General features: G+C 39.7%; 6 protein-coding genes and 1 non-coding gene across 27 annotated transcripts; 3 read left to right on the top strand and 4 right to left on the bottom strand.

Moving 5' to 3' along the window:
* The first annotated feature begins 1 nt into the window (after window position 1).
* On the top strand, window positions 2–1479 carry ANKRD9 (ankyrin repeat domain 9). The gene has a single exon (XM_008919482.4). The coding sequence runs from the start codon at window positions 2–4 to the stop codon at window positions 875–877; it is 876 nt and encodes a 291-aa protein (XP_008917730.4). The 3' UTR covers window positions 878–1479.
* Window positions 1480–17236: 15757 nt separating this feature from the next.
* TECPR2 (tectonin beta-propeller repeat containing 2) lies at window positions 17237–61113 on the bottom strand. 5 transcript variants are annotated; one of them, XR_001921929.2, is made up of 22 exons: window positions 61060–61113; window positions 59213–59364; window positions 55817–56101; window positions 55575–55703; window positions 55035–55166; window positions 53941–54098; window positions 52541–52853; window positions 51601–51733; window positions 49878–50303; window positions 48235–49229; window positions 46504–46687; window positions 44286–44459; window positions 41935–42115; window positions 40646–40787; window positions 39077–39317; window positions 38194–38283; window positions 37119–37352; window positions 32911–33059; window positions 20806–20947; window positions 19719–19868; window positions 19257–19466; window positions 17237–18669 (listed from the first exon to the last, which is right to left on the bottom strand). XR_001921929.2 is itself a non-coding variant. In XM_018082368.2 (21 exons), exons 3-21 carry the CDS (start codon window positions 56033–56035, stop codon window positions 19309–19311), a joined length of 4350 nt encoding a protein of 1449 aa, XP_017937857.1. In that variant the 5' UTR covers window positions 56036–56101; window positions 59213–59364; window positions 61060–61113; the 3' UTR covers window positions 18936–19308. The 5 variants fall into 5 exon arrangements, 3 of the variants coding, with proteins under 3 accessions (XP_017937857.1, XP_017937858.1, XP_017937859.1); XM_018082368.2 differs by lacking the exon at window positions 17237–18669 and having other exon boundaries at window positions 18936–19466; XR_001921930.2 differs by lacking the exons at window positions 17237–18669; window positions 20806–20947 and having other exon boundaries at window positions 18936–19466.
* Window positions 61114–61120: 7 nt separating this feature from the next.
* CINP (cyclin dependent kinase 2 interacting protein) lies at window positions 61121–79874 on the top strand. 4 transcript variants are annotated; one of them, XR_003916287.1, is made up of 6 exons: window positions 61329–61410; window positions 62434–62602; window positions 63816–63942; window positions 65484–65613; window positions 67106–67383; window positions 79410–79874. XR_003916287.1 is itself a non-coding variant. In XM_018082367.2 (5 exons), exons 1-5 carry the CDS (start codon window positions 61221–61223, stop codon window positions 67306–67308), a joined length of 636 nt encoding a protein of 211 aa, XP_017937856.1. In that variant the 5' UTR covers window positions 61121–61220; the 3' UTR covers window positions 67309–67427. The 4 variants fall into 4 exon arrangements, 3 of the variants coding, with proteins under 3 accessions (XP_017937856.1, XP_029820123.1, XP_017937855.1); XM_018082367.2 differs by lacking the exons at window positions 61329–61410; window positions 79410–79874 and adding an exon at window positions 61121–61227 and having other exon boundaries at window positions 67106–67427; XM_029964263.1 differs by lacking the exon at window positions 79410–79874 and having other exon boundaries at window positions 67106–67427.
* Window positions 70108–80237, bottom strand: ZNF839 (zinc finger protein 839). Its single transcript, XM_018082365.2, has 7 exons — window positions 78885–80237; window positions 76654–76905; window positions 75809–75901; window positions 75309–75461; window positions 74068–74208; window positions 72973–73111; window positions 70108–71488 (listed from the first exon to the last, which is right to left on the bottom strand). Exons 1-7 carry the CDS (start codon window positions 79764–79766, stop codon window positions 70497–70499), a joined length of 2652 nt encoding a protein of 883 aa, XP_017937854.1. The 5' UTR covers window positions 79767–80237; the 3' UTR covers window positions 70108–70496.
* A 2173-nt stretch (window positions 80238–82410) lies between these two features.
* On the bottom strand, window positions 82411–82484 carry TRNAI-AAU. The gene has a single exon. It is a non-coding gene; the product is annotated as a tRNA-Ile (tRNA).
* A 4150-nt stretch (window positions 82485–86634) lies between these two features.
* MOK (MOK protein kinase) lies at window positions 86635–111681 on the top strand. Of its 9 annotated transcripts, none has more exons than XR_003916281.1 (7): window positions 86635–87161; window positions 88290–88400; window positions 97366–97419; window positions 99597–99683; window positions 100461–100566; window positions 102111–102198; window positions 103728–104267. XR_003916281.1 is itself a non-coding variant. In XM_018082348.2 (5 exons), the coding sequence occupies exons 1-5, from the start codon at window positions 86995–86997 to the stop codon at window positions 100528–100530; spliced, it is 489 nt and encodes a 162-aa protein (XP_017937837.1). In that variant the 5' UTR covers window positions 86635–86994; the 3' UTR covers window positions 100531–101498. The 9 variants fall into 9 exon arrangements, 1 of the variants encoding a protein (XP_017937837.1); XR_003212903.2 differs by lacking the exons at window positions 86635–87161; window positions 88290–88400; window positions 100461–100566 and adding exons at window positions 96143–96181; window positions 96825–96891; window positions 105145–111681 and having other exon boundaries at window positions 97057–97419; window positions 103728–103986; XR_003916283.1 differs by lacking the exons at window positions 86635–87161; window positions 88290–88400; window positions 100461–100566 and adding exons at window positions 96188–96891; window positions 97057–97194; window positions 105145–111681 and having other exon boundaries at window positions 103728–103986.
* On the bottom strand, window positions 107338–124569 carry WDR20 (WD repeat domain 20). Of its 6 annotated transcripts, none has more exons than XM_025896088.2 (4): window positions 124376–124483; window positions 119005–120282; window positions 115687–115745; window positions 107404–107890 (listed from the first exon to the last, which is right to left on the bottom strand). In XM_025896088.2, the coding sequence occupies exons 2-3, from the start codon at window positions 120193–120195 to the stop codon at window positions 115728–115730; spliced, it is 1209 nt and encodes a 402-aa protein (XP_025751873.1). In that variant the 5' UTR covers window positions 120196–120282; window positions 124376–124483; the 3' UTR covers window positions 107404–107890; window positions 115687–115727. The 6 variants fall into 6 exon arrangements, 3 of the variants coding, with proteins under 3 accessions (XP_029820054.1, XP_025751873.1, XP_025751872.1); XR_003212898.2 differs by lacking the exon at window positions 115687–115745 and adding an exon at window positions 117172–117238 and having other exon boundaries at window positions 107405–107890; XR_003212900.1 differs by lacking the exons at window positions 107404–107890; window positions 115687–115745 and adding exons at window positions 109636–109657; window positions 117172–117238.
* Between the last annotated feature and the right edge of the window lie 14027 nt (window positions 124570–138596).

Genomic DNA, 138596 nt, shown 5'->3' with positions numbered 1-138596 from the left:
CATGCCCTGGAGCGTCCGGTGGGTCGGCGGCTGCGGCGCCCAGTCCCAGAAGCAGTGCAAGAAATCCTCCTTCGCCTTCTACCAGGCGGTGAGGGACCTGCTGCCCGTCTGGTTCCTGGAGGACATGCGGACCATGGAGGTCTTCCACTGGGAGGATGGGGGCAAGGTGAGCGTGTACTCGCCCTCGGAGGCGCTGCTGTACGCGCTGGTGCACGACCACCAGCCCTACGCCCGGCACCTGCTGACTAAGTTCCCCCAGAGCGCCCTGGCCGTGCCCAGCCAAAGCTTCAGCTGCTGCCAGTCGGCCCCGCACCTGGCCATGGCCGTGCGCTACAACCGCGTCCGGATCCTCTTCCGAATCCTCAAGGCCATCCAAGCCTTCCCGCCGGGCGACAGAGCCGGGCACCTGGACCGCCGAGGCTGCAGCCGCGTGGAGGGCGGCAAGACAGCCCTGCACATGGCCTGCGAACTGGTGCGGCCCGAGTGCCTGCTCCTGCTGCTCGGGCACGGAGCATCGCCCTCCCTGCGGGACAGCGCCGGGAACACCCCCGTCGACACCCTGCTGCAGCAGATCTCCCACATGCCGGCGGCTAACATGCGTGCCAAGCTCCTCTGCCTCGACTGCCTCTTTCTCTTCGTGCCTCAGGACCTCCAGTTTGCGATGAAACAGCAACTGTTGGACAACCGGCAGCAGTGGCAGGACCTCCTGGGGGAGAACAGATTCCAGTGCCTGGTGGGCTTAGCTCCCCCATCACTGTTTGTCGGAGCCATGCGTGTCTTGATCAGGACCATTTCACCTGAGCATTTCCCAGAGGCTCTGGACAATCTGCCTCTGCCTCATTTTCTAAAGCCTTTGGACTTGAAACTGGAAAGCTAGAAGGGCGGTATGAGAGCCTCCCGCTCACCTGACAGAAATAGACTTGTGCTAAAAGTGTATCAGTATACAAAGCTGCTAATGCAGTGGCCAAGTATCTGTTTTAATGAGAACTGTATTTTTAAAAGAATTATATCTGGCACTTTACAGTATATTTTATTTAAAGACCCTTGTGATGAGGTGAGGGCCATGCTGCATTTTATAAAGATGTTCTATAGCATGTACAAATGAGGGTATGTGGAAGAACATATTTGTAAATACATCTGAATAAACCAGTGGCAGATGTGATCAAAATACAAATCAAGCAACTGAAAACCCTGGAGTGGCATGTGCCTTGGAAGAGCGTGTGCAGGGTGGGGGAGTATCTTTTTGTTAGGATTTCCCTGTTACATAAGCCTCGCCGTCCTGGAACAGGATGACTCCTTTTTTACAGCTCTCCTAATACATCTTGGCAGAGATGCGGGTTTTTTTTAAAGGCACAGATGAAAACTTCCTCATCTTGTACACAAGACCAAAGAGATGCCAGATACTGTTACAACTTCCCTAAACAAGCCTGCCAGAGATGTGCATGTGAACAAAATATATTTTAAAATATGCATAAATAACAGTTGGCTTCCTTCTAAAGTTCTCTCTATTCCTCTTGGAGGACCAAGGTGCTTGTTGTCAGGCAGTGAAGACCTGGAGTACACACAGTGCTCTGGCCAAAATTGCTCCTGCCCTGGCAGGGCTGGACCCTGGAGCCCCTCTGTGTGATTGCTGCAGGGTGAAGAGGGTAACACAGAGCAGGGAGGGCCAACCTGCTTGTGCCTGCTCTCTGCTATTCCCAGAGGGATTTAAGGAGGTATGGCAAGGGCCCAGGACTCTGGAGCATGGCTTTTTGGATGGATTGTGGATTCTGGTCCCTCCACTGCCACTCCCCAGCAGGCTTAGCTTCAGCTGTCAGCACTGCAGCAGTCTTCATGTCCACTCTGGGTACCAGAGGAGTAGCTTAGATATCCAACCTTCCCCCAACTATCCCTTCTAAGATGCTCCAAGGTACAAAAAAAACAACAAACCCTCACAGCTGCTCCAGATCAAAAAGCCCTTTAAGGGTAATGTCCTGCTTCCAATACTTCTGTTTTGACCAAGCAAAGGGTACAGCTTCAGTTCTTTGCTTTGCAACCTTTACTCTACAGCATTCCAGGCAGTCCCTGTAGAACTGGCACTGTCCCTGCGTGCTTTGTAGGGAGCTGTGCCTGCTCCACCGGCCCTGCATTGATAGCAATCTCCTAGGCCACAGCACTGGAGCTTTGGCTCTGTTCTTGGAAGTTGTCATTGAAACTGGAGGGTTTTGTTTCAGTGCTTAAATTCATAGCCAAGGAGTTGTTTGCTACTTGAACTATTTCAGCACTGCTGTTCCCTCTGGGGTCATCAAGGAACTGATGCGCTCAGAGAGAAGAGGCCGTGTTCAAGGCACAAATGTCTTTATTTGTGAATTAATTTTGGTTAAGGCAAAAAAAAAAAAAAAAAAGAAAACCACAGAATGAGGCACTATAAGCTGTTCATCCTTCAGCAGAACATAGTGGTATTTAATCTAAAATAATCTCCATACTGCAGCACAATAAAAGATAAGCCATACTTCTGAAATTTGAGAAGAAACAGAAAGAAGATTGCTATTCTTAGAGTAAGGGCACTGAAAATGTTTCCTAGAAGAGCAAATGTTCCTTTTTTTCCCAAGAAACCAAGCTGATACATGCTTAAACTAATTACCATGGGAAATTCAGGTCCCTTGCTGGAAAGCATGGAACAATTCTAACTGTTCTCTTCAGCTACCTTGTGGATTATAGAAATACAGAAATCTAAAGAACTAATCCCTCAGCCACTTACAGACAAGTAGTAAAGCAGTCAGGTCTAACTTGCACATGGCAAAGTGTTGTGAGGTGGGGGAAGAGACAGAGCTGGGGGTGGGAGGAAATGTTTATCAGCTTTGCTGACAGAGACATAATGCGATTCAGCAGTGGGGAGTTGGTTAGTTGAACTGAGTGCTGGAAGATGCTCCTGCTCCCAAGCTGTGAGGGTAATTACACATTGGAACAGCATGACAGGCTGGGCGGGACATCCTGCACCTTAAAATGAGCCCTTAACAACACATGAATTCGAGGTAAAGGCTGCCCTGAGATTCCCTACGGCCCTCCCACCAGCCCTGGGGTAATTCATTTCAACAAACAAAACAGATCCCCTCCACATGTTTGTGATGGGTCCAAAGCCAGCTAACTGCTGTGCCCTTCCTGTTATTCTGGGACAGAAGTCAGACTTAGTGCTGAGCCCACACCAGGGCTTGCTCTGCTGGAGATCACAGACGGACCTCGCTGCATGTGGCTCGCTGATGTCTGTGATGCTTCACCTGGAGGGGCTGAGAGGAACTGTGGGCAAACTGCACTGGTGACTACACGGATCACTCACCCAACTGGGTCCAGGCTTGTTTTTCAGACAGAGTCACAGCTTGGAAAAAGGCTGAGGCTTCTTGGCTTTGGAAACAGAAGCCCTTTGTTTATACATCAAGCAATAGCAGCATCAGCTTTCCTCAGACTGACTTGCCAGCATGTCTCTGTCCTCTGCCACCTTTGGAGCACAGTGGAGTGCAGGCTCCACAGCCTGTTCAGTTTTCCATCTCTTGGAGAAGGCTACCAACAAAAGTGCCAATTAGTGCCAGTTGCACCACCACTGACAAGCTTAATAAAGCAAATGTAGACAGGGATTATGTCACTGCAAAAGAGGACTGTGGTGCTAGAGCCAAGGAGCTGGGCCACGAGGGTGTGGGAAAGAAGATTCACCAAGTCCTAACACCATGAGAGCACAGGGGTAAGGAGATAAAAGTCTTACCTGCAAGGTAAGTTCTGTCTTACCTGCATAGGTTAATGTAGTCACACAAGGCAAATCACTCATCTGTAGGAAAAGCTTTCAAAAGCATGTAATGCAGTATACAGAGCCAGCATTCCTTAAAAGCTTAGTTACAGCCAGTCCTCTAAAAAACTGCTTTCCATTATGAAAACTACTTTCTATCATCAGTGATGAAATCTAATAAATATTTCCCATGGGTTGCTCAAGCACTTTAAAAACAAAATATTCATATACGACCCACCTTTTAGTACAAAGTGGTTTTATTTGCTGTGACAGGTAAAAAAGGCCTGAAACATTTTCATTCAGAAAGCAGGGGGAGAGAGGAAGTACTGAGTTACTTTTAATTTTGACTCTGCAATTGACTCCTCTCTGCTGCTCCCAAAGTTTAGCCTGTCTAGAGTCTGCTGAAGGAGATGAAGTCTACTGTAATTTTGAGTAACTCATTTAAAAGATGGATTTGTGATTTTTAAGTCTTCTTTTACCTAAAATATTAAGTAGTTAAAGAATTAAAACTTATGTAAACACAAAACTAGGTGGTTTAAGCAGTCTAAAAAAATCCCTTACTATAACATTTGTCTCTGATATACTGTCCTGCCATGCAAGCTGGATCCTTGTCCTTGCCATGGTCACAGCCTGGTATGAGCATTGGCAGAGGTGGGCAGTGCTTAATTTTGGCAGAAGATGCCAATACTAAGCACACCTGAAAAATCACTTGCTTCACAAATATGCACAGTTATGGAATATCAAGCCTAACATGAGCTTCACACTCAGGACCATACAAAGAATATCTGCTGCAAACAGGTAAGGGTTTCATAACAGCTTCACAGGGAAAGAAATGGGGCTGTTAATGAACAGACTCCTTGCAGACAAGCCTTGCAAACTGAGGCAGGCATTAAGTAAAGGAGAAAATGAAGGAGGAAACCAAGCACAAGGCCTGCCAGGAGAAGAGGCCTTGGCCATAGGTAAGGCTGCAATTATAGGCTGGTTTGAAAATAAAGTTCAAAATAGTAAGATCTGGCACAGAGGCACAGAAGGACAGATAGCAGAAATGGGCCATCGTTCCAGGTTTGTTTCCTAAACCCTATTTGTCCTATGTCTGGTGTTCAAGCCATATGGGTTTTTGACTTGCAATACAAGAAATCTATTGACATCAGCAGATCATTGTGCATTGCATCATCCCGTCTGGGCAAACAAGGCACCCGTGCCATGTGCTCAATATTTAAAGAACAGTGTAAATCCTTGCAAACCAACTTTCATAACACCTAGGTTGGTGGCAGTATTCCCATCACTGCTTGGTGTCAGCACCTGTCTGAGGCTACACCACCATTAATTCCCAGCCTGGCTTCAGCAGTCTTTCCTCCTCTGCCTACAACATGTGAAAAAGAAGCTCTGCTTATGACTCGCTCAGACCACATCAAACTGTCCTCTATTATCATGCACAAGAATCACATCTATGGTGCTGCAAGGCTGCTGCTTGCACTGATTTACTCCTGCTCTTTCCACCGTGCAGGTACATTTGCATGTGTAGCACAAGAGCAGAAGGAGCTGAGCTCCCTCACAAAACCTAACTCAGCAGTCATAGCAGAAAACAGAAATATAGTTTGCAAAAAAAAAATCAGAGATCCTCACTGCTTCTACAAGAAATGGATCCAAGTTTAGCTGGGGTAGAAAGGTTGTCCCCACTTGTCCTGATGACCTCTGAAATTACTGGTATCTCTTTGCCCAGTGGTTTAGTTGATAAATGAAAAAAAAACAAAACACATAAATCAACAAAGCAAATCTTTAGAATCCTCAAACAAAGAGGAACTCATTATGCTTAGGAATTATTGCTATAGCCAGAAGAGTCCAGTCATCTAATCTCAATTGTGTATGATGCAGTTCCCATGTTGGGCTTATCACATGACTGACTGACAGCATCTACTTTAAATTCAACCCTATTTTATAGATTTTTAAACTGTGAAGTATCCAAGGCTCTTTGCGGAACTTGTGGCTGAGCCAAGCAAAGGTCCCATCCAGCTAACCTCAATCTCATCTGTCCCTAAACCCCAAAACATCCCCTGCCATCAACCTGCCTCCTTATTCTGTGAGAGAAATTATTGATTTCCTAATGCAAATGCGAGAATGGACCAAACTGGATCTGAGTCAGCAAGGAGAGAGGCAGAGACCCAATTCAAAGAAGCAGGAAAGGCAGAGAAGGACTTTGAGCTGTCCCACACCTGGACTTCAGCTCTGCGAGCAAGGTTTCAGCAAGTCTGAGCCAGTAAGTCAGGACTGTGGGTGAGCTCCAGTCACACCAGCCACTGTAAAGTTATTTTTCCTGTACTACAAATCTAATGGGAAACAGTGCAAATCAACACTTCTCCTTCAGGAAAGGATATTAGGCCTGAAAAGCCCAATTCCCCAGTTCAGGCCTGATGCAACCCATTTGGAGCCACGGCAAGATACCTGCACACCTGGGATGTGAAGGGAGATGATGGGCCAGTCTCCCCTTCCCTGTGCTCCCCAACTAAAGCAAACACAACGGCAATAAGCTCCATGGATATGAAAAGGGAGATGAACAAGGCATTGGGGCCAGCCAAGTTCTTCCCTTAGGGTCCCCTGTGGAAAGCAGTGGAAGGAGGCCAAGGGAGGAGAAAGAGACTTCCAGGCAGAAAGCACTTGGCTGCATGCCTCAGCCAGGACAGGGAGCAGCTTCCAGCTCTGAGGGCAGCGCCCTCCCCGCTACTTGGCTCACTGATTCCTGCACCCTTTGCCATGAGCACCACGGCTCCTCTCCCACAGCCTCATGGCTCTGAGGGCCAACTGTCTGTGCTCCCACCAGTAATCAGGCAGTGTCCACAGACCCTGACTCTATTTGGAAGACTGGGCAGCCCCATCTTCTCTCTCAGCCAGCAAAGCTCCTTTGCCCAAAATTGTCCCTCTGCTCCTTTGTTCCAGCCCCAGTGGTAATTACTGTTTTGATGTAAGGGGTGGTTTTTTGCCATCATGCTCATAATATTCAGGCTTTATTTTATAATCACTAGCGTTTTTCTTTTTAAGATGGCAAGTAAATTGTAGTAAACACATACTACATCACACTCTTGTTTTTCATGTGATGTCATTTCCCTGACAATGTTTGCAGCAGCGTTTTAGAGCAAAGCCTAAATGGATAAGTAATTTCTAATTCACAGTAAGAGAGAGAATGAAGTCCCTTGAGGAGCTGAGTTTTTGAACATGCTTTCCTCCAAAACCATCTGCTAATGCTCTCCTGCTCTCTCCAACTCCTGCAATAAGGAAAGCTAATGATGGTTAGTGACTCAAAGTGACAAGAAAGAGGGATGCAGACTCAAACTGATTTCAGTTTCTTGTTAATGACATGCTTGGTCAGGGCTGTGGTCAAAGGCAGGCTGGATAAAAGTCCCAAACTAGTAATGAAGGTGACCAAAGTGACTGCTTGCCCACTGCTTCTGTGAGGAGATGGGCACATCACTCTGTGTAACACATCTGCAGCCTTGCCCAGGAGTGGGGCTGGGACCCTGGGAACCCTGAGCCTCTGAAAACTGCTGAGAGCACCGCAGGGCCACAGAGTCACTGCAGAGCTCCCAGCACTAGCAATGGGAAAAACACTCACACGCCATTGGGAAGGGCTTGGCACTCCCTTGGGTTTGCCTCCTCCTTCAGATGCCCAAGGTTTGACTCAGCTTTGCTGCCACCTCATTTTCCCTGCCAGTAGCAGCACCAGGGCTGTGGTTAGACCATGAACGCCCTGGTAGAAAAACACCTCCTGTGACAGCTGTGAGCTGCTGGAAGGGCAGACCAGGTGAGTCACTCACTGAGTCACTCATCAGGTAGAATATTTTGAAGTATAAAACCAGACAATTTCCTTCAAAGTGAAATGCCAGCTACGTATCACCCAGGCTGCCTTCAGTATGGAGAACGCTGGCTGTGGTGTTGGAGCTCTGTACAACATGCCAGCCAGAGATGGCCAGTCCACACCCAGCAACTTCATCCCAACCTTCACGATAGGTCAGCAAGCCTATCATCCCATCAGCCATCGTGCTCTAGGTTAAAGACTCAGGGTGTATCTCCTCATAATCCTTTGCTCCAGTCAGTCTGGTCTCTATGAGACTATGACTCTTCCTGAGGGTTGTCACTCCAGACTGGGTTTGCAGTGGGAGGCACTCCCCCCTCCATTCTTTCTCTCAGGAATAAAGTCCTCTCTACCAGCACAGCCTGTCCAAAGACTCCTGTCTGCCACTGACCCCTTCTATCCCCCGGTCTTAGGATGCAGGGAAAGCACACTACCAGCATGGTAATGGGCAAAGAGCATCCAATCTATCCTTCACTGCTGAAGGGACTGGGTAAGTCCCAGCTCCCCAGTGAGATCAGGCCTCTGTGGAAGCACACAGTAGGAAGCAGCTGGGGGTTTGGGAAGACAGCATGGCCAGGCAGACAGTGGGGCCAAGCACCACAACACTTTTATCATGAATAATGCGAGAACCTGAGGTCCTAACTCTTTGGTACCACACGGTATCAGCTGTGCTTACGTAAGGGCTTAGATATGCCTAGTAACGATGTGCCTGTGGTACTGAGCCACTGCCCACATGATTAACAACCAACTCAAATCACATCTACTCCCCCTTGCCAATTTAGAGAGACACAGAGCAGTTAAATCTCAGCTTCTGAGCTCGAGCTTTTTCTGTGTAACATCAGCAAATATTCTTATCGGTAATATCAGTAAATATTCTTATCAGTAATATCAGCAAATATTCTTATCACCGGAGGTCTCTGGCTCAATATGGCCCTGCAGTGGCCTTTAAATCCTCAAGTCTCACAGGTACTCACAACACAAGCCAGCTAGCAGCAGACATTGTCCTGCAATGGTCCATGCTGCACATGCAAACAGCATTTTTGCTGGTACCAGGCAGGTGTTTCTCTCTGCTGTGCAGCCAAACCCCCTGGGGCTAGAAGGAGAACCACAACACTCTGCTCAAACAGCAGGACTCTGATGTGTTCCCATCCTCTTTCCACTTCAGCTGCATGAGGGGAGGAGAAAAAAGGGGAAGTGAGTTGCTTTGCCAGCCCTGATAGTGAAAGAGTAATTTTCCAAGCTAGAGTCAAGCAGAAGAGGGAAGAAGTGACACAGAGCCTGGTTCTGCCCACCTCCAACTCAGAAAGAAAAGCTCTGCTTAGCAAATGCTGTGCCTTTCAGAGGGTGCTAAGCAGCACTGAGCACTCACTCTGGGAGGTAACAAGTCCCAGCTGTTAGTCTGGATCTGCATTTATTCACCTTTCAGCATTTGCAGTTCATGCATGGGAAGTGGCACTGTACTGTACCAAACCAAGGACACAGAGCTGGGAGGGTATTCGGAAGTCTTTTGTTCCAGAATCAAAAGAAGTCTTTCCTGCCTCCTTTTTGGGATTTGATGCTTTAGAAACTGGTTGCTCAGATACCAAACAAATCTTGTGTAGACTCCCTGTTGAAACAAAAGCATAGAATTTTATGCAACCAAATCCCTGCTTTGGACTGTGACCTTACCAGGCCCTATTCATTAATTTGGCTACACTTAAGCTTTACTCAGATCCAAACCTGACACCGATGCAGCTGACCCTGTAGGAGACACCCTTCCAGACAGGACACATAACAAACATGCTGTTTTAATATCATGTTGACCACAGGTGGCCTTGGTGACCTAGACATTAAATATGGTGTGGCAGAATGACGTGTGTCCTACCTCTCTAGCTGGTGTCTGGGAAGAAAAAATCCAATTTGGCTATCTGAGCCCATGACTTTTAGCTCAGCTAGCAAAGAACTGGCACGCCTTGTGACAGCAAGTCTTGAGCTCTGAGCCTACGGGGAACCTGTATTCTTTGAAGTATCAAAACATGAAACTAACACCACACTCGTGGCATTTCTGCCTGCCTTCCTAGATCCCCAGCCTCTGCAACATAAATCTTTATGGAATTATGGGAAAATATAACTCTTTATTGGTTTGTTGCTTACTTTTCTATCACTGTAGGATGTACCTGCCCTGATCATCATGCTGCTCCAAATCCCACATCCTCACTGTAGCTCCAAGTGTGACACTCTGCTGAACTGGTCAGCGAGGGTCACCCCACCCTGCTCACCACTCAGGTTTGCTCCTTTCTGAGCAGCTTTTGGGAACTGCCTGACCACAGTCAGTCTGTCAGCAGCAAAGCTTTTACTCCTGTCTCTTGTTTGCCTCCTCTCTGTCTTAATCTGCCTTAAGGTAAAAACAAATTTACTCCTGATCATCCCCTTGGAAAGTGCTGCCACCACAAGAAAACAGGGAGAAATACATAAGATGGCTGGTTTTGGAGACGATTACCAGGTAATAAGTAAAAGAGTTACATCACACAGCTCAGGCCTGTTGAAATCAAAGACTGTATGTAAGCATCCACTTGTGGATGGATCACTTCTGTGGAGAAAGACTACTGGAACCAGCACCTAGAGCTTGACAAAAATGGATTTACTACACAAGTCTAACCATTTTCCTTTTACAAATCTTCCATACTGTTGTAATGCCAAATCATCAGTGGTCAAATTAATCTCTCTTATTTATGCTCTTGACATACTGATTCTGAAAATAAAAACAAACAAACCGACCCCTTTATGTTACAGGTATTACAGGTGATGTTACACATGTTATTAGCCAGCTGATTGTGTTACTTTCGTGCCTCCTCTACAATAAAGAGCCCTGTTTTCACACAGGCTGTCAATGAGCCCTGAATGTTCTCAAGGATATGAGAACTGCTGGGGGACTGATGTGCAGAAATGCTGAGAGTTCACAGCACCAAGTGACTGTATGGGCCACTCACTCAAGAGTTGGACTCGATGATCCTTATGGGTCCCTTCCAACTCAGAATATTCTGTGATTTGGTGTAAATGACATCAAAGAAAGATGCACATTTTCTTCACCTTCAAGATTCCTAATGGCTAGTGCCATTTAGATCTACCAAGCAGAACACAAAAGGACCTAAGAGTACTTAAAGTGAAAACAAGGTGTTATCACCAACATAAAAGAATCAAGCAAAGCAACAAAACATTAAATGGCTCTGATAAATAGATGTTCTCATCCCTTTCTCTTTACAGGGATTGTTCCCTTTGTCCAATCTTAAAGGCTTCATGGAATGGAACTGCCACCATTTCCTGACAACAGCACAACCTACTAAGTCTTATTATAAGGAAATGTTTCCTGCCATTAAGCCTGATTCTTGTTTCCTCATTCTTCTTCCATAGATCAGAATTATTTTCTTCAGTGATCCCTGAAACCATTATCTTACCTCTGCTCTCCTGAGCAACCACGGATTAAGGCAGGTATTCTTTAAAGGCTCTTCCACTTTCATCCCCTTCTCCAAGGGGGAGCATTATCTCTGCTCATACTGGTCTTCTCAGAATGTCTTTTATGAAATTTAGGTGCTTCCAGCTGTTTTTAGTAGCCTAGATGTGAACACATCAATATCAGAGGGAAACAAAACTACATTAGCTCTACATGATGCAGAAGAGCTTCACCCCAAACCAGGACCAAAACTGCAAACATTACACAAAACCAACAACACAGGCTCCCCGTGACTCGACTATCTTTTGAAAAGATAAGCTCCTGTTTCCCAACCAGTGGCACAGAACTGCTTCCGAAGATATCCCTTATGTGAACCACAGCAGAGACACTGGGATAAAGAGAGGAAAAAAACACCCTTCCCCAGGTGTCATCCATGTTAAAATTTTATGAGTCATTACCAAAGAAGAAAGACACTCAGTACCTGGCTATCACATCATAGCAAGTAGATACATTTATTTTGTAAAATCACTCGCTTGGGATGGCTTCCAAAAACATCCCATACTTGGCTGAAGAGAAGCAGAGTTGCCTCCAGGGATGTCATATGGCAAAGTGTTAGATCCTACTAACAATATTCCTGAAGCCATATCCAGGATCCACTGTAATGAAAGCTTTGCCATGGATACATATAGGACTAAATATGAAAGACAAGAGTTCCAATATTCCCTACTTGGCTGGCTGTGTTTTCACAAAATAATTTTTCAAAATAGTAAAAAAAAAAAAAATATGTTTTTCTCCCCTAGTCACCACAGTACAGTTATAACTGGGACCAGTTCTTCCTGAGCTTAACATGACAACTGAATTCAGATACTGTAACTCTGCTATTGGGAAAACAGCCAAATACAAGCTAAGACATCAATTATACCAGTATTAATAAACAAAAGTAAACTCATTTTCAATAGCTGTCGGGTTATTTATTCTTTTTGGAAAAACTATGTACATATTCCCACTGCAGCAGTGTTTATGGAGCAGTGATTCTCAAAGATGCTCCATCAAGCACTGACAACCAGGCCAAATTTGTTTACAGAAGTGTACAACTTCTGCAGTGCTTTTTATTAAAACCTTGATGGAAAAAGTGCAGGAAAATCTGAAGTTTTAGTGGTGACCCAAGACAACGCACTCCAGAATCTGGGGAATTGCTATTTTACATCTACTCACTCTGTGCAAGTTAGTAACTGTAAAACTAAGAACAATAATGAAAGGTAAGAATCTTGAATGTAGAATGTAAATAGGACAATAATATGCAAACTATCTGGGTGAGGGGCCTAATTCTTGGGTCCGTTACACACTGGATTTCAAAATACCCATTTCAAGCTGAAAATCATTGTCACTCATTAATGTCCTAAAAAAATTGTAGACGGTAGATACAATAAGGGCTGTGCTTCTCCCCTCAATGATAACTTCTTTAACTTTTTAAATGAAAAACTGCATGAGATTTGGTGAAATTCATCACGGAGAGAGCATAAACAAGGTTTCACATGTAATAACTGATCAAGGATGAGATTTATGTATCTGTTACACTGACGTGTTCCACCTTGGCTCACTTTAGGATCTGCAGCAGGGAACTCCAGACCTAAAGCAAGAATCCTTAGAGACAGATCTAAGAAACCACGTATTTGCCAAGATCTGCAAAAGATTCCTGTTATTCACCACGGAAGCTGATAAAACTCACCAGGCAGGGAATCCTATGTAGGCGCCGAGCCTGTCTATGCTGCCCAGAACACACTGAAATCTGGGCTCTTGGCAGCACAGTTCTGCAGAGACAATATTATTCTTTAGGTCTCTGAAGGTGACAGCAAGATAGATGCCAACCTGCTTCTAAAACTGGCTTTGAGAAATCACTGGCTGCCTGATTGCGAAACTCAGGGATTGAATGAAGCATGGCCTTTTAAGTGAAAGCTGAGCTCACCTTGCTCAGTATGCCTTGAAAACTCATCTCGCCCATTAAAAAAAGAAAATACCCAGCCAACCATCTGTCACCTTCTGTCTTGAAAGTCTTCTATTGAAATTGGGTTTAAGAAGTTACTATATTGCAAGCAGCCAGGAATGGTGAAAAACATGCTGCAAAGGACTGTGGACAAGGCTTGATACAAAAACCTGATGGTTTAACCTTTGGTTTTTTTATTTAAACAAAAATTAAAGTAAGAAGAGATGCTTCACTACCTCCCTGGACCTCAACTCCTGTCCTATGGCAATTAGAAGATGGGGAGGAAGGAAAGCAGGTGCTCAGAACTGCCTCTACACTCTCCTGTTTTCCTCCCAGGAATGCTCCATATGGGTGCCATGTAAACATGTAATTGTGCATGGAAGGGCAGGAGAAAGATTTCTCCACTAAGCAAAGAACAGTGTGAAAAGCAGCTAGCAGGCCCCGAAAGCAACAAGACTCAGTTTCCCAAAGTATCCATTCCTAGTACAGACAAACATGTATTTCAGATTTTTTTGTTGTTGTTTCAAACAGACCCCATGTTGACAGTACTTTAAGTAACCAGCTAATTAGACCTGTAGCCCGACAGATCTCCCACACGAGTACCTATGGCATTGATTTTAACGAGGTCAGCATTATTAGTACAGCAATTATAAAATGAATCAACAGTGCTAAACATGTTATTTCAAAGTGTTCCACTGATCATTTACCATGTTCTCCTCAACTTAAAAGGACTGACTTGCACCACAGCACCACGGAACAAAGTGCAGATCCACCACTTGGCATGTTTTTATTCCCAGTTTGGAGCGCTGGGTGCGGCTCATGGAGGGAACAGACTAAAGCCCATCTGCTGAGGCACAAAACGGATTTAGCAAGACAAGCGTGGGAGCTGAGCAAGTAAAATCTCAGTCATTCTAGCAATTACCCTACTTACTTTGCACTTCCCATGATCAGCTGGCCGGTCTGTTCCCTAGAACAACCGGGGATTGTGGGGTTTCTTGCTGGTAGTTGCAGTTTTTCCTCTGCAGCTCAAGCAAATTCATTCTCTTCTGTACATATCCCCCTGTTCTGTAGCCAGGCACACACGTGCCAGGCAGTCTGCTGGGGGCTTCCCTGGAACTTTCCTCCCAGGCTTTTATTTTTTTCTGGGAGAGTTCTAGTTAGCTTGATCTTTCACCTGACCCAGCAGAGCTTAGCTAAATTCATCCAGCCCCTAGTTAGGCAAAACACAGCAGCCTCAGCAAGGAGTCACCTCTTGAGTATTCTCGTTTCATGCTTTAACAGACATAACACCTGTGCCACTTCTCCATTCCATACACGAGATACTTGTGCACACCCCTAAACAGCAGAGAGCTCCCAGCCAAGGCTCACCACACTGATTAGACAGCAGGTCCACTGAATACAAATAAAGGACACAGTCAACTTGTGCAAACTCAAGACAGTAAGTACAGGACGTCAATACAATTCCATAAACATCCTTAGGTATATTTTATCTGGATATGAGATTCAAAACACAAGTGTTGTAAATTGAAGTCTCCTTCCTTTATCAGCTCTAAGTGTATCTCAGCCGAGGCTATGAGAAAAAGTATATTAAAATAGAAAAATAAGACACTGGTTTCTTCTATATCAGAAATAGTGAATAATGTTTGAAAGATTAATTCATAACTGCAGCTCCACTCAGTGCTATTCAGTTGTGCACTATTCAGTGCCTCTATCAGAGAATCACAGACTATAAAAATCACTATATTTTAAAGTAATTTCTGAGAGCCAACATGGAAAGGGCATTTTTCAGTTTGGAAGATTTAGTATTTTTTGGTATTTTATAATCACTGTATTAGCTTTTAGAGAACAAAAATCAAATCTTTCACATATGTGCATATATATACGTATATAAAAAGTCCACCATCTGTAAAAACATAAAGATTCTCAACAGATCTTTACTTTTTCTATACTTTTTTCCTCCACTAGCATCAAGCAGGATTTTAACTTTATGGCTAATATAACAACTTTGATAGATGTATTTAAATAGATTTCAAGTCAGGCAGACTCAAAAAACCAAAGGAATCATTGTGGTAATTTCACACAGCTTCCAGTATGGTACCAGCCACAGTATATTCTAAAACATTTCCTGCATTGAACCCATTCAAGTGATGAGAAATGCATAGCTGATAAACCTAGATATTGCTATTCAGCAGACTAAGGAGATAATTTCATTCATCCAGATATTTTAATCCTTATCAGTGGAGCTTTGGTTGTAGTAATTCACAAAAGATAATGACTGCAACTCAACTTTCGCTTTCCAGTAATTAAAATTTAGTCCTCTATATTACAAGTTCTCTTCTGTCCTGCTGATGTGAGAGTGGTTAACTACTATTGTAGTTATTTAACTGCAATAACTTATTAAACAATCAGGGTGATCTACTTTGTTTGGATACATCAGCTTTCTTTGCTAGCTACTTGCCACCATAATACTGTTTCCAACACGCAACTTTCAGGAAGGCTGCAAAAGGAATAAAAGCTTGCATCTCATATTTTACCACCAGAAATCCTCAATCCAGATACAAAAACCTGATGGTTTAACCTTTGGTTTTTTATTTAAACAAAAATTAAAGTAAGAAGAGATGCTTCTCTACTTCTGACAGGAGGGATGGAATCTGGACAGGGCCGGTTAATGTAAAAACTGAAGACCAGAGAATTTACATCGAGGTAATGCCATCTCCATATCTTCATACACTATGTTTTACTAATTGCTAACTTCCCAGGCCCAGCCATAGGCATATAAGCACTTGAATTTCAAGCCTCTACACTCAGAACAGCATTTACTGAAAAGCTGTCTCAAGGTTGCTCCTTGAAATCTACCCAGATCTCCAGCAGAAACAACTAGCAACAGCTCACTCATTTAAGAGACTTTTAAAAGAAAAGCAAAAATATAAGCCAGAATACCACACTAGTCTAAAATAACCCACAAGCACCTTCAAAATACTTGACAGGACTCATCTATTGGAAAGTAACATAGTGGAGTTATGGAGTTCAAACTTTCTGATGTTCACAAGTGTGTGGAGAAGAAGGGGGAATGCTTGTTCATTGCATCAGACACTCTTTGAACAGGTACAAAGGCCACAGAAATGTGAATCTTTGTAGCTGTATACTTAAAGCTATATTTAGACAATGACCTAAGTGTTCAATATAATTTTTCTTAGTGGTAGCAGTGTTTCATAACAACACTTCAACTATCTTACTGAGCCATTAATGCATTTTCTTTGACACTTGTTAGCAAAAGATTTTCTTTGTACCCTTTAACATGATCCTATTCATTTTTATTGCTGTGAGACAAAGAAAAAATCAAGAGTTTCTTATATATCTAAGATGGCTGTTTCACAACAACTCATCACAGCCATTTTCCTTAAGCTGTGACATAAGGATCACTCCTGCATAATAGACACGAGCTGGTGCTGTAAGGAGACTACCAGTTCCCTGTAGGAGTCAGAGAAGCAGCTGAACCAGTCTGTCAAGATAAAAGCTATGATAATTAGCAAGGACATTGCCATTTGAATCTGAACAGGATTCCTGGGGCTGGAAGTGTGTTTAAGAGTCAGAAGCCTCATTAATCATTGCTATGTTTTCTTGTGTGAAGTTACCCAGGTCCTGACTGTCAGGAAACAGTTCTCTCCTCTGGGAAGTGAAGCCAAGGTGCTCTCTTGTAAGGCCCAGCTGCATTCCAGTTAAAGGCCAGAAACACAGGAAGTCCTCAGATAATGTAAAATTCAAGGAAGGGTGCAGTTACAGCACGTGGTACAATCACCCATTTTCTGCTTGAACAGTTTCTAGCTGGGACTGCACATGCATTTTTTCACTGAAAGCTAAGATATTTAACATGCAATTTTTGTTCAGCATGTAAGGAAAGAAATTTGTTTACTTCTATTACAGCAAAACCATCTTAATATGGAGGCAACAAGCTTAATATTCAAATATGAGAAGTGCTTAATTTTCTTTCCTTGAAAGATGACCATTTTGCTGGTTTGACACGCCTGTCATAATTAAAAAAATATATGAAATAAACTTTACAGTATCCAGGTCCTTACACTGTCATTACCATATCATCTGGGGTACCATTAGGGGAGGGATTTCATAAGCATGCCTGTCTTTCACAAGACAGTTTCCAGACACAGAGAACTCTCTTGTGAATCATACAACAGATGACTCTTACCACAGTTATTTATTTCTTAAAAATCTAGTTTATTGCACTTGTCTCAAAGCACAAACAAAACCAAAAACCTAAATACAGAAATAAAAGTAAAAAAATCCATCCTAATTTTATTTAAGCTACCCTAAAAAGTAGTCTGATAAGAGCTCTTGACATCAATTTAATATTAATGACCATAGCAAGGAACAGTATTATACAGTAAATAAACAACTAGCAAGCTCAAACCATTACTAAGATGACTTTGAAAAATGTAATACAAAAGTGTCACTATTAAATAATGCCATTGTATTTGAGCATCTGGTGCTTGGCAGGGCACAGAGAAGTACTCGTGTCCTTTCTCCAAAGTGATTGACTCAGGAGCTGCCACAAGATACTTTTAAGCTGAATTTCAGCTTCTTTAGGGTCCTCAAGACACCAAGCTATGCTTGCATAAAACATACTGGGTTACTTCACAAGCTGATTCCATTACCATCCACTGCCAGACAGGCTAAAAAAACCCTCTGGGGTAATCTCTGTATACAGATGAACAAGAAAGAAGCGAACATATCATCTGTAAAAGGGAAACAAATCTGTCCTCCCTGTAAGACTGAGATCAGGCTGAGAACTCACAGCCAATATCACAAGTGCTACTAAAAAAAAGGTGACATAACTTGGTTCTCTCTCCACTGATTCACATTCTCACCTTGCACCATGTTTGTTCCAAGTTTAGTGCAGTACACGCATGAACTGTTCTGAAAGAGAACAGAGGTTCAAAAGAAAACACATCCTTTTCCGTGTGTATTAAGTTCTCAAAACAGAAACATCCCCACTTGGCAACTCTTGGCCTTTTCTGAAGCTGGCTCTTTTACAGTATTGGTTAACAGCTGCTTAAAACATTCTGATGATTTATAAGCTTAGAACAAACACAAAATAACTCCTCTGCCTACATAGTGAACTCAGGTTCTCTCATCTATAGTTCTATTGCTTAAAAAAGATGAGGTATCTTTCAAAGAAGATTTAGTATAAAGAAAAATAAACTGCAATTATTAACTTAAGTTACTTCCCAGTTCATCACATACTCCTGCTGCAACCTCTGTTAAATATAAGACACTTCAAAATTTAGCTAACATAGCTAAAAATCAGAATATTGTTAAGTATTTTCTCACAATATCACAATTTTTAATGGGATATATAGGTAATTCTATCTATTACCACTTTTTCTCTTAATACATCTAAGTTTGGTACTCAAAACAATATGAGTCCAAATGTTAAAGCACTGGCTGGAGGCACAAATACAGCACAACAGGAATTATGAAAGCTGCCTTTACATTCCTGCTTTGTACTACAAAACCCAACAAGCGACCTCTTCTTATTCCAAACTGGGACTTACCCCCAAAAATCTGTCAGCTTCCTGATGGCTATGGAAATGGGTGAAAGTCCCCCTGATATCAGGTGTAATCCAAACTTCTCCCTTGTGAATAAAGCCAAATTATGAACGAAATTTCAAGAAACGGAAGGTTAGTATAGCCTTGCAAATATTTATGTGGAAATGGATCAAACTAAGTTAATTTCAACACCAATACTGTGTAATCATGATGTTCTCAAATCTTACTAAGAAATACTTCACCATATTTTCTTCCATGCTGCAAGGAAAAATAATTCTAAATGTATGTACAACAGTCAGAGAGCAATCCCATCAGTTTGGAGTTCCAAGTACAAGAAGAAATTGAGAAATGCTTAGTGTTTCTGCTGTAGAGAAATATTTAATGCAACAGAATTCCTTCTCGAAATCAGTACATTAGTGTGCATGCTGTTGTGAAGTAGTCACTTCCACTGCTAGTAAGATTAACTTAAGGGTTATATTTCCAAAGGAGCTTCTACAGTAATACAGTATAACAATTGCAGTATGCCACATCTAAAGAGTCTCCCAAAAGATAATGTAACAAACATCAGAACTCACAGCTTGGGGGCTATTTAACAGGTCAGTTTTTCAATACAAAAGTGCTAATATCACAGGTCCAATATGAGTGGCTTTTAGATCCAATATTCTGTACATACATCACAGAAATTCTGTCCTGTTTTTTTCACTGCTTCACAAGCTTGAGAGACTTCATATCACTTCCCATTCATCTTCAAAATCATCAGGGTGAAGCAGAACAGAAGTGTCATTATTTTTCTGCAAACTATGGGAATGGCTAAAGGTCTTAGTGAGTCGCTGGAGCAGGGATCCTGAAGTACTGATTGCCCACAGTTCATCTAGAGGGGTCACTGCAAAGCAGAAATTATCCATCTTTTAATTAAGGCAGCAGGTTCCAATTATAAACATTAAATAAATATTTGTATCTGTTTTCCTAATTATACCCCGAGAAGGTTTTTACTAATGTGATAAAGGCACCCTCGGTGAAACTCTCACAGAGCATGCAGCTCTCCCTGCATATGGTCCAGCCTGAGCACCATCAGGGAGAAGTCAAAGCAGACATCACCATGTTTTGGACAGACTCTCATGCAGAACCAACTTGCCTGTTAAGCGTGAGACACTTCCAGGAATCTTCTTCCAGTAGTCTCCTGCAGGATTCTTGTCAGTAATGCCGTACCGACGAGCTACATCTCCATTGGGACACCGTGCCCAAACGGTCCTTGTACTTATGACCAGCTGGCAAGCCTGCAAACCTACAGAGATTTGGACACAAAGAGGAAAAAAAATCACAGCCTTTCCTGGGTACTAAACATACTTGCAGAAAAATTCACTAAGAGCAGATGTCAAGACCGTAATAGTTTTATATACTCTTATATGAAGCACTGGTGACCAAAAAAGCTTTTTAATTGCAGAGTTTGTATTCTGCATCTACTGGCCACACTGTGGATACATTTTATTATGTGGCCACAGTCACAAGCAACATCCAGTTAGAGGACCTTCGTAACACACTTTTGGAGCCTCCACTGTATGTTACTATCACATGGGGAATAATCCAACAATTACAATCTTGTCTAAAAATGGTGACTATTACAGATATTGTGGACTTTTTCTTTGCCTCTTCACAAGTACTCTGCAACTAAGTGCCATGTGTTTATGCAGTGACAAATCTTTAAAAAGCAGACAGTGTCAACACACAGTTATTTAGAAAGAAACACCTAAAATTTAGTTTTGTTTACAGGCAAGGCAAAAGTGTAACTACCTAATCCATAACACATCCAGCATTCAGGATTAGTAGAGAGATGTGCAAAATAGCATTAGGTTTTTGTTACCCACATCTACATAGTAACCCCGTGTGATACCACATTTAAATACAAAACTTTCCATGGCAAAATAGTTTCCTACTGCTTAGGAATTCTGCTTTAGTTCTATCTGAAAGGGAACTGTACCATTTATTAATTCAGTGGCAGCAGCCTAAAAACCATTGTACTTCTCCCAGTTAACTACTTAGTGTTTTTAAGTAAAACCAAGGTTCTCTTTAAAAGATAACCCTTATCAAACACTTGACTGCCAGAAAAAATATTTTATTTAAGCATTACTATTCAATTTAAAAAGCAACAAGAAAAAAATCTAAACAAAACAAAAACTGAGAAAATGGCAGAAACAACAAGGAACTGATGCATTAATTTTTACCTGGTACATGTTCCCAGTCAGTGCCTACAGGCATTTCATCTGTAATTCCAACTCGCACATGGACATTCCATTTGCTATCAATTGCCCACAACATCTGATCATTTGGACTTGAATGAATGCTGACCAAGTTGATTCCTACTGGCTATAAAAATTAAGCACAGTATTTAAACTTTGAACTACTGCATCTTTGTACTATTGTATCACTTGTTCTTCACAAAAGTACACATCCACAGTAAAATATTGACCAGATACTAAAGACAGGGAGCAATCTAACTGATATTGTATATGTTACTGTACAAGATTATTAATTTTCCAAGAAGTCAATCCCTTTCTAAATGGAAAGGAATATGAATGAATGTCACTCAATTACTGATAATGATATTCAATGTTCAGTATTCAAGTCTAATAATGTTAATATTTGCTTACCCACTGCTGTTACAGTCAAATATGTTTCAATTGAAAGTTGGAGGGAACTCTTCCAATGAAATGTACAAAGTACAGTGTTTTCCTCCTACCTTCCTGAAGGTTTCCTAACATAACTAACTTTGCACTTTATTTCTAAGCATATACAAGCAGTACAATTTGTTACAGTCTAAATGGTTCCTCTTTGTAATGAAATGGTGATCTGTCTTCTTCCCTGTGCTCCATTCTATAGGAATACAACCATGGAACTCGCTGCAGACCACTGCAGCACTGGAGCAGCCACACCTGCAGGAGAGGATCCACAACACTACCTGTTGGCAAATACAAGTGAAACACACTTCCCATTCTGCTCCCAGGCACGTCCTTACTCCATCTGCTTCTATGGAGATTTGCCTCAACTACTGCTCAAAATCAGTGTCACTGACATCAAAACGATGGTGATTTTGTAGCAAAATATATCAGCCAACAGGTTTGGATGTTTGCAAATATCCTGCAAAACATGTTCTTCAAATAAAACACAGACAAAAACAAACAAAAAACTTTTTCTCCACATCAGCCTAATAAAGGCACTGCAGAAGACAGTAAGATGCCCTGAAACACATCTCCTCACAAAACAACACTGAATTCCCTGCTTTAGCCTCACAGGCAAAAGCTTAATTTCCACTGTGATAAGCAGAAGAGCAAACAGCAATTTGTATGTACAATCCTAGGAATACAGAAGCATAATCTGCATGTGTGTGTGTGTGTATATATATATATATATAAGGACACAACCCAGTCCCAGATGGGCCTTCTGTGTACACACAGTTACCTGCTTCGGTTTTGCTTTTAAAATTCTGGTGCTGACATGTGTCTGACCCAGCTATAACCAAGTTTGACTTGCATCGCCAAATCAATCCTGTCTATTCAGGTTTTAAGGCCTTCAACAGACTATCTTCTCATGTTTTTGCTCTCATTAGGTATTTGCCCTCCATTGGAAGCTTCAGGCTGTAGAGGCTTGATCAATTGTTTACCTCTGCTCACGGTAAATTTACAGTGGCTGCAGTTTGAACACTTACAAGTAAAGCCACTAATTGTCTTGAAAAGCGCTAACTACATAGAATACATAGCTGCCTAGCTACTTTCAAACTGGTATTAAACTAAAAACCCCAAAACAACAAACCACATTAAAAACCTCCAAACATATTCAAACCCAAACCACAGTAAAACCAAAACACCCCAAAATCCCACACAATTTTCCACTCTGGGCTTTTTGCCCCTTCACTGGAAGTGCTCCCTAGTCCTGGACCTGTTTCAGTTTCTCCCCTCCATTTCTTCTCTGCTTCTTTCTACAGCTACTTTGCCTCTCACTCCCTCTTTCTCCCTGCTCACTTCCCCACACCACTGCCATGGAGTGGTGCCTCACTTCTATGCTGCTTTCAGCTGCATCACATGCCTCTCCATATTTCTGCTTTTGCAGTTCCATGTTTTCTAGTAAGGAAGTTGTGCAGTTATTACCTTATGCAGGCTGAAGCACTGCACTACCAGGAGACCTTTGCCTTTTATAATTTTTTTTCAAATTTTATTTTATATTTTCAAATCCACTTATCTCCTTCTCCTTACCATGTTCTTCTAACAATCACCTCCTTCCTCAGATTTATGATTTTCTGCCCCATCTCCTCCATACCATGAATTGCCTATGCCCTGCAATACACTTCATGTTCCAACCAGGGGCCTTCACAAATTGTACCCAACAGCTTGGTGTGACTTTTGTTGCTGAGCTGTTGGGATTTGTGCACTTTGCCCTCCACTGTCCTATGTCAGGATCCCACTGTTCTCTTCCTCTGTCACTTGTCTAGAAAAGAATTCTCTGAGAAAGAACTGGAGGAGTATTTCCATCCAAAATGACTTACTGAGTGCTTATACCTAGTACCTACGTCTGTGTATTACTACAGGTTTACAGGCTGTGGAGGCTAAGAAAAGCAGACAAAATGCCCCAAAGGAGTGCCATGAAAGGAGCTGCCTGAATCTCAACTAGGTTGCTTCTGATACCACTGCAGGCTCAAGCATACTTAGAGACATTACTTCTCCCCTATTCTGCAGCACCAACACATCTAAGAAACAAATGGCAATCATGAAATTCAAAGTAATGTGTCTACAAGCTTGGCCAAAAATTCTTCTCATTCTTTGCTTCCCTAAGTGAGCTCTCTGGGTATTGCACCTCCAGCTTCTCTTCCTTCTTCAGGCTACTTAGCTCTTCCTGATAAACTTGCACCAATAAAACAATCCTGGTACTCTCACTGTGAGAGATCCAGCCAATTCACCTCCACCCCCCACAGCTTTCTGCTGTGAAACAGCCAATGAAGGGCAGAACTGACAGGACAGACACTGCCATCATTATTATGTACACCAGCTTTTGGCACAAACCAGGGACAAGACATTGGAAACAAGTACAGGCAATTCTTAGAGCCTGTTGCAGAGATTTGACCTCTGTTGTTTTGGTTTTTCTTACCCAGAAAGCCACCATCTACACCAAAAAGGTGTTCTCATGGCTAACACAGTAAGGTGGATAAAATTAATTTAACATTTTCTTGACATAACGTACCATTTTTTGGAACAATCATGCTGACATTATCTCAGATATCCCCTAGTTTCACTAAGTCTGAATTACCATAAGCATACTTTAAGTGTTTTATAATCTATATAACAAGAAAGTCTCTACAGCTGCACTTAAAGGTTAAATGCAGTTCTCTCACAGCAGTAAAGAGAGAGATCTGTGCAAATTCATAAATCTGCTGATAACATTCCTGAGGCTGATAACCATGAAGATTAATAAATTATCTTAGCATAGCCTTTTCTCAGCTGGTTTAACTTCCAACAGGATCCATGAGATTGATATACCTTGACTGTAAAACATGTCCTATTTGTAATTTACTGAAGAATCTGGAATTTTAAAGAGCCTCACACCAGTCTCTCAGCTATCCTCCTCTAATGCTGACACACAAAAATCTGCTTTTATCCACATTTACCCACAATACTCAATGCTGAGAGAGATCATCATGTTATGGATCATTAATGGATCCAGTGTTATGTGATAAAAAATGGTGGAACATTGCTTTCCTTTTACTTCGGGTGTCAAAAATTTCTAAACTCTAAAAATCTCAAGAGTCTGACTGTTTTAGCCAAGAAGAAAAGATCCACCTGCCCTCTGGTCTTGTGCATTGGCTACAAACACCCCAGTCACTCTCTGTCTTTCGATATGAAGGATTTCCCATCACAGCCATGGACTGCAACACATATATTGCCAACTATGCACTTTTCAACACTAAAACTACATACTAAGAGCTGTGAATATCTTTGTTGTCTGCTACAAATAAAAGCAACAAAAAAGAACTTGCTAGTACCCACATATCTCATAAGAAAACAATGTTGATAAAATGAAGTAAACTAGAAGGAATCACTTAACTGGCAAATTCTTAAATGATATCAAGAAACAGTGTCTATGCTAAACATATTTATCAAGTTGTCCATTAGCTTTATAATTCTGTGCAAATAATTTCCTTTGTTTCTGCAAACCACAGAGAGACAAGCCTCGGTGTAAGGATTTCATTTGAAAAATAGTATCACACAAAATCCAAAGTAAAAACTAATACACTCCCCCTCCCACGTCCCCTGACATCCTACCCAGAAGTTTTGTCTTACTGATCACAGTTGAACCCAAATCCCAATGGTTCAACTTCCTTGTCAAGGAAGAAAAGACAAACACACGCACAAAAAGGCACCAGAACATTTTCTACGTCACTTTTCAGGAGCAGAGAGTCCATGTACCAGACAACCTCCACTATCTCTGTTCTGCTGCAAATATCCAGGATAAGGAAGACTAAACAAAACATTATCGGTCTGTCCAAGCCCAGTCCTTTTTAGAATGAGTTGGTGGCTACATGCAACACAAATGTTCTCCTTGCCTTCACTTGGTCCAGCCCAGGCCATAAGAAGGTCACATCAGAGATACTTCTCACACTGTTGAGCCTTATGTGTGTATCACACTAATCTGACTGTTTTCATGACTAACAGCATCAAGACCCTATTAACATGAATAACAAACAAAAAATGTAACTTAGAGAGGCCCTCCCCTAATATATGCCTATTTCTATATTATTATCTGAGGTCTATTTGAATGAAGGTTGTAAAGCACTTTCAGCATTAGCTTGCTAAATTAAGTGCTGCTTTTTTCTCTGCAGAGAAGTTCAAGGCAATATACAGGAGCAGGAAAGATCAATCTATGTTTGGTCTTCCCTCAATGCCACATGTTCTTCAGTAATGCTGGCATTAAACTGTCAGAAAAACATTACTATTTATTGTCTGAAAAAATGGAGCATTATTTTCCTCAGAAGCCTCAGAAAAAACAACAGCACCCTTTCCCCCACTTTCTGCCTTTAGTGAATAAAGGGACAAAGGCCTTAGTTGGGTATCTCCAATTAAGGAGATATCTATTGTGCTATCTATGGCTAGCTCAATCAGGAGGAAAAAGCAAAGCTGAGGAGTAAATTCCTTGACCTCTGCCCTCTGTTATCTCTAAATTTTTTATTTCTGCATTTTTTCATGAACAAACGTGGGAAAGACAACAACATACGGCATCAAATCATGGAAAAGATCAAACCAAACCAATGCAACTATTCAGCATGATAAAGCTCAACAGAACCATAAAATACGTTTAAAATATTTAGTACAACTGTTCCTTACAAGCAATTAAAAAAATAATTAAAATTTCATGCAACCACATTAAAGATTGTACAAACTACAGATCTAGTCAGCTTTGCCCAATTGTCTTCTAGTCACAGTCTTATAACTAAGACTATAAACTGCAGTGTAGGAGATAAGCTGCCTGTAATTCCCAGTACAGGTATTTCTAATAATTTATTTATTTCTGTAATTTAGCACTAGGTAATAAAAACCTTGTACAAGCAAAGCTCTGAGTAACTTTTACTTTTTTTATAAACACACCTAAGGAGCATCAGTGAAAACACCCTCTATGGGTGGCTATGCCAGTAAAGTGCACCTCTTTATTGTTTAAAATTTAAATACTTTATCAATGAAAGCAAAGCATTTATTTTAACTTCAGCCTCAGCTCTGCTTTGCTAAAGCAGTTTTAACCAGTTATTGATCTGTTGCTTTTTCTGCCATTTTGCTTTTTAATTGTTTGTTCACGTTCCTTAATAAGTTTGTGATGAAAACACCACACACCTCTGACAGTGACAGAAATCCTCATTTCACTACTGCTCTGGTTTATGAACAAATGAATAAACTTCACGTGTTACAATTCAATTAAATAACTACTGGAATAAAAAACAATAGTACTCCAGGGGTCAGGGATCAGAACCCACGTCACTGCCTCCCAGATAGATGATCCATTTACGAGACTATATATAGACCAATCTCCTCTGCTTTGCCTAGTTCTTAGATTCATTGGATTTGGGATCAGCAGACAGGGACTTCCCACAGACCAGACCATTTGGCAGATCTCTAGGAAGGGTCATTGGGGCAGGAGAGGCACCACAACCCAGCTCTCCAACTCCCTGGAGGAGGGTGGATTGCTGGGCTGGTCTGTAAAGAGAGGTTGTCAGAGGTTGTCTGCTTACAGCATCATCATAAAACAGGGAGACAGTAATACACCATGGGGAGGGGCCTTCAAGCTCCCAACTCAAGGTCAAAGGGTCTGATGCTTCCAGCAGATATCCCAGGGTGTCTCCTTACTCTGTGCAACCAAGGCATATGCTTGCTAAATCACGATATGTACCCTCTACCCATGAATTTTTTACAAGATGGCGTTTTTATTTTTAAATAGAATAACACTGATAACTCTCAAAACTCAATGATAATTGTAGTTACTTTATTTGCCCAACTGAACGTTAAATGTGTTTCTTCATCTCTCTGAAAAATAATTAAATATATAATTCTCTTTTAGCTAACCAAAATACAGGCACGTTGGAAGAGTGCAGGTGTGAGGATGTTTCCAGTACTGAACAAATGGAAGTATGAAAACTGAAGGCTCTCTTTCTGACAGTTATTGTTTTCAGTGTCAGCCAGTCTTGTCAAAAAGCAAACACAACACCTCGAGATCACACTTCAGAAGGACACAGAAGGATTGCCTACTCAGTTTTCTGGGTGTACCTCAGTTCGTGCACTTTTTGGCATCCGAAGCTTCTGGTGCTGATAACAACTGCTATCTAATAGGACAGGCCACACGCACACTTCTCTGAATGTGACGATAGCAATGCCTTAAAACAAGTATCAGAAGGCTAAAACTCCAAAGTAGCAAAATACAGTGAAATATAGTGACAGCAGTTTTCTTAACCAGCAACAAAAAGGAAGATAATAAGCACTAAACTCAGCAATGGAATCGGCACGAGGCAACTTCAGTACAAATGCTGGAACTGCACTTTTTCAGCCTCTAAAAGCACCTTTTACTTACAGTTACTTAAGAAAGGCATGCCTATGAAGAATAGCACAGACTTGAACTTAAACAATATGGCATCTTAAATGAGCTAAACAAAATACAAAGCTGCAGGAGCTTTGATCTCCTATATTTATTTGCAATCCACCTCGAGACAGATGCTGTCAAACGGTTTTTCTCTATATCATCTTGAAAAGTGCAGTCCTCCAGGAAAATCCTCTCCCTGTTAACGTCTTCAGAGGCCTCATGTGAGTAAAGATATATGGAACAATAGACTAGTTAGTCTGGTCTAGAGATAACCAGAAGGTTTAATGAGTGTATTCTTTCTCCAACCCAGGCAGACTGGATCTAATAAAAGACACTTTGTCTGAATCTCATCTGAGCACTCCAAAGCAGATCTTGTAGCAACTCAAAAAGATGTCTGTGCCATAGGTGGGTAATGCAAGCCAGTCTGTGCTAGGAAAACAATCAGACTTTGAAAGAACAGTCATATGGAGTATGCCTTAGAAAGAACAGAGATTTCCACGGCAAGTGAGTTCAAAAGTAGCATAGATGATTCTGAGTAAGAGTTATGAAGCATTTTCAACAGAAAAATCCCTTCCCCTCCAAATATCCAAGCCCTGAGGATCATTTCAAACAAACCCTTCCTCCATTTCAGCTTAATGGCAAAATCTGATCTTGAGAAGTGCTCATCACTTCCTCCTCTAAGTACCACTTAACACGGAACAGGACTTCATAATAATAGAAATCTCACTGAAAAATGCAAAAGCAAGGCAGATGGCAGAGGAAGAAAGTCCCCAAGTCCACATTAAGTGTTCTGTAATAAGCAGAATTTTATTTAAAGAAAGGAAACGAAATAAAGATTATGTAACAATTTCTAACAAGTCACCACTTACCCATAAGGCACAATCAACCTCCTAACCTTTTCTTAATCTATGTTCAGTGTAAGGTATTGAAAATAAATTAAATCTATCCTGTACAGATTTCTCAGAATTACAGATAATTTGCCTAAATTTCAAATGATATTTTTAAACTACTATTTGCTAGCTTTAATAGTGTTTGAACAACTGCGAAAGCATGAACAGCCTTGATTTTTTATTTTTTTTTGGGAAGTCTGTGTACGAGGAAAAAATAACTCTTCCTAGGTCAGCAAGAACTTCTACTACCTATAAGAATTTCTCTTACCTATGATATCAAGCTTAAAATATAAAGAGACAATTACCAGGTTGCTTATGGGAACGGTAGTAAATCAAAAGTTTTTCTAACTTGAAACGAACATACTGCAGGTGACAATTTTATGGCAAACTAAGTTAAGTGGTGCTTGTCTGCTGAGACCCTGGAAAAAGCTTTATGCAGTAGTCAAATAGTAAACACTTCCTTACATAAACCCCTTGTACTCCACAGTTCAGACAATCTACATGGATTTTTAAACAGACTTCTTGATTTAATAAAATTGCTTTTTCAATCCTATTCTCTATGAAATTTAGTTACAAATGAACAACAGAGCAGCAGTTAAGCAAATGACAATAAAATGTTTCAATATATTTTTAGAGTAAGACTGATTATTTACAATCAATAGATTAGTAACTTCTTACAAATACTTATTATGATCATTTTTTTAATCTTTCCTTTAATCTTGTCAAATAAAGTTGTTTAGCTGATAGATCTCTTACTGTAAATCTGAGAAGGTGGTTCTTAAGGACAGTTTGTATGTTAAGTTGTGCTTGTAGGAACTTAAGTGTTTCTCAAGAGCAGATTTTGTCTCATCTTTTTCAGAAGGTGCCAGAAACCAAAGACGAAATGCAGAAAGAATTATTTTCAAGCAGTTCAACTTCTGGGGACCTTTTAAAGTAATTTAATGATTTTTAACTTTTGATCAACTTCTGCTCTACAATCACTTAAAGTAGTCTTATAAACTATACTAATTTTTTATTTTATTTTTATTATTGTTCCTTTAGGTCAGAAATCTGAAAAGCATTAAATCATAATAAATATACGTTCACACATATATAGAAACATACTCCATTAGTATCTTCCTAAATAATATTTATATTTCCTTCTCTTTTTTAAAAAATTAAATGTAATCTATATAAAGACATGCTACAGTAGATCATAGTTTTATGCTGTATATTAACAACTGAATGAAGAACACTTTCTATTTTCTGGTCCAAAATAATTTCATCAAACCATTTTGATCAGTTTTGTCAATGTCCTTGAAGCAGCTTCCAAAAAGCTGCTTAACTACATCATCATTTTGACTTTTAAGACTGCAGAACAGAACTGATGAAGCACAGAAAACATCTATATATAACCTATTACTGCTCAAGATACTCTAACAATGTTATCAACCACTTCTGAAATGCCCGATAAAATAAAGAGGGAGGGCAGAGAACATACAATGTTATTTTTCATCTCAAGAGATGCTGCAGTGGAGAGGTACAGAGGGAAGAGTAACAAAGGAGAATGGGTTTAGTCTAGATTTAAGAAAAAATACAGCATCACAGAGCCAAAGACTGAACTTAAATTATATTCACTCATTTTACCATGAGCAAAATCTCATCAAAATTACAGTCTCTGAATACCTTTGTGAAGCTGTTAAAAGACAGATGCTGTGCAACTGCAGCACTCCTTTAAGGAGAAGTGACACCATAAAAGCAGAGTCTGCAGCTGCTCACAAGCTGCTCATGAGTCATGAGATCTGGGATAGGCAAGTCATATTGGCTCTGACATTTACTGGGGAATGAAATATCCATAGTTGGCTTCAAATTACGTTATTTGAGAGTGCTCCTGTACTTAAAGAAAGTGAAAGGCAATTTTGATTTCCTTCTTCAAACAGAAAATGGCTGAATTGTTCACAGATACTTCTTACAGTATTTCTGCTGTTCTGAAGAGAGAGGCAGCATGAACTATGTCAAAGTCAATTAAGGGACAGATAACAGTTAGTAATTTGCTCCTAATAAGCAAATACTGTTCACTGAACAGTTCACTTTTCAGACATCATGTTATATTTGTTATCCAAACACTAAGCTAGCATTTGGAAATATTTTAAAAGTTCACATATTTTCTTATTTTGCATTAAGCCTCTGTAAAAGCATGAATGGCTGCTCCTTTAATGACTTGTTTTAACATGCTGGAATTGTCTCAAAACAAGCACACAACCCACGAGTTTTCATCTTCTCTACAAGCAATGTTTGAATTTTTGCCCTTTCATAGTGACTCATTAAATTTGCCATGTCAGGAAAGAGAGTGACACTGCTCTGGGTATCAGAAGGTTATAATTTTTGGAAGCCAATATCATCCAGCTTTCTTGATAAGATAATAGGAAATAATTTGATTTTCAACCTTGTCCACTTTCTACATAAGGAAGTCACTGCCAAATCATGAGCCACAGCAAATGCCAACTGTTGTAAACACCTTTGCATTGAGCAGTTTAATCTACTTCAGTTGAGCAGAGAATAACTTATGACAGAGAAAACAGTATCAGCATAGAGAAACAGCTTATTGAGCCCTTTTCCTGGATAAACCTTTGGTAAGAAGACACTACACAAGTTTAATTTTCTGTCTCTTGGCAAACTCAGTTTAAGTGGAATGTTTTCTCCCCTCTTTTTAAGAATACTACCTTCATGGGAGATGTCATCACTGACACATTCAGTCTCCTCTTCCTGCTGCCCCATCCCTTGTTAGCAGGGAAAACATGCCTCTCATAGATTACATGAAAAAGACCCACTTGCAGCACACAAGGAATGAGCAGCATAACCAAGTCCTTTTTGCAAGAGATATTGGCAACTATTTCTCAGTCTGCTCTGCTATCCTGCAAAATAAGGTGCCATTTCCCTGGGATAACATTCCCAGTATAGGATTAGTCACCCAACCAGTGCTGTGCTAATTGATGGGATGCAGATCTGCAGTTTCATTTCGCTGTTCCACTGCCCCTCTTCGCTGTTATACCCTAAGGTACACAGGAGCCCGCAACTGGCTGATGAGAGACAAGCAGAACTAAAAGCAAACTATAAAACCCAAATAAACTACTGCAACTCCACTGCCCCAGATTTACTTGAATTTCTTAATATGTCCTTTCAAAAGTACCACACATTTCAAAATCTTTAAAAGAAATGATGTAACATCATAAAATGTAAATCAAGTAGGCAAACACATCCACCGCTACTCTGCGAGATCACAGAGAGTTCAGTTCAAGCATTTTCATGCCAAGGGGCAAAGAATGAAATCAGCAGTCAAAGGTCAGCTCCATTAGGACAGTCCCAACTCACAGACACAGAAATTACTCTCATCTTATAGATTAACTTGCAAATTACTACAGCAGAAACGAAAGCAAGCAGTGATGTTTAAGGAGAGATTAAAAAAAACCAAACAAGCAACCAGAAAGCAAACAACAGGCACTGGAGAAACAGATTATGTCTGTTTTCTATATTCAGAAAATATGCTCCCAGGGTACTTTAGGAGGCTTCTTTCCACTCTGTATCCTTGTACCATATACTTAGAAATGACTGCATGGTAAGGAAAGTCCCTGAATTCACAGAATCACAGACCATGCTGAGTTCGAACAGACCCACAAGGATCATCAAGTCCAACTCCTGGCCCTGCATGGGACCATCCCCAAGAGTACCACCATGTGCCTAAATACTAGTATAGTTCAAAAGCTTCTTGAACTCTGTCAGGCTTGGTGCAGTGACCACTTCTTTGGGGAGCCCTGTTCCAGTGCCCAACCACCCTCTGAGTGAATAACCTTTTCCTGATATCTACCCTAAACCTCCCTTGACACAACTTCAGGCCATTCCCTCAGGTCCACAGGAACCCACAGCCAGACCCTCACACCTGGCGAACCCTGTACAGCCCAACAAGTGTCACCTGCTGTGATGCCTTTCCCACAGCACTCTAGCAAGCATCCTAGACTCACAAGGGTGAGGACAAAGGAAGAGGGAGGCAGGCACTTCAGCACCACGCCACTTGAGCAGAGCCTTCCCTCACCCTGTGCTCTGTGCTGTTTGCCCATCCTTGCTTAGCACACAGCAGGTGCTCAGGATGTAGCTCAATCCTGCACTCTGCTATGTGCCTATAAAGCTTCTGCATGCTACAAGAAGAGTAAATCTTCATTAGGAAAGGAAAACAAAAACCTGTGTCTCTACTATTTTCCGTGAGTGTTAAAAATATTGTTTTATTGTTTAGCATAGACCTAAATCACCAGGTTACAACAGTTACAATCAACCACCAGGTTACAATCAACACTTTACCTGTATAGGTGGCTCAATCATTATCCACGCAGGAAGCATCAAACTTGGGTTAAGAGGCTGAGTTCCTACACGGAAATAAATGCCACCATTGGTGTCACAGGCCCAAACATGCTGATTTCCACAGGTCAAGCTGATCAGCTTTACAGCACCTAATAACAAAGAGAGTATTAACAACCTGGCATTATCCTTTCAAATTCAGCTAATAATGAGAACTTTTATTTGGACTTCATTGTATTAAACTAGCTTTAAACACAGTCACATAAAAATGATTAAAAGTTAATACAAGTTATGAGACCAAAAAAAAAAAATCACTGGATGCAATGAATAAAGCTAATAGGCAGTATATATCTGAGAAATTTCTCTTCTAAATCTTAAAATAAATGTTTTAGTCACAGGATACTGCAATTTCTAAAGCACATGAAAAATATGCTATTAAAATAACCAAATTCAAGCAGGGAACCATTCCGTGACAAATGTTATCAGTGCCTAGACAAACTTTCACATGACCTAACACGAACTCTTCTCTGTGGCTGGCCAGGCTTGTAGACTTTTAAAGGTGTTGATCCGCTAATACACATTCAGCAAAGAACATTCCCTAATGCCAGCACTTCAAAAATATGAGAGCACGTGGATTATGCATTTCAGTGTTAACATACCAGTGTCACATCTGTAAATAAAGGAACTCATTTTCAAATGGATTTATATTCACCAGCGTATGTATTTATTACAGTCATATCAAATGCAGCGGTATTTTAACCCTGTGTAAGTCAGCACCACGAAAAAAAAGCTGCCAAATAAGTGTGTTTTGGAATTTTGGGGTGGTTTGTGGTTTGGGTTTAGTCTAGATACCTGCAAGGACAGTAGAGAAGTATGTCTGATATTTTAGACTAAAAGAACTCCTAGTTAACTGTCTACTGAAACTCTTTCACATTCATTTTAAAATAGCCATGTGATGTAATGTAACTACCATTTTATTTCTTTTTTTCTCCCCCTGTTGGACAATACAGTGCTAAGTAACAGAAAACATGTTCCAAAGAACGAGGGACCCATCAGTACAGACACACTACAGAAGGAATGCTCTGGTCAGACTCCAAACTAAAGGCTCTAAAAATAGGCCTTGCTGGCTAACTGAACATGCCAGTGCTGCTTGGGATATCCCATTCTTGGTAACAGTTCACTCTTCAGGTATGTGAAGTCTGGCAACAAACCCTTGTAAAATGCATCAGGCACAGCATTCCTTAAAGAATGGGGTGCAATTTTATCCCACAGAGTGCAAGTTCAAAGCATTTACTTCTGCAAAAGGCAGTATTCGCTGTCGTTAAGGCTTGCTGAGGGAAAGAATAGGAAGCAACAGGACAACACAGCCTCATTTTTAAATTATCTGTAATAGTAAGCAGATCTCATTAACCAAAATTATTTAACTCTCTGAATCATAGGAATACGAATTAATTATTCTCATCCCAAAATTTCCTTTAATCATACAGCTTCACATTAAAAACAAAATGACAAAACTATACACAAAAACCCTCCACTGCTTGGGATAAGAATACCTATAACAACTTCTTTTTGCAGGGAGGGGCTTGACGTTCAGCTACAAAGTCAAAATCTTACTTCAAACCTTATTATTCCTTCTAACATGACTCGAAGTAATGGCTTCATAATATGATACCTCAGCTGTTGAAGTGTTCTGATCCAGACAAACATCAGAGCACTCACACGTGGAATCACATATCACCTACTCGGCACAGCTGATATTATTTACGTCTACAGGACAATTTGATATTCAAAAAAGCCGCCCTTATGTAAATATTTTGGGGTCCCTCCCTCCTCCCTCTTACTGTTTGGATCTTAGGAAAAGGTCATGCTAACCACAATCATCTCCTGTTTAGAGCAAGTAGCAGGATTCAAAGGCATTGTTTATTGTTAAAACCTAAAGGTCATTCTACTGTGTTTAGATAGCAGTAGTGGAACTCTAATCAAAATAATTTACTAGGTACTAATCTAGATAGCAGTAGTGGAACTCTAATCAAAATAATTTACTCCCAGTACATAGTGTAAAGGCAAGAGGATGATACTACCAACATAATATGAATATTTCAACCTTAATGCTGGCAACCCCAGCACTTCACAGAATTCTGAATTGCATTTTTCAGCAATTTGCTCCCACTTCCTCATGCCCCCCCAATAACAGCCCTAAGGTTTCAGGAGTAAACTTAAATATAACACCTGAAAAATAACAATAGTTCTCCAATCTCCTCAGCCCCATTAGAGCAAATAAAAGCTCTTGTATTATAGCCATGGATACGCACTTGTCAGCAGTGATCTACCATTTGCAATTAACAGGAGGAAAAACCCCTAAAACATTTTCACATTTCAGTATTAAGCCACAAGTGACAGGTAAAGTGGAGTGTTTGAAGTATTTCCTGACCCAGATCTCTGCTATACCACCACCACCACGTGCCACAGAGCTGACAAGAACACCTGAATGTAAAGGTTGAAATTCTGAACTGCTGAAGTTCACAGGCCAGATATTACAGTCCACCAACTCCGATTGTGCTGATTTCCTTTATTAATTCTTTTGAGATTTTCAGACAATAGCAAGAAGTTATTTATTATTTCTGTTAAATAGTTACTGTCTGAATTGCTGGAAAGCAGTGGTTAGTGAAAAAACTTTCAAACTGTATTACGGAATATGAGAAGGACAGTCAACAAATCCATCCTGTAGGTCAGTGAAGGTAAAAGGCATCAAACAGTGTTTAAACTATGGTATGGTGAGTCATTTTGAACCAATTCACGTCATAGAATCACAGAATCAGCTGGGTTGGAAGGGACCTCCGAGACCATCAAGTCCAACCCTTGATCCAACACTGCCGTGGTTACCAGACCATGGCACTAAGTGCCACATCCAGTCTCATCTTAAAAACCTCCAGGGACAGGGAATCCACCACTTCCCCGGGCAGCCCATTCCAATGCCTGATTACCCCTTCTGTAAAGAATTTCTTCCTAATATCCAACCTAAACCTCCCCTGGCACAGCTTAAGACCATGCCTTCTTGTCTTGCTGATAGTTGCCTGAGAGAAGAGACCAACCCCCACCTGGCTACAACCTCCTGTCAGGGAGTTGTACAGAGTGATGAGGTCTCCCCTGAGCCTCCTCTTCTCCAGGCTGATGATGAATTCATCAGGTCTGAAAAACCTGGTGTGCAACTGACAAACAAATTAATTTTAGAATACACATTTTAAAAAGTTTTCCATGAAGTATTACAAATTGTACACCAAAATTGTACATGAGGCTTAAAGTGTGCCAGCTCTGTCTGCCTTTCTTCATCCCTGAAGTTAAAACTGCTTGCCTATTCTCAGACCGGTCATTAACATTGCCATTAAAAATAGAACAATTGTAAAACAGGTGAATTATTTTTAAAATGGTGTGAGAATGGTGCATAGTCTCAATTTCTTTTATCTTCACTTGAAACAGGAATGCAGGTTAGCATGGAGATAGGAATGTTTTAAGTCAAACTAGCACAGAAATAAATCTGATTGGAATACTGCTGATGAAGTTGACAAGTAACCTGATTACCCCAGAGCCAAACTCCAAAGTGGGAGTATATTTTAATGATCAAAACATGGTCAACCACCTAAGCAAATGAAAAGAGCAGTTAACCAGCACCATGTTCTAAGCATTATGCTGAATTATTAGATCAGTATAAACCTGAACATGGGTGTTATCAGCTCTGTCACTCATGGATGATGCAACTCTCAGAGTACAATTTTTCCTTGACAGGATCCTAATGCAGATTTTTTGGCACTGTTAAAAGCCTGTTTTTAATCACAACATTCAGGGCTTTGTGTATGGAACTGCCTGAGACCAGGTGATTATGGTTACACTGCAGAACAAGAGTCAGACTAGTTAAGCTGCTGGTAAACCTGCACAGCACCATGTCAGGCTGAGCCATCTCAGACTGACCAACTGCAAATTATCTTGCAAACAGTAAACGTGATGTCCACAGGAAAAGGCTAAACAGAACACTGTTTGAAAGCCACAGCTGTTCCAGGTATTTTACAGTCCTCTGCCGTGAGGCCCATTACTGTAAGTTACTATTTGATCCAGTAAATATTATATCCTATATCAGTAAACTGAAGGATACTTACGGAAAACATTGACAGTATGCTACGGGTTAAGAGATATTCTACTCAATAAAAATGTCATACCTAGTTGGGTGAGATCCAGTTTTGTCCAATGCATCCCTGTTGGGCAGCTGGATGAAAGTGTTCTGATAAATATCTGCCCAAGACTATCCAAACCCCAAATGGCATCCTGGCAGGCAGAGTAGTGCACCATCTCGGCCTCCGGTGGCAGCTGGACTGTAGAAGGACGAAACTGAGGATTCTGATCACTGACACAAAACAGATCCTTGTTGCTTTGGCACAGCCACAGAAAGCTTCCTATGGAAAGGATATTTCTGTTATTAAAATAATTTCTAATCCACTCTGAGAAAACTTACACATTTACTTTTTTCTGAAAAAAATGATCAGTGCATTCAAAGGCAAAAAGCTTCTTGGCTATGTTCATAAGGTAAGACTTTGAAGTAAAAATACACATCCTAAGCCCTCATTTAGGCACTTAAATACTCTATTTCTCAAATCAAGTACTAAGTGATCTCATTTGAAGAAGTGTTTCATTTGAAGAAACTAACAGAGAAAAGACACACATAACAATGCACTATCACCTCCCTTTATTCTTTTGCTCTCATCCTTGATAACAGCCTTTGAATACAAAGTATTCTTTTTCAGCTCTAAATCATATTTTTGCCAATAAAGCCAGTGTACTTAGATAATGGAGTTGCTAACTATTGTAACTAGAAGTTCAATTCCCTAGCATGGTCTCAGTTTTACTGATGAAATGTGCAATTTTGTTGCAATAACTGTACTGACAGGGGAAACACTAGGTTAGTACAGGCATTCCAGCAGAGCGTGCTCCAAGATTTCCTATTACAAATTCTGGTGATTCATGCATCGGCAATTTAGGGAGTTATTGCTCTTAAAGAACTGCCCATTTCTCTGTTGGATGCCACTCCACACCAAAGGTGAGAGTGAATAATATGTTATTTTCATCTCCAGTAGTTTTACAGACATATTTTCACCCTACTTCAAATACTTTAGATCCCTGCATACAGAAGAGACATCCAAAATTTGAAGTAATTCAAGGACATTTAATTACTTACACCATCAATTCCACTCTATTTAAAAATCAGATATTATATGCCTGCACTGTTGATTCACTAACCTTCTTTAGATGAAGCTGTGGAAGCCAACACAAAAATCCACTTTGTGGCAGAAGCAGTACCACGAGGCACAATATTATTCCAATAAGTGCCTTGAAAGGAAGGACAGGGCAGCATTAATATGAAACTTAATTTTCTCTTAAAATTTGTTGTTACTTAAAATGTTACAGTTTGAAAGAAATTCTATTGCAATCAATTATTAAATATCACTTAGACAAGATTTTCTATGTAGATCTTCTAAGAAACTGTTGAGGGGAGGGGGAACATATGTGTCCTCCTGACACATATGTATACATATGTATACATATGTATACACACAGAGAGAAAACTGGGAATGCAGAAAAGGATCAAGGACAAGATTAGTTGTCTTCAACAGGGGACCAATTTGGTCATGAGGTTAAACAATGTCCTAGGCCTATTGTTAGCATTTACCTGGATGAAGAAATGTACCAAATCAAAATTCTATTTTGAGAAATAAAGCAAGAAAAATAAAGCAATTCCTCTACTAGCACTGTAAAACCATAACATTACTGTTTTGCATAGTCACACTGATGGTGAACCAGACTCCATTGTGCTAAATAAAACTTAAGCTTAAGGCTGCCTTCTCATCCCAGAGAAGAGACTTCTCATCGCAGAGAAGTGTAGGTGTTAAAAGGAGTTACTTGTGCACAGCTCACCAGCTGACAACAACTCTTCCACAAAAAATATTTCCCTTTAAATGAGAAAGTATTTAAGACTAAATGCTAATGAATCATTTAATTTAATTTTTAAGCATGTTTGTTAAAGCTGCCCTGACTTGCCATGGGTAATTTTTGTGGTGCTGTAGTTAGTTATTTCCTCCTAATTTTCTTAACTTAAAAATATTAGACGTAAAAACACACCAACCTATTAAGTTTCCCTTTGCTACATGGAATTCATTTTTGCCTGAAGAGATCCAGACTCCACTGCCATTAACTCCGAGGAGGCTGGGCTGACACTGAAGCTGCTGTGACCAAAATGCCATTCGAAGTTTATCAGCCACCTTCTCCACAGGTGCCTGAGCTGCTGTTGCCACTGTATGAGTTGCCTGGATTATTGTCTGGAACAGGCTGCACTGGTCAAATACTACGTAATCAGTGATGCTCACCTGGGGGAAAAAAAAGTGCTCTTGATAATTAATTAAGCTTTTGGCTGAACTGCACAATCTTCTACCAGAAGCTGTTTTTTTGGTGTGGGTTCTTATGGACAGGAAATCTTACCAAGAGTTTAGAAAGCTTCAAAGTGCAGGAGGGAAAAAATAAAAAAGGTACATTTTGAATAAGTGTCTTGCTAATAAACCACAATCAATATTAAGCATCAGCTTACAACTCCCTCCTACCCAACAATCTATTTAGAATTCTGCATTTATAAAAGCCCTTCTTTTTAGGACGTCACCTCTCCTCTGCCTCTAAAAACATGTTGAACTCTGCAAACCAAGAGGTGAATTTTCAATTTCCCAAAGGAAGAGAGAAATTTGAGCAGTGTAGCAATTCAAACCACATCACAAAAACTTGTATGCAATACTCCTTTACAACAACCTCATGGACATTTTAATTCATAATGAAGGAGGTGGTCTAAGTAAGCAATTGCCCAAGTTTGGCCACGGACAACTAGGTTGGCAACACTCTGGGATACTCTTAGAAAGGAAGGAAATGCCTAAGAGCACAAAAAGAGAACCAGTTTGCCAATAACCTCAAAGCCAAGCTACTCATGATGCCCACATGCAAGAAGAGATTATATATGCACATAAACTGAAATTCTTTTAACTTAGGTAGGCATGTAGACAAACAAATTTTCTGTATAACAATTTTTGTACCCTCTTCTTCCCCACTCCTGTCTCTGGTGAAAACAAGAAAAGCTGGAGAAACCAGAGTCAGGAATTCTAAATCAAAACCAGACAGCACTTGCAGTAACTGAGTTGTTTTTACCCACATGAGCTGTGACTGAAGCAAACAGCTCCACACGGTTCAAAGAAACCTCAACTGAATGGAAAAATGTGTAACACATTTTTTTTTGCACAGTTACTTATTATTTATTTTACTCAGCTAAGGAAAAGGATGGGCACTGGAAGAGAAGAGAAGAGGCTGCATTCAGCAGCCAGACGTGATGCTCTGCCTCAACAGCATGTTCTACTGCCACTGCCAATGTACCAGGCTACAGTCACCACTGATATGACCTGGCAGAGCATTTCTTCTGTTCTTGAAAACTCCTGTGATGTTGCTCTGGATGACAATGGGATGGTTTTTCCCCCCACCCTTTATGGCAGACATGAAAAGGGATTTCAGCCATAGCCACACTGCAGTTTTAATATACTGAATAAAGAGTGCTATAATATATCGAGCAATCAATTTTTATCTTCGATCTTGTGGGAAAACAACACAAATAATAAACCCAAGCTAAAAGACTAAACTGAAAGCAAAATAAAAAAATGCCTACTTGCCACCAATGGTTATCATCTCCTTGTGGTTTCTTTGAAACTATACCAGTTCTGAACCAGAGATTGCCATGGATATCCAAAGCCCATAATGTCTGCTGATCTCCAAGGGTTATGCACACTGGTTCCAAAGCTTGCATTTCACTGGAAATGCAAACAAGCAAAAAAATTAAAAACCTTACTTCAGATTTATGTTTATGGTATTTTAAGGGAGCTGTTACTATGCTAATAGCAGTTTAAAATGATTGAACTCAGTGGGGCCAAGCTAAAAAACACATTTGATATCAAATTTTCATGGTTGCTCAGTAATTTATATTTCATTAGTTTGTATAAGTAAAAAACATTCAACAATAAAAAAACAAGTCTTTCAAAGATTACTAAAGATTTGAAACTTGGATACATAACAATAAAACTAAACAAAACCTATTTTAAGCAATCAAGAGCTGTGTTCTTTGAGTTTTTGATAAAACAGCCTCATAAATGTGTCTCCTCCAACTTCCTTGACCTATTCTGAGAACAATACTAGCAGTTCAGGGACCATAAATAGAAAACTTAACCTAACTATATGGCAAAGATAAACGCTGAAGTTAGGACTGCAAGTTTTCTGCATAAGTAAACAATTTTCAAGCTCAGAAATTCAACAGGTGATCGTATCAGACACTGAAAAGGTAGCAAACAATGCTAGTTCTTTCAGATAACCTTTCTCAACAATTTAAGAACAAATACTGACTGCTTTCTGCAATTTTAATACAAACCCCAAGAACACTAAATGTAGCTAAGGTGTAGGTCAAGCAGCTTTGTCATTAAATAAACCAATCAAAGTGCATGCAAATTTCAGGTTTGAACAAGAACACTGAGTAGTTTCTTAGATTTTTCAAGGGCCAAAATACCAGGTTGTGAGGTAAGACAAGTTAAAGCTTCACAATAGAATATCCAGTAGATAAAATCATATGACGACAAGAACTGGAATTTTCTCCTATACTTGCTTCAGGCTGATGTCACAAGAGAGACTACATTCTAGATTCTTAAAGCCAGCATTAGAGACTCAGGGCTTTTAACTTGAGCACAAAACAACTACTGCGAGCACAGGATCAACTACAAAGCAAAATATCAACTACACAAAGTATTTATAAAAATCTGCGACTGGATGACCAAGAAAATGCTGAGATTTAATCTCAGGATAAAAAAAAACCAAAAACAAACCCTCAAATAACTGGTGAGCTCATCAAAGCCATTATGGCATGAAGCAGTACTTAATAAAAGAAGAAATGTCCCACCACAGTGCCATTACCTGACAATATCACTCTTCCACTGCTCTCCCTCAGGACAGAAGCTGCGCACTCCCTCCCGGTACAGCAGGGCCCGCTGCTCACTCAGGGCCCACACTACATTATTTCTGGATGTAACCTGTGACAGTGGATAAGGGCAGTCAACCTTTACTGCTCGGGCACAAGGACGATCCACACTCAGGCCTAGAAATCAAAAAACGAGGATTGCTTTACAAACTTTGGCTTTTGCAACAAAAAGAGATAAAAGCAACTCAGCAAAAGAAAATGAGAAGAGGAATATCCCTGACACGCTAACATTTGTCATTTGATCATTATTTCCTTTCTACAAACTATTAATAATTTCCTCTAATATAGGTGAGTTTACATTTTAAGAAATAAAGCACTGTACATCCTCCAACATCCTGCAGGGCCCACTAGTCATGTCCTGCAATTTCTGTTCCTTTTCTCCCTCTAGTGTCAGTACCAGGAATCTCCATTTATAAAATCCCTATTAGACCTGACAGAAGCATCAAAGGAAAAGTCAGTAAAGGAAGAACTTTTGCCCAAAACATGCCAGGGAGAGAAGCAACCTGATCTGAATAATGGCTGTAGAGCAATTGCAAAAGAGCATGCCACAGTCTGTAGTACTGAAAGGAGCAGAGAGGTTCTGCTAGCTTTACAGGCACGTTGCACACATCTATATATCTAATCTATAGGAACATATCTTCTTCACAATTACACTGAAGCTTGATTTACACAGCTCCATGTAAAACACCTCAGAAGACACAGTTTTTGTTTCATCTTATGCTGCCAAAGCCAGTAGAAAAAGATTCATCTATGTGATACTCTAAATTGACAAGAATGCTCATTTCTAAACCTCTGAGCACACACTTTTGTTATAAATGTTAGATGAGACAGTGAAGGGAATGAAAAAATCCTGGAGAAAAAACTTCCACTGGTAGTCTCACATTAACAAGACATATATACTGCAAATTTACTTCTCGCATCAAAAGACAAATTTAGGAGCCTAAAAACAGCAGAATGTAAGCTGATGTAATCAAACCAATCTCTCACAGGGCAGAAAAATGTTGATTCAAACCTCCACAGAGCCCTGCGTGATTGGCATCAAAGTTCACTCTTGATCACCACTATCCAAGCTGGCTGGCACTATGCACGTGACCATGGGCAGGGCCACTTGATTTCTCTGTAACTACTACATTTAATTAAAAGAAAGTAATTTCTATTATGTGTACTTAAACAGTTTTCTTAATCATGAAGAATTTCTGTATTGTGCTACAGTAATTAAATTTAAAAAAGAAAATAGGAGAGTGCCAAAATTAAAAGTAAATGAGAATTTTGACAGCCACTCTGAAATGTTGTCCTGCTTTAGTATGTCTTACAGTTTCCCCTTTACCTCAGTCTTCCTCTTCATTCTCCAGTAATTCCTTCATCATAGTATTGGTAATTTTTCCTTACCAAGTCAGCTCTCTGTGCAACACCAGCATGCCCAGGAGTCCTTGATACTTTTCTCCTTTAACTCTAAAACTTGTACCTTCATCCTTACTCCTTGTATTTAGCATTAATATCGTTTGCATAACACCTTCAAATGCATCCTCTTCTATTCACTGAAGAACTTAAAACTATGGCCATGACTTCAAAGTTGACACTGCACTATGCCTTTTCCAGTCCTTGCCTCATTCACATCCAACAAGAAGGCAGCTGTAAAGATGCTGCTCCACAGCCCATTCCATTCCTCCATGGCTCTGCTTTCTCTATCACATAAAATACATACCACTTGTTTATACTTCCAAAGCACTTCATGATCTGTCTCAGAACACTTTCATTATCAAGTGGTAACTCTTACCTTCAAGAGATCTGTGCTTTTCAAAACACAATACAAATACTTTCCCCTTTTCTGCCCCCATACCTAAATTCCTTCTGAACAGCCACACAGTATCTCACCGCCTTTCAAAGTCCTTCTAAAACTGTTAAAATCCCTAAATCAAGAAAACGCACTTAAGGTTCAGTTGTTTCAGTGCACCATACCATTGCCAAAGCAAGGATATTATTTTCATATTTTCTGCAATCCCTTTCCATTTCTCTGCATCCATCCTATATCCTCTCCATGTCATAAACTCTCTATACTGTAGGTACTCCACTTGGCACACATAAAAAGTGTCCATGAACTGGCTTTTCCACTCTCCTAATGACACAATACTTCACAACTGTTTCCAAACTTTTCTCAGGATAAAAAGGCTTCCCTATGTCCTGGCTGCAGATAAAAGTTTATAGTAAACTGTGGACATTCTATACATTTGAAATCTAATGATCTCAGCCTGCAAAAATTCAAAGAGCCTGTAATTAATTCAGGTACCTGTTTGCAGATAGAGATCTCCATTTGTTCTGATAATCCAGGCGGTGTCATCACTTAAAGCTACAAATACAGCCTGGGGTAAAGCCTCATACCAGTGGCGCTTTCCTTTTATAGTTACTTTTCCACAAGCAAAGGCTTTGTTAGTCTTCTGCTCAATCTTCCAGAGAAGAGCCCCTATGTGAGGAGTTGAGAGAACATAACAGCACTCAGCAATTACTGTAACAGACTCAGCTGATGTGTCCTACCTACACCCAAACCAATGGGAGAGGAAAAGGAAAGCAGTAGCATTAAACAAAAATGCAAGATTAAAAAACACTTGGAATTTTTTTTTTAAAAGCAAGACCAGAGCAGTGACTAACTTGTCTAAGAACTGCTGAAATGCATATACCATTAGAATATGTGTGATTTTAAAATGTTCAAATGCAAGTTACTTTTCCTCAGTTAAACACTGAACAGTAACAAACAAGTTCCATGTCAGGGCCAATGCTGAGAGACTGAAGTTCATGGCTTGCTTCTGTCCTAGTCTAGTACATCCTTGGTGCATAAAGGAAAAGGGTTTAATTTTGGTACTTCCACCTTTCACAAATATTAGTAGTAAATCACAGCTTTTGTGGACCAGTCACAAGTGACTGACCAGGTGTGCTGGCCACCCTGCACTGGGCAGTGTTATTACCTTCTCGTTACTCAGCAAGGCCACTGCACAAATCCTTCTCCAGAATTCTCCCCTCATTTGAATTAGCAAGGACAGCTTAGAAAAAGAAAACCAAACAGAAGCCCAAACTTAGCTGCTAGTTCATACCAGAACAGTACATTGTCATATTAACCTCCTTTGAATAATTCCACAAAGTAGCATTTGATTCCACTTTGACATTTGTGATTAACGTGCTCCTGCATTAATACATCCATGGCAAAAATGGCTTCCATAGATTCAATGAAAAGCTGGGTGAGTTCCTGGAACTGAAGGATAGTAAACACAGAAGAACAACCTTTTGCCCAGGAAATCTCTGAGCCACCAATTTTAGCCTGAAACTACCAAGGGCACACTTCACACATGCCCACTGCTTTGACTTTTCTGCAGGGACCTGCTTTTGACCACTCTTACGGGTAAGATACTGAGCTGGATGAATCTACGATCTCACCTAGCACAACTACTCCTAAATTGTTTTAGCCATAACAAAGGTCAGCTACAGACTAAATAGAATTTCTTTCTTCCCCTACAGAGAGAAGGGAAGATTGACATGTGCTTTTAGAAACAACAGGGAAGAAAAGAAGCAGCAAGGCAGAAGACAAAGTAATGGAAATAGCTGAGAAACTTGTATTTTCCCACCAGTCCTGGAACAATCTGGAAGGCCAAAAGTGACAAGTTGATAACCAAAACCTACTTATTTTTAATCCAACATAATCCTCCTTCCCAACCACTCAGAACAAATTCATATGCAAATGCATCAAACCTTAAAAGGTATTTTTTTCTTCAGTATTTAAAAAGAAATCAAATCGACAAATCCACACATATGCAAAAGCAATTCAACATTTACAACAAAAAGAATTTTAAATTTGTGAATCACAGAATGGTTTGGGAGGAAGGGGATCTTAAAGATCAGCTAGTTCCAACTCCCCTTGATATGGACAGGGAGAGCTTCCACTACACCAGATTGCTCAGGGCCCCATCCAACCTGGCCTTGAACACTTGCAGGGATGGGGCATCCACAGCTTCTCTGGGCAACCTGTTCCAGTGCCTCACCACCCCCACAGTAAAGAATTTCTCTAGTTCTGTAACAAAAATCAAGGTTTTGTATAGAAAGGGAGCTCTTCATTCATCTCTGCCTACCATTGAACTGCTACTTCTGAAGTTCACTTCAATCAGGCAAATGCAGGTTGAAAATCTTCCAAAATGCAACGTGAACCCATTAGAAAGACAGCCACTTACTCTACAACATGGGATGCAGAGGTACTGAAGTCATGTAACTGTGAGGGTTTTTTTTAAAAAACAAAACCAACACATTACTTTTATGTGAAACAAGCCATAAACAACCAAGTTTTCATAAATATCGTACTTAAATAAAAAACAATAAACTGCCTAAGCGGAAATTACATTTGCACCGAACTCTATCTGTAATCTCGAAAATTACAAGTTTCATCTAATTAAACAAAAAAAGCAAAGAAAATGCCCAAGTTTATGCAAGTTTTCGAGGTGACAGTGCAGCAGAAACCAACCTACCTGATGGGGACACTGCCACTTGCTGGACTCCATCCTCAAACTTCTGCCAGCGCAGCCCGGCCGCAGGAAGGGCACTGCAGTACAGGCTGCCTCGGTAGTCCAGGCACCAAATGTACTTTTCTGAAACAACCAGGCTCAGGATGCCATAACCAGGGCCAGAGTACCCCATCCAGCTCTCTGCAAACTAAAAACTGTACAGTCAGAACAGTGTCAGGTGACTTCCAACTGCACAAGAAAACGGGTATGTAAGTACAGCACCTCCCATGTTTTGATTAAAAAACGCTGAACTTAAGAATCTTAAGTAACCTTAATCAATGAATAAATTTGCCTTGTGTAAAATAAAAACTACATCTGTCAGTGTTCTCTATGTACTGCACAATAAGACTGCTAGAACAACAGTTTTAGCAAAAAAAACAAACCCCTCCACACCGTCATCCACCTCCAAAAAGTGGAAAATCTTCTCTTATTAGTTAAAGAACACATACTTAAAGTAAATGGCAGGTGCAAAAAAGGAATATATAAAAAGCTACAGTCTGTCTTTAGTGCAGGAAATTATTCATTGTCTAGGAAGTGATGAGCAAAGGGAACAAGACAGCTAGAGTGCAGAGACAGCTAAATATCCAACTCCAATACTCTCTGTATGGTACAGGACCCATGTCTTGCAGAAGTTTGGGTTGCAGGCTGCTATCTGAAATTTTGATGGCTTGTGTGCCATGAACTCAAGCACTGCACACGTGACCTGCAATAAAAGGATTAGTGGAGCCTTTCTGAACATGCCACAGTGAGAGAACACAATAACCTGAAACTAGGAGCCTTCTACAGTATGGGCTGCAGTTGTTACTAGACTTGGCCCCAACAACTTGTAACTCAGCCTTTATGAACAAATTCTTGGTTGCTCTCAATTCAAGGCTGTTACAGACCTAAAAAAAAAAAAAAAAAATCCACAGACCTAAAAAACCCCCAATTTAGAAGAACTGCATTTCCTTCTTCAGACTTCTGCTAAAAATTCCAGTTAAGTCTGGCAGTTTTGCAGGTTTTACAATTAATTTTTAGTGCTTCTTTTCTATAGTCTGATGAGAATTATTGTTTCTGGAAACATTCATCCACAAAATAACAATAATGGAAAGAGGGATAACAGAAAAATAACAATAAAGGAAAGAGGGATAACAGAAAAATAATAATAAAAGAAAAAGGGATAACAGAAAAAAAGAAACTGTCCTCGTTTTAAATAGTTCTAACTGCTGGCTAGGGTACAGAGACTAATCCTTATTTTGAGTATTTACAGGTAAAATAACCCTTAACCAGGAGCCAGTCATGTGAGATAATCAGCATTAATTCCCCATGAAGTCAGTTGAATTTGGGAACAGCATTCACACAGAATTTGGGCTACTGGAGACCCAAACAATGTGCAGTACTTGAGCATGACTTGGTTTTACTGCTCACTCTGTAATGGATGGCTTTCTAACATGATTTTTGTTGAGCTGGGAATAACACAGCCAGAGCAGCTTCTCTTCATTATAAGCACACATCAACCATTCTGAAGTCAGATACATCACAGTTTGTAAGAGTTACGTGTCGCTTTTGGCTTTTTGCTTTACTTGTTTACTTGAACGAAGCGGAAAAAAATTGCTCTCTACAGATTTAAAGGACAGTAATTACAGGAACGCTGCTTTTGAAAAGCCGTTTCTTTTGAAAGTTAAAAGGTACTTTAGCTAAACTGAAAACAAATACCTGATCAGATTTTAACAGCACCATTTCATCGGCGCTTATCTTGGCCACATCCTGTGAGCCAGGCACAGCACCAGCTTCAGGCATGCTGGTCTCCGAGGATGAATATGGTAATCCATGGCCATAAATATCCTCTTCATCACTTGAGGCAGATTTCTCAGTCTTACTTTCATGAGTGTCTGCTACCCATTCAGCAGTGCTAGCACTAGATTTAGCTTTGATTGCACTTTCAAAATTCCATCCAGAAATGGAAGCGTTATCTGAACAAACATCGTTAGAGATGTCAAAGTGGAGCACAGAAGGGTCTGACAGAGCGCTGTGGATTAGGGAGAGCTCCTGCTGGTCTTCCCTACCAATTTCATCACTTTCCTTTGGTGTCAGTGATGTCTGAACACCAAATGTATGGTCACGTTCCAGAAACGTCTGGTCTGTAAGGTCTGGCCCTTCAAAAGACTTTTCAGTATCCTGCAGTTTCATTTTATCCAAATCTTCATCTATTTTACACAACATAGGAAAATCCTGCTCCTCCTCTTGGCTCAGCTTTCCAGGACAGAATTCTTTGCTTGCAGAAACCACACTACCATTATATTCACCATCAATACTGCTTGTCAAGTCTTCTGTGAGGATCAGAGGAGATGCAGATGTCAAAGTATCTATAATAGCTGAAGTACCCATGCCACTGTCACTGTTTGGAAGTTTCTGCAAATCAACCACTTCTCCATTTTCTTCATTAATTAGTACAGTTGCTGACTCAGGAGACTGCAGGACACTGAAAGTTTCTGAACCATTATCTTCTTGCAAGATCGTATGGGACTCCATACTGAACATGCTTTCCTGATCTGGAGATCCAGTGCTCAAATGATCAATGCTGCCACTCATTATGCTGGAGGTCATGGAAAAGGAGTCTGCATTCAATGAATGGGGACTGTCACCAGAAAGCTGACGCTCATAAATTGGTGTGCCTTCCAGAGAGCTGTGGTTTTTCCTTGTCCCACTTTCTGTTCTCACAAAAAAAAAAAGGGGGGGGTGTAAATAATATTAGTACAGTCAAATTCCAATGCAAAGAGATTAAAGTATTTTTATAACTGGGGGAAGAACAGAGCTAAATCTAAATTTCGACATACTGATTTTTTTTTCAACCTTAACACTAAATGATATATATAAAGCCAATAAAAGTCTTAACAGCAAAACATTTTCAAGTTGTAACACCATAATAGTAAACAATTAAAACAATCAAGTACTCACACTATTTTAGCAAACTAAAAAACAACAGATAAGAAAGACACTGTCAAATATTCAGAATAGGATTAATAGATATTACACAATTCCAACATGAAACTGGAAACAGAGTCCACTGCATGCTGCCATTAATCCATACATTAGAACTTTGAGCATGTTTAAATGAAGCAAAACAAAATTAAAAGAATAAAACAAATAGATCTAAAAAGACTTAATCAATTTATCACTTTCAAAACAGGCTTTCATCCGAAACAGAAATGGCCCACAGTGACCCCTCAATTATTTCAGAAGTACGACAATACAACATAAGCAAAGCATGCCAAACAGACACACTCTCTCCCGTGAAGCATCAGAAGTGACCATGCTCTAATAACAAGCACTGACAGGGAAAGTTCTGCCAGACCTACCCTGCTTCTTCTTTCTTTTCTTTTTTACTTTAATTGGCTTTACAATGAGTTCTTGATCAAAATCTTCAGAGCTGATGGTGCTGAACCGTTGTGAAGAAAGTTGACCTTCTCTCTGAGCTTCTGAAAGTTGCTCTGCACACATCATAAAGCTCGAGCCACTGTCCACAGAGTTCACAGAACTGCTCCTGCTTCGTGATTCACTTACTACAGAGCAGCCCCTTTTTCTCATTTCATTGCTCAAGTCTCCCATTCTATCAAAACTTTTCTCAGACAGCGTTGGAGTTTCCAGATCATCTTTCGCCGAAGAACCATTTTTATCACCAGTAACCAAAAGGGAAGTAACCATTTTTTTATCTGTTTCCACTGAAGGGCTGGATGATACAGATGAAACTACTGATGACGGGGTCAGCAACTTAGGACTCGTATCTGTTAAAGGATTCAATAATTTTGAATTCACATCTGAAACTGTCCAAAAGAAAAGTATAAATACTAGTTCAAGAATAAATACTAGCATCAGGTGAGTAGGGGCTTAGTCCTTGGAGAGTATTGAAAGAAAAGAATCTTTATGCAAAAAAAAAAATAAAAATTCTAAGTTCACAAAATTTTCAAGAGATATATATATGTATATACCTACATATATATTTGCACACACATGCAATGTAAATTTCCTGTAAGTTAATCTATATGAAAACATTTTAGTAAAATCAATCCCCCAAACTGTGTATGAAGTTTCTACTAGCAAAATTCTGAATTTATGTTTATGTATAAAGAAAGTACAGGTCTGCAGCTTGGAATTGTATCACACACTGAAGTGCCATCCTATATCTTTACCTTCCTCATTCAAACATTCAGTAGCTTGAAAAAAATCAAGGAAAACTACCAAATAAACTGCTGGAGTGATTAAAATAAAATATAATTCAAGAAGGTTCCTTGTAAACTATACTTAGTCTCTATAAGTCTGTGAGTAAAGAACTGCTTAAATGACTAAAGCTATCACTAACATGCAATGATAAGAAGGTTAAGTTCTCCAGCATTCAATGAGACTTCATTGCATATTTACTAGCATTTTGCTAAAACAAAGCTAAGATGGAGTGTTTTAAATGCACTAGTAGTCCCTTCCAGAGAGTTCTAGTAACATAAATGCTGAACTTAGATGGCAACAAATATGAAAAGAAACTCTCAAATTCTTTTTGGAATTTTAGCGAGCATTCTTTGGGTTTATTTGTCTGTTCTTTCTTTTTTCATTCTGAGTAATTCTGGAGATTTTCTCCAGAATGTGGGTGGTGACAGGTGGCACAGAATCAACAATTCAGCTATTGAGACTGACCAGTAAAGGGATAACCATGATCAGGAATCCAAACTGCTTTGGTGTCATGGTTCAGAATAAGGTCTCAAATGCACAGATTAGAGATTCCTCATTAAGATAATGCTGATCCATTCTCAAAAAAAGGGAATCATATTTAAATTCTTAATGCCCCCATTCTCACTACAGCCAAAACAACAGATAAGCAGATAAACCAGATTTCTAAATATAATCTGTTAAAAGAGATAAGCAACTCTACAGAACCTGGTAGGTTTTTGCAATAATCTGAAGAGTTTTGTGCGGGTCTGTTTTGTTTTGGGTTGTTTTTGTTGGTTTTGGTTTTTTTGGGTTTATATTAAAAAAGTACCTAAGCACCATGTTCCATAAGGTACATACTAAAGCCTACTAATCTATACAAACCTATTGATGACAGTCCTTCAGGTCTACTTGAAATTCTTATTATGTCTCTATCTCCCTTCAAGAGAAAAATCTCATTGTTGGTACAGGACACAGACACAATATCACCATATCCTTCCAAGCCACCAATCAAAGCCTATAAAGAGTCAACACAGAAACAAATAATTGGCATCGGATTAACACACTGTTTGCAAAACATGGTACTCAACAAAACTGTTCACTGGATTTTAATCAATGTATGCAGTTAACAGGATAAAGATTTTTATCTTAGCAAAAAGAAAGAAAATAGAAAAAAGCAACAGGAAAGAGCCCTTTAATCACAATGTAACTAATTTTTATACTAATTTCAATTCCACAGATATATTCACTTTCTCTACCCAGCTAGCAGCAACAATATAACAACTTCAGCAGTACACAATTTGTTGGCAGAAGAATGCCATAGTACAAACGTCTAATACATTTAGACAAAAAGATACTAGCTTGTATTCTCTTCCATATGCACTTTCAATAAGACAAAATAAACAACACCTCACTCTACACCAAATAAAGTGTAGTACTTATTTTTTTGCAGACACCAACGGTAGTAGAAGGGAAAAAATAAATAGTTTCAAGCATATTTTATAAGCATAAAAAATCCTTTTGCATTAATTACTAGATTTTAGATTTCTAGATGCTTTGCTAAGCATCAGAATTGATTATGACATTAACACCTCAATTGAAAGCTTTAAATAAATGGAGTTTTTATATATAACATATCGAGCTAGTTTGTGGGTGTATCATTGCAATAACAACTTGAAAAGGGAGAGAATTAAGTCTTTTTTTGGTCATTTTAAGTAAGCAGTTAAACCACAGTAGTATAATGGATAACCCAAACAGTGTCTCATGGCACATCATGAACAAAAACAAGAAAGAAAGAAAACATGCACCCACGAGGTTTATCTACCTGGTTCACAGTGTCCAGCAAGTAGATGCTGTATTCATTCCAGGTCAGCACCCATCCTTCTCGGAAAAAGCACGAAACAAGCCCAAGGTGTTTCTCTGGAGAGCTGTAACTTCCTCTGTCAGGTGGTTCCAAACGAGGATACAGTTCAAAAGTTTTTATCCCTCCAGCAAATACATCTTTTAATATGAATGTGGCCTGAACAGTTCCGTGAACATCAGACTTCCAGAGACGAAGCCCAGGTCTGGCAGCAAATAGTGTCAGGTCACTTTGTTTACACAGGCCAGGTATAAAACATGCTCCAAACTTGCCAGTGCTAAAATGCAAAAGAATTTATTTTAAAAGCTAGATACGTAACTTAGAAACAATTTTTAAAACTAATGGTACAAATTTACAACCGTAAATTATCAAAAAGAAAAGTGCTTTGATTAAAATATTCAATCAAATGTCCAGAGTACAAATTTAGATACAGTAAGACAAGAGCAGTGCTTTCAAATAACAGCAGTTCCCCCTCAGCTTTGCATGTTAGACACTACATCAATTAAGCAAATTAAATGACTCTTCCTAATAAGCTTCATAGCCTTAATGGTACTATGTCCATCTCAGAATACGAGATATGCATCATCCCTCTCCCAGAATAAAAAACAAGCAAAATACTACCAAACAACACTAAGAAACTGATAACCTCTGGTTGCAAGAAGCATGGAACAGACCTCAGCTGCTAAAACCTTCATCTCTCATACACAGAAACAGCATTACTGTCACCCAGGAAAACCCTCTTACTATTCAAACCCCTGGACAGATACATCAGGGACCTTCTTTCAAGGGTCAATGTCCTCTATTTATAGATATAGTCAGTCATGCTGTTCTAGGACTGGGTTCCCTCTTCCTTCATATCCGAGAGATTACACAATAGAAGATGTCAAAGCCACACAAGTTCCTAGTTTTCAAGTCAAATTAAGTGCTTTCTATACATTTTCCCTTTTAATTCACTTCAGTGTATAAGAAAAATTGGGACGCTGACTTGCTTTTATCATCAAATATTTCATCACCCATTAGACAGACCTGATTACAATGCTCGCTCACACCAAGTCACAGTAAACCAAGAGGGACAGCAGAGGAAGTCTGGCAGTGATTTCAGTTTAAACCATGAGAAAACATCTTAGAATATTTTTGTGTAATAGTGCCTTGAAAATACGATTGTCACATATTTGCAAACACGTACTCTCTAAATAGGTAGAACTGTCCCTTCATGCTTGATCACACAGAGCTACTGTAACTAACTTTGTATGAGCAGTCTGCTGCGTTGTATTAATTTCACTGCTTAGATCACTCTCTCTGTAATCCACTCTGAAATGCTAGCATTAATAGATGTGCCTGCATCAAGATTTTATGAGGGTTACTTTTTTCTGGGCTGTGTTCCAACTTGGTTGACGGATTTCTCTTCTGTGTAAAAAAGTAGAGTGCGTTGTAAAGTAGAGACAAGCAGCACCTTCTGGTTGTAATCCAACTGGACAATCGAAGATGGCTCTTCCAATACAAGGCTGGAGTTGCAAATACCCTTTAGAAGATACATACAATTAACAAGAGTCAAACCTTCCTAAAAATACAAGGTAGTCATTAACACTCAGAAGAAATTTATAAGCCCAAGGGAAAACAAACAAACGAAAGCTTTTGAACTCTGGTTGCCCAAAGTTCAATTAATATTAAAATGTGGAGTTCATTTATGTAGGCAAGAGGGAGGGAGATTGTGTATGCCACAGTGGCACACCATGAAATTCAATTTCTCTTGGAATATTAGCTAACACATTTCACTTGGAATCAATAGAAGCTCCAGGACATGTTTTCTTCCACTGTCGGGTCATACAATGCTGAGATAATCATTACATTTGGCAATGTAAACCCTTCTGTCAAAGCACACGAGGGACAGTCACAGATAAATTAGGATAGATGTTGTCTAAATGTTTCTCCCATATAGAAATTCAAATTAGCATTTGTTTTGTTGACATCCCAGCTCTGTATAATAAACAAGATGTTAGAAAAATCCCATTCACTCGTAACATGTATGTGAGGCCAGCAGCACCCAAATATTAGTTTCATTCTACACTCCAGACTCAGATGCTGAACAATTCTGGGAAAATGACCTCATCTATAAAGTCACATTCTTCAAAAGTACCCTTTCAAAACAAAAGAGAAAGTACTGGCTGAACGCTGAAGGAAGATACGGTAGTTATACAGACAGAAATTTGAAAAAAGAGAAGGATCACTATTTCCTTTAATATATATTACTTTTTATAAAAGGTAAGGCAGTTGTGAAGGATATCCAGTGGTTGTCATGTGGGTGTGCACACACTTTGCCAAGTGTACACATACCAATAAAGCCATCCAATTAAATACACCACACTAAGCAATTACCTAACTGCTAGATATGTAAACACACAAGCATTCTTTTAGGAAAATGTAAATGTGAATTAAGGTCTCTACAACAAATGCTCACCTGGTCTAGGTCTAGGGCAGAGTAGACAATCTTTCCTTTGTCATCTCCAGAGAATAATTTCATTCCATTGGGACTCCAAGCCAAAGCTGTAATGCTACTTTTGTGGATGCCAGCAACATCAAATCTCCGGAGCTGTGAAACAATATCAAAGCAATGCAGGAATGAGGTGAAGAGAAATGGAGGCACAAAGTCTATTCAGTGACTTTTGCCTGATTTAACTGGAGATCAAGTACAAAAGTGGAGGTCCTTCTAACGTTTATTTAGCACAAAAAACCTAAAGACAAATCCAAAAACCCCACCACTGAATTGATCAGTTATTACACAGGAGAAATCTCTCAAAAGTATATTTGATTAAATACATTTTTTGTAATGTAAAGCATGCTTACATTTAAGCTTAACATATGAAGCCTAAAACATATTCACAGATACTTAATCAGGCAAAACTTGCTGTGTTTCACTATTACAAAGAATCACAGTAACACTCTACTAGGATTGGCTAAACTAAACCTCACAGAAGTTTAGCCAAATGCAAAGATTTACCTGTTTGTTTCTTCCAGGTAATGAAGACACAAGCTGAAAAACTGCAACCCGACCTGAGGCTGTACCAACAGCAACCAGATCATCAAAACAACTCAGCAGCTTTACAAAAGTAATAGATTCACACTTCCCCTGTTGAAAGAAACCATACCAAGAACTCACAAAGTTAATGAGACACAAACAGGAGATCAATTCTGAGCAACTCAGCTTCATCAGAAGAGATAACAGTAAAAGTTGGTATTTACCTCAAAATTGTATTTTTTCATCTGGTTTAATTGTCTGCAGTAGAGATAAAGCATCCCAATGCTGCTCCCCACAGCAATGTAGTCTCCATTGGTATCAAGTGCTGTGAGATACACCACAATAGAGCGAAAGCCTTTTTGGATCTTTGTAGGAATGGCATTGAGGAGATAATATAAGGGACAAAATTCCTTAAATATAACCGGTGAAGCCACAGATGCCATAGCAAGGATTTGCACCAGCAATTTTAAGGCTGAAATAAACACATCTACTCGACCACATAAGGAAATCTGAAAGGCAAAAGCAAAATACATGTCATTTACTTGTTAACACAGAGCCACCATTTAGCAAGTAGGGACTAAAAAATTCTCACTTTTTGCTTTTTATAAAGGAAAAGTAAGCTAAACTCTCGTAGTGAACGTAGTTATTCTTAGAAGAACTTTCTTTTTAACAATTAGGTGTATTTCTCAGAACATCTAAGGATGCATGGTAACCACTAAATATGGGATAACCACTTTTTCTAGCAGCTGTAAGCTTGTCAAAGTTGAATTCAAATGCAGTATTTCTTCTCCTCTGCCTAGTGAAAGAACCACAAGGCCTCTGGCACGGAACAACCCACGTGATATATTTCTTTCTATCTGCAGCCTCTACCCTCAATCCAACCAGTGTCAAGAGCATGGGACATTGACTGTGTCAGACAGCACTGTAAGATTAAAGCAGCAAACTAGTATTTGTGCTCCACTCCTTAAGGCCCCACAGCCCAAGAAAAAACATGGCTGAGAAACAATTCACTTAAAGCTACACCTGCCATATAATCAAATAATAACCAAAACATAAAAATAATGTGGAAGGAAAGGGGCAAAGCAAAAATGGAAGAAATTCCATTTTGACAGACCCAGGAAAATATCCATGTAGCAACTGTATTTAGAAAGATAAGGAGCAAAAAGAAAAAAAAAAGTACCATATGTCCATGTTTTCTTTTATGGATAAGCAAATAATTTCATGCTTGTGAGTGACACTGTAAATATACTTAGAGGACAATATCTAAGAATAACAGAAACAAAGAGTCTGTTTGCCTTCTTTGAGGAGAAAAAAAATGTAGCCATCGCTCATCACAGTAATAACATACTGGTTTCTTCAGAAAAAGCTGCTATGACCATGACAAACTTGAAAATATTCAAAATATTTATTTAAACCCAGAATTTTTCTCGTTGCAACAACCTTGACGAGAACATTTTGCAGCAGTTCTCCTCATGGATGACTTTGAAATACAGAAAAGAAACCTCCACTTCTAGAATTTTATTTTGCTGTGAGCAAGACCAATCAACAGAATTGTTTAGAATCTGCCAAAAATACCTGCAGTTTTCCAAGACAAGAATTTTGAACTTCTGTAAAGACAAAAGTTTTTTATGGTTGTTTACAGTCTTAACGTTGAAGATTTTCTTTAGCTTCAGCAAACTTATAACTTCCTTAGAGAAATGAAAAACAGAAGTCTACTAATTGACACTAGAAATGCTTCTAAATACTTAAAATTATTCCATGAAGTATCCCTACTGTAATTTGTGATATGTCCTATTGTGCCTAGTTTTAAGTTCTCTAAGGATGGAAAATGGCATTTGTTTGACAGTTTCACACATTGCTTACAGTGTATATCAACAAAATTAGAAAAAAAAATAGCTGCTCTAGTTTCATATCTCCATTACTGCAAAAAGCTCAGATGTCTCAATTTTCAAAATATTTCAGTTATTGTGCAAGAGGATTCAGCACACTCGCTTTGGGCCCTTGCTATCAACATACAATTCCACTAAATCCAAAGGGATTATTTGCATGACATTACCCATGCAAGCCCATGTCAGACAAGACTGCAGGAATAAAGATTGGTTACTGGGCTCATATTTTATCTGTCACAAAAACTGCCAGTAACTAAGCTAGCACCAGTTACTAGATGCTCTTAATTGTGATAAATTTTACTGGTTGCTAGAGCTTAGAAATCAATTCTACTCCCCTTTAGTGTTTACTAACCTCTCACGACACCTATTTCAAAAATATCACAAAGATTTGCTGATTTATGCGTCCAAAGTATTTCTGAATGAAGAGTTCCTTTCAGAGATGTTTTGTAGCTTAACAGATAACCCCAGTGCATCACAACTCTTTCACAATGTTTTCACATAGCATCTATTTTCCTTGCACTATTTTAGGTTTCCTGCCTGTTCCTTCAGCACTTACTACTTTCTATCAACAGTCAACTAAATAAAAAGAGAACCCACTGCTAAAGTCTCCCATTTGCTGTTCTAAATAGGCTGTTTTGCAAGTTTAGTAATTTTGCTAGTTCATGGTCTTTGCTAGTTCATGGTCTTTTATTCTTTTTTTCCCCCTTTTTTCAGAGAGAATAAAATCCAGTCCTGAATCTCACATGTACAAATCTTCCTCTGTCTAGTCCAACTTCCACCACTACCCAGCTACTGTCTCATGAATTTCATGTATTTTGTTTTTCAAGTCCCCTTTGCGACTCCTACAATCCACATCCGTCAGCATCTCAAGCTGCTCTTGTAGCTGGAACCACCTCATGCTCCCCAGTTGCCAAAGGACCTTCCAAGTCTTCAGAATTTATCCTCTCTGTTTCCATCACTTCCCCTTCCAGCTCAGCTAAACCATTAAAAACTTCGTAATTCTTTACAAACTACGGAAATATGCTCATTTGTATTATCAAGAAAAAGACTATTACTCTTTCCTCTACAAGAACTCTATCTGCAACCTGATACATGTTTTGTAAGTTTACATTCAATTTAAAAAAAAAAAAAAAAAGATTAAAGAAAGGGAAAATTTGGTAGAGTTTTCCTTCCCACCAACAGAAAACAAGGGGAGAAATTATTTCTTGTCACGTACTAAGTTAAGTTTAAAAACTGCTGTTAGGTTAGGGTTCTCACTCTTCATATAATATATAATCTTATTTCAATATTCTCTGACGACAAAATTGTAATAAAATGAAATTCACTTTTTTTCTCTATAATCCATTCACCCTGTAAAATCAAAAAATGTAAAAATTTATTCATAAACTATAATTTCTTGCTATCATACACAAATTAGTTTCATCTTGAGTGTTTTTTACAGACTAACAGAACACTTGCACTGCTTGTGTAAAAACATGTAACTAAAAGCTCAAACCCATGACTTTACTACAAATACTAGTAATTAAGTAATTTTATGTATACAAAACAAATGTACAAGGGACTAGAAAATTTCCCATGTGGCCTTCACATTCAAAACACCTGCACAAATGCCACAATTCTCTGCTTTTGATTCTAAAGTCTTCAATATCCTCTAATGACAGTTGTGCATCACATGGACTCTCTTCCTCTTTATTAACAGTTTTAGGATTAATTGTTATCTGCTTTTCCTACCTCATTAATCCAAGGCAAACAGGGGATATAATCTATTTTCTCAGGTAGATTTTGGAACTGGATGTGTACGTTCCCTCTGTTCACTCAGCCACAGTTATTCTGAAGTACATAACAGCCGTACAGGGCAAATCAGCTTGTGCTAAGCAGCTGTCCTGCAGCAGAGATAAAGTGGAGAAAAATACCACATCAAAAACAATCACCAGGCAGACAGTCCTTCCTCCTTCTCATTTCACAAAGTTCACAACACGCTTTCAAATACTGCATTCAAGGCTATGTTCTGAAAAGCGGACTTTTTAATTTTATTTTCTCTGGTCTCAGAAACAGGAATAAGGTTCAGTGCTGCCTAACAGAGGCAGCTAAAGAGAGAGATAATCCCCTGGTTCAGCAGACAGGCAGTGGTTAAAGGTTCAGTGCCAGGGTATGCCACAGATGGACTGCGGGAAGCTAAAGCTGTCACTGCATTTCTCTGAGCCCAAGTGTCCTGTTTGGACAAGAGGGACAACAGCTCCGTTTGGTTTTTTTTTAATCTGTGGCATCAAAACTTACATTTAAGTTCTTCAGAGCATAAACAAACTCATATCTATGACCACAGCTAAACACAACAGCCTCTGTTCTCAACTAGATCCTGCCAACTAAAGAGGAAAGCTGTTTTCTTTTCTAATACTTCTCACACCTTTAGCTCCAGAGCAGGGTACCTGACTGCCATATCACCAGAGGTTTTTACAGCAAACTGCTGCCAAGTAGAGGGGAGAACACAGATGCACACACCCCCGAAGGAGCTCTGATTTCTTGTGTCCTGTGCTCAGGTAAAGGATCAGCAGCACACAGGTCACGGTTACCTGATTAACACACACTTTGCTTTACACAGCTCATGAATTTTTGGCTGAAATGAGGTTTGTTTATTTTCTCTTTGAAATAATAAAAAATAGACTGTAAAACCAACGAACAAATCTAGACAAAAGAGATGGAAAGGACAGAAGTAGAATCCAGTGTCACTGTGCATCCCAGTATGCCAAGAGAAGCCAGGGAAGCCTGGCTGTACTCATGCTGATGAGTACACTCATCTTCCCTAGGAATCCTTCATAGAATCCTAGAAGGTTTGGGTTGGAAGGGACCTTAAAAGATGATCCAGTTCCAACCCCCCTGCCATGGGCAGGGACACCTTCCACTAGGACCAGGTTGCTCCAAGCCCCATTCAAGCTGGCCCTGAACACTTGCAGGGATGGGGTATCCACGGCTTCACTGGGCAACCCGTTCCACCCTCGCAGTAAAGAATTTCTTCCTAATATCATACAAATATCCATCTTCTTAATACCATGCATATACCTAATGTCTATTATATACCTAATATATATGCCTGCCCTCTTTCAGTTTGAAGCCATTATTACACTTTATCTTAACCTCCCTTCCTCAGACGCACGACCATATTCCGACAGATGTTCCAAACCACTCCTTTCCAACAGGTGCCTCCTCGCCCCCTGCGGGGCCGCAGCTCCCGCCAGGGGACAGGGACAGAGCCGGGGGCTCCCGGCCGGACACCCGCGGGGCCGCCTCGCCTTCCCGCCGGCTTTGCCTCGCCTTCCCGCCGGCTTTACCTCGGCTTATGCCGGATTTACCGCCCAGACCCAGCGCTCCGGGAAGGGGCGGGCGGCGCAGCCCCTCGAGCAGCGGGAACAGCCGCCGAGCCCCCGCCCCGAGCCCCCTCACCCGGCGCTGCCGAGCCCGGGGGCCGGCCAGGAGCACCGCCCGCAACAGGCGGCCGCGGGCAGGCCCCCGCCGGCGGCGCCCGGGGAGGGCAGCGACAGCCGGGCAGCCCCCGGCCGTCCCGCAGGCTCGGCTGCACTCACCGCTCCGGAGCGCGGGCGGCCCGTCACGGAGGGGCGGCGGGAGCGGCGCTGCCCGGGCCCCGAGGCGGCGGAGCGGCGGCGGCCCCGGTGGCTGCGCCGCTCGGCGGGCCGGGCTGGGCGGGGCCGGACGTGAGCGAACTTCGCGGGCGGCGGGGCCCGCCATGGCGGGTGAGTGCGGGAGGGAGCGGGAGGGAGCGGGGGGAGCAGCCGGAGGCGGGTCCTGGTGGTTCCTTGGTGAGCTAACGAGGTTTAATGTGCCCGTGGTGCCCCGCCAGCCCGCCGGGATGTCGCTGTCACGCCCGGGTGTGGGCGGTGCCCCGGGAGGAGCGGAGGACACCCGTGTCGCACCATGTGTGTTACCTCATCAGTGTGTATAAATATCTGAAGGGGGGTGCCAAGAGGATGGAGCAGGGCACTGCTCGGTGGTGCCGAGCAATAGCACAAGAGGCAGCGGGCAGATACCGATGCACAGGAAGCTCCATCTGAATATGAGAAAGAACTTTACTGTGCAGTGACCGAGCACTGGGACAGATTAACCACAGAGGGTGTGGGGTCTCCCTCACTGGAGATATCCAGGAACCATCTGGACGCAATCTTGTGCCTTGTGCTCTGGGATGACCCTGCTTCAGCAAGGGGGTGGGACCAGCTGACCCACTGTGGTCCCTTCCAGCCTGATCCATTCTGTGATTATGTGTGGCCTTCACATCTGGGACCACTTTTCGGGCGTCTCTGTGGATAAAAGTTAAAGCCAGCAAACGAGCAGGCAGGGTGTTATTGCTTGGTGTGGAGCCCTGCGTTGGCTGCTCGGGCAGTGCCTGATGTGTGAAGGTGGGGCTGCTTCGTGTGCTCAGAGGGATGTGTTGCAGGTCCCTGTTGCTCTCTGGGCTCCAGGGAGACACCATGAGATGTGGGCTTTGTGCTCAAGCAGTAAAGTGCCCACTGTCTGCAGTAGGACTCAGCCTTCCCCCAAACTCTTCTAGCTCGTGTGTTGCCATGAATTAATTCATACTTTTCATGGCATGAGCACTGGACGCATGCAGTAATTGTTGCCGTGATTTCCTATACTGCATTAGTATTTGACTGTCAGAAGACTGCTAGATTAGTCAGCTCTGCAAAGATGCTGCTGTCCGTGCTGCAATATCACATGCAGAATGTGCTTGTGTTCTTTAAATAACCTTGTTTTCTTATAAATAGTAATAAGGCTGATAGATGAGGAATTAGATTTCATGACCAGAGACAGTTAATGTAAATTCTGTTTTACTTAAATCAATATTCTCCAGTAGAGCACGGAAATCATTCACACAAACTGCTGATAGACACTGATTTATTTCTGTATGCTTTAAATGGCTTCAATATCTTTATTTTCTCATACAGCAAAAAGTCCTGCTGATAGTACTCCAAGAAGGCCTGTTTTATCTGTCAGTGCAAGAAAAATTAAAGATAATGCAGCAGACTGGCATAATTTAATGATGAAATGGGAGAGACTGAATGATAATGGATTTACTGTGGCAAACAAAATAGTCAACATGAAGATCAGTGAGCAGTAAGTATGCTAATACACAGAAATAAAGACAGTGTAAAGATTGCCTTTTTTGTGAGATTAATCTGTTTTCTTCACTAAAAAGTTCTTTTTGGAGACAGGAGAGAAAACATGCCACAGTGGGTAAGCTAGCTCTTAGATCAAACTCAGCAGCTGCACTTTTGGGTTACATAAACTATTTATATTCAAATAATAAATGTCTCGTAAAGATTAAAGTAATCTCATAAAGTAATGTCATTTGCAAGAAATGGAAAACATTTCTTTTACGTAGTCAAACATAACAGATATTTAAAATACTTATATAATCCACAAAGTTAAAATCTATAAATCTCACCCACGTGAGTTCCCTTACTCTCTTACATATTTTACATGTTTCACTCAAGCGAAAAGTTCAACAGATTTGAAGAAAGAATCAGTGATTTGTACAGACAAAAAAGTTTTAACAGTAATGACTTAAAAAAACCCCAACAGACAAAAAAACCACATCACCACCATACATAAACCCCCAAAACTAAAAACCAACAAAACAACAAAAAAGGTGAAAAACTAAAAAAAAAAAAAACAAAAAAAAAAACCAAAAAAACCAAAACCACCTCACTTTGGTCGAGCTATTATTTTGATACTGTAAAGAAAAACCTAATTAAGAGGGTTGTGAGAAGAAGCTTCTCCAGAGTCCTGACAGCTGAAGAGAGTTTGCCTGACAGGGTTCTGACAGGTACAAGCTGAGGAGTATTTTGCTGTAATGGTGCCAGATGTTGCTTTTGCTCTCTAGCAGCTCCCTCTAAAGTCTACCAGGCAGGGTAGGTGTCTGTACATTGGCTGCTCTGGGTTCACAGATGAATGTCTTGGCTTAAATTGTGCACAAATATGAGTTTGTGGTGAGGCACCAGGTTGTCATCCAGAGCAGATGAAGCCTGGGCAAACCTTTTCCATTATGGGAGAACAACCTCCAACACAGAGGGAAAAAGTGTTATCTTAACACCTGCAAGCACACCGTTTTCAAGCACATGCTCTGAGGTAGAGTAGGTCTGTGTTTCTCTTGAGGATTGTGGTGTCATCCCTATTTGTTCTCATGGCCTTGTGCAGTTTTTATGTAGGTATTCTCACGAACAATCTGTGAGAGATTTTGTAGGATCAGGCCACATGGATTTTAAATCTGCACAGCTCAAGTAAACCTATATGCAGTTGTTTACTCTGCCTTATGTTTCTATTTTAGATTTCAAGACAGAAAACTGGAGATAGCATGTGATAACAGTGTCACAGAACCTGAAAAGCCAACCCCAAGATACAACGAAGAACTGGACAATTGCTGTGCAGAATTACTCGAGACCTTAAAGCAGATGGTAACACTCATTTTCCAATCTTAGTCGATATGAATCAGTTCCAAGTGTGCTCAAATATGACATAAGGAAATGTTCTCCAGTATTTATTGTAGACAGAAAATTGGGGGTTTCTTTCATAGTTCTTTGGCTTCAAACCTAAATGATTATAAATCCAGCATGCACCATTTATTTGCCTGATCGGTAAATTTGAAAGTTGGTTTTACATCTGCCTTCTGTTTATAATTCTACTCCTCCCTTTATAAAGTGATCTGGAAATAAGTTGTACAAAGAATGCATTCTAAAACTGCACATATTCTCTCATACTGGATATTCTCTCCGTTTAGAACAAAAGAAACAACAAAGCATAAAGTAGTGCTTTACCTGCCATCATATCCTTGCAGCTGTCTTTGATCAGACGTAATGCAGTTATATTTTTAGTCTGCCTACCTGCATTTGCTGTGCAGATCTCCTTCTCTAGAGAGTGGAGTAAGATAATTATTATGTAACCCTTTTTTTTCTGGATGCATTGCTAGGAATTAATGCCACCTGTCAGTTTGACAAGAAACAAACTGTATTTTTCTGCCTGAAACTGTAATTTAAAATTCATATTAAAAATAACTTTTACAGCCTTCTGCCAAAGTGGAGGCCCATTAAAAAGATGGTAGATCTCCTTTTTTTACATAGGCAGCATACCAGTCATCCAGTATTTAGAAAAAGCAGGAAATGAGCTAGATTTCCCTCAAATTTTGTGCTGGGGGAAAAAGTAACAGTAATTTGTGTGTTTTTTCATTGGGGTCTTTTTCCATTGAGGTAATTTTGTATTCAGACTACCAAGTGTGTTGATTCAGTTTTTTACTATTCCTGAGTAATACAAGTCTAAACAGTGTTAGATTGGATACTAAACATAACTACAATGATCTATTTTATTTTTCATTCCTTATGAGTTTATACCAGCTTATGAGTTTATATTTTAACTGCTGGACTTAAAGATACTTTAAGTATCTTAATGCAAGCTCCATTTTGTTGTAAATATTCATCCCCATCAGCAATGCACAAAGTCAGGTGAACATGAAGCAAGTGGATGGAATGACCTGTTTTTTGAAGCAGGCTGTTAGATCAGCCTAGATACCTTGTCAGTAGTAGCTTGAGCTGCTTTTCTCACCTGCTGCTGATCTTTTGAAATCAAATTTAAGACATTTTTACATGGTAGTGTAAGAAAACCTATGTTGATAAGGCTTGTGCTACACTTGTTTGATGTTTTTCCCCAGTGCTAAATTGCTATAGGAAAAACCTAGAGAGAGAAAAAATGACAGAAAGCTTTAGTTTATTTCTACATGAGAGAAACAAAAGAATGTGCAAAATCAGTCATATCTGCAGTGTTCAAAATTTCAAGATATCTCATATTAAATATATAGATTCCAGGTGTCATGTCTCTCTGTGATTTAGAAATACTAAGACTAAATAGCCTTCGTAAATAGCATGTTTTTAAAAAATCCTTGAGATTATAGTAGCCTGATGTTCCTGAGATGTTCATTAAGATTACACATACATTATTTTTTCAGACAAAAATACAACTGAAAATGGAAAAGCTTACTTTGACTACTAAAGCAATCTGTGACTTGGAAGCATTCCACCATGGAGCTGGGAATTGCACAGCACCCTTCTTTCATACATGGCCCACACCATATTTCTGTAAGTAAAATATTGATTATCTTAGCTAACTACATTGTGTCTTTGATGTCATCTAATTTAAGACTGAAAAGTAAACCCTTTTATCTGGATGTCTTGCCTGAGAGAGGGTATATGTCTCCTTTACAACTGACTAATCAATAAACACATGAATGCACCACTTGGCTCAGGGTTACTGCTGATCCCTGCTTGTGTGAAGTGCCAGGCATTGTCTGCCATGCAACAGTTACAGCACAGAACTAAGCTTGTCAGCAGCTCACAGTGGCCAAGCTGCAACAGCCACGTCCTCTGAAGGGAGAGATTTATGTGCAACTTGGTGGTGTTAAGCTGTAGGCTTAGCTGCTTGACACTGAAATTAAGTCCTTGAATGCAAAGAGCAAGCTATACCTCAGTTAATTCTGCAGGCAGCCAAAGAAAAATACCTCTGATCTCAGTGTCAGTCAAGACAAGTAAAGAAATGTTACTGTCTACTGTTAATTCTTTTAGCATTCACTTGATGGCAAAAGGTACTGCCTCCCAACTGGTATTACCCCAGTTTTAAGACTGTCTGAATTCAAGAGAAGCCTGATTGCATGCAAACCAAATGCCTTCTTTGTGAAGTGGAAGTCACGTGAAGCCCTGCTTCTTCACTACCACAATTTAGCAGGAATTTTATGTATTAGTTTCTGTCAGCTTAAAAGGGTAAGAATGACAAAGACAACTGCTATCAAAACACCCATTGTGACTGAATCATTTAGTGATGCTGTCTACTGCATGAAAGACTAAATCCTTCTGCAGGCAGTGATAGTTCAGGCTAAGTCAGAAACACAGGATCAGTCTCTCTTTAAAAATAATTTGTATGGTTATTTTTTAGGAAGTCAGACAATTAAAGATTATTATACAGATGCATTTAATCCCCCTGCCAGTATTACTAACATAGCTAGTAACAGTATTAGTTTTTACATTACTTCAGTTTTGGTCTGTTGGGGTTTTTGCTGTTGTTTTTCGCTGTTGTTTTTCATTATTGATATCACTCATTGGTGATCATGCATTGCTGAAGTGCCTGACAGCATGTGGGGGCATTCTTTAGTTTAGCTAAAATCAGTAGGAACTCTAAAATGTGAAGCTTGTATTGCAGGATAGCATTACCAGATTTTAAAATCAAATTTCAGTTATTTGAGGAATAGCTATAATTGATAATTATTGATTCTAATTGCTAATTTTCTGGTGGATTCTGAGAACCAATACCACTGCTTATTCTAGAATTAAATGGGGACTCATGTCAAAATCAGATGTGTGTAAAATATATCCCAAAGCTGAGGAAATTGTTTAGCATTTGATATTCTAGTGTAAAAACATGATTAATGCTCTAAAAAACAAGGTGTCTGTATTTGGGCAATAGCTTATGTAAGGTAGGTGGATTTTTTAATGATCCACATATTTCAAGTGTAATTTAACTTGTAGAGAATCGCTGATATATTCTGGTCAATGTGCTGGGTTTTTTAATCCATTCCAGACGAGGTCTCTTTGAAGCTCTCCGAAATGTACAAGAAGGAACTACAACTCAAGCAAGCAATTGTACAAGACATAGCTCATTCTGCTGACCAGGATCTGCTGATGGTGTATTTATCATCGTGGTTATACCAGCCTTACATTGAGAACAGCAGCACACTGCTACTTGAAGCCATGCTGCTGGAGACAGGACACAGAAAGTGCTAGAATTCCAAAAGTTACATGGCTGGCTTCTAGTGATGCTTACATGAAACTGAAATGGCAAATTTCAAGGTTTACCACGTAAGTTGAATTTTTGTAAAACTTATTAAAAAAGTTTTTCTCTGTTTGTATTTATTATTTTGTCTTAGCTGATACTCCTGTTTCTGCTTGGGACAATCTGGTTTGGGTTGTTTTATCCGTTTTAAGAGCAGTAGAGAGGATACAGGTAGGAGGCTAAGTCCCCTATAATCAGGAAGAAGTAAGCACATAGACAGCTACAGCAAAGAATGTTACTTCTTTCCAAGTCTTGACAATCTGAAGGACCTACACGGTCCCTTTGGCCATAGAATTTCAGCACTTCATGATCTTTCATGGGGGGTCTTTTGCATGATTTAACAGGACGAGTGCTTTTGTACTGGCTTCATAAGTGAAGAAGAGGAAGGCAAAAAAAGGCAGGATCCAAAAGGATCCACACAGTTTGGTATGTGATTCTGAAATGCAGTTGTAGACAATAGTGTAAATTCTGGTTTGGTTTTGAGTCTGGTGGTGTTAGGTGCATCACCCTTCAAGAGTGATCCAAGCCTGAACTACCACGCTGGGAAGATTTAGTACAACTCAGCATTCCACAGTCATATAAAAATGTCTTTTCTCTTTATTAATTTTAACTTTTTCTCTTAGAGATGTTTCATGAAAGCATCTATTCAATAAATAGAAGACCTCCTTCAGTCAGGGCCGTATCCTATATTGTTTCCTCCACCTCACAGGGCTCTGTGAGTTTTTCCTTGGATTACTGCTACTGATATCAAGTGATTTTCGTTTGCCTCTCTGTACTGATAGCTAAAGCAGCATCACTTACTTAACTGGCTCTAGGCTGAAACCTCATAAGCTTGATAAGTTTGCTGCAGTAACAGAACAGACAGACACGAATTGGTAAAGTTTTCTCAACGTGTTGCTGTGTTGAACGAGGTTCTTTCTGACAGCTAATAGAGTTCTATTCTTAGCCCAAATTTCTAGTGTCTAAAAAGCAATTCTGCTGTAGCTCAAGGAGAACACAATCAGTTAGGAACAGCTTTGTTGGGTTTTATTATTTTTCAGTGCAAGTGTTCCACCTAGTTTAACAGCCACTTTAATTTATCTGAGTAGGGCCAGACCCGTGTCACTATGGAAACACCTTCATACTTCAAAAATATTTTCCAAGGAGAAAAGATTGGTTCACATATAGGATTGTTCTTTTAAGATGGGAGTAGGTGTATTGTATTTCCCAGCATGTGCAAATCAATAGGGAAGACAGAAATGAAGCAAATATTCATTTTCTGCACAGGTGGAAATTGTGGTTTGCTTGTTTCTTAGAGGAAATAAGCTCTTCAGGAAGAGGTCTTCGTATTCACAGACCCCCTTGCTTATTGATTGCTGTCAGACATGGGAAGATTACTGCAAAATCATTGCAGAGATGTTTTGTCATTATAGCTCTAAGCAGTTGATTGTTATATTTGAAGCCTTCAGATGTAGTGATTAGACAGCCAGTACAAAAGAGTGTAATAAAGAATTGCTCACTGCAATCAAAGACTTTGAAAGACCAGCAGAATCTGCCTTTATATGCTACCTTCACTTACAGGGTAGGTCTGTATCCTCTGGCCATTACCACCTCCTAATAAAACAAAGATGGGGAAAAACCCAAATCAAACACTACACCATAAACCCAACCACCAGACAGGAGCTCATTAATACAGAGCATCTTTCACAACCACACCTAAAAGGCAGTGCTTTGACTAATCAAATTCATCTTCTACTTAGGCAACCAAGAGAAAACCCAACCAAACAAATAAAACCAAACCAGCTACGTTAAAGGGACATAGATTATTTCACCTCTAAGTTGTTCTCTCTCCTGTTTAGACTCAATTTTTTGTGTTGTTCTTCAGTAACAATACCATGAAAAAAATCGTGTTCATATTTCATTTATCAACAAAACAGCTCTCCTGCAGATCAAGGTCCTTAGTGGATGTGTCCAGTTATCTCAGGAGCCTCCTTTATTTAGTAATGAGATGACACACACATTTTAAGGATATGTTACCAATTTACAGTAATGTCTACTCATTCAACACTGTTCTTTTTCACCTCTTAAAACTTCTTGGAAGACAAGACAGTGCCTTGGGCAAGAAGCTGTTGGGAGGTCTCCACAAAAATACATTATCTAAGGATCGTATTGAAAGTATGACAAAAATACGAGATAGCCATTGCCAAGTGATTTGCCAAGTTTTCTCCCTGCCTAGAGAAACAGGGAGTCACAGATACCTTTGTATTATGATTAAACAGTGCAAGGCAGTGTGAAATTACTAGGAAGGTCAAAGGGTAGAACTGATAAAGGATGCATCATGTGAAAGGAAAAACGTGTAATACCAGTCTCACAAAAATAGGCCATTGCAGACTAAAGCAAAAGAGAATTTGGTACCTCATTAAGGAAAATCAGATCACTAGTTATGCACCTTCCCATTTTTGTCTAAGTAGCAGCAATTTTTAAAGGTGTGGATGAACATTACACAAAACTTAAATACATTTCCAGCAGTTCAGTACAAATCGGATCTTGTTTGAGGCTATTTCTGTCACTAACTCTGTGGATGGTTATTTCAGTAAGGATCAGCTAGGCTGTCACATTGTTCCTGTAATGCCCAACTGTGGATTATACTTAAAACTGCCCATTTTTCCAGGCAGATTTATGTGCATCAAGTCTAGATGCTAATGAATATTCACACTTCGAAAAACTGCAATACCAAAAAGTGTTTTGTAATCTCAGTGGCACAGAAAATGCACATTTTTAATATAGCTTTTATTTTACCCATATACAGCTTGCCAGTACACAGCACATCACTGCTGAACAGCAGTACAACTTACTGCATTTTTAGATGGCTAGAGAGAGAAGGAATTAGGTAACAAAAGGGAACAGTGCAACAATTTTAGGGTTGACAGATTTCTACTTTCCACCCATCCCCAACATATAAAGCAAATAGAACAATGTTAATTCTAGAATTTTTGGTTGCAATGCTGCTAGATTTATATAAACATAAGTTATAAAAAGTACAGGGCATAGAAACAGTTTACAAATAAGTTAAATTTCAATTATCTCAGTATTCACATTAGAAAAATATACATTTTATAACCAGTCTTTTCCAGAAGAAAGCTTATAGGGTTTTTCTAATTTATGGCTCCAATTCACTTTGCGAGAGCAAAATGTCTTCACTTTGGCCACCTGCCTCCATTGCCAGTAGTGCTTCCACAGTTTCCAAAGGTATCCCCTCAGGTGTACGAATGTGCATTGTAGTACCGCTGGAATCAGTTACAATAACAATGCCCTCTGCCCGAGACAAAACAGCAGTGTCTGGATGAGACAGGATAAGCCCGTCTGAAGTCTGAATAAAAATCTGTTCGTGTCCCTGAGACAAAAAATCATGGCTCTCATCGGAAATCTCAAAAGCTACAGTTTCATCTACAGTTACTGTATTCGCCAGCTCATGTGCTTCCTCTGTCCCACAAGAATAGTCAGTCTGGTTTTTAAAAGCATTTTCATGGTTCACATGAGCAGACAGGGAGGCTCCCTGGACAGCGTCTGGGTGCGACTCAGCCTGAGCACTGTGTGGGTAGTTTATTGGCACAACGTTTGCTGAAAAAACCTTTTCAAGTTCCTGCATCTCGTCAGTCATACCAGCGTTACAAAGTTGCTCAGAATGTTCTTTAATTGCAAAATTAGGGTTTTCTTCTCGCAGTTCCTGATATTTTTGATTGTGGCCATTTTCCTCACTCGTTGGTAAGTCAGTGCTCTGACTGCCCCCTGCGTGCTCCGACACGGAGCTGCAAAGTTCCGGAGCTGCCAGTCCACCCACCACATTCTCACTCACAAAGTGCCCCTGAACCAGCTCTGGTGAACCATCTGCTTCAGCAGGCAGCACGACCTCAGTGTGCACCAGGGGTGCGTCACCTGCCAGATCTGGTCCCTGTATGTTCACAGGCTGGGAATATTCTATCCTCATTTCCACGGTCTGGGAGAAGGTACCTGAATTTTCAGCAGCGATGCTAACTCCTGAATCAGCAAGTGAATTATGTTCCTCTGCTGTTGGTAATGTACTTCCAGTTGTGCAGCAAGTGATATGCCTATCTTCTGAAAGCAGGATTTCTCCATTTAATGGATTAAAACCTGAAAAGGGGAAAGAAATATAGTTTTGTTGGGCAATCTAATATTGCATGACCAGAAAACTATTTTTCAGCAATAATTTTGGAGGGAAAGCTAGACTACTTCCCTGCTTTCTTCCCCCAAATTAGCAAACCTGAAGCACCTACAAGTTCCACAGAACTTCCCAATGAGAAATTTAGTATAAAAATACTTAAGGAATTTTTGCATAATGATATATTATCAGTATTTCTATAGTAAGATATATTAAAAAGCATAATTTTTCTGTTAATCCTGAAAACAACCTGGTCTGAAAGTCAAACTCAATTGTCTTCCATCTGTCATGCAGTCAGTAACATTAAAAGATAAAGACTTCACCGGGCACAAACTTGTCAGCTGCTCATCCCCATCACCATTAGTAAGCTGACAGAAGCATTTAAACTTGATAAAATTTCTGTTGATAATTAAGCTCATCCTGGACTCAGACATTTCATCAAGTTATTACATATTAATTAACTGTGCTAACAGCCCCAGCAGCACTTTCTTCCTGCGGCAGAAAAGGTAAAACACACTAGAAATGCAGTGTTTTACCAATTCCTGGACCTGGACCAAGTGCCAGATCACAATAACTACTAAGATGCAGTAGTATGACCTGCCAGTTTTTATTATTGCAGGTCAAAAGGAACAAGTAGGTTGGTTTGGGGGTTTTTTGTTATGAAAGATATCACTGCACAACAAAGGAGGCCTAACAGTGCAGAAGGGACTGTTTTTAACTTTTTGCACTGTAGACTAGCAAAAGCCCGACTAGCAGATACAAGTGAAAAAAAATTTTTGAAAACTCATATCCCAGAAAAAAAACACAGTACAGCAAGAAATAAGCATGGTCATACAGAGAAAGAAAAACAAACTAAGTGAGGGAAACAAAAACCACCGTTGACTGAAAGACATGCAAAGGGCAAGAGCAAAGCTGCTTACAGCAACAGCAGAAAAAGGCATTTACAAAGCAAGATGATGGTACTGAGGTACACATCTTACTCGAGATTTTCTTTCTTTTCACTGCTACCCTGCCAATCTGAGGGGCAGCCTGCACTGGCACTCCCCCAAGATCCACTAAGCTCTGGTAATTCTGCTATTGCAGCCTGCTGAGCCAAGGAGGAAGGACACACACTCTGTTTCCTCTTCCTCTGCTCTCCCACAGCTGACACAATGGTCATGGCACCATCCTCACTATGAGGGATGGGATGGACAGGAAGCACACAGCAGAGGACAGTACCATGCTCACAGTACTGCAGTAGTATCAATAACTGGATTATCATGCATCCAGAATTGAACTACTGCTGTGGTCTGCATTATCCATGAGGCCTTTCCAGTTAAACTACTGCTTTTGAAGGACCTGGGGAACAAGTTAAGAAATGAAACTTCCAAGACAAAACCCACGGTAGCTTGAAGAACAAGAGACTTGTTCAGCTCCTGTATGAACAGAACAGAATTGGTAAATGTGAAGAGGTTACCATCTTTTTCAAACAGTGTACACAAATTCCCACTCTTTTCTTTCACTTCATCTTGACTGGCATAAGCATTATTCACATTCTCTGTTATGTCTTCTAACTTGGTCCTCTTGGCTGGTGGCAACAGTTCCTCCCCTGAGTTCTGTCAATACAAGAGATGATTAACTGGCTGCCACCATAACAGTTGACAATATTGGAAAAGATCACAAACTAATTGTGGAGCACTTTGGGGAAGCTGAACCTGATGATGCTTGAAAACAGGATTTATGCTACAGGTCTTCCTAAAAGGTAAGGATTTAAACACAGCTATCACACTTTGCCAAAATGCCACCAATTACTTCTGATTCTTGGTTGAAATAATCTGGCCTTGCTTCAACATTACAGGATTTCCTCGAGCCTTTGTGATTAGCTGTACCCATGAAAGCTGCTGTAAGCTCTGTCCAGCTTCAATACAGGCACAGCTTGCCCAGCATTGTTTGGTTCATGAAGAAAACACTATCAGGCAGAAAATGAAAAAAGCACTAGTCTAATTTATCTACCACCACGAACAACTCTGGATTAAACAAAAAGTAGATAATTCAAGGGGATGAACCACAGAGATGTGACATCCAAGAAGAGCAAACACGGCTTTCTGCTACAGCTAAACTGCAGACAGACTAAAGCTGGTCAAGCGACTTGTCAGAAAGAAAGGAACTGTTTTTGTGCCCCTCTATCTACCACCAATTAGCACAGCAACCACTTCTCCCATCTCCAAGCCTGCTGTAGGTTAGGCCATTTCCTCCAACACAAGTTATTGGAATTTGTTGGGCCCCCATTTACTAGAATCTCCACAAAATCCTTCCATCCCCATATCATGACATTACCTGTAAGCCTTTGAGATTCTGTCCTGAATGCTACCAAGTATCTTCCCAAAGTACATATTTAATGTGCTAGTTAATAGGCCCTGCTATGATACCACAGTAGAAAGTACTTTAAGTATTTCTGAACACCACAAAAGCCATACTTTAACCCAAGTCAGATAATACTAATATGATTTTGTTTTAACAAGTTTTAATTTGTCTCAGTTTCACTTTTAACTTTCACAAAGGTATTCCATACCTCAGCTAACCGTTTTTGTCCCAGTATCTCCACAGGCACTTGCTCACTAACCATTTTAATTACACATTGTGAACAAGAGTCTGCACCTTCTGTCTTTCGTTCTCCAGTGAGTATTTCTGTAATTCCCAGCGATTCAGCAACCTTTAAAAACAGATGTAGGGAAAAAAGTAAAAGTTAACCTCTCAAATCTGAATGCATAAATGCTGAAATGTGGATTAGTTCTCTTAAAGCTGAACTAGAACTACACAGTGTGTAGCCTGACAGTCATCACGGCTCACTGCAAGTATTTAGACTCCCCTGTTTTCTACCAGGCTCCACATTGATACATGACCTTCATTTGAAGGTGACTATTAACAGGCAAACTCAAAAGAATCAGGAGTACAATGGTTATATATAGAATCCAGAGAGAGTTACTCAGAGCAGAGTTTAATAAAGAAGGTTGTTGAGGCTATCATATAAAAAAACATTTAAAGTCTTCCTGTTTAGAGTATCTCCGAGTAGGTTAAAGATTCTTTTCCCCCCTCCTCACATTCCACTCCTATGTTTCATCTTATCAAGGTAGGGTTGTTTTGGGTTTTGGTTTAGTCTTGTTTTGGTTTTCTTTTTTAAAGAGCATCATTCTATATTAAGAGTGCACATTAACACAGAAGGGAAAAAAGAAAGAGGTTCCATCTGTCTTTCTAGATGCAGCTTCACAAACAACAAATGTGAAATCACTAAAATAATAGTCTGCAGTTTTATTAACGTGTTCACTGCCTTTCACATTTGTTAGTTATGACTATGAACTGCATAGATGCATTCAGTTTGTCCTCATTTTGCAATGAAACTACTTATCGCTTTAAATCAAGGTCACTTATTTTAAATATAGACCCTCCTTCCTTATCAAACATCAGGATGTACTTTTATCAGCAGTTAATGCCAAATACACCTTTCAGTAACATGCAGCTTCATACTACCCTAGATATGCAAGGCAGGTATCAGCACTGCTAGAATTGCTTTTTATATTTCTAGTTGTATCCACTGACATAAAACTACAATTCTAGTTTATTCTTCTTTATTTCTTCTTGGTAAGTTGTTGGACTTTTTACAATAATGACTATTTTTGCTAATCAAAAATCACGTTTTCTTCAAATAAATTCACCAGCACAACAAAACCTATCAGAGAAAATTAAAAATGCAATGCATCTAAAATAAAGCAGACAAAGGAAAAAAAATCATGGTTCCAAACAGTGCTTTATTACCTTAGCATCTTTTATTTCAACAGGCTGCTGGCAACTCACAGAATCAGAATTACTGAGGTGATCATAAGCCATTTTCTTTACCATGTTATGCAAGTCTTCAAATTCCCTATACACATCTGGAAAGTAAGCTTTGGCTGGATATCCTTTTTCAACCTAGAAATAAGAGGGGGGAAAAAAAAAAGGGCTCGTTTCTCCTGTATTTTAAAAAAGATGAAATTAAAATCTGTCAAGTTTGTTTTGTTCAACATTTTAAAACAGAAACATTAAAGTCAAAAGATTATGGAATGTTCAAAATGCCACTGAACCAGGCAGCAAAAAGCAAGGCTTTGCGTTGAGACCTAGCAGAGTTTTGCCTCTGTAAGACTGAAGTGATGTGTGGAACATCTACGTGCCACACAGTTCCAACTTAGGAAATTCAATTATGTCTCTAAAGGAATCTTTTAATGTATACTAATGAAAGTGTCCCAAAAGTAATTTAGCATTTTTACATAAAAACTCACCTTCATCAACAGAAATTCATACACTGTAACAAGCTTTGTAAGACGTGGGAGAGCCAGCTCCATTAAGTCTTCATTATCACACTGTTGTATTAACTGTCAAAAGCCAGAATGAGTTTATTAGGAAAAAGCAGCCCACAGGTTATGCATCCCATTTGCAGAATATAACATATCACTACTTTTTTTCTGAAAGATACGCCCTATGTTTAAGCAGCTTGGAGAACAGATGCAAACTAACACCAAAACGTTAAGTTAGAACACCTCAGAACAGTTACTACTCATCTAAAGACAAAACTCAGTCCCACAGATGTTGCCAATTCATAGAAAGAACAGCAACCTCAGTAGCTTTAGTAGCCATAAAGGATCTACAACACATAGGAAACAGAAGAGTGAACTGTGTTAGTTGCATGGATTTTAATCCCCATTCTATCCTCCCCCAAGACCTTCTTTGTGGACTTGTTTTTTTTTTTTCTTTATTGATGTTGTTCAACTCCAGTTGAGTTTGTGATTTTTACTGTGTTGGAGGAGATACATATTAGTGGCTAGTAACTTTCCTTCTCCAGAAAAAGGATAGCAAGAGTACATCTACATGTCAAAAGCCCCTTTCCAGACTGACATCCCATTTTCTCTTTTTCCACTGTTCTGCTGGAAGTATTTTTTTTCTTAAAAGACAACTTAATGTCTTCTTCTGAGAAGACATCTTAGGCTTTCATCTTGTCAGTACACAAGTATGTAAAAAAAAATTCCAACAAAATCTTTTTTGAAAATAAGTGATTAAAAAAAAAAAGGAAAAAAAAAAGAGGGCAGGGGGAAGACACTTGTGAAGTAATTGCAGAAGAGAACCATACCTCTTTTAACCTAGCTTTTCTTCTGAATACATTGTGTTCTGCTGACACACTACTAAGTGACTTTGAAGGGGACTGACCAGGTCTGCTAAGCCTTCCAGAACACCTGGATCTTCCACCCATCCTTGGTCGACCACGTCTCTTTGGTCGTCTGGGCCTTCCAGGTCCCTTTGGAGTTACTGGTCCCCGGTGTCCTGAACTGGTTTCATTTTGTTGCTCTGCCAGCAACTGTCTGCTTTCTGCAGTCTTTGAAGTCTTAATTAAAAGAAAGAAAAAAGTATTTATTCACCATTTTAAATACTATTTTGAGGAAGACAGTTTTATAATTAAGTTTGTCATCTATGCAAACAACAAATAGCATATTAAAAAAATGCAAAGCTGGATACAAACATAACTTGCAAAGAAAAGTTGTGGAATAAATCCAGCACATTAGTAAGACTGCTACTTCTGCAACACATACATGCCATTATTTGCAAAGTTAGTATTTTTGATCCACAAAATGTCATCCAAAATACAGAGATTATGGGAATATAATTAAAGAACTGTTTTAAGTCAGTTAAATACATTTAATATTTTTGAAGTAAAATACATCATCTTCAAATAAAGAGGTTGTAGAAATAAAACTTATTCAGCAGTTAAACATACCCAAAGAGTAAGCTGGGTTTTATTCTAACCATGTCAAAGCATAAAAAATTTATAGGAAAGACAAGAACTCTTACACGGACAAGCCCACTAACTGAATATCAAAATATATTGCCCAGTTCCCACATTTCAAAATTCTTAGTCTTCCCAAGGAACACAGCTAAGAAGCAGCTCCTGTTACAGGACCCCATAAAAATAGAAAAGGTACTTTTGAGTTGCTAAGTTATTGTGATTTCAGGGCAATTTTTTTTACTGTTCAAAGCAGTAATTTCTTACTGAACACATCTTCCCTTCCAAGCTAGAATTTCTAAGAATGTTCTAGTATCTTTTAAGAAAGGAGTTTATAATAGTACTGAGGTATATCAGGCTTCTTTGCATAGTCTGTACGTTTGCATCTCAGCATTCAGTAGCTCCCTACTATTCTACTGATTAGGAAAGCTCTAAAAATGGCAAATTTATGTCAGTTCTATCCAGGGATTAAGTTACTAAATTAGTTCTAAATGTGACATCAGACTAGGTTGAGCGTGGGGATCTTGATTGCCTTCCTGTCTGTATCATTGTAGCAATTTTAATAATCCTGCTATTCTTTCTAGGAAGTATTCACTTGACCAAAACCTGTAACATATCAATGAGTTTATGTGCAAATGTGTAGAACACATTTGTAGAACTTGCTAGTTAAAAGCAGCAGGTACAGTCGCAATCTAGGATTCAGGAGTAGTAAAATATACAAGACTAAGTCTTTTCTAAATCCTCATCATCCTGGGTAAAATAAGTGCTGTACAGGGAAGTAACAACTCTACAATAATTCAAAGAGCAAACTTCAGTATTCTGCAGTTCTCTTTTTCCAAAGATGATACATTAGTGTAGAGGATGAGGGGAGGTTGGGTTGCTGCACTGGCAACATAAGCTGTACATTTTTGCTTTCCTGAGAGCAACTTCATAAGTACAAACTAAAGTAATAAATGTGACACTCCTACATCTAAATGAGTACTTTTTCCTAGACAGCAGCTGCATCAGCTCTTGCTGCAAGATGTTAAGAGTCATTTAAATATTAAAACAGAAACTTTTAAGTTACCAGCTTAAAACATCACAGAAAAAAATTTGCAGCTGAAGTAGCTTCCAACCCAGAGAGTCAAGTTTCACCAGAGTATTTGGCATGCAAGGTTTCAAAGCCAGGCTTTCAACACCTGCTCTAGGAAAAGCTGCAGTCCACTGCTGTGTGGAAAATAAAGAGATTTTTGTGATGACACTATTGCAGTAACAGAAATTGATAGAGCAGATAATGTCCTGCTGTCATGCTAAAGGCTGTAAATGAATAAGAGTGTTCTTATCCAAATGCAGAGAAGAATGTATTTATGAAGACAAGGTGAAAACTGCATGCAGTAACAAATGAACACTCAGTTGTAGGTGTCTGTGCAAGAGTACTGTTCCTGCAAACTGCAAGAGACAATTTGATTTTTAAAGCACTTCAATGGGAAATTTGTTTAATGTAGTGTATAGGTGGATATTTCTGAGCAGAACAAGACGATATGGCTGCAGAACTGCCATTCTACTTCCCACAGAACTGACAGCTTTTCCAAGTAACACTTTACCTTTTCTCCAGCCTTTGAATCAACAGTTTCTTCCAGATTGGTAGCTAGTGCATTTTGATGATTTAAAGTGACAGCAATTGAATCCAAATATGCTGGACTCATCCTTTCCTCTCTTATTCCACAGGCATTGTCCACAAATATACTTCCATTAGGCTTATTTAGAGGTATTTTTTGAGGTGAAGACTCCAGCTGTCCATGGCCTGGGTTAAGTTTATAATGTCTTGCTAATCCTCCTTTTCCTATGTAAGATTTTTCACAAGTCTGACATTTAAACATTTTGGGCTTCAGATTATAATTTGAAGAACTGAATAATGCATCCTTTCCCTTCACCTTTCCTTCTTCATCATCTTCTATACTCAGCTCAGAGTAGTCATCAGAATCAGACTGATGACCATCAGCCAAATCCTCCATTTTAATGAATTTATAGTCTTTAGCTTTGTATTTGGGGGGGCGTGAAATCCGTCCAGAACGAGTTTTCACCTTCAAGGATTTTTTTAACTTGTCATCCTTTTGCTTTTTTTCAAGGCATGGTGTACTTGAACTGGCTGCAGCCACAGTAGTGTTTGGAGACCTTGAAGCCGACACTGCGGCACGAGCAGCTTTCTGTCCATTTACCATCTTAGATGTGGGAATCTTGTTCGCAGACACCGATCCATGAGATGGCAAAGGTCTCTGCATAAGCAACTGAACTGGAGACTCGGAAGAACTATGCAGGAATAGCTGCTGCTGCTCAGTTCCTGAAACAGGCTGTATCCTAATTATCTGGGGATTAATAATGCCAAGTCCTGGCATGCCAGAATTCCTACCAACCGGCTGACTCAGCGTTATAGTTTTGGACTGGACTGGTGCCAATGATGTCATTGGCCTTTCAGTTTCCTTCATCTGTCCTGGCTGAACTTGGACACAAATGGCTTCCAGCTGCTTTTGTGGAAAAAAGGAAGAGTTGCAATTACACAAATACAGTATTAATAAATACAGTACTTATCAAGATAATACACACATGCCCTTAAAGAAAAGCTTGAAGAAACCACTGCACATCATAAGTTTTCCATTTTAATGCATCAAAGCACAGATTTAACATCAAAGCATAAATTCCCTTCCTTCCAGCTACGGGTTTTCCTGCACATTTACTGCTGTGATTGCTGTTCAACTAAAGCATGTAAAGTTTGCTCTGAGGCCATGTCACAGCTTTGTTTCCTGCTAGCAGGCCTGTTTGGAATAGCAGAGTCAACGCCATCACCAACCTTCATAACCTTCAGCAAACCCCACACGCAGGAGAACTACAGCGTGCTACATGACACAGGCCAAATACCTGGTCCAGAACGCACTATAATATGTGCTCACTTCAAAAAAACTTTGATTCAGGGTGATGATTCAGAGAAGGTACACGTTATTGATCATCTCCCTCACAGTCTCTCCTCCTCATCCAAAGTTCTGCCTCAACTCAAATCAATCACTTGACAACCCCTGCACCCCAGAACGTGGGCTGAAAGCAGAGGTACTGTCACCTTCTTGTAAGAAGTGCACACATTATCTACCTGTGCATCACTACTGTGAAACATCCCTTCTAAGCAGTTCTCGCTGCACATATTGTCAGACAGAAACACTGACCACGGCAGCTATTAGCTACATTCAAATACAGATTTTCCTAAACCACGTTGAAGCCTGTGTCTTTGAGTTGAGGCACTCGAGTCTACACCCGAGGGCAGGTGTTACTGAAGAGGAAGGCAAAAAAAAAAAAAAAAAGAAACATATTTAAAGCAATTAAGCAAATTAACCCGCCGTTGAGCCGTGGATTTTCGCCAACCGAGCGTACCGCGCGGCTCCTCTTTCCCTCCCCGCCCAGCCCCTGGGTTTTACCTTCTGCGGGAGGAGCCGTGCGCCCGCCGCGGCCCGGCCCCTGCTGCAGGCACACCTGCTGGGCCCCGCTCTGCAGCTGCGGGCGGCGTTCTGCAATTGAATGCCGCCCGCCGGCAACGGCTGCACAGGGGGGGGCGGCGGCGGCCGGCCAGCGCCTTCTGCTGCTCCCTGGGCCTTTGCTCACTTGCTCGATTGACACCGCCGGAGTCGCGGGGGCCCAGCGGCCGCGCGGCGTGGCCTGGCCGGCAGGCGGCGGCCCGGGGCTCTCCAGCAGCCGCTCCAGCAGCCCCCTGTGCCCTCGCGCCGCGCTGCGGTCCGCCCGCAGTACAGCACGGCCGCGGCTCGCCCGCCGGCGCCGGCCTCCGGGCGGACCAGGCTTCTGCACCAGCTCCTCCGTCACCGCCAGCAAGCTCCTCGCCGCCCCTGCCGCGCGCGGCCGCGCGAGGGCAGCCCCGGGGGGGCCTCGTCCTGCAGGGGCGGCGGCGGAGGCGCCCCGGCGCCCCCCGCCCCGGGAGCCGCCATCTTGGCAGGCGCGGGGCGGCGCGGGCGCCGCATCCGCGGCCCCGGCGGTGTCAGCGGCGCGGGCGGCGCGCGGGGCACCGGCGGCGGGGCCGGCGGGGCCGAACGGGGCCAATGGCGCCCCCGGCAGCGCCCGCCGCGGCCCCCCGGGGCGGGGCCGCCCGGAGCCCGCCGGCGGCTCGCGCGGGCAAAACCCGGCGGAGGTGCGCCCGCAGCGCCCGGCCCCGGAGGTGGGACCTGCGGGTGGAGTTAGCGCGAGTTGCGCTTCCCCGCGCTCCAGGTGCGGTCTGTAGCCAGTGTCAGTACAAGAGGGACGTGGACCTGCTGGAGCGGGTCTAGCAGACGGCAACGGGGACGACTGGAGGACTGGAGCATCTCTCTTACAAGAAAAGGCTGAGGGAGCTGAGCCTGTCCAGCCTCGAGAAGAGGCGACTGAAAGGGGACCTCATTAATGAGTGTAAATATCTAAAGGGTGGGGGGTGCCAGGAGGACGGAGCCGGGCTCTGCTTGGTGGTACCGAGCAATAGCAGGAGAGGCAGCGGGCAGAATCTGGTGCACGGGAAGTTCCACCTGAACACGGGGAAGAACTTCTTTACTGTGCAGTGACCGAGCACTGGAACAGGTTGACCGGAGAGAGTGTAGAGTCTCCTTCACTAGAGATATTCAAGAACCATCTGGACGCAGTCTTGTGCCACGTGCAGAATAACCCTGCTTGAGCAGGGAGGTGGGACCAGGTCTCCCACTGTGGTCCTTTCCAACCTGACCCATTCGGTGATTCTATGCTCCGACAGTCGCTCTTACCGGGCAGGGTTTCGGGAGCAAGACAAGCGACCAGGTTGCAGGGAGTGCGTGAAGCGGAACCTGCACGGTGGAAACCGCGCCCAAAGGGGTGACCCGAGCACGCCGCAGCCGCCCGCGCAGAAACAGAAATGGACGCTGTGCCCGGGCCGGGCGGGCTCCATCTGCCGCAGGAGCATGGGCAGCGCTGCAGCCGCCCCGGGTGCTCGACCCACACACACACCCCCCGCCCCGCGGCCGTGCCCTTGTGTAGAGGTCACCCCGAGCGTCTCAGGAGAAATGTGTGTGCGGCGGGTGGGAGGGAGTCGCTTGGACAAGCTGGGGAGACGGAAAAAAAGAAAAGCTCGGATGGCCCGTACGGGGATCGAACCCGCGACCTTGGCGTTATTAGCACCACGCTCTAACCAACTGAGCTAACCGGCCACTCGATGGCGTTTGTCGCCTCTGCGGTAGATAAGGGCATAGTAGCCCTACTACGCCACAGTGAAGACAACAGCCGAGACGGGGAACCTCCTCGCCCCCAGGAGCGCCGCAGCCGGGCCCGCGCAAGCGGGAACACACGCTAAACTCTTCAGCCAAACCACAAAGCAGTCTGCGCTCCTCTTATGGAGATGCAGCGCCTGGGAGGTAATAACAATAACACGCGATCATGGGACAACTAATACTTCTCCACGTTTTCTAGGATATGATTCCAGTTTCATTTAATTAAAATATCTGAACTGTTTTTTAAAAAAAAGCATTTACTCTTCTGAAGTTTAACGCAGTGTTAGCTTGCACGGACAAACGATTTTCCTAGTATTTTGATACTTACAACATAACTTTTCTGCTCACCTTTGAAGTCTACGTTAAAACACACGATGTCTGTTTTGGCAAACACCGAGGGGGTGAGGACAATGGGGCGGGAGGCGACGACACAGCGCTCCAAAATGCAGCGGTTTTTTGTGGAGGCTGGTTCACTATAGGTCGGACTGTGGTCTCCGAGCTCCTCTCCAGTCTGCTCCCCCCATCCCATCCCGGCACATCCCGCATCGCAATGGCGCGCGGGATCCGCCAGGGATCAGCCCATCACCGGGGATGAACCTGAGCGACAGGCGCTGCTCCGGCCACAGCAGCCAGAGCCCGCCGCTGGATTTATGGAGCACTAATCCGACGGTCCCAGGGCTGCCTTCCTTAAACCCCTCGCTGTCCCCGGGAATTCCGCCCCGTGGTGTTGTCCAGAACGCGGCTCAATTCACGCACAACGCAGCGACAATTCACATACCGAGGCGAGGGTTTTCTAGGTTTTTTTATTCCAGTTTGCACGAAGTAGGGGACTGGGTAGTAACCCACAAACTTCCAGCTCACTGATCATCAAAACTTAACGCTATTATACATTTTAACAAACAAAGGCATCGGCATTCACTGGTTACAAATTACACAGCTTTTCTATTAACGAGTACTCAAACCCTTATTTGCTAGTTAAATCTCTCGCTTCTCGTGCTAATTAGTCGGCAGGCGCATTCTTCCTTCCATTTGAGTCTGGGGTCCGTTTTGGGTACGTGGTCAATGGGTTGCAACCTCGCACTACCGGAATTACCCTTCCCCCAGTTACTGCTCATCCCGGTGGCTCTCGTCCAGACAGCCGGCTCACTTTGGGATTGCCTCCCCTTTCCCTTAAAACAACAGACTTAAACCAAGCACCACCGTTCCCAAACGCGCCTCACCTGGCGCGCACGGGCGGGGCAAGGGGCGTACTGCGCGTGCGCGCCCCCGGCGTGCCGTGTGCAGCGGGCCGGGGCGCGGGGCTGGCGCGTGCGCGGTTGCCGGGGCGACGGGAACACAACATGGCGGCCTGAGGGGTAACGCTGGCAGCGGGGCCGGGGCGGGAGCGGCTGCTCGCCGCCGCCCGGCGCTGGGACCTGCGGACGGCGCGGGATGCGCAGTAAGGGGGCGTGAGGGAAAGCCCGCGGGCCCTTCCTGAGGGGTGGCGGGGGCCTGGCGCCTCTGGGGAGGGGCGGTGGTCACCGAGGGGGCCGTAGATGTTCCTGTGGCCCCTGGGAACGGCGTCCCCACAGCCCGGGGGCAGCTCCTGGATCTCACTTGCCAACGCTGGTCCCTCTGCGTCCCATGACAGGGTGCGAATAGATCTTTGTCCCACTGCTGTGGAGCATCGCTCTGTCTGTCTGCTGGTCTCTCCAAGTGCTTTCTCGGGAATCGCTAAGTTTTCCTTGTTCTACATGTCTTTCCTTCCATCTCTTAGCATCCTTCTTCACATCATCCTGTGTCACACCTTGCACATCTGACATGTCTCTGAGTGCAATAATTACGTGCCATGGCCTCGTGGCTTTGACTGAAGCTCAATTTCGTGCAGCTTTTTAAACTTCTTTGGATGCTTCTCCCTTCTCAGGTGCAGCAGTGTCATACTTAAACATCACGGCTTTTTCTTCTTCAGCATCTTGGCATTTTTGTAACAAAGTGTCTGCTTTAGATTTTTATAACATCCTGTTTTGACTGTTGTAGTGCTGTCTTTTCTGTCACTTTCTATTGGATTTTTTAATTCCAAATGATGATTAATCTTCCATGCTCTGTAGTTACAGTGGTGTTGTCTTTGAATTCTGTCACTTGCCCATAATGTTAATTTAGACTGTTCCTTATTTCCTAGGTCCTGTAGTCTCTTGCACATGAAACTGTTATTTAGTTGAATGATTCATGGCCACTTTTTTGGTGTTAGACGAGTTCACATTGCTACGACTTGTTCTTCCTAACCTTTATTTGCCTTTCCACTAACGATTCCAAGCCTGAGCATCTGTGTGTGCTGAAACAGAAGGGAGGGAAGGGAGAGGTTAGATAATATGTTACAGATGGCATGAAAGAACTGCTAACCAGTGGTTAGGTCTCCTTCATTCAATGTTCTGTGCAAGTGTAATTAAAACACTTCCTTTGATTTCATCCCAGAAGCCTTCAGTCTTAAAATTTTTAACCTTTCTGTCCATCTTCATCTCTGAGTACCATAAATTCAGGTAATCTAACTGGTAATAAGTTTTGTTTTGTAGCTGTACTAAGTTTCATAGCTTACAATTGCTGTGCTGTGACCTGGCTGTTCTTGTTCAGGGTGTGTTTGAAGTCTGTTGTTTTGGTGGGGTTTTGTTGCTGCCTGGTCACTCTCAAAGGGTCAGGATGGTGCTGAAGTGGATTTTTAGGAATCTCCAGAAACCTTGGCTTGTGGATGCAAAATCAAATTTTGTAATAAATTATTAGTCTAAATTTTATTTCATCTTATTCCATATAAACTCCTATGCTCTTATTCTTACAATGCCTGATTTTCTTTCAGCTGCTGATTGTTCAGAGCTTACATGTTGATTTTATGCTTCAAAGAGATATGTCAAATAACACTGTTTTCATTCCTTATTCTGCACGTTGTTCAATTAATTGAAAGTGTTCAGGTCTTTGCTGTCATTCTTTTTGCTGGGTGGCTCTCTCTTAAGTTGAAGGCTCAGTTGTTTGTTATGTGTGGAGTGTTTGTCTTCAGAGCACTCTGTTGTAAAAAATTTTTGTAACAAGCTTTATATGCTTACATGAAAAACACCTTCAGTGCTGTAAGAATATTTTAAAGTGTGTAAAGGATTAGCTCTTCTTGCACTATTAGAATTCTTCAATTTAAAAGAGATCAAATTGTTTTGAGCCCTCCCCTGTCATCTGGACTTCTCTCGTAGGAGTAAAATACATGTATAGAAGAAAATACAAACAAACCCAAATTATATAAACATATACTATGTGACTTATTTATATATATGAAGATATTTTCAAGAAATTTGTACAATAATGCTTTCCCTGCCTAAGTACTTTGGTTCATTAACACTATGGCTGGTATGCCATAGATATTAAGATCTTATTTTCAGGTCATATGATTATTTTTTTTTAATGCCAGAGAATCAATTACTTTACTTCCATTTGAGAAAAGAAAAATATGGGATTGCCATTTATTATAATAAAAGAGTAGGTCAACAAATAGTTAACTTATTTTGTGTCTGCCTTGGGTATTTTTTTGTCACAGGGGTGGCTCTGACATTATATGAGCAAGTATAGTCATTGTGTTTCTAACTGTTTGGAGTATAAGTTGCTACCAAAAAAATCCATTGACAGTTTCTCTTTGGAATTCTGTAAGAGTGGGGTTTAAATATTCTGAATTTATGATCTCCATCTTATATTTAGCAATTTAGATAGGAAATGAAAACTTACAGTGAAGGTGGGAAACACGGTGCAGTGTGTGATTTCTGCTGACAAGGTGTGTTATTTCCTCAGTCCAGTTATCAAATAACAACCACAGGAATTAAACAGTCCCATGGTGCCCTCTCTGTTTCAGAGTCTCTGTTAGAAATTACCTCCTTTACCCATAATGATTTTCAAATTCTGTTTCTGCTTTTAAAATAGTTCTGCATGTACATTGTCTGTATAAAGTGTATTAGAAGGTGTGAGTGATTTTAAACTACACTGCATTTTCCAATTTTTCAAAGTTAGGTGGCCTAATTAGTTAGTTTATGGTGCAGCAGGATCAGAAAACCAAAGCAGCAGATGATAAAAATGAGAAGAGCAACCAACAATTTCACAGAAGTGCTGCTACTGTATTGGAGAAAGAGGGAAGGTTTGCAAAGGGAAAGTTTCTACTAAATTAAAATATAAGCATTTGGCTCATAAGGAAACGAAACACCTTTTTGTTGTTTCGTTGCAGGTGTTTTTTTTTAACAGGGAGTAAGTGTGAAAGCTGAAGAGGAGAAAAGAGATGAAGACAACACAAATTGATTGTTAGTTGGAAGACAGTGTTAGAATGCCCTTGCCTAAGTAACTTTTCCCTCTGAAAAATTTCTTGGCGGGCTTTCTCTACTGCGAGGCTGTGTTTATGCTTGTAAATTAAACATATCTGGAAATCTTGGACACAAAGAGCAACTGGCACGAAATGGCCCCCATCTCTACTAGCAAATTCTCTTATCTTCCAAAACAAAGCAGTAGGACAGAAACTGCTCGAGAACTGACCTTAGAAGGAGTCCTCACACCAGGCAAGGAAGGTGCCTCACAGGGTGTTGGTTCTCACAGGACAAATCCCTGCCAGGGACTGTTGTCACAGTAAGTAATACAGGCAGCTACACTGAATGTACTGCTATCGACAGAGCTGGAGACTCCCACAGTTATTCTGACACCCATAAAGGGCTGAATGTGATAAAAGAAGTTTCCTGCCCTGCCTCCCTCAAAATGACTGGGTTTGGATCTTCCTTGAATAATAAGACCATGTCAAAAGCAACAGCAGCATAAAGCTAACCAGAATTAGGTTTTGCTCAGATGAAATTACTGAAAAAATTATCAAGGATAGAATCTATAGATGCTAAAAATAAAAGGAAATAGGAGGATGAAGTGGGTGAAGGTAACCAGGCACTGGGATTGGTAAGGAACAGTTAATCACAAAGCTGAAGGAGAATAAAGGAGGAAAGAAAAGAAATGTCAATTCTGATAGAAATTAGAAGACTGAAAAATTAATATAAATAAAGCTTTCTTCATAACTCTTATCTTACATGCTTCATCTTTTAAACTTCTGCAGAATTAGAATTGAGTTTTCACATCCTTGTGTTTGGAGCACTTCATTGTCAAAGGCAAACATTATTTTAGTGCAAAACTCATACCTGAATTTAATATGGGAATAAAACTTTAAAGTCAGAAACTGCTTTGCTTAAAAAAAAAAACAAACAAAATCAAAACCAAACAACAGCCCCCCCCCAAAAAAAACCCCAAACCAACAAATAACCCCTGTGTTAGAATAATAATTCCATGATACACTTGCTTTCCAAAATAATTTTATGTTTTCAGTACAGTATAAATAAAGGTTTGGAGATTTTGGAGGGGCTTTTTGTGAGAGAAGCAAAGAATAAATTCAGACATGAGCTGCTAATGTGCTGCAGCAGAAAAAAGGTGGGAAGGGCTGCCTGCAGAGGAATCATGTCTCTGAGCAAGAAGGTGGTAGTTCATTGTCTAAGGATTACTGTATTTTACTTTCAGGAAAATAGATTTCTGTAATACGGGCAGCAAAACTTCATTTGCTGTTTTTCATTATATTTTCTCTCAAATAACTTATGTGTTGACAAAAACCCCCCACCTTTTATTTAAGTTTTCCATTAGTCAGCATTTAACAAATCAGTGAAGAATTGTTATACAGTCATTATAACAATTTCAAACATACAGAAACTGTATTTTTGTTTTTAGGATACCAGTTGGTAGGATAGGAGAGGGAGCATTTTCTGATGTCCTGCAGACACTGAGTCTTAGGAATGGAAAGTACTATGCATGTAAACACATGAAGCAACATTTTGAAAGGTATGCATGATTAATCATAGAAATTCTCTGAAAATCTTACTTAAATTTGGTGGGGAAATACAGAATTAAGACTAAGTGAAGTTTTTTGAATGCCATGGTTTAAAAAGGTTTGCATGTGGTACAGAAAGGGAACTCTGCTGCTGATGAGGCAGGGCCTTCCCATTTGGCACTGGGGGGTTATTTCCTTGAGTGCTCCAGCTGATGTCAACCACTGCATTAAATGCTGCCTGGCCACTGGTTCAAGGGTAAAATAAGATGAATGTGGACTAAACAGTTGATTTCTGCCTTGCCAAATGCACTGAATGGACTTGTCCTGTTTTTCTTTTAACTGTAAATAATAATCGGAGGAGGAAATGTGTCAGTCCTCTCCCTGGAGAATGTGTTTTTCAGGCTTATTTAAATACTGTTTTAATGAAGGTATTTATCCTTAGTCCATGTGTAGCATTAGTTCTGCATCATATTTGCATTTATATTTAATTACATCCATCAGCTAGACGTTATATGGTCACAAAATAGGTGCTTTTTTATCAGTTAGGAAAATAGAGGAGAGGGCTGGGTATAGACATAGATTTGACATTCTCCTCCAAGTATGTAAGTGCCAACCAGTGCCTCTTGGGTTATTGACTTTGTATTCTCAGTTAAATATAGTGAGTTCCTAGTGAAATCACTTGGAATGACTCATCTGTACAAAGTTAAATGGGACATTTTGCTCTTAGGTGAGATTTCACAATGTAACTCAGAGCTTCAAAGATTGTATGTTAAAAAAAAAAGAAGAGGACTCAAATATCTTCAAGTAATGTGGCTTCTGATTCTCTGTTGTGTTGTTAGAGATCTGTTGGTCCATTTCTACGTTTCCTACAACTGACAGAATTGTCCAACTTATGATCAAAACAGTATTTAAACCATCTCCTTAACTTTATCAAGGGCAGATGTGTACAACTTAGTGGTAGGGCTCAACAAGCAGACTCTTTCATGTAGCTATCTAAAACATCTTTTAGGCCTTTAGCCCTTTGATAAATTGACTGACAGATTCTTTTGATGAAGTGAACTCTTTTAGCAAAGATAACAGTGTTTTAAGCTGAACCTGCCCATAAAAGGTATTTCTCCTCACTTCAAAGTGGAAAATTTTGTTTTGGTGTTTCGCTTTAAGTCTGACTGTGCAAAGGCAAATGTGTCCTGCTCTGATCCATTCAACAGTGTGCAAAGCTCTTTATTTCCTGCATCCTCCACAGTGCTTTTGTAGCATGGTTTTTTTGTTTGTTTATTAAAGTCCAGGAGGGTAAAAAAATAATTACACAGTAGTTGAATAATGTCTGTTTTTCATGTAAGAGGTTAATTTTAAATGTTACATTTGGCAAGGCATCATGCTGAGCAATGTTTGGAATGTATGCTGCACCAGCACAGAGGAAACAATATCATACATACTATTATGCAACACAAAATTCCTGCCAGGTAGCTCCTTGGCGTGGTAACTGGTGTTGGAGCACAATACGTTACTACATTTCTTGTTTGGGTAAGTCCAGCTACTCCAGGCTGCAAGAAGGATTAAAGACATTTATTAATTACTGATTTGCTCAGTAAAGAAACAGCAGGCAAACCATTTGTCAGGTCCTGCATTTGAAAGTTCAGTGACAGACTAGAGTGGAGTAGGTTCTGATAGTCTCGTGGCAAGGAACCAAGACAATTATAATCCAGTCCCTGACCCCAAGTCAGTCTTTTCAATTCAACTTCAGTATGAAACAAGGGAATAATCTGAGAGAAATACAAGCAGTAAGGAGGCCGAGTCCACATCCTACTATCTTTATGCTTACATGAAGTTGTTTTGTAAGTATGATGCATTCGTTTCTTTCTTCCTTATTCCTTTATTTGAACAATATCCAGTAACTTTTGGGTCTAGAGACAACCTGTAGACACTTAACCATCTTTTTATTTCAACAGAAAAGAAAAAACAATACATTTCTCAAATTCTGAAGTCTACATCCCTGCCTTTGTTAAGAAAGTGTGGTGTAGTTCTCACTTTCTCTGCCTCTTTTGCAGCAGACAAAAAATATTTTAACATCAGTATTAAAATTACAGACTAAATATATGTTAAGCATAGTTAAATTTCATCTCATCATATGGACTACTTGCTGGTGATTTCAACCCATGTTCCATATCCAGTTTAGTGTTTTCACTGCACATCATGACTACTGGGACAGTGTGTTGGTTAGGCACACTCAGAGCTTATCTGCTGGAATAGGCTCTGGTACTTCAAGGATCTTGGTTTGACTTGTCAGCTTGAACTAGGGATCGAGGCAAACTATTTGGCAGTGTCATTTCACAAGTAACTTTACAGAAACCCCTTTGCAAGTAGTAAAAGTTTAGAGCTCAGAATGAGACAGCAGCTGAGCTGTGCATTTGGAAAGAGATCAGCCAGTGATGAAGTTGGGTTCCTTATGCTCATTAGGCACTTCAGTGTCTTCTGGGGACATGTTCTGTCTCACAGAGTGATCACGTTTTATGACAGCATTTACTCTCCATTGCTTTGCAACAGCAGACATAGCCTTCATTACTCAAATACTTGACACAAAACTTGTCAACTGCTCTAAAATATGTTATACTGCCCTTCAGGCTGTCTTATTCCTCTGCTCAGGGCTCAGGTGCTACACTGTTAATGACAGGCCTGTTTCCTACAAACACATGGGAAGCCGGTAATGGTGTCAGCGGCTTGGCTTTCTGGAATTCTCAGTCTCAGCTGCTGTGTTGTTACCCAAGTGTAACCCAGCTGGCCAGCCAGCTCACAGAGCTCCTGCTCTCTGTCTGAGCTGAACTGCAGATTGTACCCCCACCTTTTACTGCCTGGGTTAACACAGCATTGCAGGGCAGATGTGCTGTAATGCAATTATCTTACAGGGAAAACTGAAGACCTAAAGCTGTCTGCCTCTGCAGGGCAGTGAAATGGAAAATAAAGTGTCAGATATATTATATCATGATTATACTTAAAATTGCTGTTGTCAGCAAAACAGTGATTCCAGTCAGATACTCATTTCCATGCAATAGAACACTACTGGTGATCTAACTAGAAAGTATCTTCACATATTGGTTGTAATGGCTTTCCTGCCTTTTATTGTAAAACTGTATCAGTTAATTTACTGGAAATTTCTTGTTCCTGAACAGGGTGATATGCCCAGAAGACATCTTTCTTGAGTAAACCAGTTAACTTCTGCAGTGGACACTTCAAATAGTATAAACTAAAACTATGATACCTCAGACTTAAGTTTAAAAACTTCTATGAGACAGGATCAATTAAAAATGAAAATGTCCATTTTAATACCGGTTAAACTAAGTACTTTTTTCTATGCTGTGTACAAATCAACATGTAAGTTTTATTTCTAGGTTAAAGTCTCCTTACTTGTTTCTGCAGTGATAGAAACGCTGGCTATGTGAATTTATGGACATGGCTATTTATGAGCTGATAAAAGGTATGTAGCATATGCTTAAGAAGCACACAAATTCTCCTTGTGTAGATCACAAAGTGGAATTAATTATGTTTCACTTGTTCACTGTTACAGATTATAAAACTCACAGGGAAATGTTGTGCTGTACTGCTTTTCCCTTTAGCTCTTGTCAGTGGAATATACCCACTTGTTTAAGGCATGAATGCAGATTTCTCATCAGGTCCATGGCCATCTATTCTACAGTCAAACAACCTTGACTGCAAAAGAGAAAATAATTGCTTTATGTAACAAAAAATAAAACTTAAACAGGTTCTTGTGGGTCTCTTCTAACTTTGCATATTCTGTGATTCTGTGATTTGTTAGGGCAGGACTTGCAGTGAGGTAATAAGAAAATTATTCCCATTTGTTTCAAAACTATTGAACCAATGAATAATGATTTTCAGTTTTTATATCTAGTAAAAATGCCTTTTACCAAGTTTTCTTTATAAAATAACATTGTTCCCTGAAGCCACCATTATTTAAAAATTCTGGAGCTGTTTGTGGAAGCATGTCAGAGACCACAAAGCTTAAGGAAGAGTTCTTACAAAAAAGTTTAGAACAAAATCTGATTTAAAACCAAATCTTGTATAAACACTAACAGAGAAAGTTACAGCAAATGAAGGGGCATATACTTACAATTCATTATCAAAAGAGGATTTTTTAAAATGAATAATTAAGAATTTTTAATGTCTTAACAATTGGGAGATTATTTTAAATAACTGAGCACACAACTGTCATTCAGTGTAACAGAACAAAGACTTGCTCCTGAACATGACATTGGTGACACTGAGCATTCAGGTCTCTAACAAAAGGAGTAACTCTCTTTCTGACCTACATAAGAATGTGAGATTAGAATACAGTTGTTTGCTGATGACTGAAGGAGACATTAGTGTTTGCTGGTTTTAATTAGACATTTTGTTTTTACAGGGTAGATTTGTTATCCTGAGAAGTCAGAGTAATTGTATATTTATTAAAAACAATCCTGCATCTTCTCCTTCCAGGAAAGATACTGTACTGTACTTCATTTATAAAAAATCAGAATGTTTAAGTTTGTTCTTTAACTGCCTTTTTTTTTTTTTTACAACAGAGTACTTGCATTCATTTGGTTACATTTCTCAGTGTTTCTCTCCTTTTCATGTGAAAAAACCTGCTATACCAGCATTGTATTCAGATGAAAATTAGAATCATAGTTTCAGTATGTTCTGGTTTTGCTTTGTTTGTTTTTTTTAATACAGTTTTTATCGAAGTCAGGTTTTCCATAAGAAGATTATCTTTCTACCACTTAGTTTTAATAACCTCCTGATTTCTATGGCACGATGAATCAGTTAAAAATGAAATCTATGTTCAGTAGTAATCTGAAATGCTGCAGTTAGGGGTTATCTGAACATTAATCTGGGTCTACCTGAATTTCTTTATATCCTGGTTTTGTGTCTGGACTGTGTTTCCCATGACACAGTGTCTTTTTTTCATGTTGTATGAGGTGGTAGCACATGGGGTGGAGCTTGTCAAATCATGGAATAAAACAGGAAAATGAACAACAGATTCCTATGGAGATTATAATAAATACCCAAAAAAGTATTTTGATATTCTGAAGTATGCAAGCATTTAATCTGTCTCAGGTATAGTGCATTTTTAAGAAATTAATTTTGGAGTTAAAAGTAAATTTTCATTTACTACAGTTTCCTATGGGGCAGAAATAGTTTTTTATCCATTTTCTCCCCAAACAACTCTAGTTGTGGCTTCTTGCAAAGTCAAGAAATGTAACAACAATAAATACAGCAAAGGGTCCAGGTACGTAATTAATCTGGAAAAATAATCTTATTCTGAGCCAGAAATCTTATTTCTCAGCCTTACTGACTGAGGATCTTTACACAACAATGGCAAGTAGAAGGAGCTCCTTTGGAATTTTCAGCAGTGTGATTTGAAGGAGTGCATTACTAATTTGTAGAACAATTAAATTGTTCATTAGCGATGCTGTCACAAAACCATTTGCAGAGGGTACAAAAGTAGTTACATTTCAGAGGAATTGTAGTCTTTGCTAAGTTTCTACAGTAACACGAATGCCTGTCATTTCCTGACTGCTCTGTCTTGCAAAATCAGCTTTAATGTAGGTGCAGAACAATTTAAAAAATCTTTACATTAGAAAGATTTAGAGGCAAGCATGGTTTGTACAATATTTTGTAATGAAGAAAAACTTGAAGCAGGAGTTGACTGAAAATGAATTTTTAATTTAACAAGGTGTATGGAGACACTTGTATAATTAGGAGAACGGGTCACTGTAATGCTACTAATGTGGAAAGTTGATACTTTTGGTTTTTTCCTTAATAAACCAAGAGATCCATGTTACTTCAATCAAGACAAGGCTATTGGTCTTTACATGAAGTCATAATTCTCTTGCTGTTAATTTACAGTGGAATCACAAGTCATTTAATAACTGAAGAAGAGTCTTGCCCTTTGTTTAATCAAGAGCAGTTTGGTCATTTAAAGCAACGTAACAAGTATGTCTCAGAGAGAGGTGTGGGGGATGCCTCAAGTGAAATGACAGAAGACTCAAGTGCCACTACCTTAGGATTCACTTCACCATTACTGCCAAATAGGGTTTCTCTAATGATAAATTTGGAAGCAGAGGAGCATCTGCTCCAGATTCTACTAGTGAACTGTAATGAAAAAGCAATTGAGCATGACTTCTTTTTATGAAGGCCTGATTTCTTAAATACTAATAATAATCCCAATTGATTTGAGTAGCAGCATTTTATAAAATCTTTTCTATTATAAATGACAAAAATCCTGACGTTTAAAGCACCGTTTATCTCCACGGGGGCACTACCACTACAATTCCCAATGTAAGTGGTACTGTGCTCGAAGTGCTTTGTGATCTAATCCTGCTCAGTGGATTATGTGCCTGCCTGGAGGAGCCCTGTAATCAGTTGGGAACACAAGTCTGGCTGCTAGGACTGGTGGCCTCAATGAGTTACTGTCCTGATAATCTCCCTCCTCCTCCCCAGCCAATTACTCATACTACTGTCATCAGGCAGATCAGTACCTGCTTTGTTTTTCAAAAATGTGATCATTTCTGCCTCCCTTGATGGCATTGCAGCGTTACATAAAGGCATTACAGCAAGATTAAAAGGCCTTTGGAGCCTATAAAAGAAAAAAGCTGAGCAGTTACTGAATGGCTCTGAAAAATAGATAAATTTTATAACTGTAATTATTACCTAACAGCAACAGCAAGCTAAACTACACTGGTTAACCTTTAATTTGCAATTCAAATGTGAATCACAGTCATTCAAGCACTGCAGTAACTTGAGGTGATTGATATGAATCTTGAACCTTAAGGACAATTGCTTTGTGTAGAGAGGAAATTAGATGTTCAGAAGTGAAATATTGCAGTTCTGTTGGAACTTGGGGGAACAGATACTGCAATAAATACATGCAGTAAAAACTAAGGCAGCTTACAGACTCTTGAATTGACAGTTGTTAGCTGAGCTATTCTGGTGCACACTGAAATCTGAATTATGTCTGAAGTTGAGTGGAAGATGGATTACAAAGCTAGCTATAAATGACAGAAATAGTATAATTGAAAAAGGTGATATCAGTGCATCTGTGGAAACTGAAGAGTAGAGTATTTGTATTCTGTTCTTTACTAAAAAGGACTTACACAACTTGAAATTTTATTCTAGGAAGGAGAAAGCTATTGCCTGAAAAAAAAAATTAAGAACAACATGTACCAGTTATGCAAATCTCGAATGCGCACATAGGTAAGAGACCTGGTTCAGCAACAGCACATGTAGCACATATTTAGTTCAGGGTATTTCTAAGCAGAGACATAGAACTGTCTGGGGCAGCAGCAGACACCTGCAGGGAGAGAAGAGGCCATTGCCCAGATGCATCTTTGCTTGCAGCAGAGCCCTGGAAGGCATCAGGCAGCCCGAGCTGCTGCCAGCACCCCAAAGGAGCTCCAGGACCTGTGGCAGGAAGCCCTCCTGAGAGGGGGTGGCCCTTGCAATCCTCAGGTAGTCCTAGTGGGAGCAGAAGCAGAAAGCCTGGCATCCCCTTCCTGGACTTGCCTGTTCCCCATTCCAATACCTGTTGCTGTTGTCTCACCACAGTGGCAAAACTAATTTTTTTACTATGCTGTTGATAAGTTTGAAAGAACTCTTAATTTCTCTAAGTATTTTTTTTTTACAAATAACTGGAAGCACTGATAATGTTTATCTTTTTACTGAATTCTTCTCTCTGGTGTGTTTATATTACTACAGAAACAGAATATTTCAGAGAGATGTGAAATCAGAAAAAATAATAAAGGTAATTATTTCATGTGAGGATATTTAACTCTGAGAAGGTAATGTTTCTTTATGAATAAAGGTGCAGTTTTAAAAAAATACATACACAGTTACCTCTAATACTGTATTCCTGATCTCGGGGGATGAACCAGCAAGCTCGTTACTAGCTAAAACCTGACATAACTCAGGTGTATTACAGCCTGCATGTATTCCCTCCAATCTAAAAACCTGTTCTTATCCTCTATTAATATATATTTTCCTTTGTGTTAACCTAGATACAAGTAGTAGGGCTCAGTTCTGCAGTTCTTTCTTTCTACATTCAATTCCTACATTTAGAGGAAGTTATACAAAAGTGAGAAGACATTGGCTTTCAGAAGATTTCTTCATTGGAATAATTTCTCCTGATGGTTTCAGAAGGTTATTCTGCTAAAAGTTTGAAAAGCAAGGCTTTTTAAATTCAGTTTATGCAACTTTATTTTCTGGAGGTAAATTTTTCTTTTAAGTCACAGAAGTGTACAGGAGAAGCCAAAACCACCTATTATATCACTGCTAAACAGAAGAGCTCTAATAACTTAATCTAGATGTCCTATTTAGCAGCCTTCCCTTCAGTAATAGTCCATATGCTCTTCAATTAACTCTTAGGTCTTTCTTTTAATGATGTACAGAACGGTATATGCACATACTGTGGGACAGAGATTACCTTCAAGCCTGGAGCTACTTGCTATTTAAAAGGTATTTACTTGCTATTTACTGCTATGATACCCCTGGTATTTTGGAAAGTTTCTTCTTAAAGTAATCTGTCATTTCTTTTATGATGACTTCACACATTTAAGGAAAATACTTGATTGAATATTTCGCTGTTTGTAGTTTGCTGAAATTCATTACTTGTTTTTGCAGCAGAATACCTTGAAGTTGGGAGATTTTGGATCCTGTAGGGTATCTGTTCTCAGCAGGCACATATGGGCTGTGCCTCCCCACGCTGGTACCAAACACCTGAATGTTTCCTTGCAAGTGGCCACTAAAGTTACAAAATGGGTATGTGCAGTGCTGGCTGTGTTTTCTGTGAAATCACAAGGTACAGTGTTCAGTGGAAGGCTTTTCTTATTGTTATTCAAGATAATCAAAAGTAAATAAATTAAGGGCACGTGGTAATATGATCTTCGTTTCCATGGATTTGTGGAAGCTTCTTCTGTGCTTAATCTGCAGGGTTCATGAGGCAGTAATCCGGTCTGGCCTGGCACTCTCTTCACCCTATGGCAGGTTAGTAATAAAAGCAGTTGCATATTCAAGAGAACATAGTACAACCAACATTACAACCATTTTATTTACAAAGAAAATAACATTTTTTAACACTTTTTTTCCCCCAATGACTTCAGATTTTGTAAAATTTTACTTTTTCTGCTTTTCTCTGTATATACTATGGCTCATTTCCTCTCATGAGCATCACTAACTATTCTCAGTGTAGTTAATACACTTGGTGTATTCCCTCTTTTTTGACTTACTAATAGTTTTTGCAAAACTAGAGGAGATTAGAGAATACACTCCCTCTGATTTATGACTTTGATTTCTAGTATAGTGCATTTAAGACCCTGGTGCTGTTTAAGACCTCGTGTGCTGGGATATTTTGAAATCGGATTCTGATGAAGGAACAGTTCAGGAAAACCCAGATTAAACTCCTTTAAGCTTTTTGGTGATGATGAAACTATAACTCAAAAAATTTGTCACTAGTCTTCAAGAAAAAAGGAAAAATAACCACCATGAGTATTTCTCCAATATCTTTGTACCCTAGCAACAGCAGCAGTTCTTCTTTATTCTCCTCCCACACTGCTGTCTATGATATGCAACCAGGAGTGATAACATTTGCTTTGCTTCTTTCCTCCTCCTCCACATGGCAAGTGCAGCTGCTGCCATCACCATCACATTAAATGACAACCATTATGCTTTGCCTGCTAACTTGTAGAAACAGTTCTGCTTCGGCCAGAAAACTGTTAATAGAAAAATCCCAAATGTGGCAGAACTCTTGCAAGTAATTGGGACCAAAAGCCTTAAAAATGCCACGTTGTTTCATTTCAGTTTGAATCAGGTGGGCTTTGAAGTTTGGCAAGAAAATTACACACTGCAAACTCTCTAAGTTTTCTTAGGGCAAAAAAACCCCTTAAAAATATTTCCTTGTAATTTTAGCTTAATGTAAAAAATTTCACTTCTTGCAACCACTGCACATTTTCAGAGACCTTATAGGTGTGCTCAGAGAGAAATGAGGGATGTTTATTGGAAACTGCCAAATTAAAGAGGTAGTCTTGCCAAGCTAGAGGATGTTATGGACAGGATTGTTTCGTTTTCAGTGTATCATGCAGTTGTTGCTGTTCAGTGTTTGTATAAGCCTTTATGCTTTTACACAGCATTGTGTAAGAACTTTTAGTCTTTTACTCAGCCATGCTGATCTTTCAAATCTTAGTTTCCCTCTTTCTGTTCCTTCTAAATCATGATTCCTGGATTGCACTTTTTCATGGCTTGCACAGTTGTTCTTCACTATGTTACAGTTTTACATTCAAAGACAGCACATTTTTTTGTTCACACAAGCTACTCCCAGCTGCTTGTCTTGATACAGCTGCACAACGTGAATCAGATTTTTTCTCTCCTTCCTCAACTCAAAGCTTTATGAAGACATTCAGAGTAGTGTGCAGCCAGCTGTTTGATTGAATTTGCAAACAGTTAAAAAGAAGTTTACTCTGTCTACAAAGAGGGCCGAATGATTTGCTTTCAAGAGTCATATGGTGCTGCTGAAGTGTTTCTTAAATTATAAGCCCAAGGAAAAAAGTAACATGTACAGGAAATGAATGGTAGTGGACCTGACTAAAGTCAGATTGCTCTGTTATGATAACAGTGTTTTCAAGGACTCTATACAAGTTTTATATTACTTGAGGATCAAGCTCAGGAATGCAGTTCAAATTACCATCTTTCCAGTATTCCTGCTTGCAAAGAACCTGTTTGTTAGGAATAGAGTGTGATAAATATGTACTTCTATGTGCATATATAGCAAGAGGGACTGCTTGACTTGCTGTCTTAAAATGAGGAAACCCCATTGTCTTCTGGGATCTGCCACTTTACTAGAAGCAAACAAAATCCCAGATCCATTGTCCTTCACCAAGAGGGATGTTCTCTTTACATATTTTACCCAAACCAGTGAGGAGAGTTTACAGCTACAAGTTTCTGTTTAAAAACCCAAACTACTCTTTCCATCCAAACCTGCAGTTGTGTTGCTCTGCTTCTCACGTTATCCATCAGTTGTTGGTAGGTATTATTAAACTGTCCACAGATGAGTAATTCTAACGTGTTATCTTCTTTAGAAATGATTTTTTTAATCAAAGTGGCAGCTATGCAACTAAACTAGTTTAACTGTGTCTTCTCTAGTGCTAATACCATCTCTTACCTTGCAGTTTTCTTGGACCTGATGAGCTGGACCAAATTTCAAAAATCCACATTATAGGCACTCTTGCTAAAACAACTCTCAAGAAGTTCAAGCAGTAAGTATAAACTCCCACAGTTATTAATCTCACTGTTTAAATATCTACAACAGAACTGTACAGCCCTGTGCAAATTCTGCTCCAGGAACCACCACAAACACCTCATTCTGTGCTGACCCAAGAGCAGTGTCTTCTATCCCTACCCAGAGACAGTCAGACCAGAGAAAATCTGAGCCTATGTCAGTCTTATTTGGCCTTTTATTTCCATAGTATCTTTAAGGCCAATGATGTAACATTTTAGGAAAGAAAACATCTTTTTCCTAAGTACTACTTACTTGTCCCTAATAAATGATTACCTAAATCTGATGAATTCTTTCTTTTCAGTAAATTGTAATCCTCTCTGAATATGCATGAATAATTTTTTCCTTAGCTTGCTTAACACAGGTCAAGAATTTCTAGTTTTGATTTCCCCTTTAAAAAAAAGGAAAAGGAAAACCTCCTCTAGTGCACAAATTGACTGCCAAAGGTTTCTCTCTCCTGCATACAATGATAAAATATGACCACAATTAGAGAACTGCTGCCCATCAAGCATTACAGCACCCTTATTTTCAGGAACTCTGGCAAGTGACTTCAAATCATTTCATTCTTGAAGACTAAAATCAGAAAGTTTGGGGAGTGCTGTCCTTACTTCAGCTGGATTGAAATGAAATTTGCTTCCAGGGCGAGTTCTTGGCTTGCAATACAATGAATGTAACTCAAGTCAATGTAATTGTTTGCCTTGAGTCCAAACCTCACCTAAAGCACAACTGATGTTTTTCTCTACTCTTTTTCCCCCAGACTTTTTAGGGCAGCTGATACACAAGCTTTGACCGTGCACAAAAAACTAAGATTATTAAGAAATACATAAGGGCGAGTACCTCTGTATTTGTGCCAAATTCCAAAGGCAAGTTTAAGACAGGTAGTATTTAAGTGGAAGAATTGTCAGCCCATTTAGAGAAAGTAATTTGTAGCACTGAGCTTGTTAGCTAGAAACAAATGTTTAACTTAAGCTGATTACTTGGGTTTATTCCGTCTGCCTAAACACAGATCTTTATTTGGTCTGATGCCTTTCCCCCTCCCCCCAAATCCCTGACATACATGAGTTAGAATTTAGAAGCTCTGATACCCCATAATCCCTTCAGTAGACTTTTGTCAGAGTTACCATTACTTAAAGGGTCAGCTCCACCTTTATTTTTAAATATAACCATCCTGGTTTTGCTGTCTGCCTTTGGCTTAAAGAGTTTGCAGATGAAGTTGTGGCAGAGACAGAAAGTGTGCTTTTGCCTTTTCAGGGCTTCAGTCTACATTTCGAGCAAATTTAGATGATATCTGGGGAAATCCTAAGCTTGTTTTTGACACAAAATAAAAAATTAAGATCTGATTAAAAATTCTGGCAAACTAAAACTTTGTTTATATACCAGCTATGTGAAAAAACTCAACGTATTCACTCTTAAGGGCTTGCTGTATCAACAAGGTGAGATGGAACTTAGTACTACATCAAAAACTTTCAAATACAGGTTTTTCTCAAAAAAAACCATGCTACAGTAGCAAAGAAAAATTATAAATTATTTTCTGCTGTGCATTCAACCTTGAAAGCATGAAATCTCCTTCCAAAGGAGAGTTTACTTTTTCCACCAGTTTAGGTCTGGAGTTCATCAATGTAGGCTTTGTAAGGAGTTCCTTTAGGAAAGATGGCAAAAAACATCAAGTGAGGCAAGTCATTTTTATAAAAGAATGAGCTGAAATAGTATTTGGCCACGGTTTGGGTTTTTTTCTCTGATTATTTGGATTTTCTATTTTAATTTTATTCCTTAAGATGTTCTCAGAAAAAAACCTGAACCTTGTTTATTTATTTTAAAAGCATTCTCTTAGGAAAGTCCAGGAAAAAAAAAAACAAACAACAAAACAAAATGGATCTCCTCTTGGAGATTTACCAAAATGAAATTCTTCTGGAGTAGCCAAATTGACTTCCTGTTCTACTCCTACACTGCACTCAGTTTTCTGGGCACCTGAGGAAAGTGGTGGAAACCCTGTGTTCCAGTCTGTTCAATTTATTGGATCAAACACTGAGGTGTAGACTCTCACTCGCCCGTTGAAGCGTATTTCAAACTTCTGTTGCTTCCTCAACAGTCTGAGAAACAGAAGGCATTTAAGTCTTCCCTGAAACATTTCCACTCGCCTGCTTTAGAAGGAAGAGTGAGGAAAAGCACGGCTGTGCAGTGAAGAGAGACCCAGTCGTGCGTCTGCTGTTAAACATCTAACAAGAACAGCAGTGCCTGGTTTTTTGTTGCTCTGACAATTTGTAGGAAAACCCCACAAGGTTTGAGGGCTGCTCTCCTATCATTTTGGTATTCTGTTCCTGAAGTGGGTCAATATTTAATTAAAGCATTGTTCTGGCAGAGCACAGAGCATTCTGCATTTAACTTCCTAAGTATTTGTTCCTTTTAGAACCTGGTGGAGGAGGAGGTTGGTTAAAAATAACATGAAAAGGATTCTTTGAGCTCAAGTATTAGGAATGGAATGTTATCTACAGAATGTAAGTTTTCAAATTACATTACCAATGTCAGCAAACTGCTGTACTTTTTTTAGATGTAAATTTTATTTCTTTTTTGGTCAGCTCTGGAAATTATTCTCCTCCTGTATTCAGCAACTTCCACCTCAGGTTTTACTGAGATTGTGCAGATTGTGCAATCATATGAGATACTTGGTTTTGATGCAGTTTCTGTAACTGTTGAGTATTTTTATGTAACTATAAGCTAGCTAAAAGCTAAACCAACTTTTTATCTGATTCGAAAGCAAGTAAAATTTAGTCATAGTTTGGTTCAAGCCATTGATCTGAACTTTAATCAAAAGTCTTAAGAGGGACTGATATTGCAGCCAGTGGCTTAAAAGCACAGTGAAGGCATGTAGTTCATCATACTTCAGAAATTTTGCACACAGATCATCAGTAACAATTTAACAGAATGTTAGTTTCCTATTGCTATAAAAGGTAAGAGTTAAAGGGCAACATCCTTATCTTCCTTGGAAAGAATTGTTATTCCAGCTTGATACCATTGATTTTAAAACTCCTGAGATCTAAAAATTTGCATTAATTAATTTGCAATACTTAATATTGGTGATGTGTTCCAGAACAGTTTTGTTATTTAGAAAACAAGAGTCTGTGCAAGTCAAACTCAGCTGGGGGGTTAAAAATCTTCTGCCTACCAAGTGTTTATGAAGGACAGGTTTGGCAAATAACTTTTTTGGGTTTTTTATAAATTATAGAAGTTAGTCTGCTCATAATTGGGAAGTGATCAGCGTTTTTTTCCATAACCAAACACTGGGGTTTGTTGCTGCTGTTCAAAAACCCAGCCATGAGCAGGAGGCAAAGGGTGTGTTGTGAGAGAGGCACCATGAAAAACACACTGGGGAGCACATCACATCCATCACATCCAAGCCTTAGGCATCAGTTTGAGATTACTGCTCTAAGTTCAAACTATTTATTTCTAATCAGTTAAGATGCAGCCCAAACAATGCAGTAAAATATAGGTTAACAAAAAGATATTGTAAAGATACAAGTCATCTAGAATAAAAATTATGCCCATTACGCTCTCATTAAGCTCCTTTTGTTGTGGTTTGTTGGTTGGGGTTTTTTTTTTCAGAAGAGGCCTCTCAGCACTTTTAAGGTTCTTTTGTGACTGGATTAGATCCTGTTCCTTGTTCTGCCTTTCAGATTCTGGGCAACTTTGAGCACACCCGAATTCCCCAGAATGTGGGGAAGCTCATGAGACTCAAGTTCTTTATGAGTCCTTTTGACATCTACTGCTTAAAAGCACTTGTCTATCTTATGTTTATCTTCATGTTTTGAAGAAGGTATTATTTTCACATACTGTACTGAGGATCAATGTGACATTTACTAGCAGGTTCTTTAAAATGTGAAAATATTCACAGGGTAAATGTGGTGGTGCATACTGTGGGAGTCATTTTTTTGTATTTATTCAAATTTGACTATTCAAGTTAAATATTGTGCACCTGCATCACGTACCTTTGTTCAATTTATTCTGTTTGTTCACTGCGAACTTTCAGAATCTCAAGAGCAAGAATGGAAAAATATCCCACCCTGGCAAGAATTCTTGTAAAATAAGGCTACAGCACTTAAACAAGGCTCTGCAGGGAAGCCTGTACTGCTGCTACTCGTCCTAGGTGTGCCAGAGGAAGAGCAGATTTCTCTTACTAGGACTGAACAAATACATAAGCTGAGTTTTAGTGGAGGAAGTGCTCTGCACCAGTAGAGTGAGAACATCAAAACAAAGGGAGAATTGAACAGCAGAACACAGTGGTACAGGTAACTGCTCTTTCTCATTTTATTAAAACCCATGTGGATGGATGCTGCTTTCCTCCAGTTCCAAACAGAAAATGTGCTCCTGACCAGGGTGTCTCCCAAGTGCAGTGAGGGTACATAAAATTACCATGACTGGATGAGTTTTCCTGCTCTGTTACATGTTCCAGTTAATCATCTCTCTACTTTGTCCTGCTTTTATGTTAGCACCTTATACTGATGGAGAACTTCAACCATAAGGCAATCCTGTATTTGTTTGAATAACTACCACAGGTTTATATATATATTAAATATATAAGATATATATATATATATATATATAAACTAGCATAGGTTTATTCATATGTATATATAAAAGAAAGGTGTGATACTACACTTAGGAAATGGAATTAAGGACTGCAAGTCTATAGGCAACACAGTGTAACAGCAGCCTCAGACTTCTTACCTTTGGAACTCTTGAGCAGAAGGTGCCATGAGCTTATCCAGTCTTTTTTCCGTAGAGGAAAATGGTGAGTTGCTTAGTGTTAATATATCTGGAGCTGAGCATAGTGTGCAGCAGTAAAAATGATGGTCTGAAAATAGATAACTTACTGGATCCAAGGGAGCTTGCTCTCCAGTGTTGTTAATTCCTTACAAAAAAACAGAGGACAAATCCTACTACCCACATTTGACAGATTGTTTCCACTCTAGGAGCTCTCTTACCTAGCAGGAGGTCAAAGTTCAGATTAGCAGAACTATGTTCCTGATAGAGATGTATTAATTGTGTTGGTAGCTTCCTGTAACCTTTTCTAGAAGCCTCAAACCACAGATGCTGAAATTTAAGTATTTCAACTAAAAAAAAATTCCCTCAAATTGTGTTTGCACAGTTTGGTACCTTCCTGATTTCAAAAGTGTTATTGCCAGTTTCCTTTCATAATTAATATATCAGGTAGGTGATTATTCATATGCCAGGAAAAATACAAAGTCAGAATTCTTGGTAAGTTTTAACCTGAAGAGAAGAGGCTACCACAGTGACATCTTGTATGTTATCACATACCCTGTATCTGGGGCAGTCAGGCTGTTATCATGAACATGGCAATGTCACATTTTTGCTGTGAAAATTGCAAATCTGAAGTAAGTGAAGGACCATGTTGGAATTTTTTTTCATTTCTTTTACACTTTCAGGTGGATCTTACACAGTGTGGCACATACAGTGCTTCAAGGATATTTATTTCATAACAAGTTCTTTGCTGTTAAACCTCTGGAGACAATTTACACTTCTCTGGCAGTTGGATGAATAAGCAAACCTGAGTTTTCCCACCTGCTTTATAGTTACAATACATCAAACTTTAAACTGCAAATTGGCAAGTATTGTTCCTACCCTCATTCTCTCAGCTAAAATTCCATATTGAGATTATTTGTGTTCCACTCACTATTAATTATTTTTTTTAATGTAGTAGGAAGAAGTTTATTAAGAGCTGTATCTACAGTAGAACTCTTAAGTTCTTTCCTGGTAAGTTATTAGTATCCTATTTATTCCTATAAGATTTTTTTTCCCTATGGTAGAGAGTGTGGCACAAGCAGTTCAAACTTCTAGATGATTGCCCAAGTAGTAAAGAAGAAAAGAAAACACACACAATATTCCTTGTGTGCTGCTGAACTAGGATTTGTGGCAGGGACAACATGGATGCGAGTAGCTGCTGTTGTTACCCTGATGTTGGATACTGCAGTTCTTTCCATACTGGTTTTGTATTTTTCCAGCTGAAGGAAAAAAGTCTTTTAAAGTTACTGCATATTTTGTCAACTCTTTCATTTTGACTCAGACCGTATGAAGGGCATACATAAAAGAAGTCTACAGAGAGATAACTACACTAGTTTTCAGTGACAAGGTTTATCTGTATTTTAACAGTTAAACCCACTATGTTAATAAAACAAGACTTCTGAACAATAATCCTGCTCAGTTTCAGTATTTTCCCCATCCCTCGTATTTTAGAAGAACACAAATAGATAAGCATTGTAAAGTACAGCTCCATCTTGAATAAAGTAGGCAACTAATTCCCAGCTTATAAACAAATCTAGCAGTTCCCTACATGGCTGCATAGCAAGATTAAGACTTAGTTACAAGGAGATACTGCAGCTGCTTCTCCCAAAATTTTTGTTAATTTCTGGGGGAAAAAATCACTTCTCATGCCAGAAGATGTCTAAATTTTACATGTAATTAAAAAATTTCTACCAGGCTCTATCGTTGGAGAGCAGGAAGGGCAGTAACATGTGCCTCAGATACAGCTCGTACACCCTCAGGCAAGCAGCTCCATTCCACTCTGCCTGCAGGATTCCAAAATCCCAATTGGGATCATTGCTACATAGGATAAAGGGAAGAATGTGACAGATACTTCTATTTTCCAAGGCTTGACATGGAGCACCATCTCTGGGGGGAAAGAGGAGTTAATCTTTGCAAGAACTACTGAAAACAATTTAAGTGTTGTGTGTTGTGTTGCTGACTGGTTAAAAATGAGGAGTGTTCAGACAAACAGCGTTTAACCTCTGCAAATCCATGGATCTGTCTGACCCTGTCACACTTATCAGTTTAAGAGCGTTGAATTATAAATGAGATGCCTGATGTAAAACAAAAGAGTCTCAGAATACTCCAGTATGTTGACCCAGTTTCTGACTGCCAAGTCAGAAAGAGTGTACAGCTACTACTCTGGGATCTTCCACTTCCCAACTCCAAACACACGAGACTACAGGATTACCTCATGAAGCTCTGCCTGTGAGACTTGTGCTGCATGATGTATTTAAACTTCATTATGTGGTTGGAGATAAGCTGTTAGGAATGAGAACAGAACAATTGTATTTCACTTTCCTAAGTGAAATTCAACTCTATTAAAGAAGTAATACTCTAGGTGAGATATTTTTGAAAGGAATTTGTTCTACAAAGTTTAGATAGTATTTCTGTACCAAACATTTAATTCAACAAAGGATTGGTTACATCAAAAGTGATCGAATTTGAACAGAAAGTAAACAAAAATGCATATTCAAGATAGTTTAATATGTATTTTCTGAATTAGAAATATCACTTTCTTAAATGAATGAGAATCTCTAGTGTAATGATCCGTTACTCCCCTCCCCCATCACTGAATTACATTATTTATACATATAATACAGAGCCGATTGCCGTTGAAAACAACAATATTAAAATAAATGTTTAATAGATACAAAGGATCTTTTCTCCACAACATAGTTTTTCTGGTGTCTGAACACCAATTTTAAAGTAATTCTCTATTAGCATTAAACTATTTAAGTGCAAAACAATTTTGTTTTAAAAAAATCTATGATTGCAGCATCCATCTTCCTGAATAACATTTTGAAGCCAGAAAGTAATGACTTTCATTTTCCATGAGTGCATTCCAGGCTGTCTTCTAGCCATCTCTGGTTAAAAAAATCAGTGCAAAATAAACAATGGTGAAGTACTAGTTTAACCATTGAACTTACTTGAATTTAAGAAACATATCTTATTTTACACTATATATATATATATCTTTTATTTATATATTTATATAGAGAGATTAAATTACACTGGACTTGAAAAGTATAAAGAAAACCAAATATGTTACTACTTTTTCCTGCAGCACCAAAGGAAGCTTTTTGCTTTTTCTCCAATGCAAACTCTTCCTTGGGTGAGCAGCCTACTAGGATCGGCTGTAGTGAGAACCCATTGCATTTGTCCTTTGCAAGTCACTATGTGATTCACATAATTCCATGTTTACACTCTGCCACATTAAAATTTGTGATGCTCTTTGCCTGAAGAACAGCTCCTGGTTCCACTGTCATTACTTCTTGTCCTGCGTTCAGAGATTTGCTAGCAGTAGTGTGATGGCTATACTACAGTTCCACTTGGAGAATTGGCCTGGTTTTGGGATGACAATAAACCCTGCAAACAAAGCAGTTTACATTAATCCAGCAAGAGAACCTGACATGTATTTTATAAAGTTCTTAACCTGAACCTACAATAAGTACAATTTATTTTTACCACCACTTGCTTACTCCAGACATCAGCACCTTCTTCTACACAGGCTCTAAGCCACCACGGTCTCAGCCAAGCAGCACACAAAGAGCTCTCAGTTGGGAACAAAACGTGTGCGTTTAGGACACGGAAAGGATCTGATCCCAGCATTTGGTTTAATCTACCTTGCACTTTTGAGTCATTGTGAACTGTGAAACTTTAAAAATCATCCACCAAAAAAGTGATCAGCATTTTATTAGGGCAGTGACAAACAAACCTATTCCACTATCAACAAGTTTGACACCTGACCGGACAGGGAAACGCTCCATCTCTTTTATGTGATCGAGTATTACAAGCTTTGGATAGAAAAATACATAATCTAACCAAATATTTGTTTTGGTGATTTTAAAAGAGAATGGAACACTGACAAGAGCTCAGTAAAAGTTTCCCATGACAATTCAAGCTCACATTCAGGAAAGCTTTTTACCAGCTGCTTTAAGCACCCTGCCATTCAAATCAAGAGAGACCTGTTCCATTTCAGACACAGCCCCACGACTGCGCGGCCCCCTCGCTACACAGGGGCTACTGCTCTGGATCAAGGCAACTATACCTATGGATAGACCTGTGGATACCAATGGACAGACTGCATTTCAGATTTGTGCACAGTAGCCCCTTTTTAATCATTCATGTAGAAGTAACTGTTTATCAGACTTATTTAGGAAAAGCTTAATATCAAAATACAATTTAGCGTTCTTTCAAGGTCATTATTTAGTTCTAACGAGTGCCAGCAGGCTGAGGAGCACTGGCAGCTGGAAGCACACCAGAGACTATCCCCATGCAACTCCTCACCATGTAGGCATGATAAATGCACTTTCAGCAACTCCCCTAAGCAGCTCCCATCTTAGGTCCTTACCTCAAAATTAGGATCCCGGGACTCAGATCCATCAAACTAGACAAGCTCAGGCAGCAATTAGCATACAAGTTAGAATTATGTCCCATCTTCAGAATCTACAGGAGCTCTTTCATGCTTGGATCCAAGAAATGAGAGGCCATGACTGATGGAAGAGGTGGAAAGAGGGCCAGACTGGCTGGATTCAAGTCATCAAGTTTCTACTAAAACCAAAGCCCTTCCTTTTAAAAAACCATCTGATCTACCAGTTCAGACACGTTATGAACCTGGATAGTTTGCTGGATTTATAGCAGACTCTGGATCTGTATACATGTGCATACATTCCATATTTATAATAAACATGTATTTCTAATAAAAGATGTGGCACTTAATTTAGTGCCCTCCATAGATCTCACCTGAAGGAACTCGGACACTCACTTTTATTTGTACTCAGGTTTATGCAGGGGTTTTGTGATTCTCACACTGCTGAGGTAGACTGAAGTGGGTTGTTTTTTGCACTTGACATTCAGGCTGTGCAAAGATACTGCATATTTAATGAGAACAAGAAGCTTCTTAGTTATTAGTTAAGGACTAGATGGTGAAAGAAGGCAGAACTTTAGAGCAAACAAGCCACTGAAGCACTTATGAAATTTTTTACCAAGGAAGTTTTGTTGGAAAGTGATGAGGATGAATCAGAACTCTCTAGTTCATTACTGAAGCATTCTTCACAAGTCTATTAAATCCAGCAGCAACTGGAAGGTCTTTCTTGCCAGAAGATTACATCCACTAAACAACTTTCAAGTACCCTGGAAAAAGACGTCCAAAGGTATTATTTTCAGTCTTTAACAAATCAGCAATCCAAACTATTCATATGCAAATATGTGCTTTATAAGCACACAGGAAGCACTAGGGATGGCATGATATCAAGTCTTTTTCAACAGGCTCATAACCACACTAGAGAGAGGGAGAAATAACCACTATCCTAGTATTGGATTTATGCTGTAACACAACTAGTTTTTGGGAAACAAAAGAAAGAGTCATTCATTTTCCTAGAATTCCTCTAGAAACTGGCAGCACATACTGAAATTCAATGCAGTGCCTTATTCTCCATAACTACCAGCCACCCTGGAATTCAAGTTCCAAATGCAGGAACATGGAGTCAGTCCTGGTTTCATCTCCCAGGCCACAAATGCTCCCTGCTTTAAAGAGCAGCAGTGCAGATGGCTTTGAGTGAGTCCTAGGAACTCCCACTATTTCAGTCCTTGCTCTGAATTAATTCTGCAACTCTGAGCAGGCAAGCCAGAGGAACACTGCTGTGGAAATGATCTCAAGATCAATATCCTCCTGCTCTTGCTGATGGAAAAAAACTTAGCAAGTCCTTCCTTAAAATGTGGGACCAGGCTACAACAGCCATTCAGAACTTCACTCCCACTGGAGAGACCAGAAAGTCTATGAGCATTTCCAAGTACTTCATTTCAAAAGACATATGTTCATATAAGAAAAGCAAGAATATCAATTTGGTTTTTAGGCACAGAAGTTTCACCAAAATGGTGAAAGCTCTTCATGTATCCTGAGAAACAACAAAGATTGTACAGAATTTTGCCATTATACCAGAGCCAAGCAAGGCTATGAAAGAAGTTATGTCAGGTGTAACAGGAAACTTTAAACACAATGTTAGAAAAGCAAGTGAGGGCTCAAATAAAATTATTCTTTTGCTACAAAGGTTGCCCTATAAGAGTCTGGTCTGTAATACAAAGGGTATGGGACTAGAACAGTTGTAATTGTGTTCTCTGGAATAATACAATGGGTAAGGTTATGAAAAATATAAAAAGCTCCTGCCTGTAACTAAAGAATAAAGCCACAAGGGCACAGTGCCTGCTGTGATGGAACCACCCAGTCTGGTCAACGAGGTGGGAAAAGATGGAACAGAGGCTGCAGCAACTTACTGGGGCAACAGCCAAGCTGCCCCATTGAACAGCTGTGACAGGAACATGGAAGAGCAGAGCATTGGCAGCCACAGCTCTGCCAGGCAGTGCAGCAGCTTCAGGCTCTGGGACAAACATAGCCCACTGAGAAAGCAGCACAAATAAATTAAGAGACTGCTCAAAAAGGTTTTGGAAATAAATGTAGTGTTGTAGTAAGTCTGTCAGCCCGTGGATCTAGCAGGGGGTGGGAAATGGAAGAGTTATGAGATACAAGGCAGGAATTTGATAAAACAATGTTCATCTCAACCTCGGAGGGTCCTCCAAGTGGGTGCTACCCCATCTGCCATCTTAGTGGACACTGCGGATGATGAACGACAGGATGGTGTCACTTTTCCTCAGTCAATGAGCACTGAGTACTGAACAGAGGCTGTGTCAGCAGTAGCTGCTGGGGCTATCCATGTTTCTCCATGCATTCTCTGACTTCCTGAAACACACAGGACTTTGCATACCTGGTAAAAACAGGCTTGTGTGGGTAGGAATGAAAAGCCCCAACAAACAGGATCGGGAGGGTCATTTGCACCCGAGGTTCAGGGCACTCAGAGCTGTGGTCTGAGGACCTGCAGCAAAGACAAACCCTCCTCCCCATTCAGGAGACTGCATGGGTAGGTATTTTTTTAAAAATTCCACATACACTCCAGATGAAAGTCTGGCTTTTTTTCAAAAGACATGAAACATAAGGTTTCACAGCAGAAACTAATTCTGTGAAAGATCAGCGTGTAATTGCTGCATTAAAAACAAAAACCCAGGAAGATACTATGATACTTCTAAGTGGGGAAAAAAGTCAACAGTAACTCCTGAGTTAATATTTTCTTCACTTAAATTAGAAGAGATTTAATTGGAGCCAAAGGTGCGATCATAAACGGCAAGTCTGGACACATGAGCGGGATACAGGAAGTGCACGTGCTCCCTGCTCCTTCACAAGGCTCTTGGCACACGCTCCCTTTGCCCTGGACAGGAGCAACTCCTTCAGGGAAACAGCTCCCCTGGCTCTCAGGAATGTGCTGGATGTCAAACTGCTCCTCTTTCTACTTTCTGTTTTGAAATTGAAAGGTATTGAAAACAAAGGGTTCAACGCAACAAACAATCCAATGTAAAAAAAAAAAGTCTCATAGAACACTTCACTAATGCAATTAAACCAATTAAAATATGGCTGAATTAACAAATGCCCATACAAAAATGGGCACTGACTTGTTAAACCATTTCTACTATTCCCAGTATTTGAAATAATGGGAATTTATTATTTGAAAAATATTCCATGGGTACTTTATTCTTATTTTGTTTAGCAAAGTAATCTTGACTGAGACCTTTGCTTGACAAAAGAGCCCACATCCATTACAGTATTTGAGCAATAATATGCCAAAAACAGAATGAGATTTCTCACATTTGTTTAAAATTCTGTAGTCAAATCAGCTGAACTGGTTTTAAGTTTTGCACGAACAAATTCTCCAACAGTTTCTTGTTAAATAAATGCTGATTCATTTGAATAAAAGTCTCTGAACTGTATATACTCACTAATTCAAGATGTTAATCTCTAATGGAGATAAAAGTGCTTAACTGAGAATGCTCAGGAAAGCACATGATGAACATTCACATAACATGCTAGAAATAGTTTGTATGGGATTTATGTATCAGCAAAGTTGATACCCTTTAGCAGTTTGTGCGTTCACTAAAAGGAATTTTAAATTTATTGTTTGACTTCCATTTGCTTTTTTTTCTTTGTTCTAACAGCATTACAGAAAAGTATAAATGCTTAAACCATTTGACACCAGACCTTATAAAAGACTGTAGTGGCTTCGAGGTTTCACTTGCAACTCCTCTTCTGTGTACATAAAAGAGGTTTTTTCCTAACAGACCTGTATCACCATTTTATTCATGGTCAACAAAAAGCAAAGTCAAGGCTGGTAGAAAACAAGCAGACTAACTAAAAATCTGTCCAGTGGTATTAGGCAAGATGACATCAAGAATAATGTATGGTTGGTGAACGGAAGATAGGCATGTCCAAGAGGAAAAAAAAAAAGTTAAGATGCAACTACTTGTGTGCTGGGAAAGGCAAAAAACGGCTTTTGCCAGCAGAGATCTGACCTGCCTGGAACAACAGGACCTTAAGCTTCACTTAGGTAGTAGAGGCTCACATGCTCAGGAACAGTTTCTCTAGTTTCCTCAAGCTACAAAAGTCAGTAAGGTGTAAAATTTTCAGATTAGAAAATAACAAAATTGAGATAAACCAGGGAAAACCTCAGGGAAAAGCATATGGCTTAAGGCAACCCCATTGGGTTTAGCTGTAAAGCGAATGTGGTCTCAGCAGAAGAAAAGAGGCAAATGAATTTGATAAGGTTGACCAGCAGCTACCTAAAATCCAGCTTAAATACCCAGAAAATAACATGATCATGCAAGTTATTTCCTTGAAAAGTTTGTGCAACACTATTAAAGACAAGCAAGATGACGCCTTCATGTTCCAAGACATCTTTTTGCCAAATCTTCTCTGACCACAAACCCTGTGGAAGTTGGTTTTGTTTCAGGCTCACGCTGACTTCAGAGAAACTGGTTTGACCAAGCAGTTCTTGCATCATTTGATGTAACTGGATGTTCCCAGAAGCTTTCAAGCAGATTTCATTTTGTTCCTATACTGGCACCTGTTCTTAAATATACATTTATGTTCTATGTTTAGATCATCACAGTGGTCAATCAATACCTTCTGAAGTACCACAGAGTTCTCAAGTTCACCTAAGAAAGATGATTCCCTCAGCTTTAGTCTAGAGAGTATTTTTACATAAGAGACAAACAACACTCCTCCCTGTCAGTCTGGGCCCAAAGTAACTCACTTTTACACTGGAAATCCTGAAAAATTCCTTTGAAACACTTTAATAAATATCATTTGTGTGGCTCTTTCACCGGTTAACACAGAACCACTGCTGCAAGGGTGACACAATCCCTAGTCCCTCAGGTGGAAGGAGAATATCTTAAGTCTTCGCCAAAATTGACTCCAAGAAATTTTGCAGCCAAAGTTTTATACTAGTTTACTTCTGGTTTGCTTGAATCAGCTCTATGAGCCACATCCTCGGGGCTGTAAATTCAGCATGCATTAGGTAAACACCAAGATCTAAAGCTGGAATCAAGAACAAACCCTGCATCAGAGTCCTCAGAGGAAAGAGCTCCTGTAGAGTCCTAGAAGGAATGACAACACACTGCTCCAGCTCCTGCCTGACAGGCAGAGAGAATCTGAACACGTGCGTGTCTGTGTTCTACTGAATCTGAGTTTAAACAAGTTCAAAAAGTGGTTTGCTAAGTATTCTGTTACATGTTACTCTAGTCCTAAAAAAATAGCTATCATAAGACATGACCTTATCAGCAAGATTTAAACATTAAAACATCTGCATCGTCTTGAGATGAAGTGAAACATTGACTCAGAGCAGTTACAGATGCCAACAACTTCTGACTTTAAAATATGGCAAGTTAACAGTTTCATTGTGGCCATTTGCTCAGCACAGTGTGATAGCATAAGACCACCTAAGGACTGCAAGATAAATTAAAACTCAAATGTGGAAAGGACTATTGAAAGTTATCTACATTTACAGTTCAATCACACATTTTTATTTAACATCAGTATACAGAGGACAACCCCAGCAAGTTATTTTGTAATGTCAAGTATTTAGTAAAGTTCTTCAGCTGTAACAGTGACAATAGAACAGCTAAAAATAAGCAGTATGAAACAAACATGATCTTCTTAAAATTATAAATATACCAACAATACTTCTTAAAGCTTAATTATTGCAACAGTTAAATTAACAATAGTTCATGTTAGAAAGGCTCTATGAAATTTATTCAAGTTGTCAAGAAATTAGATGGAAGTGTAAAAAGGAAATACATATGAATTTTACTTTTGATTTTCACTAAAGGTAGTCAATACAATTTTGTACAGTATCACCTAACATGTCAATCTTTAACAAACTCCAGTATACAGAATCATAAAATGCAGAAAAAATAGTTTAATCTTTACATGTAAATTGACAGTAAATTAACTGACACAAATTTTATTATTGTAACATAAGCAGGCCAGCATTTTAAATATTAATTTAGTAGCTTTATGTTGTTAAAGGGGCAGACATATACAGTCATTCCAAGTACATACTCAAATTTTAAGAGGTGATAATTCAGAACATGGGTTTTCTAGAAAGTGTTTAGTAAAAGTCATGTTATTTCCTAGTCCAGACATCCTAATCATAAAGCCTTTACAGGGTTATGATCTCTCCTGGCTTTACTGGAGCCACTATTCACACCTCCTCACTCACACACACACACACACCTTGCTATAAATATCACACCAGTGTACTAGGCTTTAATTCACCCTGATAATGGGGGTAGGCCATGTGCAACTTTGCTATTATGCACATTGCAGAAAGCTTCAAATTTTAGCATGGTAACCTGATGTCGTATAGCTGTGTTTCAGTTTTACTATAATCATCCCTGAAGTTTATACAGATACCGTATCACGTTGAAAGAAATCTATTTGATAGTACTTAAATACCAGCAATTGAACTTCAATTGTAATGATGAAATGCTCCTTTCCATTGAGGAAGAATTAGTATGTATAGCTGCTCATCTCACTCAAATATAGTACATGAATGTTTAAGTACTTTCACTAAAACAGAAGTCATACTAAAACATGATACTGTACTACAATTGTAGTTAACTAGAAAATTCAAGGATGTTATAATTTAAGTCTAAGTTTTCCTGTACAATAAGTCAAATAAATAAATTCCATGTGCATTTGTTTTACAAAGTGGTAGCATGTTTCTCTTGCTAGGTTATACACTGCCATTTCTCCTGGGGGTGCTTCTGGCCAATCTTACCTCGAGCTTTCTCACACAGGAAACTCATCAGCAACTTTCCTTCACGTAAAATGGAGTCGCTGCAAAGACGGTGAATAGTCAGTTCTAAACTCAAACATGGGAATCACACAGGTACTGCCTCTGACCACTAAATTCAGAAAAAAGCTGGTTTGCATGTCCAGGCACCACTTTGGTTTTTTGGGAGTTTTGTTGGGGTTTTTTAATTGCTTCTGCAGATCCTGTAATTCAGTCTGAATAAGCTATAAAGAGAGCCCATAAAGTTTACCTTGGTTCCTTTAAAATACTTTTGCTATGTTTTCAGATTAATCCAAGAGTTCTGTAATCCCATTTAGGTTTCCTATCAGGGCCTGGGAAAGGCAGGGGTGAGAGATGACAGCTCATTGTCACCACGCTGAGAAGAAAAGTTCATACTCTTGTTAAGGCAACCTATTTTTCTCACCACCTGAACCTTATTCCACAGAAACAGGTTAACAAAAAATAAGATTAAAAAACTGAAACTAGTGAACCCTGAGCCTCATCCAACTTGCTTCTAATTGAATTTTGCCATTCACTTCACCTCACTGACTGGGATTTCACACAGCAGTTCTGGAAGTGCAGTGCAAGAACGGCACATCCCGTGAGGAAGCTCAAGGTATGATTTTGGACACACAGAAGCAGTAATTTGGAAAGTTTAGAAACAAACTGCCAGGACACTGTCAGCACTGTACAGCCTATCAACTATCATAAGGATCATGGCTGAAGAGACACTTCTGGATTTATTTTCCACTCAGGGCAGCGCCAGCCCAACCAGAAAAATAAACTGAACTTGTCATACACTGTCCAATTATCCAACATGTCTTTTGATGGATATTGGAGATGAGAGGGAAAGGTAGGTTCAATGGGAATTACATTAGACACCGCAAGCCTCCTTCACTTTTCCATCCAATACTTTCTTTAGGCTGGCAGTGGCATCAATTTATTGAAGGCCTTTTGAAGGCAATGATGGAAACAGCAGCAAGATTCAGAGGCTTTCTCTCTATAGAGCTGGCAGACAAATAAGTGATGGAGATTTAAGATCATTTGGGGACCCATATTTCAAAGGAAGACTAGAAATAGCAACTTTAAACCCCAGAGTAATGGGACAGCCTACGATAAAGCAGCTGGTGAAACAGAAATGATGGTATATAACCCAGTAAGAAAGACATCACCATGAGTGTTTTATACTTTGACAATTCTCATTAAATAAAATTAAGTGCTTTCCTATAAACAAAAAGGATGCTCATAACGTCCTTCTGGCACAAGTATTTTCTTATCAAAGCCCTGTAAACATGCCCTCAAAATTTAGTTTTTACCAGCAGAGTGAGCTCACTAGAAATGCAAGTGAAATCAGAAAAACAAATTAATTTGAAAATTTCTAAGTAAATACATCCTAAACAATATGGCATTTACATCAGTGTGCAATATATTAATTTTGAAAGTGATAACTTCAGCATGAAAATTACTTACCTGTAATTAAAGTTTTCCATATTGGCCAATACATAAATCCTGATTTTTGGTACTGCATACTTTATCTCTGAAATATTTGAAATGTCATATTCCAAATCAAAGTCAATACACAAAAATATTTAAGTTATACTCAGTCTAACAAAACCCACCTCAGCCACTGAAAATAAATGTAACAATGTAGTGTTTAGTAGTATGCAAAGGAATTTTAGAACCAAAAGAAAATATAGCTCACAATAGCAATCTGAGGCACTGCTGTAAGCATCTAAAGTTAATTCATAAGATGTGAAGTGCACTGAGTCACAAAAGTATAACTGCTTTAGTATTTTCATTTAGGACAAATGTTTTAAACAGTTTAGTATTCTGAGGGGATGCTCTTTTTTTTTTTTTTTCCCCCTTCATTAATGCTGGATCTCTAGTTCTGAGACAAAAAAATACTTTTAGGTAACACCCTCCTCCCTTCTCCCCAGAAAAGGGTTTACAGCTTTTAGTTTTAGATTCAACTTTTAAATATGCATTAAGATGCAGAGCAGACACAGCTCTCTATGCATACACCTATGTTGTGACAAATTTGATAACATCTCAAAGAAACCTACATTATACAAACAGTTCTAAGAAAAATTGAGTTTTACTTGAAAGTTTATAGCAATGAAGATGTGGTATCTAAATATATACAGTACCTCCACTTCAAAAGTCAGATTTATGAACCAAGTGGTTAAAACCTAACGAACAACAGGTTTTCATTTAGGTTGCCCAACATGGCAATATTCAGGTATTACCAGATAATCTCTTTTACTTCAGGTGATAATCTACATCCCCTTTCAGAAATTTTCACCAAAATAATGGTCCTTGTTGCCAGACCAACTCTGGTAATGTTTTCATAGCTGTATTCCTTTGAACTGTTGCTGGCAGACAGAGCTACTGTAGCACAAAGTACTTTTTAACAAAAGAATCACCACATTTAGCTTCATTAAAAATTTAGCTTGCTATACATTGGACAGAAGGAAAAATAAAGTTTTATAGGTGTTCAAGTGCATTAACAACAAGAGTTAGAACTAGTAATAGATTTTAATGTAGGTTCAATTGATGGAACAGGTGCCATCAAAAGCACGAGCTTGTCGATGATCAAATTGCCTAAAACCTGACAGGAACAGAACACTGAAACTACTCAGAGAAAGCCTGCAGGATTTTATCTAACTTAAATACATAAATCAATACCTGGCTAAAATTAGAGTTTCTTGATAATACTGATTCACAATTTCAAGAACATAAGCTACAGTCAGTACAGGGCTCACAAATCTGTGCATAAAATGCCTGATGTTTGAATAAGAAGTGGTTTCACATTAATGGCAGGCCACCACAGAAAAGTATGAAGGAATAAAACACTTTGGCTTTAATTTTTTCAGAGGCTCACATTTCTCATTAGACTTAAAAGCAGCAGCTTTTCGTAAGCTACTCTCATTGGGAGTGCTGTATTTTGTAGAAAAAGTTAGTAGGATTATAATTATTTTAGTGTTTGACAGGTTTTACTTCAATTTTTACATAAACAGCTTTCACCATATTGTGGTTATGCTTAAGTATAAGAACACTGATCAATAGTTTAGATGCACAGTATTTATTTCTTCTGCTGGAAGGCAACTATACTTAATAATTGTATCCAAGACACTTCAAATCATTCAGAAATATGGCATGCAGTATCCAAAAGTATGGCTCTGAGGATATTTTTTTTTACATTAAGCATAAAGAAATTTTATATTCAACATTCATTTATATTTCAAGAAAACTATCTATTCAGAGTTCTAGTTCTTTGATGCAGCATTAAGGATTAAAACTTACCACTTTACCAGGCCTTGCCCATGTGCAAATAAATCCCTCCTGACAAGCAGTGACTATACAGTCTTCAAGAAAAATTAACACAGTCAGTCTTTCATGTGCTATCTTTTTACAGATAAGAGGCTCTAACAAGGGAACATCTTCCATTCGGGGACAGAGAGGTGTTCCCAAAGTTTTAGCTGGGTCCGTTTTGGTTTTAGTAACTAGGTTCAGTTTGTCACTGCTCTTGCTAGATATATGTCCCATGCTATGGTTTCTCTTGTGATCTTTTTCATGGTGTCTTTCCTTCCGATCATGTAGCGATAAGGTTGCAAATTTACTAACGCCAGAAGCAATGGCACCATCCATGACACTGCTTTTACTGCCAGCATTTGAGACTGCAGAGTGTGGAAGGCTGTTTGATCGTGGAAGAGGAGGGGGTACAGAGTTTCCAGGTGTTGTGATACTGTTTCCATTACTTCCCGGGTTAGTTCCACCACTTCCTGCAGGTGGACTTGTGGCATTCATGACATTTGTATGTGTCCTTGCTCTTGAGAGAGGTTGGTGGGGGAAGAGGATATCTTCTGTAAGATCCCACAAACAGAGCTGTGTGTCCTGGCCTACTGAACCAAATCTATATGTAACACTTACTGGACGACTGTCTGTAGAGTTCCTTTTGGATAATCTAGATTGCGTGCTATTGGCTCGATCTCTGCCAAAATGGAGGTCTTGGAAATCCTCATCACTTCCGCTAAATTCCATCGGGTCACTCTCTTCTACACTAGTGGTATATGGATCGAACGCAACGACACTGACCCACGATTTGTGTCCGTGGCCTCTCGCTATGACTCGACAGTCCACGAAAGACCAAACTGTCACCAAGTCATCCTCTCCGCCTGTCACTATGTACTTCCCATCGGGACTCCAACACACACACAGCAGTCCTCCAAAGTAGCTTTTCATTGTACCATGCAATTCCACCGAATCAAAGTTAAACACGCGAAGAAAACCATCCTGGCTCACGCACGCCAAGAACTTCCCGTCAGGGGAAAAGGCAAATTCATTCAGGGCACCCTCACCTACTGTCCATTTAAGCAGAGGGTTTCTTGTGGATTTACTCTTGCAAGTGTGCACTGCAAAACTCTCTCCTTGTTTAAGTAGCTGGTAGTGCGGGGCTGTGGTACCACAAGTGTGCTCCACGTTATACAAGTACATATTGCCACTGGAATGAGCTACTAGGAAAAGGCTTTCCGAACCCGGTACCCATTTTACACAGGTTACTCTGGACTTGTCTATTAGTCTCTGTGAAAAACAAAGAAGATACACATCAGAAAGTCTGAAAATTAAAGTTTTCATGATTAACTGTAAATCTGAGCTCTCTGGGGGATGAGGAACAATTACTTAAAGTGAACTCAACTTTCTAGACAGGAACTATGTTACTGTATTTGCAAAAACTTATCAGGCAGTAAAGAGGAAATTATTTTCAGACAAAGTACTTTCAAAGGTTGTTATTATGGTCCAGTCACATTCCACAAAGATCATACTTCAACCAAGCCAATCTGTTGCTATGAATCTGAGGGTAGTGCTCTTAGGTTTACTTTTCCCTGTGTAGGTTGAAGAACATGAAAATGGAACAAGAAAACACCGAACAAGCTAAAAGGGAGAAAGGCAGTTACTCATCTGTGTTATAGAGCAAACAGTTTACAAATCAACAACAGTAAATTCAGGTTCTGTTTTTATCTGAAATCACAAAAAAAATCCAACCTGTGAAATAAAGGCTTTAGGAGCCTCCAGCAGCTTTTACTGATTCAGGGAGCAAAGGCTACACACAAAGTGACCTTGTTATCATGTGGCTGGAAAGCCAGTAGGTAAATGCGTGTGGTTTGGTGAATTCAGAAGGTACCACATACTCTTCACCTTGGAATCCCCACCCTCCAATTTCTTTTCTTTCAAGAGCCAAGTACCTGCCAATACTGTTACAACCTGATTAAGCAGTTTCTTTTAAAGCAAAACATTTTTATAGAGTCTATCATTGCAAAAGAATGAACAAACATTAAACAAATGCTCCTGGTCACGATGTCTTCAATGCTCTAAGAGGTAAAGTTTGACTCCCTGAGTTTGCTACTGCAGTTCTGTTGGACTTCTAAAACTTACCAATTTGACCACGGCACCACTCAGCTGCAACTTGCAGACAAGTAATTCTTTACAAGCACATTCAAGATTTGTACTTGGCATACTGGTTATAAGCTGAAAGAAGAGCTGAGCTACACAAAAGGCAAGAAGGAAAATACAAAGAGCCGAAGGGATACCAGAAGAAGTTACAAAAGCCTTACAAACAAAGAAGAAAAAAGATTCCCCCCCAAAAAATCTTACTATGCTGTTTGTCATACAAAAAACCCCAAACTAATGGATACTACATTGATTGTTACATTTCTGGGCCTGTAACTGTCACTGGAAAGCAGCACCTGGCCATTTTAGATTATACTTTTCCTGCTGTCAAGCCTCAGTGTAAAACCAGTGAGTCTTTCTCCTGTAATTCCTCATTGGTTAAATTTGCCATGCTGTATTTGAGAGCTGAGAGATGTAACTAAATCTGGCAAATTTCCTTCAAATACGGCAGCTTTAAAGTAATATATTCTGTGATTCTGTTGTGATATGTTAAACAGCTTTTCAAGTGTTCACTGATATATCATTCAGGTCTCAATAATGATGATATCAGAAATTAGACACATCAGGAGAACACAGACAGGGAACATCAGCTCTCTGGCTTGCTAAAGGCAACAGTCTTCTCATCACTAATATGGCAGCAAAAGCAAAGTTTCTTGCTCTCCTCTACTGAAGCGGCTCAATCTGACATACAACCTCTACTTGGGAGAGCAGCAGCTCAACTTTTATACCAGAAATGGCATTTGACATCCATAATCACGTTGGGCTACATGATCCTAAATACTGCACAGAAGACCTGCAAACCTGATCTCTACTGCAAGGAGGTTGTAAAAAACAGACAACTGCAATTTGCAATGAGAACAGATCAGCTCAAGGAGACAAGATGCAGAGAGACTTTAAGTCTCTGTGCAGCAAGTGACAACTCATCCCCTTCTCAACCAGCAGAGCTTTAAATTCAGCAGGAAGATAAAAACTCTGAAGTTATAACTTTTAGCAGTTTAATTTTGTCACAGTTGGAAGGAGTACCACTGTTGATACAGACTGATTTAGGCAGGCAGTCACAAGCTGCACAGTATCACTCACCTCAGCCTTTCAAGTCCCTACTGTCTTCTACATCAACAGAATTTAAAAAAAAAAAAAAAGAGGAAGAATAACAAGTTAAAATGCTTTAATGTAGTCTATGTTTAACATAACCTTCTGTGTCATAACAGGTTGAGTTATTTCACATATCACACATGGTTAAGTGCTATCACAGGTGATAGTCCAAACAGAGCTTTGGGTTTCCTGAATCACCAAATTATTAACAGGACAGGTGGTGAATTCTATTACCTCTAGCACTAGAGCTAGAGCTGTTGAACGATGTAAACATTCATTTAGACCACCTTATGAAGAAATGTTTATTCTCAAACACTACCTAAACTCTAAATATATTCAAAACCCAACAGGCACCTTCATCTTGAAGCAAATGAACTGGATCAAACATCAGTGCTCACTAATGTTTCTCTGAAATGGCTTTTAGATACAAGCCAGAACTTAAAACATGTCCAGGGCAAACTTCAATACTGTAACTGACAGATTAAAAATATATAAAAGTTTTATCAGAGTTAGTTATAACTGCAGATAAGGTCAGTATAGGAAACAAGAATTTGTCATTTAACTGCAGCCTGTGTGCATAGTTTTTTGGTAGCACTGAGTAAATCCTTATGTTAGCCTGGTAGAAAATATATCACCTCATTTAAATTTCCACCTGTCAAAGGACATATTCCCACCACAGTGAAGTAACCTGGCTATAGCACAGATGAAAGGCAACTACAGTTCAGCTACAAGAGTTTGGGAGCTATTCTGTGATATGAAACTAGCTGTTCAAAGTATTTCTGCTCCCATTTGTAATACTTACACTATTATCACACAAGAATAAATCAGGTTGTATTTTTGGGGGGAGGGATGTTAGAACAATGTGCTAAAATTAACATTTCAACTACTTATACAGAAATTTCTAACCAACAGAGTACTCCATGCAACATTAAGAGATTCTCCAGCACTGTTTCCAACTCAACACAAGCAGAGAGACAGAGCAGTTGGGACAAGGCCAGGTAACAAGAAAAACACCCCTCTTCTGATCTACATGTAGCTACTTTTAGAAAGCTGAGGAGAAATTAGTTCTAATTATAAAACATCCCCATTGAGAACAATATTTCAATGTACTTTGCACAAAGAAGAAGCAAGGCAACACATCTCTCTGAGATGGCAAAGGTATATTTGCTCAGCTTGAAAGCTGAGCGATGTTTAACTTCATCTGCAAAGTTCTGATCCAGATCTGAAATTTCTAAAAGGAAAAGAAAAACAAACAAAAATCCCACAAACAAAACAAACCTGCAAACCCCTCCACAGCGCTGGATTAAAACACAAAAGGAGCAAAAGACCACCCCCTTAAAAGAAAATCACCTCCCCCAGACCACACAAATTCCTGTAGTTTATCTTGTGCAGAAAACATTGTCAAAAGTTGTCCCAGTTACCAGATTTCTTTCCTTGTTGGCATCTGGATGCTTACTCTTCTAAGAATGCCAATACTACAAGATAAGCAGAGCCAGTGGTCCTGTAACTTGGCATTAGTGTGCCACATAGTACTCCTTCTATCTTATTGCATAGCAGCAGAAAAAGCAGATGGAGAGTTTCCTTCAGGAACATCACATGGCCAAGACCTCATAACCCTTCAGCTTTTTCAATGCAGCACTCAGTTTGATATCCCACTCTTCTCCAAACAAGCCTTTAGGAATACTCAACACAGGCAGTTTCCACTGTAACATCCTGACCATAAAAATTGGTATTTTTAACTTATTTAACATTTTGACCATAAAGCATTAGTTAAGTAGGGGTTTAAATGCTTTTTTTCTTCATTGGCAACCAGAAGCCTCAGAAACAACTGACTGCAGAGCACACACAGCAACATTTAGATTTGTAGACCTTATTTCCATCAGTAAACTGTCATCAACTAGTTACAGTACTACTCAAATCAGAAAGTCCTTATTTAATCTTAAACCCCATAAGATGCCTTCATGAATAGCATTTTTGTGCAGGTATTCCAAGCCGATGGAACAGCTGAAAAACAAAGGCTGCAACTGAACAAGAAGCTACATGGGCAAAAGGAGTCAGCTACAGAACTCTGAAAATCTAGGAACTTCAATATCACACACACAGTGCATGCAACAATGTTAAGATTTCTACTTACTTCCTCATTAAATAATTTGCTAGTTTCTTTTTTAATAGGGTCTATAAGCTGGACCTGGCCTGCGGAGAAGCCCACTAGAAGAGACACACTTTCTGCTGTGGCTGTTAAGTGATTGAAGTCATGGCATGTAGGCTGTGTTCCTTTGTATATCCTTTTGTCTATTGGTTTACTCAAGTCCGCAGCCTGCAAAGAGAGCAAACAGAATTAAGACAGTTTATCACAATGTGTGCACATAACCAGATCCATTTGAAAATAATATTTATACTGAGCAACAACTTACACAGTCACGAAACCCTACTTTAAAAAGCAGCTGTTATTTATCGAAGACATCTGAGATCTTGTCAAAAGGTTTATCTCTTTATATTATGCAAGTTGTGTTTTTCAATTTTGCTACAAACTATACCCGCCCTTGCCTTTGCAACTACAGCACGAGACAAACCAGTGACAACCACTCAGCATTACAAAGGCTCCTGTGAATCCTCAAGATCCCAAAAGTCTGCTCCTGCCAGAAGAGGCATTCCATCCAAGAAACAAGGTATCTTCTATTTTTCTAGTAGCAGCTTTCTTGAGTACAACCAATTCTGCATTAAAAATAGCATATTCTCAATCACACAATTCTTGAACTGTATGTCTATCCTTTAATAACAGGCAAACATGCAACATTGTGCTCCACAGTTACAAAAATATCAACCAGATCCTAGGAGAGCATTTTCTAGGAACAGTGATTCAAGATGCTGATACTGAGATTATAAAATACATTTTACACCACTGAGCTTCAACGTAATTGTGTGTCTGACACTGAAAAGAGAATTCAAATATAGCTCTGACAAAATAAGTGCTAACAAAACTGAGGAACTTCAATATAAACAAATGAAGATCTAGCACTAAAGTGTCAGAAGAATCAAAAGGAACAGAAAAGCAATTTAAAATGCTCTCTCAGTTGTGTCACCCATGTTTATCCCCATATCTCTTCTGAACAGACAACTAAATCTTTCATCATCCAGAGATTAAACCCCCCACATTTAATATGCAAGATCATACATCAGGTTCAACCTTGTTTTTTTAACCTCCCTATTTATGAGGTTCAGAGTCTGTAATTAGAAAGTTGCAGATACTCAACAATATTACAGGCCTCAGATGTAGCTGTGATTTGGGGCTTGGATTTTAATTTTGATATATACTTTTTCAGTATTTTTAGTCAGAGGAAATCAGGCCAGAAATAAAAGAGAGAGCAGACAAGCCTCACATAAAGAAAATTGCTCAGTGTATTAAACTTTTGAGGACGAGGTCTAAAGAGCAGCAGATCCTTGGTATGCATGGAGCTACACAGAGACAAACTAGACCTGTCAGTAGGGAAAAATCCTACCTAGCTACTGAGGTGAGCCATTTCCAAGGCAAATTTTAACTACAGGATATGCATGATAAGCACAACAGTGTTAAAGTTGCACTTATGTTTTACAGCATATATTATAAACCAGTTTAATCAGGTGTATGGCCTCCTGTTTGAAAACTCCAAAATGAGATGATGTATTACAACTTCTAAAGTCAGCAGATTAAAAAGCTACTCTCCAGAGCCCAGAGATCCATTATAAGCTAAAAAAGTATATTACCAACACCTCTTCAAGGAGAAATTAAATAGAATACTAGTTCAACTGGGAGATCCCTGGATAATGCGCATGTCTAGCACAGAGCATTCACAGACTGATGTAAATCTGTAATTTGAAGCTGAAAGATCAAATCCTAGAGGCCATGCAGTTATATCTTAAACTGTGTAACACTCCCTTGTCCTGTTTTGTCACTACAAAACAAGTGATGTCAACAGATAACTCTCAAAATTGAGGTAGCATTTCTATCTATCTGGAAGACCATTCTACAGAAACACAGAGATACATCCCTCCATATCTCCAATAAATGCAGAATTAAAGCAAACATATGAGACCCAAGGTTCTGTCCTTGGGACAAAAGTTGCAGCAGGACCCAACGTCTAAGACTGAAGATTCATTCTAGAGTAAAGAGAACCCAGCCTGGATCATCCTGAATGACGAGAGAACCAGACTCCCCCAGACAGCAGAGGACATGGGTATTCCCAGGTTCTTCTTCTGAATCCTCACTATCCCTTTAAGCAGCAAAGAATCAATAGGTGGCTATGTTCAGACTCTAACTATACCTTGCTCTTTAGTCTGATTGAGGTTTTATATCACTAGCTTTTGTTTTTGTTGTCCAACAACTTTGGTGTGCCTAAAGTTCCTCGTCTTACAAAATTGTGTGGTAACACACACAGAGCAAGACATGAAAGTCTGATAAATTAAATCTAAGCACAGATTTCACTGTGCTTGTTCTAGCTGTTCTCTGGGAACCAGATGGCAGTGAGAATCTGTCTGAACTTAAATGGAGTATAAATAAACTAATTCAACCCAGAATTAACCAGGTTTCTACTGACAGGGATGCCCCGCCTTTTATTTCCATGCAGCTACTGCTACAGTACAGTTGTCTCATGGAGATAAGTCACATCTGCAAGCACAGAAGTATTCCTTTGGTCTAGATTTCTCCTAACTGAAAGAGCAGAATCAATGGGTGTTAAGAACTATGAGACATTTTCTGTGTTTCTGCACGGCTGAAGGTTGCTGTTGGATTTTGCTAAGGACAAGAAAAGTGCTTACTCATAAAATTGAATTGTGCCTGGGACTCAGCAATTCATTAGCTCACCACTAAGTCCATTTGCTCTTTTGTGGAAGATGTGATTCTCAGAAAAGAGCTTTTACATGAGACCTGCATCTATAACTGTCAAATCCTAGGATCTGACACTATTTACTGAACAAGGTGATATGAACTGCCCCCTCTTAGAAGAATGGTGATGTACTTTGAAAAAAACCAGAAAGATCCTGAGATTAAGTGTTACCAGACATGGAGGTTAAAAGCACAGGTCCAGGCACCCTCACCTCTACTTGAGCTGGCAGCAGGCTATTTGCACACTTCCTGTCCCAGTGCCTTTAAAATTTTCTTATGGAAAACACTCAGCACTATTCCAGACTGTGCACTTTTAGAAACCTGCTCCATTGTGGATGATTCATAATGAGAGCAACACTTTGTAACCACGACTGAATGCAGCCTGGGGCACCTAATGCAAGTCTAGGAATGAGCACCATCCTCCCTTACCTGTGCAAGCCTTGAAGTCCATCTCAGCTAATCAAGGCTGGTACTGGCACCTTGGCCAACTGATACCTGCACTAAAAGTCTGTTCCTCTGTATAGGGGTACTGCAAGTACCCCCTGGGCAAAGGAACAAGGAATAACAGTTGTTAGACAACAAGAGGAACCTCACACACCTGTATCAAGTCAGTGATACAGCTGAACAAAATCAGGGCACTTTGGGCATCAACAGCTTCCGAGTCCTGTCTCTGAACAGATTAAAACTGTATCTTAGAGAGCCTTACACTTACTCACAGAAGAAAAATTGACCAACTTGCCATTTAGGTTTTTGTGATGAATTCCTACTCTAGAAATAAAATATGAACCATGTAACTGTTTGGGGGACTTCCTAGTCTCATGTAGTTAACTCTCACAACACTCTAATTTAGCAAAATTACTCCTACTCTCTTGGGTAGGGAGGGAGGAAAAAAATAATAATCTAACAGTCAGTAGCCCATTCACCCTGGATTCATGACTTCCACTAGAAAGGCAGTCAAACTGAACATATTAATCACAGCTTTAAGTACATAAACATTAGGAAGCAAATGGCCAAAGGAAAAAAAAAAAGTTTCCTTAGTCTGAAGCAAATATTTAAGTTTTCAGATTCTGATGTCTGATTAGGATGGGCACCAATAACCTTGGTTCTGTAGCTGAATGTAATTCTAAGGTCAGAGCCAGATTAATATCTGTCCAAGATTCATTTTATTGATCCAAGACTTAGAGCTTTCATAACAAGATTGTCTAAACAGTGAATCACATTATTTCAAGTCAACATTTAATCATGCTCCTTGACAGATGTAATTTCTTCCTGTATCTCTTCTTTTCCTAACTTACATTTGCAGCTTTCTGCAACTTTTACTTAAAAGAAATGTGTCATACATGTTACAATTCCTTCCAAACTCAAAAACATCTCCAAGATCATAACAAAATTGTTTATTAATTTCCTTCAGGTAATTTCGACTGTAGTCATCAAAATGCTTCCTTCAGATACTTAGTAGTATTTAATATCACATTTGCCAGGAGACTGGCTTTCAGTGGGTCACAGCTGCAAGACTGAGACAGAACAGTGAGGGCAAATGTTAAACAAAAATTTTACTGCCAAAAAACCCTCTTGAGAAGGCTGTGGATGTTATAATGCTGTATAAGTAACAGGAGAAATCAACTGTTAGAATTATTACTAAGTGAATTCCATTGAACTTCACAGATGCTCTTTAAAACCCAGCTGAAAAAAGAGAGGCAAGGAAAGCCTTGCAGCAGCACTTTGCCTTACAGAGTCTCCTAGTGAACAGGGCAGGGCCTTCCCAGACAGACTTGCTCACTGCATTAGCAAGGACAGGAAAACTAAGCCAGAAGGCCCCTTACAGCTTGTTTATTCCTCCTCCATGTCTGTGCTGGTCTCCCTCTCCTTCCTGCACAATTAGACAAAGAACAGAGAAAGCTGAGGAGCACAAGAAAGCAAAGTTATCCCAGGCACTTTTGTAGAACTTTCTGGCAAAGTCTGTTCATTGTTTCTGTACATGAATCTCTGCCAGAAATACCAGTTTCAATACTTCACACTGGAAATCTCTCTAATTACTTTATTATCAAAGGAGTAGATTTCTAGGTATTTTTTTTAATAGCCCAAATACAGATCACTTAATATTAGCAACAGAATAATTTATAGTTACATCACCGTTGTTTCAAGCTGGTCTGATTTCACAGCTGCCCCTGCTCTGGGCAGTGTAGACTGGACACTTTTAGAAGTCCTTTCCTATCTGAATGACCCTGGGATCCTAAGCTTAGGATCAACCAAAGCAGCAACATGGCCACTCCCAGCTTACTTAACATGTCTGGTTTATGTCTTAAAGGAACTTCAGGAAGCAAAAAAAACCTCCAGGAACAAGCTGGTTGTCTTTCCCTACAAAAAACCACTGATGTAGAGCAAAAGTTCTGCTTAGTTTATATTAAGATACACAACAGAAAGTCCAGGCAACACTTCCTGCAAGTATAAAGCCCTAACAAAACACTCTTCAGTGCAAGCTGACAGTGCCACAGCCTGTCAGAAACAAACTGGCTTCTACAAATATAACTGCACAGAAGCTGACAGACAGCTGACTGGGCTTTCTTGGGAGAAAGTTTAAAGTCTGGCAAGAACTCACATTGGTTCCAGGATCCCTTCAGATTCATGAACCCATACAAGTGAACACACATATGTTCAGGGCCACTTCAGAAGTCCCCAGAACACCTAAACTAGTTCGAAAGCTTCTCAGTTTTCACTTAGAAACTAAAAAAAAGAAGGTATAAATTCTCTTCAGGATTCAATAAAAAGCCAGCAGACAATCACCATTTGTAAAGTTGCCCTATTTATACATAGCTACAGTAGGTTTCTTAAATGTATGTTATGTTTTTCCATACCCGAGTGATGTGCTTTGTTTTAAGGGTTGTGTAATAGCTGTTGTGTGTTTACACACAGACTGGTTTTAAGTGTCTCCTGAGCCTTGCAAAGCCATCAGTGCTAAGGAAATTTTGCAACATTGCATTCAATGCACCTGCTTTATATTAAAGTCACGTTCGTAAACCACAAGAAAAATATTATTTCATTTTTAGTTTTGCTTTTAAAATTTGGCTGATCTTTCAGCTCTGTGAATTGAAGCATCAATAGCTTGCCACTCGCAACACTGTTCTTCATAAATGGGTTCCTGTATCTTTGCAGAAGGTTTTTTTATAAGTTACAAAGCACTTGATTAAATGCTGAACAGGAACACTTAAGGCATGTGACAGTTTCTAGGATACTCTGTAAGAACAGCTCCACTAGTAAAACAGGGACACCAAGTAATTTTATTTAACCTAATTTTTTTCAAGTGTTCCACAGAATTCATCCATAACAAAGTCTTAGAGATCAATTTTATACAAAGCCGCTTGCAAATTTGGGAAGCTACTTGATATTCTTCTCCCTTCTAGAATTAATTCTCACTTGGGGCCATACAAGACATACATGACTTTTGAAAGGAGAAAAGCGCTGCTTAACAAGATTTCAGTATTTATTCATACAGGAGACAACTATGACCACCTACATTAAGGGAAAAGCTCTAGTCCAGATAACTGGACATAAATCCATATTTAGGCAGAGATCAGTGTAGTTTTCTGAAGGATCCAATAAAATAATTGTATTCTTTTTCAAGAAAAAATTACTCTAAGGATTTGGGCAGAGCAGAGAGTACGCACTGATTTAAAACAAATTTATGTCATATTAACTGAACCAATGGTTATATAATTGGCAAGATCAAGAAAGTAGATGGGAACACCATAAATAACACATATAAATGCCTGTTTGATTTACAACTTACTGTAACAATGTTACCTCCATTTTAGTAAGGCTATAAACCAAAACATTTATCTGGTTACAGTATAGATCAGCACAATCTTTTGGACCTTGTCTAAAGTACCAGTCTACCAATAACCCTAGGAAAAGTAGACATTTTTATTCAAAAAGAGTTCAAAAACCTGGAACAGCAGACTGCCAAAGAGAAAAACAATTTTTTTGTTTGTAAATCCCCATTCACTCCACAGGTACATATAGAATTAACTTACCCTTTATTTGTCTATAAGACTGGGCAAAGGGCACTAAGGTGGGACAGGAATATTAACACAGTTGAACTCCTGCAGGCCAGGGAGGTTGAGGGAAGTTGAAACGAGGTTTTGAACCCCTCCATACAAAAAAACCCCTCCTCTGTTTTCTGAGCACAGAATGCTGTTGGCCTCCACTTGTCACAGCCCAACAGAGGTCTGAGGTCCCTGAAACTGTTCCTTTAGAAACTTATAGCATTTTCAACTCAAGGTGTTCTTCATTCAGTATAATTTTCACCTATGCTGGCATTGCTTCTTTTGAGTGGAAGACCAGGACACACAACTCGGGCCAGCGCTGTTCGAAGAGGCAGGTCAGACCCAAGGTGCTGTAGTGAACATGACCCTCGGCACAGCTCTCCAGAGCACGTCCTGGACAGTCCTGACAAGGTCTGAGAGCTCAGAGTCTCCAAAAGAAACCCAACAGCCTACTCACTCCAGGAAGCAGACTGGAAGCACTCCAAGCAAGTCCAGCAATCTTCAGCTGCACTATAATCAAACCACTAAAGCTCCGGGGAAGTGACGTGACACGGGAACTTGACTTTTCAAAAGGTGTTCGTTTCTACATATTTAACAAAGTCAATTTTTTATTACACCTGCAGCAGAAAACCTGCTCCCTTTGCTCCCTAAAAGCACTCAAATCACACACTACTGTGAGACAAGAAGAGCATATGAGCTTTAACTTGCTTTTTAGCCTCTAAATAAGAGCAAAGCCACTGAAGAACAGCTAAGAAAAGCAATATTCCACAGGTCATTTTGCAAAGTTCACCTCATTGTGGGTGTCAGTTAATGGCATGATCAACTCAGATAAAAATTGAGACTTTGACTCCAGTGTTATGCATTTGGCCACACTAAATCTGTAAACATGCTGGTTAAACTCAAACAACTCTGAATAAAGTCACTGTATCACACACTCCCAACAGATGTGAACTGAATTAGATATTCTATTTTGGTTTAAGCAATTAGTTGCCTTTTTTTTAATAGGAAGACAGGAGAAGGTGTGGTATCAGCATTATTGTCTCTTCCCAGTGGCTTGTCTGCAGAACTTTGACTCAACTGTAGCTCAGCCTGCTGGATAAAAACCTATCCAGCAGAAACCTAGCTCAGAATCACGTACGTTCTGCATGTGATGCAGACACCTTCCTCCTCTCCTCCCCCTACTCAGCTCTTTTTAAGAAAATATGTAAGAAAGAGATCTCACTGTGCAGTTTTAAGTTCAAAATAATGATGTCTCAAGGCTATTTATAAACCATGGGTGACAGGTCACATTTTCATACTGGTCTCCCCCTCATTGGCTTAAAAATTAAGATACAGATTTAACAAGTCGTGGCACATACATTCTTCATAATCATGGAGTGCAGAATTGGACCACAATCCAGGACTTTTTACTCCACTAGCATTTCTTCAACAGTGGGCAAATATGTTGCAGAAGTAAATTCATGAAGTCAGCTGCATTAATGAATTATTGTCCACCCTATATTTTTTCCATGAAGCCATTTAAATTGCAAACATGGAAGTTTAATAACCCTTACAGGATTTTTTTTTTGTTTTTTTGCATTAACTACTGCATGGAATTGCAAATATTGTCATAGTTTTATACCCAGTTCTTGCTCATTATTTACTTAGATTACTGAAGCAAGATGACCCTGATAAAGTTAATTATGTGGAAAAAAGTATTAGTTCTGATTTCTTTTCCCCTCTGGTTTTACTGAACACCTTCTTGTTCCCAGGAAGAGACGATGGCTAACATTCCTTATACACACAGCACTTACATTGCTTACTAGAAATAAGCAGTCCTGTCCTTCTCAGTATTTCCATGAAAGTTTTCAGCTGTCACAATTTCCACCATATCTCCAAATATCTGTGTAATAATAAATTTTTATAGACCTGTATGAACACTTACAGATAGACCTACTGATTTATACAATGCAATATGATTCACTCAAATCTTGTCTCTAATATTCTCCCCCACTCATTTTCTTACAATGAAAGAAAAATTGGGACTCAAGTATTGACCAATTAAGGCAGTCACCTACAGCAATCCCCTCTTTCTGTGCAGTAGCTCCAAACTGACTCAAGTATTTTCCTCCACTGTGTGCCACTAAAAGATCAGTGGGAACACATTCCTGCTCATTCAAGTAGCATAAATGCATCTCCCAAGTTTCTTGCAGCTGCCTCTTGCCAGTGTGTCAGTCAAATCAGTCCAACTTCGATTTCTGCTGCTTTTCTCCTTTATTTCTTTTCCTGAAGTTACAGGTCTACCTCAGAACTGTAAGTTACCACATATTAAAATTAGTGGGATGAAGCAGTTTTATTTACTGTGGCTAATCAATGGCATGGTTCTTCTCTTCCTGTGGCCTCCAAATTCTTATTTTCCTCTGAGCGAAGCCCTAGTATAATCTTCCAGATGTTTTCACATTCTACTTCTGGTTTAATTATAAAGTGCTTAGTAAGTCCTTTTTAAAGAGGTCAGCAAAACCCACAGACTAACCTGTAATTCAATATAACAGTTACTACTTGTAACAAGAACTCCTGAACACCATTTCATAACCTGTTTGTTCCATCACCTCCAACATTTCATATTCCAGTAATACTACTTCCCAGTTAGAATGACATCCAGGCTCCCTTCCCAAGACATCACATGCTATAAAGGCAGAGACAAACTCATCATAGTTTCTCAATAATAACCTGAACTGCTTTCCCTGAGACTCCAACTCTCCACCATAATCTCCAATCCAGGTTATGCAACCAAATAAAGTGATGAGGCAGAGTCACATGTTAGGGCAGGTGCTCACAACTGCAATGCCCAACTCCAGCTCTAACCTCAGCCTTCAGGAAGTCTTTAGAAGCACTGCCTCTCTCAAGCCACAGATTGGTCTTTCTAAATAACAGCTGCCCTTTGGGGGATGAGACTTTGGAAAAGATGCATGGAAATACACACACTAATTTACATTCAGAAAGAGAAAAATAACTGCATGATTTGCATATGACCACACCTATGGAAAACTGTACAGCAAGTCACATGCAATTTTTGCCACAACATACTGACAGGACTGCAATATGAAATACTGTGTTCACAGACAGCTGATTACACAGGGAACCTATCAAACTGAAAATCACCCCATTAAAATACTGACATACTAACTTGGTAAGTTAGCAAGCCTTAAGACAAACAACTGTGGGAAAGTGAGTTAAATAGAACAAGATCTTTAACATACATAAATTATTAAAATATATATATATGCAATTATGAACATAGACAAATCACTAAATATATACAGATCATACATATATGACCAAAAATACATATAAACATTAATATAGAGAAATTTTAGAGAGACAGAGTGACTCACATCTGTGAAACAAGACATTGTACACTGAAAATATGTCAACCTTGATTACAGTACTTAAGTAATTTCTTGTCTCCAAGAGGCTATTCTATTCATTCAATGCCCTTACAGTTAGAGGGCAAGCCAACAAAGAATCTCACTCTTCTCTGCTTGTGAATATTGCCTCCTTTGTGCAAAACTCTGAACTAGCAATTAAGATTTGCTTGATAAAGCAGGATTTTAAAACTGTATTCTTTGGGAAACAGATTCTAATAAATTATAAACAGGTACATTTGCTCTCCGAAGTGATTATGTCAGTTCACAAGTTTTCTTTTGTGTGTCTTAGTTTCCAAACTTTGGCATGAATTTCCTACTGTGTTTGCCATGGTAACCAAGCAGCCTGAGCCTCTACTTGAAATTCCGCTTAACTGCTTAGCATTGCATATTGATCGGGATACATTAACATCCTAATGTACTCCAAAGAGTGAAGCAGCAATTCTCACACTGGAGGAACCACCTTATTAACTACCACAAACATCAAAGGATTTTTCCTGTTGTTTAAAATGGAAAATGTTGTTTAATCGGGAAACTTCATTGCTAAATATGTGCATTAAAAGTTCCCAAATAAAGAGAATGCACTCAGATGTGGGGAAAGGAGCATATCCAATACAGAAATAGCTAATACATTAGAACAGCAGAGTTTCTATTTGACACCATCTTCTCTCCTGTGAATCAAGACTGTGCATTCACGTCAGAAAGAAAAATTTGCTCCAAGAGTACATTTGAATGAGAAAGACAGTTTCCATGCATTAAAGTTTGTTTCCCTGGTGGAAAACTCTTCTGTTCCAGTGCAAGAGGGGCCAGGTAACTGGCTAACTTGAAGTTCTAGGATTAGCACTGTCAGGGCAAAGCCAAAACACAGCTGCTCCCTTCTCTTAGCTTCCACTTTGAAGAAAAATCTTTCTTCAAGCATTTCTCTTAAACATAGAATTGTGAATTAGGAAACATCTGTTTTAAGCACATGGAATCTTTTCTGTTTCCTACAAAACATACCAAATACCTCAGCACACTAAAATTTTGTATAAAAGCAAGTGAGAAACAGATTAGAAAAACCTGAAACAAAAACAGGCTTACTATTCATCTTTTTCAGTCTCGCTACATCATATGATAAAAAACCCTAACAAGTAAGGGTTGGCTGGTCACTTCATTTTGTAATAAATGAATGCAGCCAGTATTACCTGATACTACAGTTAAAATCTCATCCTTTACTCTGCTCGTGGTTAAAGAGAGGATGAAATAGTTCTGACCTTAAATGCCTGCTATACAAATGCAGACTTAAAATACAGAGAACCATCCACAAGAATATTCAAAACAAAACAACCCCCCCAAGTTTCCCCACAAAACTACTGAGATACTGTAGTAACCCTTAAGGTACCACTAAACATTGTCTGCTCTTCCCATGGTATCTGCCAGGTTAGCTGTACATCCATTTTTTCATGGAACATCACTGCCTCCAGCTCCTCAGTCTCCTACAGTCATTTCCTCCCCTGGATCCAAAAGCCAGTAAGGTGGTTTCACTGGGTACCACACAGAGGGTTGGATCTGTATTACTAAAGATAAGTTTTCTTCATTCTGTTCATCTGGCTCAGCTCTAAGAAGCTTCTGGATGAAATGTTCTACCTCTTCTTAAAATCTATTCTGTACTTCCCTTAAGGTCTGCAGCCTTTCACACCACTATTTTCATTCTGCAGTTCAACTGTTAGCAATTGCTTACAGCATGGCTGGTCAAAGAGTAAGATCCCTTTGAATTAGTAGCAAATTTTGCATGTTTGGGATTTGTGGGAGATCTGGTAATGTCTCAAACATCTAAGGAAGGTTTTGTATTATTTAATGTCTCCTCTTCCTTCAGTGTGACTAAAAGGAAGTTTAGGGACTGCTTTGCTCAGAAAATTAAAAATCACACACTTCTCCAGTTTTACATTAGACACCATCCTGTCTTAGTAGCAGGAGTTGAAATTCACCTTCAACACAAGCAACTAGAATTTCATACAATATCAAAGCTATCTTCTCAATGCTCTGTGCAATGGCACTAAAGACATTTCTTTTTTTCTATTGGTAAACCTCCTTTGATACATCTTTGAAATGCATTTATGTCCTCCAGCCTTCAACAGCTGTACCACAAGCTGGCTCAGCTTGTAATTAACACAACACTCTGGTTATCTTTTCAAAGTTATATGGCTGAAGCAAAAATTCCCTAACTACGTCTTTTTTCAATGAATTTTCACTTCAACTACTGCTGTGACATCAGCTTGTTTCTCCTCATAAAGTAACTGATTATGAACAGCAATTCCTCTGGAAGTTATTATGAGCACCATGTACATGCTCTTACTTCTCCCAGTGTCACCAGTGAAAATACTATTTCTAAAACCACCTCTAGAAGACCTCAACTTGAAGGTCTCTTCTCAAGAGTTGTCTCAGATACAAAGAACTAAGCTTTTATTTCTCTCAGCATTTACTAGCAGAATTTCCAAGCTCCAAAATTCCCTCATTTCAAATAACTGCTATACGGATCTGAGTTTGCCAGTTCATGCAAGGACATGAACGTAATAAGTTATATTTCTCCCTTACTGTTACACTAGAAAGGCTAAGCACACAAACTTCAAATAAAGCTGTCTATATTATACATGTTATACATCAATGCTTTCCCACCACAGGGAGACAAGGTTTTACTTTCAGTAAAACAAAAAAACCCCTAACACAGAAGTCTACTATGTCAGAATTTCTAAAGCTAAAATGCAAAGGGGATTTCTTTGTTGTGGTGGTGGGGTGTGTGTTGAATAGCACCCCTGCATGTTTTTCTCTATCTGAATGCAATCAAGGATAAGCCTTAAGAAAATACCAGCCTGTCACTGAGCCACAGGCAGTCAGAGGGTTTTTTAGAAGATATTTTCACTGTTAGGAATACAGTGAATTAAAAAGCCACTGATTTCAGAATAGTACAGAGCACACCAAATATTCACAGGCACTGAATAAAGTTCATCTGGAATACTACTTACAGACTGTCACCAGCTGTGTAAAGAACATATCACCTTCTGTAAAGACTGGAAGGCACTGAAGCACACATTTTAGTCTCTTCACTTTTGAGGAACTGAGAAAATGAAGTGTACTGTAACAATTACCTCTTTCCTTAACTACACTTCATAATTAAGTTCTGCAAGGCTCACTTAATATTTATGCTTAGTTAACTGCAATTCCTTTCTCAATAGTTACAATTTAGTACATTATAAGAGATTCATAGCCCTAAAGTAAAAAAGGAAAAAGGAATATTACCTTTCTGATCTCCTCCTTGCTCCTTATTCTCCAGTGGATCCTTTAATTTCCTCCTACTCCTACAGTCTAGTCACACTGTTGCCCACACTTATAATCAGTCCTTTCTCACCTGTTTTTAATGCTGAATTGAGGCATGATTCAGATGAGTTAAACAGAGATTAGATATACATACTAAATGTAAGAAATTAAAATAAGGAAAATAGGTATGTAAATATCAAATGGATTCCAAGTAAAACCACACATTCTGGCACAATTCAGCAGTTGTTTTCATTCAGTTTACATACTCAGTTGCAATACTTATTAAACACTCAGTAAGTTACTTTCACTGGGAAATTGTTTAAATTGGCTCAGCTCAGCAAGAAAAACTGGTTAGAAAAATCACACCTGTTAAAGGCAACATTTATTTAAATTAGAGCTGGCAGACTGCTTTTAGATGGCCCCTAAAACGTGGAACAAACTGGAAACATTGCATGACTTAATGGCAGCATCATCTCCGAGTTGTTCATTTCCTCCCCATGCACACACAAAAAAGTTACCTGACCTGCTGGACAGGTGTTCTAGTCAGTCCCACCTTCACAGCCATTACTTTCACTTTACCTTTGAATCCTATTTCTTTCGTCTCTAAAATCCTGGTATGGTTTTGTTATGATACTGGAAAAATGCACTGAGCAATAGGTGCACACCTTCCAACAACAGATATTGAGGCTGATTGATAAAAGCAGAAAGTACTTTTGTTTTCTCTTTCAAGTGATCACACATCCAAAGTATCAT

Source organism: Manacus vitellinus, unplaced genomic scaffold (genome assembly GCF_001715985.3).
Source record: "Manacus vitellinus isolate BGI_N305 unplaced genomic scaffold, ASM171598v3 scaffold_6_pilon, whole genome shotgun sequence".
Classification (NCBI taxonomy): domain Eukaryota; kingdom Metazoa; phylum Chordata; class Aves; order Passeriformes; family Pipridae; genus Manacus; species Manacus vitellinus.
The sequence above is the reverse complement of the archived record's forward strand: the minus strand, read 5'-3'. Positions and strand labels throughout refer to the sequence as shown.

Coding starts and splice junctions, on each gene's coding strand:
- ANKRD9 (XM_008919482.4), top strand. CDS start 2: ATGCCCTGGAGCGTCCGGTGGGTCGGCGGCTGCGGCGCCCAGTCCCAG.
- WDR20 (XM_029964194.1), bottom strand. CDS start 120,195: ATGTACTTGTATAACGTGGAGCACACTTGTGGTACCACAGCCCCGCAC. Junction 107,891..119,004: donor GGGCAAGGCCTGGTAAAGTG/GTAAGTTTTAAT, acceptor CTTTGTTTGCAG/GGTTTATTGTCATCCCAAAA.
- MOK (XM_018082348.2), top strand. CDS start 86,995: ATGGCCCCCATCTCTACTAGCAAATTCTCTTATCTTCCAAAACAAAGC. Junction 87,162..88,289: donor TGCCAGGGACTGTTGTCACA/GTAAGTAATACA, acceptor TTTTGTTTTTAG/GATACCAGTTGGTAGGATAG. Junction 97,420..99,596: donor CTCTCTTCACCCTATGGCAG/GTTAGTAATAAA, acceptor CTTACCTTGCAG/TTTTCTTGGACCTGATGAGC.
- ZNF839 (XM_018082365.2), bottom strand. CDS start 79,766: ATGAAGGAAACTGAAAGGCCAATGACATCATTGGCACCAGTCCAGTCC. Junction 75,462..75,808: donor ATGAATTTCTGTTGATGAAG/GTGAGTTTTTAT, acceptor TCTTATTTCTAG/GTTGAAAAAGGATATCCAGC. Junction 71,489..72,972: donor TACACTGTTTGAAAAAGATG/GTAACCTCTTCA, acceptor TCCCCTTTTCAG/GTTTTAATCCATTAAATGGA.
- TECPR2 (XM_018082368.2), bottom strand. CDS start 56,035: ATGGCATCTGTGGCTTCACCGGTTATATTTAAGGAATTTTGTCCCTTA. Junction 52,854..53,940: donor GGAACACAGCCCAGAAAAAA/GTAACCCTCATA, acceptor TTTGCATTTTAG/CACTGGCAAGTTTGGAGCAT. Junction 44,460..46,503: donor AGTGGCAGTGTCCCCATCAG/GTAGGTTGGTTT, acceptor CTCCTCACATAG/GGGCTCTTCTCTGGAAGATT.
- CINP (XM_029964263.1), top strand. CDS start 61,344: ATGTCGCTGTCACGCCCGGGTGTGGGCGGTGCCCCGGGAGGAGCGGAG. Junction 61,411..62,433: donor GGACACCCGTGTCGCACCAT/GTGTGTTACCTC, acceptor TTTCTCATACAG/CAAAAAGTCCTGCTGATAGT. Junction 63,943..65,483: donor TCGAGACCTTAAAGCAGATG/GTAACACTCATT, acceptor TTATTTTTTCAG/ACAAAAATACAACTGAAAAT.